Here is a 144,179-nt window from a genome sequence, read left to right as displayed (position 1 = left end):
TAGGGATGATTTTGCATGATAACATCTAGGCTCGAGTTAGTCTCCCTAGTTGTGTCTCCCTCTGTTATCTGGTTAGGCTAGTCTTTTGTCCCTGCGTAGGGGAACTACGTCGCCCTGATCCTCATACCAGATGAGGTACGTAGGTAGGAGATGAGCTGATCTCTCCGGGCGCCCGTTTGTTTTGTCTTTGTGTGCGTTAGGAGATGGATGTAAGACCAGCGATTGGCATTCCGTATCCTCTTGTTGTGTGCTCGGAGTCCGGTATAAGTCCATCAATTGGCACCTGGTTTCCGGTGTGGGTGTGTTTTGGTTCGGAATCTGATATAAGTCCAGCGATTGGCATTCGGATTCCACGTTTGCCTGTGTGGTTTTGTTTGGCGTGCGTTAGCTGAGCTACGAGTGCTCTGATTCTTCTTTAGTCCGAGAAGATACGTATGCATAGGATGCGACATCCTAGCGAGCATGTTTTCCCCTAGTCCGAACTACTTCGACTTTGATGTCTATGCTTGATAGACTAAGTAGGCCCAGGATGCGATATCCTGTCGAGTCCTGTTTTGTTTGTTTTCCTGTGTCTCTTTCAGCCAGTGTGTGTTTGTGTGTGAGCAGTATTTTTGCAACCATATTCCTTCCTTTTGTGCGTGGATCCCGTCGAGTACTACGGATGCGTAGGGGTGCTAATACCTTCCCTTCGCATAACCGACTCCCGATCCCATTCTCTTTGGTCACGAGACCATGTCTTTCCCAGGTTTACTTCGAGCGTTTCCTTTCCCTCTTTTGGGATAAATAACGCACGGTGGCGGCTCTGTTGTTTTTGTTTCCCGCCGGTTTTTCGCGTAATGCGACAGCTGGCGACTCTGCTGGGGAATCATAGAGAAGTTGACCTCTTGCTGGTCCATCTTCCCTAAGCGAGTCAGTCCTAGCGCTCTCTAGGTTAGGGTTTTGGTTGCTGCTTACTGTTGTTTATTGCATTCATTTATTTATTGTTTGCATTTATTGTGTGCATTAATGTTTGCATTCATTCATATTCATCTGTGCTGGTTGTGCTGTGTTCTCTCTGTTTGGGGTGGGAGTTACTCGAGGTAAAAGGCCCAATACCCAGGCTATGAGTGAAATCTAGGAAACCTAGGAATAGAGTGATTCATGGGAAGCGGGTGGTATGCGCCACTTAGCGGAACATTGATATCACGAGCAGTTCAGACTCTGATGGGGCATTATCGGTGCATACATCGGGTGTGCACAGGATGATATTCTTGAAAGGGTTGTTTATCCTGCGTTTCTCTCGACCTTACCCTGGCCTAGATGACACCCGTGAGTGGGGAGGGAATGATCATTATTACAGGTACTGTAGCAGACTTGTTGGTGACTTGTTGGTGAATCTGAGTACTGATGGTGACTTTGGTTCAGATGAACTTGTGGGTACTTACTTTTGTCACGCCGGAATTCTGTCCGTGATATCTATCAGCGGGTTCCGTTTATTTCGGATCCCCGGGTTGAATTTGAGAGTACTCGTTCAGAAGATCTGGTTGTCATCCGTTCAGCGGATGTTCCTGTGATGATAGAGATGTAATCTCCGGTTCCGTTTATTTCGGAACTCCCCAAGTCGGATTTATGGTGACTTAGTCCCTCAGATGACTGTGACTGGTTCAGAGACTTGATGGGTCTTCAGATGACTTGGCGGCATAGTGACCTGCATTCATGCATTTGCATCATCATCACTTCGCATTCATCTGCATTCAGCTCATGTCTACCCGTACTCAGGGTCCATTTTTGATTAAGATTCTGGTTGAGAGACATCCAGATGTCAGAATGTTGTTGAGGAAAAATTATTTGTCTCAGTGACGCTAGAATCAAGGGACAGAATATTCCTGGTACGGATAGACATTGCATGTGTGAGTCATACTAACCCATTTGCTGTTTTGTAGGTGTCAACCGGTGCGCATAGCTCTTCTGTTTAGGATGGATACACCCAGCGCCGACATCCTTGAACTGAAAGAGATGATGAGGGAGTTGTTCAGTGTTGTGCAAGGGCTTGCCTTGGGGCAGAAAGCCATGGATGAAAGATTGGACAAGATTGAGAAGTGGCTGATGGTGGAGAAAGTTCAGGGAAAGGCTCCGTCATCCGAAGTAACAAATCCTTCTGGCACTGTAGTAAAAGAACCCTCTAGCAGCGGTCTGCTCAAGAAGGAGGCTGAGTCAAGTGGTGTGCCAGCAAAGAAAGAACGCGGTAAGGATCGTTATCACCCTTATGCTGCCACTGTAATCACTCCTGTCGGTAATCCATCCGTACAACCGCAACAACTGCCACCTCAACAGAAAGCACCGAAAGCTAAGAGCCAGGTGAAGAAGAAGAAGGAGGATCGTCAGTTTGAGGAGCCACCTGTGACTTATACCCTTTTGTTCCAAAGGTTGAGGGATTTGGGGTTAGTCCGGCCAAGGATATTGATTCCCATAGAACGACAGCGAAGGCCTGCACACTATGATGAGAATGCCAGGTGCGAGTTCCATTCTAGGGCACCCGGACACAACATTGAGGGTTGTAGAGCTTTTAAGCATGTCGTCCAGGACATGGTGGACTCTAAGACCATCAGCTTGGCACAGATCATGGATGGGAATGTCAACCCCGTACCCAGGCAAAGCCCTATAAAGGTGAAGATGGTGAAAAAGAACAAGAGAGGAATGAAGGTGACTGAGGAGGAGCAGTTGAAGATTCCAATGTCTGTGGTCCCAAAACCTCTGATGCAGGATGGAGCTTTCCCTATTGTTGATATTTGTTGTGCGACCGTCACCATAGAGGGGTGTGTATTGATGAGAGACACGACCCAGAAGATGATAGAAGTGGAAATGGACATTGGAAAAGTTGAAACACCGAGTCAAGCAATTGAAACCGTCAAGGTGGAGAGCGCTCTTGTTGCTGAGAAAGAGAAGAAGCTATCCATTTATTCTTATAAACAGGCCCTAGAGGTGGTGAAGAACCAAGAGGCCCAAGGCTGGGGGAGGATCATTGATATTGTGGTAAAAGCAGACATGTTTGGGGTCGGTTATCAGCCGGATCAAAAGCCGTCTAGACAAAACAGAGGACGTCGTCCACCGTACACCTTTGTCAGTGCAGGGATGCTGGATCCTGATCATGCTTGTTCAGTGAGTGAAGAGATCGACCATGACCGCGAGCTCGAGTTGTGGATAAAGTCGTGCGTACCAGGCAACTGGAAGGCCTCAAAAAGCATCACTGTCGCTCATCCTGAAGTGTAGTATTTCTGTTTTTCAATTTTTGTTTGCATGAAAGCCATACGTTTTGCCCGAAACGTAATGGTCCATTGTAAGGGTCATCTCATGTGTTTCATTATGCAACATTTTGCATCAGTAATAAATGGATGTTTTCATGATTAAAAGCAGTGTTCCCTGTTTTTCAATTGTTTTTGCAGTTTTAAAAATAAAAATGGCGATGTTTATTTTCATTTTTCTTTCCTTTTGATTTATTTGGTTCTGACCTCAAAAGTGACTTTTCTCCTGATCTCATTGATAACAATTTGGTTACACTTCTGTATGACCTCGACAATCCACTTTATCATGCCGAAGAATAAGGCGAAGAAGATTGTGATCTGCTGGAATTAGCCAGGTTGTTGAAACAGGAGGAGAAGGTGATTCAACCGCACGAGGAGCGATTCAAGATTGTTATTCCAGGCACCGCCGAGGTCGGAAAGGAAGTGAAAGATGGAGCCGCTTCAGAGGCAAATGTCAAGAGCAGAATGGTAGCCCTGTTGAAAGAGCATGTGGATACCTTCGCCTGGTCATGTCAGGATATGCCAGGGTCGGATACCGATGTCGTTGTGCACGAGCTACCATGGAGAGAAAACTGTCCTCTAATGAAGCAGAACGCCGGTGCCACGTATCAGAGTGACTTTGTTTCATGATATGATTCATCGTGGAATCAAATGCTATGTTGATATGATAGCAAAGTCCCAAGCAGAAAAAGGGCATCTGGTGAATCCGGGGCAAGTCGTTTGACCGGGTTGAGACAACTCAGACTGAGGTTGAGTCCGAATCAGTGCACTTGTGGAATGCTGTCCGGTGAGTTGCCGAGGCTTATCGAGAACTGAAGAGGAGTCGAGGTCGATCCTGCAAGAAAAAAAAACAAAAACAAAAAAAATAAAAAAAAATAAAAAAAAGAAGAAAAGGAGAAAATAAAAAGAAAAGAAAAAGCAATACCAGAAATGCCTGAACCGAAAAAGAGATCAAACGGTCAGGTAGATAATAATTGCCAAGGGGCATTGAAAGATAAAAGAATAAGTTGCAGGAACCTCTGATTCTGATGCCTCCCGTGGAAGGAACAACTGTTAATCCGGTACCTGACAGCCCTCGAGGGGTCTATGAGATGCGTATTGTGTCAGCATGACGAGTCTTGTCGAAAAGAGCATGCAATTTACCTTGGCAAAAAGTTTGTCGACTGTGAAACAGTACACTCACTGCTCGAAAAACTTGATGTACTTTGGCATAGGCTGCTCGCCGACTGAGACAGTATGCTGGTTCATACCATTTTGTGGATGTCCAAGATGGATCCGATCAAGTATACGGTTGAGAAGCTAGCATTGACCGGACGGGTTGCAAGATGGAAAGTAATTCTAACTGATTCGTGGCATACAGTATACCATTGAGGATTATCAACCAAGGAAGTTTGAGTTCCCTGATGAGGACATCTCGAGGTCCTCAAATCGAAAGATTGTGAGGAACCGATCCCGGAGGAGGGGCCTGACCCTGAATCTGAACGAATTCTGATGTCTGATGGGGAGTTTAAGGTGAATGAGCTGGTGTGTCCCAGATAACCTTTGAATACACCAACGTTGGTGGCTGAGTACAAAGTTTGTGTCCCGAGTACTAAACCTTGATGCGTACGCCTACTGGGGAAACGCCGCATTCGCCTGTGTATGGGATAAAAGTGGTATTACTTACCGAAGCCTAGAGCCCATTGTGGAGAGTCTTGATGGATGAGAAATTAGAAAAGGCTGAATGGATAAGGACTCGGTGACGCATGGAAGCCTGACTGAGGAAAAGAGGCTGACAGTTACTCGTCATGGGGCAGTTGTACCGAGTGAATGAAGCGTGTTGTTAACCGAAAAGTGCGACCTCGTGCATCCCACGTGGGAGAGCTGGTATTGAAAAGGATCCTTCCTCCTCAACGATCGTAGGGGAAAGTGGACACCCAATCATGAATCCCCAGCATGGTCAAAAAGGTTTTCTCCGACAAAGCCTTGTTGCTGACGACCATGAGTGGCGAGGATTTTCCATCCCCTGCAGATGCGGACGCAGTTAAAAGATACTTCGTGAAAAGAGACCCGCTGGACAAAAAGAATAAAAGAGTCCAGGCAACAAAGGGGCATCCCGGCGAACCGAAAAAAAAGAAGAGAAAAGGTTCGGGCAAAAGTTAGGGATAATAAAAGAAAAGAACTGTACACCCGGCAAGTCGAAAACCCCACAAGGGCGGCTTGGGCAAAAAAGGGTATCCCGGTGGACTGAAACCCGAAAGGGCGGTCCAGGAAAAAGAGGGATTGAAACGAACAACTGCGTCCAGCATGATCGTTTGTGCCTTGGATATAACAGGGATAATCCCCGACAGAGATCGATCGGAAGCGTCTTGTTCAGAAGACAGAAAGTGCGGAAAGTCTTGGGGACATATGGGGTGTAACCGAGTTGGAACCCGATGAGACCACGGTTTCACATTGCCATTAGGATAGATTTTTTCCTTTTATGTGCAATCACCTCTTTTCAGGGTTTGCTTCCTGTGTGTTGCTCGGTTTTTGAGCCGTCTTTTTCAGTCAGTAAAATGCGTGTTCAGTCAAATAGTTTTGTTTTTGTTTTCATTACCGCTTTGATTGCGAAAACATCCATTTATTTTTGATAAGAATACTTGCATTCTGTAACATGGAGATCCCTTCCGATGCATGCTTATAAGATTGGAATCTGAAAATCTTATTTGGAAGTTTGAGTGACCTAGGTGTTGAAATATTGGCACGCCTGGGGCACGCTTTTATCTGACGATCTCTTGTGTAGGTACTGTTAGATATCTTCACTCACTCGAAGGTTGTGATATAGAATATTTTGACAAAAGATCCCCACAGAGTCCAACCAAGGGCAAGGGATGGACGAACAGTGAAGGGACGGCGAAGGATTACGACGACGATCCTGGAGGGTTAACCGAGAAGACTCTTCAAAGTCCGAGGTCTGGGAAGATTTGTATGAATCCCAGAAGTTCGATCTCCGCGGAGTATGGAGGAGTCAGGAATACAAGGTGATGAATCAGAAAAGTCCAGATGAGTTTGGGAGTTCTCAAAAGTGGGAAGTCAACACTGTGGTTGGAAGATGAATGCCAGTGTTCGACGAGTCGACGGGTGTTCCGTGTCCAATAGGCCGTATCTCCCAAGTGGGTCTGAAAGTGTTATTTCCCTAGCCGATTCGAGATCGGTGTCTCCTCAGCAAGCCTGAAGGTTGCCATGTCCCCCAGTGGGAGTATCAGTGGGTGGTTCGTTTCTCGGGGTTGAGGACGTATCCCCAGCGTGGTGGTGAATGCTTACCCCCTGCGAAGTTGTGGAGGTCTACCTCCAGTGTGGCCTAGCATATTATTTCCTCGGCAGAGTGGTGCAGGCCTCTCTCTAACAGAGTTATGCATTCCCCCATCAGGGTGTGGGGTGTTTTCCCCTAGTGGATCTCCGTAGCAAAGGGTTTGTGTTGATGGTTTTCCCCTAGCAAGGTCCCCGAGCGGACCGAGTCCGGCGAAATCGTCCCCAGTAGAGGTAAACATTTGTTGCCTCCCCTAGCAGGGTAATCCCAAGTAGTTCGGGTTCGATCGAGTTCATCCCTAGCAAGGGTTGTCTTTCCCCAGCAGGGTGAAAATTGACGTGGTGTTGAAATCTTCAGCAGAGTTCCTGGAGCTCCCCGGTGTTGTCTCTGGAGGAGACATGTTTTTATGCATTCATCATTTAGATAAGCATAGCGTATTGCATCATTAATGCGTAGCATTTCCATGATCATGGGGCATTGCGCTAAAAACTCATGCATCAACATTGCAAACATATCCATTAGCCCTAAGCCGTGGTGACCACCCGAATTGGGTTGTTGGAAAGAGTTTAGCCTCGCGCTTTTGGATTGATTTCAGAATTGGGTTCCCCAGCAGGGTGGAAAGGTGTTTTCCCAACAAGTGACTCCGCAAGTGAGCGGGTATTCCCAGTAGTGTTACTCCCCAGAATTGGTAGCATCTTGCAAGCTTGGTTTTTTCCCCTAGCAGATGTGGGTGTGTTTGATCTCTCCATATAGAGTCGACCCCTTAAGCAGAGAGTGTCTGTCATTTCCTTCTGCGCTCCCCACGAGTTGTATCCTCGTGGATGACGGTTGTTTCCGTTCCCTCCCTACATACCTAACGGGATGGGTTTTCCCTATCGAGTTCTTTCCTCGTTAGGATGAGTCTTGATTCAGTATGCCTTTTTGGATCGATCCTGAATTGGCTTCCTTGGGCTGTCTCTTGTGCTTCCCTGTGGTATAAATGAATAGTTGCTCACTAACCGGCAATCATTTATCTTATCCTCAGCAGATTTTGGTGGCCTCTGCCTACAAACCAGCAGTTGTAAGTCCTATCTTTGTGGTCTTCTACCTACTATCCGGTAGATGTGAATTCTCTTTTCTCCCCTTTGTGGAGTCTACCCTTGTGCTCATCCTAGTGATGACGGTTACTGTTCCGTGGTTTTCTACCTACTAACCGGTAGATGTAATCCCCTCTTTGTGGTTATCATTATCCAGTCGGTATTGATATTCCTTTCCCCTTTCGGATATTTGCTCCAAGTCAGCAACCTTATCCCCAGCGAGTGTTTAGCCTTGCCCTGACATATATAGATGTCATCTTGTGATACCAGTCAATGTAATGTCAGCACCCGCGTATGTTCTTTCTTTGGTGTCGGTCAACACCATCTTTCGGTGTACACATCGAGTATTTCCCAGTCATTCGTTAATGTCTGGTCTTCTGTTGGTGTCCGTAAACATCATCTTTTGATGTTCGTAATACCCTTACTCTTCCCCAGAAGTAATCCTCCTCTCCGTTGGTGTCGATAAACGTCGAGTTTTTCCCAATCGTCCGTTGACGTTTGGTTGAGTCTTGTTCTCTCTCCCCAGTAGGAGTTACCTCTCCGTTGGTTTCGATATACGTTGAGTTTTTCCTATGCGTCCGATGACGTATAGTTGCTTATTCCCCACAGATCATTAGTTAATGGTTGTTGATTCCCCAGAGCTACCTCTCCGTTGGTTTCGATGAACGTCGAGTTTTTCCCGATTGTCTGTCGACGGTTGTTGGTGATATATTTCCCCATGCAGAGTTACCTCTCCGTTGGTCTCGGTAAACGTTGAGTTTTTCTCATTCGTCCGTTGACGTCTGATTGTGTATCCTATTCCCCAGTCATTCGTTAATATCTGGTTGCTTCCTAGCCAGAATCCCCAGTAGAGTCGTCGGTGGGCGTCCTATTCAGTTTCCGGTTGTCATCCCCCTTCCTTAGTGAAGTGGCTTCTCCTCTCCGTTGGTGTCGATAAACGTCGAGTTTTTCCTAGTTATCCGTTGATAACTAGTTGTATCCCTTTCACCTCAGATTCTCCTCTCCGTTGGTGTCGATAAACGTCGAGTTTTTCCTAGTTATCCGTTGATATCTAGTTGTATTTTCCTCAGATTCTCCTTCTCTATTGGTGTCGATAAACGTCGAGCTTCCCCGTTCGTCCGTTGACGTCTGGTCGAGTTTCCTCCTTCTCCGTTGGTGTCGATAAACGTCGAGCTTCTCCCGTTCGTCCGTTGACGTCTGGTCGAGTCTTCCCATTCATCCGTTGATGTCTGGTTACCTCTCCGTTGGTTTCGATAAACGTCGAGTTTTTCCTAGTTGTCCGTTGACGTCTAGATGTATTTTCTCCAGTCGTTCGTTAATGCCTGGTTACCTCTCCGTTGGTTTCGGTAAACGTTGAGTTTTTCCAAGGCGTCCGTTGACGTTTAGTGGTATAATCCCCGCAGGTCATCCTTTGATGTCTGTTCTCCTTCTCCGTTGGTGTCGATAAACGTCGAGCTTCTCCCGTTCGTCCGTTGACGTCTGGTCGAGTCTTCCCATTCATCCGTTGATGTCTGGTTACCTCTCCGTTGGTTTCGATAAACGTCGAGTTTTTCCTAGTTGTCCGTTGACGTCTAGATATATTTTCTCCAGTCGTTCGTTAATGCCTGGTTACCTCTCCGTTGGTTTCGGTAAACGTTGAGTTTTTCCTAGGCGTCCGTTGACGTTTAGTGGTATAATCCCCGCAGGTCATCCTTTGATGTCTGTTCTCCTTCTCCTTTGGTGTCGATAAACGTCGAGCTTCTCCCGTTCGTCCGTTGACGTTTGGTCGAGTTTCCTCCTTCTCCGTTGGTGTCGATAAACGTCGAGCTTCTCCCGTTCGTCCGTTGACGTCTGGTCGAGTCTTCCCATTCATCCGTTGATGTCTGGTTACCTCTCCGTTGGTTTCGATAAACGTCGAGTTTTTCCTAGTTGTCCGTTGACGTCTAGATGTATTTTCTCCAGTCGTTCTTTAATGCATGGTTACCTCTCCGTTGGTTTCGGTAAACGTTGAGTTTTTCCTAGGCGTCCGTTGACGTTTAGTGGTATAATCCCCGCAGGTCATCCTTTGATGTCTGTTCTCCTTCTCCGTTGGTGTCGATAAACGTCGAGCTTGTCCCGTTCGTCCGTTGACGTCTGGTCGAGTCTTCCCATTCATCCGTTGATGTCTGGTTACCTCTCCGTTGGTTTCGATAAACGTCGAGTTTTTCCTAGTTGTCCGTTGACGTCGAGAAGTATTTTCTCCAGTCGTTCGTTAATGCCTGATTACCTCTCCGTTGGTTTCGATAAACGTTGAGTTTTTCCTAGGCGTCCGTTGACGTTTAGTGGTATAATCCCCGCAGGTCATCCTTTGATGTCTGTTCTCCTTCTACTTTGGTGTCGATAAACGTCGAGCTTCTCCCGTTCGTCCGTTGACGTCTGGTCGAGTCTTCCCATTCATCCGTTGGTGTCGATAAACATCGAGCTTCTCCCGTTCGTCCGTTGACGTCTGGTCGAGTCTTCCCATTCATCCGTTGATGTCTGGTTACCTCTCCGTTGGTTTCGATAAACGTCGAGTTTTTCCTAGTTGTCCGTTGACGTCTAGATGTATTTTCTCTAGTCGCTTGTTAATGCCTGGTTACCTCTCCGTTGGTTTCGGTAAACGTTGAGTTTTTCCTAGGCGTCCGTTGACGTTTAGTGGTATAATCCCCGCAGGTCATCCTTTGATGTCTGTTCTCCTTCTCCGTTGGTGTCGATAAACGTCGAGCTTCTCCCGTTCGTCCGTTGACGTCTGATCGATTCTTCCCATTCATCCGTTGATGTCTGGTTACCTCTCCGTTGGTTTCGATAAACGTCAAGTTTTTCCTAGTTGTCCGTTGACGTCTAGATGTATTTTCTCCAGTCGTTCGTTAATGCCTGGTTACCTCTCTGTTGGTTTCGGTAAACGTTGAGTTTTTCCTAGGCGTCCGTTGACGTTTAGTGGTATAATCCCCGCAGGTCATCCTTTGATGTCTGTTCTCCTTCTCCGTTGGTGTCGATAAACGTCGAACTTCTCCCGTTCGTCTGTTGACGTCTGGTTGAGTCTTCCCATTCATCCGTTGATGTCTGGTTACCTCTCCGTTGGTTTCGATAAACGTCGAGTTTTTCCTAGTTGTCCGTTGACGTCTAGATGTATTTTCTCCAGTCGTTCGTTAGTGCCTGGTTACCTCTCCGTTGGTTTCGGTAAACGTTGAGTTTTTCCTAGGCGTCCGTTGACGTTTAGTGGTATAATCCCCGCAGGTCATCCTTTGATGTCTGTTCTCCTTCTCCGTTGGTGTCGATAAACGTCGAGCTTCTCCCGTTCGTCCGTTGACGTATGGTCGAGTTTCCTCCTTCTCCGTTGGTGTCGATAAACGTCGAGCTTCTCCCGTTCGTCCGTTGACGTCTGGTCGAGTCTTCCCATTCATCCGTTGATGTCTGGTTACCTCTCCGTTGGTTTGGATAAATGTCGAGTTTTTCCTAGTTGTCCGTTGACGTCTAGATGTATTTTCTCCAGTCGTTCGTTAATGCCTGGTTACCTCTCCGTTGGTTTCGGTAAACGTTGAGTTTTTCCTAGGCGTCCGTTGACGTTTAGTGGTATAATCCCCGCAGGTCATCCTTTGATGTTTGTTCTCCTTCTCCGTTGGTGTCGATAAACGTCGAGCTTCTCCCGTTCGTCCGTTGACGTCTGGTCGAGTCTTCCCATTCATCCGTTGATGTCTGGTTACCTCTCCGTTGGTTTCGATAAACGTCGAGTTTTTCCTAGTTGTCCGTTGACGTCTAGATGTATTTTCTACATTCGTTCGTTAATGCCTGGTTACCTCTCCGTTGGTTTCGGTAAACGTTGAGTTTTTCCTAGGCGTCCGTTGACGTTTAGTGGTATAATCCCTGCAGGTCATCCTTTGATGTCTGTTCTCCTTCTCAGTTGGTGTCGATAAACGTCGAGCTTCTCCCGTTCGTCCGTTGACGTCTGGTCGAGTTTCCTCCTTCTCCGTTGGTGTCGATAAACGTCGAGCTTCTCCCGTTCGTCCGTTGACGTCTGGTTGAGTCTTCCCATTCATCCGTTGATGTCTGGTTACCTCTCTGTTGGTTTCGATAAACGTCGAGTTTTTCCTAGTTGTCCGTTGACGTCTAGATGTATTTTCTCCAGTCGTTCGTTAATGCCTGGTTACCTCTCTGTTGGTTTCGGTAAACGTTGAGTTTTTCCTAGGCGTCCGTTGACGTTTAGTGGTATAATCCCCGCAGGTCATCCTTTGATGTCTGTTCTCCTTCTCCGTTGGTGTCGATAAACGTCGAGCTTCTCCCGTTCGTCCGTTGACGTCCGGTCGAGTCTTCCCGTTCATCCGTTGATGTCTGGTTACCTCTCCGTTGGTCTTGGTAAACGTCGAGTTTTTCCTGGTCGTCCCCAGTAGAGTTACCTCTCCATTGGTTTTGGTAAACGATGAGTTTTTCCCACTATGTCCGCTGACATGTGGTTGTATCTCTTCCAGTCATTCATTAATGTCTGGTTACCTCTCCGTTGGTCTCGGTAAACGTTGAATTTTTCCTAGTTGTCCGTTGGCATCTAGTTGTAATTTCTGTTCCCATTCATTGTCTTGTGATTTCTGGATGTGACTGTACCTTTGAAAAAAAGAAAAATCAAATACCCAATAAATATCAGATCCCAGTGGACGTTTCCGTTGGTGGATCCCCGCATTGTGCAAATTTCTGCGGTTCTTGGTATTCAATCCCTGTTTACCCTGAAAGTCTGACAGTTGTTGCTCTCATCCGTTCGGGTTCCCAGTTGATTGAATAGGGGCAGCTGTAGCACCTCAAATTTGCACCTCCCATTTTATACATTCATTTTCATAATTAGGTCATTAACATTACATAGTCCACTGCATAGCATTGCATTGTCCATTTGCCCAAGTGCAAGTCATCAGACAAGATTAGGTCAACTGGTCAGGAGAATCAGTCAAGCAAGCAAGCATGTGCAATTTCTATTGAGGCAAAACCCTAGGGTTGGTTCAACATGTTCACATGGCCTAGGGATCATTTTGGAGTGATTTGTCCAAAGATTGGATGTTCAGAAGTCATCAGTCAAGCTGGATTTCATCTGAAACCCTAGAAAGTCAACTGTGGTCAACTGTGCCTGAATTCATGGATTTGAAGGTGGGAGATGGTTTGAAAGGCCTCATTCATGTCCATACAAGTCTCATTTGACATTTCAAAGATCAAGATTGAAGAATTTGAGGTCAGATGAAAAGTTTCCAAAAATAGTAAGTGACCTGTAATTTCAAACTGCCAAAAATGGAAAGGTCTTCTCCTCAAATTTACATCATCATACAAGCTTCAAATGGAATTTTGTCCAACATGAAAGTTGAAGATCTTGCTCTCACCTTTCCAAAAAGTCCAAGAACATCCATTTCTCATTTGTGGTTGGCAAGTTATGATCAAATCATTGTCAAGAATTTTTGAACTTCAAAGTGGGATAACTTTCACACCATTTGGCCAAATTGAGTGGGGTTTCTTGCTACAATCTCCATTTGACATGCTCTATCCAAAACATTCATTGCATTTCATCAAAACTCATCACATAAAAATGGCATTTTCAAGGTGAATTGAATTTGAAAAAGAGAAGGAAAAAAGTGACTTTCCAAAATGTGCATTTTCTACACTTCCCACCATTTGAATTTGGTCTAAAATGAAATTTGGAGTGTGTTTGGCAAGAAACTCGTGCACTGTAGCAGCTCATTCCACACATGAGGTCACTTTGGCCATTTTGTACATAAACTTGATTTCACTAATTACCATTACATTTGGCTAATTGAGATTAAGGAATTCACTAATCCATGGTATATAATGTTAATGCTAACTGAATTTCTGATTAACAATTTTTTCATCTCAGATCTAGATCCAAAAGTGCAAAATCTCTCAACTTTTGCTCTCAATTTTTCTGCAAGTTTCTTCCATTTCCTTGCCTAGTTCTTCATTGTGCCATCATCCACAAGCAATCTTGAAGGTTCTGCAAGCAAGGATTCGAGGATTCCAAGCTGTTTCAAGCACTGTACATAGAGCTCCATCAATGGCAATTGGAAATTGGAGCAAGATCAAGCATCATTGAGCTTCGAATCTCCATTCATTCATCTCCTGGAGCACCATAGAACTTCTGTTTCGTGCTTACAAGTCCTGAAAACATCAAATCCAAAGCTGCATCAATTTGAAGGTTGGAATTCGATCTTTATAATTGTTGAAATCATGATATGCATTTGATAGATCTTTCCATGTGGAGTATGCTGAGCTTTGAATCGTGTATTTTCATCAAGTATTAAGAAAGTTATGCGGATTTTGGGTTTGATGTTCAAAACTTCTTTCGATCGATCCGTCCATGTTAGTTAGAATTAGGTTTAATTAATGTTATATTGTTGGTGTGCATGCAAAGATGAATCGAATGGTGTATCGTTTGTTGAATTCTGGAACAAAAGTTCATCGCCTGGAAATTGTATGAAGAACACATGAAACCCTAGCAATTTCGTTCCCAGAACTAGCGTAGATCCATTATCCGTGTGTTTTGCATGTTTTTGCTGTTCGTGAGCCATGAAGCCAATCGCGTTGCGCCACGCACTTAAGTGAAACGCGGCGTTTCACTTAAGTGGCTCCTGAATTATGCTTTTGCCATTTTCCATTTAATCCATTTTTAATCATTTTGATTTCAAATTTTAATTTCATTTTCATCTTCAATCTTAGAAAAATCATAACTCCTTCAATATTTGTCCAAATAATGTGGGATTTTTTGAATGATGTTCCTCATTATCTCTAGTTTTTTATGGTGATTTTTCCAGAAATTATGCACGTGTGGATTTCTGTTTTGCCTAGGGTTTGTTCATGTGTATCCAATTTGTACCTTCCATGCCATTTTGCTTGTGAAATGAGGATGCTTAATCCAAAGAGGCTGAAATGTTTTGTGCTCAATCTAGACACCTTTAGGGATTTTTTGGTATAGAGTTTGTGATTTTATCATTGCTGGTTGATGAGATATGATTTTTTGAATAGAGGTGTGACAATTGGTGTCACACCATTCTTGTCCAATTTGATGATTTTTGTTACCATGCCATATGAACTCAAAATAATCTGGATTTTTGCATGTTGATACTTATGAATGTTAAGAATGCTTGTGAATTTTCCTGGAATGTTTGAATGCATTTCCTATTTGTTTGATAATTTCTCCCCTGTTTGACCAAATGTGGACTTCTTGTGAGACATGATTTTATTTGATTTGTGAAATCCTTGTGGTTAATTGGATGGACTTGAAATTTGGCATGTGTATTATAGACATCTTGAAGTTTGCCATGGCTTTGGTTTCATTCATTTATCATGTTTGGTTTCTGTTTTATGATTGCTTGAAGTTGATGCATGATTTGGTGCCTTGTATGAGCTTGTTTGAACTTGTTGTGACTTGATGAATTTAATTGACTTGCTTCCCTTGGTCCAAATGACTTGAAATTTGGTGTGTAGGCCATGTTATGAATGCTGTTTGACCATGAATTTTTTGGGGATTTATTGAAATGTTTGTGAGTTGAGTTGAGTTGAATTATTCTGTGTGGTTCTATGGGGTTCTAACTTGCATGTTTGACCATGATTGATGTATGAAATGATATTGGTTGATGATATGAATGTGAGGCCACTTGGATTTGATTCTTATTTGCTTGATCTTGATTTTGGATAAGTTTCATGTTCTGTTTTGGTTTATTGCTCCCATTTTGACCCTAGTCTTGTACTATTGGTTTGTGTTCTCACATTTGAGCTTTGTTTCAGGTCAAAGAGCACAATTGCTTATACTTGATGATGTGCACTCAATTAGGATTGGTTTATTGCTTGTTTATGACTAACCTTGAGTTTGTTTTGTAGGCATTGAGACTTATGCTTATGCCCTGTGGCTTGCACCTTTGTGCATTGATACTTGTTATCTGTTTGTGCTGTGGACTTGTAATTGTCTGTTTGACTTGTGTTTGTCTGGTATACTGATTATGTTGGATTGATTTCAGGTACCTTAGTTGCTATAGTTCACTTATGAACTTGTGTTTTCTTTGCTTGCTAGCTTGAGCATTGAGGTATAATGATCTCTTCTCCATGTAGTCTGGAAGACCTGGCCTGTTACTTGGCCAGACACCTGTCAGAAGTCCTCCTTAAGAGGCAATGTTTGTGCTTGTTTATTTTTGTCCCCAAGCAGGAAAAAACCTTTGTTAAGGCAATTGGCAGACACAAGAGATGTGCAATCCATCTCCTGCTATTCTGTTGAGTCGTCCCTTGGCTCACATCACATGTTGATGCCTTGTGGACATTAACCCCAAGATCTATGTTGAGTCAGTGTCATAAGTGTAGAAGGGTTCCCACTTTCTGGACCCACACTTCATTGTCTGAAGCTCTCCCTGACCAGGGATAAGAGTTGTGAAGTCTAATCTTCACTCACCTTTCATCAGCTTCACCTTGACTCTCAATGTCAAGGTTAAGAGCTAACACCACCCTGATACAGTTGGCTTGCTCTTGCAGCCTAACCTTTGTTTGAGCCCCACTTGGTGTGTATATAGTGTGTGCTATCTGTGATTGTTTGCTTTGATTTTGCCTGTGCTTAGGTTTAGCTTGCTCCCTGTGCAAGTTAGATAGCAACCTTGACTTAGGGATGATTTTGCATGATAACATCTAGGCTCGAGTTAGTCTCCCTAGTTGTGTCTCCCTCTGTTATCTGGTTAGGCTAGTCTTTTGTCCCTGCGTAGGGGAACTACGTCGCCCTGATCCTCATACCAGATGAGGTACGTAGGCAGGAGATGAGCTGATCTCTCCGGGCGCCCGTTTGTTTTGTCTTTGTGTGCGTTAGGAGATGGATGTAAGACCAGCGATTGGCATTCCGTATCCTCTTGTTGTGTGCTCGGAGTCCGGTATAAGTCCATCAATTGGCACCTGGTTTCCGGTGTGGGTGTGTTTTGGTTCGGAATCTGATATAAGTCCAGCGATTGGCATTCGGATTCCACGTTTGCCTGTGTGGTTTTGTTTGGCGTGCGTTAGCCGAGCTACGAGTGCTCTGATTCTTCTTTAGTCCGAGAAGATACGTATGCATAGGATGCGACATCCTAGCGAGCATGTTTTCCCATAGTCCGAACTACTTCGACTCTGATGTCTATGCTTGATAGACTAAGTAGGCCCAGGATGCGATATCCTGCCGAGTCCTGTTTTGTTTGCTTTCCTGTGTCTCTTTCAGCCAGTGTGTGTTTGTGTGTGAGCAGTATTTTAGCAACCATATTCCTTCCTTTTGTGCGTGGATCCCGTCGAGTATGACGGATGCGTAGGGGTGCTAATACCTTCCCTTCGCATAACCGACTCCCGATCCCATTCTCTTTGGTCGCGAGACCATGTCTTTCCCAGGTTTACTTCGAGCATTTCCTTTCCCTCTTTTGGGATAAATAACGCACGATGGCGGCTCTGTTGTTTTCGTTTCCCGCCGGTTTTTCGCGTAATGCGACAGCAGGCACTGCCATTCAAACCAAAGCTACAACTTCCTCTGCGCCAGCTTCTATAGCAAATGTCCTAAATAGCACCGGAGAACCCACCTATTGACTGTCATCTGAAAAAATTTCCATGAGTGAAATCAACCAGCCCATTTCAAGTGAGCTTGATGCTTCACCACTAAAGACCACTACCAAACACTCTCACACCGGCGGTTCCGATCATGAAGCTATTTCGAACGAAGTGGACGAAGCTGGAACGAACCAAGATACCATGGTGGTGGATGAAGAAGTTCAAGCTGGAGAGAATCCTGGAGACGATTCACACAACGTCGAAGGCACAGTTGATCTCCAGCAGGAGGGTAAAGATGGCGAAGATACAATGATGAAGGAAGAGGCGAATGTAACCAGACCCCACTCTATGTTGGTGATGATGATGGAGGCTTCGAAGAAGGGGACCATAATGACGAGGGGGTCCAGGACATAGGCGAAGGACAGGCTCAGAGTCAAACTCTTGCCACTCCAACCATTGCAGTTATTCCAACAGGCAGAGTTTCGACAAGTAGTATTGGGGGTCTCTCTGCAGAAGAACTAGCTATTCTGAAATGAAGCCAACCCCTTGAATATCTGAAATCTATGTTAAGCTGCAAGGAAAGTTCTTCTGAGAAAATCCTTAGCACTGCTTCGGCATCTCACAATCAACTTTCAAATATTTCCCAGTTACTCTCAAGATTCTTTTGTCTTCATTAAGTTCCTCAATCTCATAGACACCATTAGAGAATACTTGCAAAATTTGAAAAGGGCCTTCTGTTGATGTAAGCCGTAGAGGCCAATACTTTTGGTACTTGTATCAAATTATTTATTAATAATAAAAGGCTTTTTCTTTATTATGTTTGTCTAATAAAGTCCCTAGAATAGATAGTCCGTTTAATGTATCAAGTGTGACTTGATCATGAGATCACATTAAACATAAGGACAATATTCTTAAAGTATCCATAGTCGAGCTTTATTGTGAAGTGGGATAACATTAAAGTATTAATACTATTATGTATATAGACTGATGATCACATCTCATGGATCATGGATAAGGAGTTATCAAGTCTTAAACATATGTATGAATATTAAGAGTAATATTTATACTGGATTGACCCGCTATGAGAATACTACATAGAATGTTATGCAAAGTGTCATAAGTTATTCTCATGGTGATAATGGTGTATACCACCATTCGACCTGAAACCACTATGGACCCTAGATGTAGAGTCGAGTGCCTTATTATTGATCAAACATTGTCCGTAACTGGATGACAATAAAGACAATTGATGGGTACTCCACGAAGCATGATAAGGGACATGAGTGACCTAGATGGAATTTTCCCATCATGCGTAACAAGATAAATGTCTATAGGCCCAATATTGAACTGGACAAGGATGACACGGTCTATGCCTTGTGTTCAATATAGACATGAGGGAAAAAGGGTAATTGTACACATAAGTATTATCACAAAAGGATTTGTCAGATCATGACATTTTCGTGTATTGGGTAGCAGTGATGTGTTTCTAGATACCGCTTGTAGCGGGGTATTCGTTACCATTAGAGATATTGACTAAATCCAAGGTAAATCATACAAGTCGAGTCGCCACCGCACTTCTATTTATCCAAAGGAATGGTTAGAAAGCAAACAAAAACCTAAAAGTTTTAACAAAAACTAGTAAAAGAGAATCAGAGATCTGGGTAAGGGGGTTGTTTATGCAACGGGAAGGTGTTAGGCACCCAAAACATCCTAGGTACTCCTAGGGAGCCCTTTTCACACTTGTTGTAAAGGTTGTGGTTTTTGTGAAAATTTGTTTGTGCAAACATGATTGAAGAGATGAGAAAAAAATATACAAGTTATTTATATTTTGTGTTTGGATGGATAAACCCATTGCCTACGTACCATCTTAAAAAAGATTAGGATCAAAACCTCGTAGTTCGGGGTAAAAATCTCAAAATGAGTTGGTGAATTGATTGATACAAAAGCCTTAAGGTCTTTTGTTATCAAAGGGAAAAAACTCAACCTAAAACCACAAATCCACCATGTGAGGATAGCTTCAACATGCTAGTGAGGGGTTAACCCTATAATAAGCATGGAAGACTCATTGTCCATCACTAAGGATATAGGTGAGTATTACATCTACCACAAAGATAACTCAAAGCTAATAGCTAAAGGTTATGAAAAAGTTTTGATTAGAAAGTGGTCATTGAAACCACAAAAAGACATTTGAATGGGTTATATTTACCAATTAGAAGTATATACAAAATGGTCAAAGTTGACTTAAAGATTCAATTCAAAATAAGTATCATGAAAAACAAGTTTGAAAATCAAAAGCATAAGGCTTAGGTTTCTAATGTTTGAAAACAAGTGTTAAGTGTTTGCACAAAAGTTTTGGCTTGGGTTAGAGTGGAGAGAAGAAGAAGAAGGGCTAAAGTCCTAAGCAATGCAAAAGGTAAGGAATAAGAAACAAAACCACAATGGAGTTCCTCTCTTGAGATCATATTGATGATCCAAGTAGCTCCCATCCTTTGGAATAAGCAATCACAAGCATAAACTCAAGCAATCAACAATCAAATGAACTCTTGGAAAGACTCCTCAATGCATCTTGGATCTCTCTCTCTCTCTTAGAAGCCCATGGTAATGATTCCTCAATTAAGCTCAAGTTGGAACTCCTAGCACAAGAAAACACACATCAAAAGGTTCTATAATACAATCAAAGAATGGACAAGAGGAAGTTTAGAATATGGTCCTTTCAATATTCATCTTCAATATTAAGCATTCTAAAGGCCCAATGCCTAGTTGCTCTCTGACTTTTATAGCACTCTAAAGGCCTAATGCCTAGTTGCTCTTCAAATTCCATTTGCTTGGATAAGGTCCTAAAGTCTAAGTCCATTTTGTCCATTTTTGCATTTGGTCCATAAAAATCAAAACAAAACACAAGCACAATAGTATATACACAATTATGTGCTCAAGTGAGCAAAAGGAAAATGGCATTAACATAAACATGTGCTCAAGTGAGCAAAGGGAAAAAGCAAATGGATAATATGTGCAAGAATAGTAAATTGCATAAAAGTAAAGTGCAATAAGTAAGTGTTAATTGTTAATGGTTAGTGTTAGTAGTTAGTGCGCCATAAGGCAAATTTAGCGCTATGTTTAGCAATCGTAATTGGACTTATGTAGAAGTCACAACTATCTGAGGCCGGTCAATAATAATGTAGGCAATAACACAAGTTAGAAGTCTTGATTAGTGAACCAAGTTCCAACAACTTGCCAAGCCAAAAAAGAAAAAAAAAGAATTGATCTTGTATTGGTTTAAGCCTTTTGCATGGTTTAGAAAACAACCTATCCTTAATGCAAAGCCATTCACTTGATCAATTGATCAAGATGAATTAGATTTGAATCAAGGAAGATTAAGTCTCCCTAATCAATGCTAACTTATCAACCTTCAACTCATTGATCAAAGAGAAAGAAGAAGAAGAAGAAGAAGAAGGAGATGAAGAATGGATTAAAAAAATGGAAAGATCAAAAATGCATAAGATGAAATAAGATGTACCAATCCATATGTATTAACCAAATGACATTGAAAGTCAAAGTCAAACAAATAAGAAATCAGAAATGGGATGAAGATTGGAGATCAAACAACAAGCAAAATATTTTTGGCATTTTTTAATATTAAAATAAACTTGAATTAAAAATAAAAGAAAGGTCAAACTTCAAAATCACTTAAAATCAACCTTGAGAGGTCCAAGTGATTTATCCCAAGTTCAACAAGGTCAAACTAAGTTTGACAAAAAATTTCAGCATTTTTAAAAGTCAGAAACTATTTTTAATCACTTAAAAATGAATAAAAATAACCTAATTGAACTAAAATCTCAAATAAATCTCAAATCAATTAAGAAATTGATGAGAATATTTTTCATAGATCCATCATCATTCAAATAGGTTAGGAAAATATTTTTGTATTTTTTGAATATAAAAAACTATTTAAAATGAATTAAAAATAACCAGAAAAGAGAAAATTCACAAAAAATAACAAATGATAAAATAAAAAATATTAAAAATCAGAATTAGAAACTAGAAATTATTTAGAGAAGAATGCAATTGGTCCCATATTTTTTGGATTTAAAATGAAGAAGATATGAATTTTTGAAAATAATGGAAATAAAAGAAATAAAAATCAGAAAATAGAAAATAAGAAAAAAACAAGGAGCGTTGGATTGGATCTCATTAATTGACGTGGCCAATCCTGAGGTTCAGAAGCGCGCGCTCATGGTAAGTCCAAGTCAATGAGAAACATCCAACATTAAAATAAGTCATAACAATGGAAGGCCACGATTAGATCTGAAAAATGAATCCAATGATCCAGATTCAAATTGGCAATGGGACGGCCACCGGAGCCACCTTCTTCTCCGGTGAGCTTGTGTTTTCCGGCCAAAATTGCAGGCAACCAAAACTTAACCAAAATACACGATCTATACACCGTTGGAAAGCTGGGATGATGTACATCATCCCTGTATCACTCAATTCCACTCTAGATCTCTATATTGAGAGAAATCAGAGATGGAAATTCTGTGATGTTCATGAGAACTTGATGGATTTCAAAAATTAAATGCACAGTAATGATGCCTCCATTGAGAGAACTTCAGCCAACACAAAATCCAAGCAAGTAGATCAATAGATGATGAGTTTCGAAGAAAAAACCAGTTGAAGAACAACCTTGGATTCTGGAAATTTGAGCTTGATTCCTTGCTTCCTTTGCCAAAATAGAAGATCAATGGAGTAAAGGGTGAAGGTCTAGAAGCTTTAGATCCAAAGAGTTAACCAGATGTAGTTGAATTTTGGATCTGAAAAATTTGGAGAAAAGTGAAATAGCTTCTTTGGTGAGAGGTTAGGTTTTGATTTCTGCAGCAATTCAGGTTGATTCCAGGATGAATTTTGAATGGAATGGAGCTTCTATTTATAGAGGAAATGGCAAGGAGAGGGTGATTCAATCCATGTGCATGAAGTTGGACATTCCTTGCATGGGCTTGCATGATCATGCACAAGGCCCAAAACCAAAACCAAATGCAATCTGAAATCATACCAAAGTGAAATGGACGTGTAATTTGAATGGTAATTGCTTGTGTATGGAATATTGAGGTGTTATGCATAATTGAACTAAAAACTTCTCCTCTTCGAAAATACCAATTGCCAAATCCAAACATGATCATGTGAGTAATGGTTGGAAAGGTTTTGATGTAAGGAACAATTGTTATGTTGGGAAAAAATCCATTTGAAGTGTGGAAATTGGTGAAATTTGAGTTTAAAGTGCAAGGTGCAAAACATGTAAAGGCAAAGTTTCTAAATTTGGCCAATGTTCAAGCCCTTCTGTTTTGTTGATACAAGCCTCAAATGAAAAAACCTCCAACTTCAAAGTTATAGATCTTTTCAAGACAATCAAAATGGACTTAAATTTTGCATCATTTGGATTTTTGGTGAAAGAGTTATGGGCACTTGAAGTTGGACTTTTTTGCCTTTCAATGCATTTGGTCCAAAAGGACCTATAATGTCTTGCATTATCACATGTATTTCCTTTGAGATTTTGAAATTTTGTTCAACATAACATTTGAAGTAGACGTCTTAAGATTTCCAATGAAATTGATCCCACATCAAAATAATAAAAAATGAATGAGTTATGTTCTTGGGAAGTTGACCAAAGATTAGGGTTTCAGTCAAAATGACCTATAATGTCTTGGAATGGGAGATGACCTTCCAAGCTTCAAATCAATTTTTGGTGAACATGAAAGTTGTTCATATTGTCCTTAAGAACATGTTTTATTTTGGTATCATCTTCATTTGACCAACACACAAAACGTTAGGTCTCAGTGTATTTCAGAATAGTCAGATGAATTGATTGATCAACTTCTCAAGTCCATGACTCATATCTTGATGAATTGATGATTGAGGACACTCAAATAAGTTCAAATATGCATGAAATGATGAATTAAAGAACTTCCCTTGATTGTATTTGATCAGGGGCTGAGGTTGCTTCATGAGCAAGGCATTGTGGTGCACAGATGAATTAGGGTTCCTTTGGGGGGACAAACCTCAAACCCTTTGACTTTCTTTGATAAAAATGATGAATTGAGATACTAGAGAGGCATATTTGATGGAGGAGAGCTTTGGGAACCATTACCATGCTTGCTTTCATCTCCTCTTGACCTTATCATTGCACAAAAGATCTCTTAGATGCTTTGGACCTTGTGATTGCTCAAGCTACAAACAAAAGATGTTAGTGACATATTTTTGTGCCTTTGGTTAATAAACAAAATGAGAAAAGCAATAATATATAATTCAAGCATGCTTGGTGATCTCAAACCACTCACAAGAGGTCCCACCCAAAGGCAAAGGGAACTCAGATGCTAATGATCCTTGAGGCAATCCAAATGCAATGTTATGATGCCATGAGGGATCTTAGGGACAAAATTGGGGTCTTACACCGCTCACTGTTTATTATGTTAAATACGTGATTTAATATAATTGCCAATGTCGCGAAAACCTACAGGGTCACACACAAAAGGATGGATTGATGAGAGATAGAGTAACTATGGAACATCGTAAGGTACAATGCACTTAAGTGGAATACGAAATATGGTAAGGTACCACACGCTTAAGTGATTTGGGCATATTATAAGATATGGGCCAAAATACACTTAAGTGGGCTTTTAGCTTGAAGCCCACACAAGTGGTTCTATAAATAGAACCCTTGGGTAGAAGCATTGTCACTCAGACTCAAGTGAACTCTAATTGGAATTTCGTTTCCCTCTCTCTCTCACTCAAAGCCTTCATTCGTAGCAGCTAGCACTGAGATTGAAGGAATCCGTTCGTGTGGACTGAGTAGAGACGTTGTCATCGTTCGACGTTCGTGATCGCCACAAGAGGTAACAATTCTATCACTGATCATGCCCATTCGTAAGGATCACTAAATGGAGAAATTTTTAAATTCCGGTGCGCCTTGGATGGCAATTCTCCTTCAGAAAGAGATGCTTATAAGAAGCATGTCAATGATGCCAATGAAATTGCTTGTCTCATGCTAGCTACCATGAACTCAGAGTTGCAAAAGCAACATGAGAACATGGCAGCGTTCGATATGATCGAACACCTGAAGATGCTCTATTAAGAGCAAGCAAGGCATGAAAGGTTTGAAGTTTCAAAAACCCTTTTTTAAGGCAAGTTAGCTGAGGGAGCCCCTGTAGGTCCCCATGTGCTCAAGATGATTGGGTATGTGGAAAACCTTGAGAGGTTGGGTTTTTCCCTCGGAAAGGAACTTGCGACTGATTTGATCTTGCAATCGTTGCCAGATAGATTCAGTCAATTTGTCCTAAATTTCAATATGAATGATATGGACAAATCTCTTCCTGAACTGCTAGCCATGTTAAGAACTGCTAAGCTGAATCTGAAGTCAAAAGGGAAGTCTATTCTGATGATCGGAAATGGAAAGAGACAGAATAAAAGACCCACCAAGCAGGGTGATAAAGGGAAAGGCAAGGAAGTTGCCAAACCCAAACCCATTGTTGCTGCTTTGAAGCCTAGTGGAGGCATAGCAAAGGAAGGCACATGCTTCCATTGCGGTAAGACCAGACACTGGAAGAGACAATGCCCAAAGTACCTGGAAGATAAGAAGAATGGAGTAGAGACTTCAACTTCAGGTATTTTTGTTATTGAAATTAATTTATCTACTTCTGCATCATGGGTATTAGATACTGGATGCGGTTCTCACATTTGTACCAATGTGCAGGGGCTAAAAAGGAGTAGAGATTTGGAAAAAGGTGAAGTTCACCTACGAGTTGGCAATGGAGCAAAGGTTGCAACTTTAGCCGTAGGAACTTATGTATTGACTTTACCTAGTGGTTTAATAATTCAGTTATAGAACTATTGTTATGTACCTGCAATTAGCAGGAATATTATTTCCGTTTCTTATTTGGACAAGTTTGGTTTTTCATTTATAATAAAGAACAATTGTTGCTCAATTTATTTGAATGATATATTCTATCCTACTGCACAAATGAACAATGGACTATATGTCCTTGATCTTGAAATGCCTATTTATAACATTAATACTAAAAGGATGAAACCTAATGAGTTAAATCCAACTTACCTTTGGCATTGTCGATTAGGCCACATAAATGAGAAACGCATTTCCAAACTCCATAAAGATGGACTCTTGGACTCTTTTGATTATGAATCATATGAGACATGCAGATCTTGTTTAATTGGAAAGATGACAAAGTCTCCATTCACAAAAAAAGGTGAAAGAGCTAATGATCTTTTGGCCCTCATACATACTGATGTATGTGGACCACTGAACATACCGGCCAAAGGAGGTTTTCAGTACTTCATCACATTTACTGATGATTTCAGTAGATATGGTTATGTGTATTTAATGAAACACAAATCAGAGTCCTTTAAAAAGTTCAAGGAATTCAAGAATGAAGTACAAAACCAACTAGGTAAGAATATTAAAACTCTTCGATCAGATCGTGAGTATTTAAGCCTAGAGTTTGATGACCATCTGAAAGAGTGTGGGATCCTATCCCAACTTACTCCTCCTGGAACACCCTAATGGAATGGTGCATCTGAGAGAAGAAATCGAACCCTGTTAAACATGGTCCGATCCATGATGAGTCACGCCGATCTTCCAAACTCCTTTTGGGGACATGCACTATTGACAGCAACTTACACACTTAACCGTGTTCCATCCAAAAAGGTTGAGAAGATACCATATGAGATATGGAGTGGTAAGAAACCACATATGTCTTACATGAAGATTTGGGGTTGCGAAGTTTATATGAAACGGCAAATTTCAACTAAGCTTGAGCCCAAATCTGAAAAATGCTTATTTGTGGGGTATCCTAAAGAAACAAGAAGGTATTACTTTTACAATCCTTCTGAGGGCAAAGTGTTTGTCGCTCGAACTGGAGTTTTCTTAGAAAAGGATTTTATTTCCAAAGGAATCAGTGGGAGGAAAGTAGAGCTTGAAGAAATTCAAGAATCACAAAGCATCGATACACCTATGGAGGAATTAGAGCAGGAAACACAAGTAGTTGTGGAAGAGAAACATGCTCAAGTAGAACAAGACCAGCGTAGGTAAAGCAGGTAACGTCACCAATCTGAGAGATATGGATATTTCATAACTGATCAAGGTGATGTATTACTCATGGATCAAGATGAGCTTGTGACCTACCAAGAGGCCATAACTGGTCCCGAGTCTGAGAAGTGGCTAGAAGCCATGAAATCTGAAATGGATTCCATGTACACAAACCAAGTTTGGACCTTGGTAAAGCCTCATGTAGGAGTTAACCCTATAGGATGCAAGTCGGTCTTCAAAAAGAAGACTGACATGGATGGTAAGGTACATACCTATAAGGCAAGACTGGTTGCAAAAGGATATAAAAAAACTCATGGGGTTGACTATGATGAAACCTTTTCACCAGTTGCAATGCTTAAATCTGTTCGGATTTTACTTGCTATCGCTGCATATCATGATTATGAAATATGGCAGATGGATGTCAAAACTACTTTCCTTAATGGGAATCTTCTTGAGGATGTGTACATGACATTGCCTGAAGGATTTGACATACCAGAAGAAGCCCAAAAGATATGTAAGTTACAAAGATCAATCTATGGATTGAAGCAAGCTTCTAGAAGCTGGAATCTTCACTTTGATGAAACAGTAAAACAATATGGATTCATCAAGAACGAAGATGAGCCTTGTGTCTACAAGAAGGTTAGTGGGAGCATGATCATTTTCCTGGTATTATATGTAGATGACATATTACTCATTGGAAATGATATCCCTACCCTGCAACAAGTAAAGTCTTGGTTGGGGAAATGCTTTTCTATGAAGGACCTAGGTGAAGCAGCCTATATATTAGGAATCAAAATCTATAGAGATAGATCACAAAAACTGCTTGGCCTAAATCAGAGTACGTACATAGACAAAGTGCTGAGACACTTTAATATGCATGATTCCAAGAAAGGATTCATATCTATGCAACATGTCCTATGTATATCAAAAACACAATCCCCTTCAACTAAGGAAGAAAGGGATCGTATGAATAAGATTCCATATGCATCTGCAATAGGATCTATCATGTATGCCATGTTATATACTCGACCAGATGTCTCGTATGCTTTAAGTGCAACGATAGGTACCAATATTATCCTGGTGATGCTCATTGGGTAGCTGTCAAGAATATCCTTAAGTATTTGAGAAGGACTAAGGACTCATTCTTAATATATGGAGGTCAGGAAGAGCTCGCTGTAATTGGATACACCGATGCTAGCTTCCAGACAGATAAGGATGACTTTAGATCACAATCTGGTTATGTGTTTTGCTTAAACGGTGGCGCTGTGAGTTGGAAAAGTTCAAAGCAAGATACAATTGCTGATTCTACAACCGAGGCCGAGTATATTGCTGCCTCAAGTGCAGCAAAGGAAGCTATTTGGATCAAAAAGTTCATTAGTGAACTTGGCATAGTTCCTAGCATTGTGGATCCCATTGGTCTCTATTGTGATAACAATGGTGCTATCGCACAAGCTAAGGAACCTAGATCTCACCAACGATCCAAACACATACTTAGGCATTATCACCTCATTCGAGAGATAATAGATAGAGGAGATGTGAGAATATGCAGAGTACCTGCACTTGACAATATTGCTGACCCACTGACAAAGCCTCTTGCGTAGTAGAAGCATGATGGTCATACTAGACCTATGGGCATTAGGGGTATGCCTGATTGGCTCTAGTGCTAGTGGGAGATTGTTGGTGTAAGCCCTAGAGGCCAATACTTTTGGTACTTGTATCGAATTATTTATTAATAATAAAAGGCTTTTTCTTTATTATGTTTGTCTAATAAAGTCCCTAGAATAGATAGTCCGTTTAATGTATCAAGTGTGACTTGATCATGAGATCACATTAAACATACGGACACTATTCTTAAAGTATCCATAATCGAGCTTTATTATGAAGTGGGATAACATTAAAGCATTAAGACTATTATGTATATAGACTGATGATCACACCTCATGGATCATGGATAAGGAGTTATCAAGTCTTAAACATAGGTATGAATATTAAGAGTAATATGTATACTGGATTGACCCTCTATGATAATACTATATAGAATGTTATGCAAAGTGTCATAAGTTATTCTCTTGGTGATAATGGTGTATACCACCCTTCGACCTGAAACCACTATGGACCCTAGATGTAGAGTCGAGTGCCTTATTGCTGATCAAATATTGTCCATAACTGGATGACCATAAAGATAGTTGATGGGTACTCCACGAAGCATGCTTAAGGACATGAGAGACCTAAATGGAATTTGCCCATCCTGCGTAACAGGATAAATGTCTATGGGCCCAATATTGAACGGGACAAGGATGACACGGTCTATGCCTTGTGTTCAATATAGACATGAGGGCAAAAGGGTAATTGTACTCATAAGTATTATCACAATCAGATCATGACATTTTCGTGTCTTGGGTAGCAGTGATGTGTGTCTAGATACCGCTCACTGTTTATTATGTTAAATACGTGATTTAATATAATTGCCAATGCCGCGAAAACCTACAGAGTCACACACAAAAGGATGGATTGATGAGAGATAGAGTAACTAAGGAATACCGTAATGTACGGTGCACTTAAGTGAATTGTAGAACGTCGTAAGGTACGGGTACTTAAGTAGAATACGAATTATGGTAAGGTACCACACGCTTAAGTGATTTTGGCATATTATAAGATATGGGCCACATACACTTGAGTGGGCTTTTTAGCTTGCAGCCCACACAAGTGGTTCTATAAATAGAACCCTTGTGTAGAAGCATTTGTGCAGTTGCAACTTTGTTTCTCTCTCTCTCACTCAAAGTCTTCATTCGTAGCAGCTAGCACTGAGATTGAAGGAATCCATTCGTGTGGACTGAGTAGAGGCATTGTCATCTTTCAACGTTCATGATCGCTCCGTAGATCTGCATCAGAGGTTACAATCGCCACAAGAGGTAACGATTCTATCACTGATCATGCCCATTCATAAGGATCATTAAAGGAGAAATTTTAAATTCCGCTGCATTTTGGATCGCTCTTCTCCTTCAGCTTCCCACTTGGAAGACCACTTCCCTAAGGTCTTATCCTTTCGATCCATTAAAAGGACCACTTTCCAGACCAAGTCTTCAGGCGAAAATGTTTTCATTTTTACCTTCTTGTTATAAGAGTTCTCTACTCTCTTCTTCTGCCGTTTTAATAACTCCAAGGAATTTAGTCTTTCTTCATCTAGATCAAGTAGTTCATCCAACATCATGTTCCAATATGACTCTGATGGAATTTCATGATGCCTTTGAATTCTTATGGGTTGTAGATAAATTTCTACTGGTAGAACTGCATCATGACCAAAGGTCAGTCGAAATGGGGTCGAATTCGTGGCTTCCTTGGGAGAAGTATGACATGCCCACAAAATGTGATATAAAGGTTTATGCAAATTTCTAGGCTTATTCCCCACATGCTTCTTAATCAAACCAATAATCACCTTATTAGCGGCTTCGACCTGTCCATTAGCCTAAGCATAATATGGTGTCGAAGTTAAAAATTTGAAACCCATTGCTTTAGCAAATTCTTGCATCTTTTGACCAGTAAATACTGACCCTTGATCTGTTGTGATAGTCTCTGGGATTCCAAATCTATAAATAATATGGCACTGGATAATATCGATCACATCTTCCTGGCTTACATTTGGTAAAGGTGTGGCTTTGATCCATTTCGTTAAATAATCAATGCCCGCGAAGATATACCTCTGATTCTTAGATGATGCTGGTCGAATTTCCCTAATTAGATCCAAAGCCCAACCTCTAAATGGCCAAGGTTTGATTATAGAGTGCAATTCGCTTGCAGGGACATGTTGCATGCCTGCGTGTACCTGACATTCTTGGCATCCTTTTGCAAATTCGATGCAATCTTTCATCATGGTAGGCCATTACATCCCTTGGCGAAATAAGAGCCATTTCATCTTATGGCCAACTTGGTGTGCCCCACATGCCCCACTATGGACAGCCGAAAGGGCTAAATATGCCTCTGACTCACTAAGGCACTTAAGCAAAACTCTTTCAGGAGTCTTCTTGAACAACTTCATCCCCAAAAGAAAATAATTTAACGCTCGATACATGGTTTTTTGATCAACAGATGTCGTTAGATTCTGTAGATATTCTACTATTGGTTTCTTCCAATCTCCATCTGCCAGATTGTCTATTGCCAATATTTCAAAGTTTTCTTCATCAGCGTATCCCATCTTTGTCTTTTCTAAGTCTGATGGGGATAATCTGGTTGATACAACTTTTCCTCTGACTTCGATGACTTTTCGCAGTTTTTCTTTTGAAAATTTTATACCCAGATCCAATTTGAGCCAAATCATTAGCCACATGATTTTCCAATCGAGGTATATATCGAAATATTAGCCATCTCGAATCTTTTTAGCAATAGACTGCATATTATGAAGTACATAATTAAATTCTCCTTGATATATTTGTACTTTTTTGTGATCTGTTTTATAACTAACTCTGAGTCACCCATTATTTCGACTCGAGTTGCCCCCAATTCCAACAATATTTCAAGTCCGTCTATGAGGGCTTCATATTCAACTTCATTGTTAGAGCAGAGGCCATCCATTTTATACTTGAGTTTTGTTGGAATTTTATTAAGAGAAATAATTAAAACTCATATGTATGTTCCATCTTTGTGACTAGGCCCATCAAAATACAACTTTAAAGGTTCTAGTTCGAGATAGTCCAGTGCATTTGCAGCTATGGAGTGGTCGACTATGAAATCTGCTACCACTTGTCCCTTAACAGCCTCTAACGGCGTATACGTTAAGGAATATTAAGTTAAAGCTAATGCCCATTTTCCAATTCGACTGTGCAAAATTGGTTTGGACAACATATGTTTAATGATGTCGAAATGAGATGAAACATAAACATCAACATGTTTTATATAATGCTTCAACTTTGTATAAGATAAATGCAAGCATAAACATAATTTTTCAACTATGTTATACCTAGTTTCTACATCATTTAAGACCTTACTGAGGTAGTAGATGGCTCTTTCGACGCCATTATCATCCTCTTGAGCCAACATGCTCTCTAAAGTCTTGTCAGATGCAGATATGTACAGTCTCATATGCCTATTTCTGTAAGGCGGTGTCAGGATTGGTGGATGACTCAAGTATTCTTTAATTTTGACGAATGCTTCTTGTTGAGCCTTCCCCCATTCGAATCATTCCTTGTTTATTCGAAGTAATGGAGAAAAAGCTTGTGTCTTACCACTAAGGTTTGAGATGCATCTCCTTAGGAAATTGATCTTGCCCAATAGTGACTGCAGTTATTTCTTTGTTGATAGCACTTTCGCCTCCATTATAGCCTTGGTCTTATTCTGGTTTATTTCAATTCCCTTTTTGTGGACCACAAAGCCTAAGAAATCCCCTGCTTGCACACAAAAAGCGCATTTGAGAGGATTCATTTTCAGACCATGTCGTCTCATCCTTTCGAAGGACCGTCGAAGATGGTCTATATGGCTCTTCCCTGAAACAGACTTAATGATAATATCATCTATATAAATTTGCTTAAAAGTCTCTTTGAAATCAAGGAAGATCGAATTCATTGCTCTCTGGTATGTTGCCCTAGCATTTTTCAAGCCAAAAGGCATTACCACCCATTCATAGGTGCCTAAGGCTCCAGGGCATCGAAATGTTGTTTTTGGGACATCCTCTTTCGCAATAAATATTTGATTATATCCAGAATATTCATCGAGCATGCTAAGATACTCATGCCCTACAGCAGAGTCAACTTGCATTTCTTCCACCCACGTTGAATATTCATCCTTTAGGGTTGCAGTATTTAAATCTCTAAAGTTTATGCAAACCCTCAAAGTACCATTCCTTTTAATAACATGAACAATATTAGCTAACCATTCGACATACTTGGTTGTACAAATGAAGTTACAACGAAGAAGCCTTTCGACCTCCTTTTTGATCTTCGAGAGTATTGCAGGTGCAAATCGCCTTGGGTTCTGCTTCATAGGCTTCTTTCCAGGCTTGATTGGCAGCTCCAATTCGACCAGATCTCTACTCAAACAAGGCATCTCGTCATAGTCCCACATGAAACAGTATTTGAACTCCTTCAACAATTGGACTACTTCGATTTTGAGTTGAGGGATGATATTGGCACTAATGTAATTTGGCCTTTTTATCGATCCCCCTCCCAAGTCTATTTCTTCAAGTGGATCTTGAGCCAACATTTTAACATTTGTTGCTAGCGGATCCTTCTCGAAACCCAAAGGCTCATCGTCATAGATGGCGTCGAGCCTCTGGCCTTGATCTTCGTTTTGAACCTTATTAGGTGGCATTGGATCAAAGTCCTTTCCATGACCTATTTGATGAAAGTGTTTAGTGGCTTCGATAGTCATGTTTTTTACTTCGGCCTCCAAGGTCAATTGCTGCTTATTTTTGGCTATGTAAGCCGAAATCATTTGTAGCACTTCGAACTTAGTCATCAGCACTGAATTCGCTTCCCCAACCTGTGGGTTCAATTCCTGACGAAAGCCGTCTTCGCCCACCACTTCTTTGTCCCAACGAAAGCCGTTGTAAGGGTGCAACGATATGGAACAATATGCATGGAGTGAATGCAAAATCGGTCGAATAACATGGAGCAATATTGGCCAAATGCTTGTCGAACTGGCGTCTGTCGGTATGGTTGATAGAGATCTTGAAGTAACCTTGGTATGCTTCTATAATCTCCACAATACCATCTGGACGCCATATGATGATTCGTTGGTGCATTGAGGATGGCCCAACCCCGACCCCATGTATCCATTCTCTTCCAAGTAACAAATTATAGTCGGCATTCGTCTCCACAATCATAAACATTGTGGATCTTATGACCGTTCCTACGGTTAACTCGACCTGGATGACACAAAGGGTGGAACCCACTTTACCCCCATAATTGGAAAGCACCATATTGTAATGTTTGGCATCTGTGTCGTACTTGCCAATTTTTCTCAGCATGTGATGTGGTATCAAATTCACCATTACACCGCAGTCTACTAAGATTTTATTAATGGGGACATCTTCTATCTTCCTAGTAATGAAGAGAGGCTTAATATGTCTCTTCATAGCCTCGTTGGGTCTCTCGAAGAAGGCATTTTGCTCCTCGACACAACCATTAATCATCATGTAGTAGCATACTGGCTTATGAGCAGCCATTTCTCTTTCCGTATTGTTGTTGGTATCTTCGACCTATGTGATTCAGTTGAACTCCCTAGGCATCACAGACACCACACCAACTAAAATATCCAAATAAGCCTTTGATCTTGAGTCGAAATTATCAGTCAACGTTTCGTCTTCAGCAGCCATTCGATCGTATTTTTCTCTAGTCGCCTCTACTGGAGTATTAAATTTTATTTTGTCGAAGCCTAAGTCCTCCTTTTTCCTTGCAGGCACGTTGGTGCTAGACTCAGATTTTTCTTTTTCGCCAGCATCCCTCTGGGATTTCCTCCTCCTCTGTTCCCTTATCCATTGAGACCTTGTCATGGGGTTTTTCCCTTTATAATTTTCAGAGATATGGGAGATTTTTTTGTCAGCCTGAAACTCCCTACGGTATGCTAATGACGAACCTCTATCGACTTCGAAGTTCTTCCATTTTCCTTGGCCATGTTTCCTGCCATCTATTGGCTTTACCCACTTCCCATTTGAAACTTCAGCGCTGGGTTTGAAAGAAATGGGTTTAGTAGCAGGACCCTTTCGTTTTGCTTCACTAAGCTTCACCATCGGCCATCTTGGATCATAGTACCTCCTTGGATCGAAAGCCCTTATTGGATGAACAACCTGTTGATCTTGAAAAGCTTTGTGACCCCTTTGGTGTTTCTCCCTCCTTACTCCCTCGAGGTTTTGGGTCGCCTTCTTGTCGAACACATCACTGCATCAAGGCACATCATAATTTCTAATTGCTTATTTTGGCACCTTTGGAGGAAATCAGATAGTGTTTCGTCTTCTTTTGGGAAGGCTATTTTACTATATTCTTCTTGTTGACATTCATTGTCAACTTCCATGGAGGTCTCTTGGGATATTTCGACCATATTAACCTCCATGTCAACATCTTCGTGATGTCCAACTCCTGGAATTGCAATTGAAGGCCCTCAGTGGCCTTATCTATCTGCATGAAACCATCGACAGTTTCCTTAGTGACTATCATTAGGTTGGAATCTTCAGGGATTCCAGTGTCGAAAACATCAACGCTCTTGTTGGTGGCGTCTCCCACAACTTCCTGAATGAAGTCATTAAAGAATTCCTGATCAAGACGTTTAGAAATCCTAACCATGACAGGTTTGTTGATGAAGTCCTCAGTGACTTTGGTCATGTCGAAATCGTCAGTGACTTCGGTTATGTCGAAATCGTCAGTGACTTCGACCGTGTTCATTTCCTCTGGCTCTGTATAGTGGGTGTCAACCACTTGCAGAGGATCGGAGTCGGTCTTCATCTGACTCCTAGGTTTGTATCCAAACTTGAGTCTCCCTTCTTGGATGGCATTCTGCACAAGATCCCTGGAAAGAAAACATTGAGATGTTTTATGACCCAGAAAACTATGGTACATGCAAAACCCTCTTTTCTTTCTTTGTTCTAAAGGAGGCACTTTAGCACCCGGGGGTACTATCATTTGACCATCCTTAACTAACAAATCGAAGATTTCGTCACATTTTGTAACGTCGAAAGTGTAAGTTTTCTTAGGAAATTTATCATTCTTTTTTGGTTCAATAGGGTTTTTCCCATTCGATGGGGCCAAAACCTTGCACATATAAGGTGGCCCTTGCTTCAACTCAGCAAGGCCGATTTCATTTTCATCAAAGTCTAAAGGCCCATTATAGGATCCTTCGTCATCATTTCTGAAATCGACATAGGCTACTCTTTTTTTCTTATTTGCTCTAGCCTTTTCTTCCTTCAAGTGTTCTAACTGTCGAACCATATCAGTCAGTTGGGTCATATCTCTCAAATACTGGGTATCTAACTTCTTCCTAATAGAATAGTCAAGTCCCCCAATGACCATTTCTACCAGCTCATGTTTTGGCACTTGCGTAAAACACCTAGCTTTGAGTAATCGAAACCTATTCATATAGTCATCAATTGGCTCACTAAACTTTTGTTTAATACTACCCAATTCCTTCAGACTTATCTTTGTTTGTCTCATGTAAAACTGCTCACGGAACATTCTCTCTAATTGATTCCAAGTATGAATCGAGCTTTGTGGCAAGGTGGTGAACCACGTGAAGGAATTCTTTGTGTGAGAACATGGGAAAAACTTTATCCTAAGGCTTTCATATTTCAAAATGTCTCGTGCCTCGATTAAATATCTAGCCATATGTTCGACAGTGGATTCAGTAGAATCCCTAGAAAACTTAGTGAATTTGGGGATTTTTGTTCTAGGGGGTGTTTCTGCCTGTAGGATATATTCCGACAAAGGTGATGTATAATTTGGCCTCCGAAGTCCAAAGTTTACCCCATTTCGAACCATAATCCTTACTGTCGCATCTCGAAAAATACGATTCCTCGCGATGGTCGCGGAAATATTTATATTCGAACAGAGTCGCCACCGAACTTTATTTATCCCATTGAAGGAATAGGAAAATATCGATAAAACCTTTTAGAAAATGGAATAATGGTCGTCGCAACCATATTCGGGTTCAGGAGTCGATTACGCAAGGGGAAGGTATTAGCATCCCTCACGTCCGTTGTACTCAACGGGAACCTTTTAGTCTAATTTGCTATTTGAATGTTAGTTAAATGTTATTTGCTTTCTTCGAGTAATTAGAGTTGATAATAGAGATGGATGAAGACCTCAAAAGGAGAAAAGGGGAGGTTTTTAATTAGTGTGCTCGCCAAGATCTCGCAATCTCGTGCCTACGTATCCTTATAGTGCAATAAGGAAATCAGAGCATTCGTAGTTCGGGCTACTATGAATATTTGGTGTGTTTTGTTTGATGAACGACTGTGTAGGTCGGCGTTCTAACAGCTAAACGCTGGCTTGTCTACTCTCGGTGGAGGCTCTAGCACTGGTTTGTTGTACGCATTAGAAAGGATTGACAATGTTCTTTTTGAGAGAAGGGTTTTGGTCACGCGGGGGGTGACGAGTTGATTTGATGTGGTTGATGTTTGATTGGTTTCGATCGCTCGGGGGCGAGAAGCTAGTTTGATTTGTTTGAGATGTTTTGAATAACGACAAAAGATTGAGCAATGTGGTGCACACCAATCGTCCAATTCTTTCGAGGAATAATAAGGCGAACGCCTTCTACTCCTTTTTCGTTCGAGTTATTTTGAAAGTTTGTTTGTGGATGTTGAATGTGCACGGTAGTGAGACGCATGCCTCCTACTTGCTTATTTAAAGAATAATTAGGCGTGCGCCACTTATTCCTTTATCCAAGTTTATTTAGCGTGTTTTAGTCGGAAGTCGATAATTTGAGCAATGTGGCGAGCGCCAATTATTCAAATAATCGAGAGATGGTGAGGCGAACGCCTTTCATCTTTTATCATCCGAAGTTTAAATTGTAAAAAATATTCTTAGATGTTGTATTTGAAAATAATTTGAATTTGAATCGGTAGGTTTTGAAAAGTCGATGATTTGAGCAATGTGGCGTACGCCAATTATTCAAATAATCACAGAATGGCGAGGCGAACACCTCTCATTCAATCTATTGAAGTTTAAGTTATAGTTTATCTTGTGAAATTGGGTTTGATATGAAAAGGTGATTTTGAATTTATTTGATTGTGGTTTAATTTGACGACGAGAATTCGATCAATATGGCGTACGCCAATTATTCGAATAATCGAAAGATAGTGAGGCGAACGCCTCCCATCCTTAATTATCGGAAATAATTAAAAGAATTTTGAATTTGTAATTGATTTAAAAGAAATGATTTGAAATGTTATGGTTTGATGTTTTAATTAAATGACGAAAATTCGAGCAATATGGCGAACGCCATTTATCCGAATAATCGAGAGATAATAAAACGGATGCTCATTATTCTCTTTTTTATTTAAAGATTAATTGAAATATTTTAATCGGAAGACAAAAATCTGAGTAATATGGCGAGCGCCAATCATTCAGATATTCGGGAGATGGTGAAGCGAACGCCTACCATTCTCCTTTTCAACCGAAGTTTAATTTGCAAAAATAAATTTTTTAGGAATCATGTTGATTTGAAAATATTTGAATTTGATTTTACAGAATTAATCGGATTTAGATAGAAATACTTGGCATTGGACCCAAATTTCGTCCTAATTAGAATAAAAAAAGGTAATTTATTTATCTATCAATATTTATAATTAACCACTCATTTAATCATATATCCTAAGAAAAGTTTAAATGAAATTATAAAAAAAAAAGATTAACCTCAAATTGCAACCATAATATTTTACTATTATTATTATTATTATTATTATTATTATTATTATCATTATTATAATTATTATCTAAGCATTTAACTAAAGTATCAAAGTAGAAAATAAATGAATGTGTGAACTCTAACAATTTAGGATGCATTTTACAGCCTGAGTACATTTCCAAAGAGAACCCACACGGGTTAGGCCCTAAATGTCCAACACCCTATAGTCCAAACCAAATCTAAAATGGAATAAAACACAATGTAATATGCAGCTTCCCCAATTCATCCATAAAGCCACGCGGACATAAGCATTGGAAAATGAAAAGAGAATCAATTCCTACTGACAATTAATGGACATAGTGATGAAAATAAAAGGTAAAAAAAATAGGATATGTGGAATCCAAAGGTCGCTCCCACCTGTCCCTCTCGGCATGCAACTTTTGATCTTTTTCTATCTTTTCTTTTTTTGAAAAAAAACAATTAATAATTAAATGTTCTTGAAGGTAATATATGTTTCCAATATTTCTTAACCATTTCAAAAGACTCTTCTGCTACATGTCAGTGAGGAAAAAGAGAATTTCATTCATTTTAATAAACATTAAATCTAATCATGAATATGACTTTAACGATTATATCTTTTATCTTTTTATCTCCTCTCTCAATCCTTCATATCCAAAAAAATTATGCCTTCCAATACCTTTCCCTTCTCTCCTTTCATCATGAGAACCAAAAACTCGCTTCAAAATACACACATCAGATCTGCATCTACCCTCAAAACCACAAAAGATAACCATAAATCTAACAGATCGGAAAAAGAATTATGCATTCTAACATAAAGAACCTTCTCCTAACCGATCCACAAACAAGCCAATGGAATGGGGAAATAAATGAGCAAGTGTACAATATTGTTAATAAAACTAGAAATCAACAACAACAAAAAACAATGAGTAAAGACTCGACCAAAGATGAAATTTCCGGCAAGGGTACCTTTGAAGAAATTCGACTTCAAGGTGTGTCGCCTCTCTCTCTCTCTGTCCTCTAAATCTCTTTTATCTACTCCTTTCCTGTTTCTAGTTGTCGTCGGTTCCCTTGATGTTATCTCTGCTAGGGTAATGGTTTTGGGGTAAGTCGTGGCTTAGCTCAAGTTTGTTGAGTTTCAGTATGAAATTTCAACAAACTCTGAAAGAAAGATTAGAGCTTTAGTGATGTTTTTGCTTCTATTTCTGCAGAGTAACGGTGCTGGAAAAGGGTCTTTTATGAAATATTGCTATGTTGTTCTTGATGTGTGTTCTAGGGTTTTTAGAAGAAAAATCTCTTACTGTGCATATGCTGTTGTTCTTTAGGCTTTTTTTTGGAGAAAAAAGTTGCTTTTTTTGTTGTTGTTGTTGTTGTGGTTTTGGCTTTTTGAGAAGAAATCTCTTACTGTGATCTCTCTTCTTTTCATGAACGTTTTATGAAGAAAAATTATAAGTTTTAAAAACTCCTCTTTTTCAACTTGTCTTATCCTAGATTATGTGGGATTTGATCTGTTCCTGTTTTAGATCAACTTTGACATGCTTTTTGGATGTTTAGGTTAATTTTCTGAGTAAAGCTTTAAACTGAATGATTCATTTAGTTGTTTTTCAACTCTCTAAGTGCTTTTAAAATAAGCTATTTTTGTTCTCTGCAGATTACAACTCTGAGATGACCTGCTGGAAGGGAAGGTGGCTGCTCCAAGCTTCAAGACAACCTGTTTTCATGACTAAGTCCAAAGTGATTTCATCCTAATTGCTTGGTTTTGGTCATTAGGAACCTATTTCCATTTGTAGCAATTGTAGCAATTTTTCACTGTAATTACTTAGTTTAGTTTTTTTTAGACAAAATGTGAGTTTGGATTATTTGGGACTTATTGAATTAAATTTTAATTATGTAATTACCTTTTAATCTTTCAAAATTTAACTCAATATTTATTTATGCTAATCAATTTCAACTTTTAAAAACAACAAATTTCTAACTTAAGTATAATGACTTAATTTTAAAAACAACAAATTTCTAACTTAAGTAAAATGACTTAATTTTAAATACAAAAAATTTAAATATGGGACTTTTAATTTAAAGACAACACAATTCTATTTTAAATACAAAAATCTAAATATGAAACTTTTAATTTAAAAACGACACATACATGTTTCTAAAAAATGCAAATTTAATTTGGGATCCCATGAAGTTAAAATTGATTCAGTATGGGGAATCGAATGTGTTGGCATCGAACCTGCCATAGATGGAACCGTTTCAGACACGTGCGTTGTGGCCGTGTTCGCCCCTATCGGAGAACAAGGAGGTGGTATATTACTGGTTGATGGATTTTGAGAATTTTGGTTAGTTTGCGCATTTAAATTCTCCATTCTCGTAGTGGATTTTCCCCTTGGTTTGTGTTCATTGGTTGTGGCTACTTTACCACTCCTTAATAACATACAACGAATTCTTTTGAAAAGGAGAAAATGAATGAATAATCAGAATAAGGAAAAACAATTTCATTTTTCTAAAAACATTAGCATTGTCCCACTGGGCGTACCAATTTGTTTACCGTGAAAATTTGTAAACAACCGCTGATCTTTCAAATTACAAATTTTGGTCACTTACAGGATCGATCAGATTGATCCTAGGACATGTGTTAATTGTTTAAAGTGAATTCTAGTAAATACGAATAGTTCGACAATATTATGATGATGGTAATGAGTGAAACTATTTACGCAATAAAAGACTAACACAAATTAAAGAGGGATATTGTAAAAGAAATGTAGATAACTAGTGTCGCGGCTGGAAAAATGACAAAGTCGCCACCATCCTTTATTCGTTCCTAAGGAATAGGGAAATAATGATAAAATCTAATGACTAAGGGTGAGAGACTAAGTTCGGGAGTCAGTTAAGTAAGGGGAAGGTGTTAGACACCCCTTATCTCCATTGTACTCATTTTGATCTTCCTCTAATTTTAAGGTTAATGTGTCCTTGAGATATTTGCTTTATTAATCATTATGGGTTAATTATTTATCTATTTATTTAAAATTATTTTATTATTTAAAAGTAAATTAATTAAGAAAGGAAAACTTAAAAAAAAATTGATTATTGTACTCGCTAGAGTCTTATAACTCTATGTCTATGTACCCTCAAATTTATTGAAGAATCAAAGTCTTGTAGTTCGTCTTTAAAATGTTGGTTGATTGGTTGTTTTTATTCCTTAAAAGTTCTCACGCATCGGGAGTGGAGAAGTAATTGATTTTGAAAAAAATCTCAATGCACTAAGACAGAAGACTTATAGTTTGAGGTGAGTTTAAATTGATTTTATCCCAATTGATCATTTGCAAAAATATAATTATTAATTTATTTAAGTAAATAAATTAAAAGATAATTATATAAACCCAAGTATTATATCCCTTATTCCTAATTATTTATCCTTTAAACCCTAAATTTTTCTTAGAGATTTATCTCATGATTATCCCCATTATTGATTACAAAAAAATAATAATTTATTTATTTATGAAAATAAATATTATATATTTATATGACATATCCTTTTGATTGATTGAAAATAAATCTAACTATTTTGATTTAAGAAAGTAAACCCATAATGATATTATATATATAGTTATTTTAACAAACATATTAAAAGTTGTATTATATAATCTCAAAGACCATATCCCTTATCCTGATGTTTGTCCCTTGTTTTTATCCCTTGAAATTGTTATAAAAAAATTTATCCCTAAAACCCTAAAAATTTATCTCTACTTATTATCCTAAAAGTTATCCCTAAGTTATTCCTAAATCATCCCATAGTTATCCCATAAAAATTTACCGCTTAAAAACCTGAGGTTTTATCCTATAAAATTATTCCATATTTTTTTATCCCTAAAATTATTCAAATTAAATTTTTGCAAAAAAAATATAATCATTAGTTTATTTAAGAAAAAATCAAAAGAGTAATTATAAAGACTCAAGTGTTATATCCCTTATCCCTAATTTTTTATCTATAAAACCCTAAAAATTTATCTATATTTATTGTCCCAAAATTTATCCCAAAATTATCTCATAATTTTTTATCCCTTAAAATCCTAGGATTTTGTCCCATAACCTTATCCAAAGTGTTATATCCCTTATCCCAAATTATTTATCCCTAAAACCCTAAAAATTTATTCATATTTATTGTCTCAAAAATTATCCTAAAGTTATCCCTAAATTATCCCATAAATTTTTTTCCGTTAAAACCCTGATGTTTTATCCCATAACTTTATCTCATATTATCCCTAAAATCATCCAATTTAATTATTTGCAAAAATAATTATTAATTCATTTAAGAAAATAAATTAAAAGGGTAATTATATCCTTTAACCCTAATTTTTTATTCCAAATTTTTATCCCATAATTATCCCTATTTTTTATATTATTTATATTAACCCATTTAAAAACTAATCCCTAATTTCAATATGCTTAACTATTCTAGAATTAATCTCTAACAATAATTTAAATATCCAAATTATATTTTTTAGTATTTTTAGTAAATATTAAATTAAATGACTAAATAAAATCAATTTATGTGTTTTTTTTTTCAATTTGTCGTTAACATCAGATGCTTTAAGAATTTTTGTTTTAAGTTTGCGTTATATGATTACTATAAGGTGTTATTGAGTTGTAAATTTATAATGAAACAATGGTGTTTGATTGTTGTTATTTCTTTGTTTCCACGATTTCTATAGTTATTGGCAAATTCAAAGTTTGATTGTAAGGTTAATAGTGGATGAAATTTGTGAGAATGTGGAGTATCAAGAAGAACATATTTTTCTTTTTTATTAATTAATTTTTCTAAATCCTTTATATTTCTTCAATTTTTATTAAATCATAACTAAACTTTTTAAAACAAAATCGTTGAAACAGACAAATAAGCACAATCATGGATCATGCAAAGATCAAAATAAATAAAAAACAGATATGCAGACGAAATCAAAAAAATCAGACAGTGCAACCACAATATTCAGAGTTATAAAAGTAGTCAGGGTTACTAACTTAGAGTGTCGTGACCAATTTAAGTTGTTTCCTACTCCCTTTCTTTTCCTTTCCTTTGTACTTTTCTCCCTTCTCTTTCGATGCAAGGTTCCTTCTTCCCCTTTTTCTTTGATGGATGTTGAAGGTTTAGGGTTTAGTTGTTGTTGTTCTTCAATGTGAAGAACAACAACTTTTTAGAGTATGATTTTTAAATTGTTGATCATCAAAAGTGTGAAAAGTGGGTACTATTTAGAGATAATTTTTTTTAATCAAATTGAACTGTTTAGGAATATTTTAATTTAACCTGATTTTCTCAATTTCTTAAAGCCCAAGTCAATGAATCTGGATGGATTCATGGCCTGGTGATTTAGATAAAAAAATATTTTAAATAAATAAAAATAAGCTAATTCCCTAATAATAAAAAAAGATTTTAATTTTTTGAGATTTTATTCATAAAACCATGATTTTAATGGAAAAATAATATTTTAAAATATGCTTTAAACAAAAATACGAAAATTAATAATTAAATAATAAAAAATGTTATTTTTGTGATTTTTTTATATTTTTGAAAATAAATAGAAAAGTTAGAAATAAAGTAAAAATAAATAAAAGAGAAAAAGATAATCTAAAAGTGAGAAAAGTAAGATTCAAACTCATGACCTCTCACACTCACAACTCTTTATACATGCTTTTCTACCCATTATACTATTTCATTTATTTGAAATAAAGTAGCATTAAGGAGTATATAATAATAATAATTAATATTAATAATAATATTATGCTCTAATAACCTCATTATGATCCTAATTAGATAATATATCAATTAGTGATAATTTAATTAATAAAAAATTAATTAATTAATTTAACCCTAATTAATCCCAATATTAATCTATTCCTAAATAACCATAATATAACTTAATATTAATATAAAAATAATACTAATATTAACATATCCACATTTAACTAATAACGTTATTATAATTTATTCTACCCCTGCTATTAAAATAAATAATCCCCCTAATTATTAATTTTTACTAATGTGTTTTAGTAAGACAAAATATCCTAGTTACCAATGGTAATATCCCTCTAGCATAACTTCCCAAATTATTACGTTCCAATCAATATCCCTAAATTAAAAAAATCTCTAGGAGGGACTAAAAAGTCAAAATGGTCCCCCTTTGACTTTTTAGATCATTGGGATTGACCAAATACCTTATAAAGGGCCTTGAGCATGTCAATGACCTAGATTCTAAGTCAATAACAAGAAATAAATAGTGGTCAAAATCTGGGGTACGACAACTAGCAACAAAGATAAATATTTGAAACAAAGAAGTGTTTCTGGAAAAATAAAGATAAATTGAATTACTTCAAAGTAACTGACAATAGTGTAAAACGAACGTACATTTCTTAGTTTGCGGTTCCTCTTCACACGGGTACTTGGTAAATTTTACAGACTCTGTACACACTTTGACACACCCTTGATCCTAACATTAAGACCTTCTATTTATACCAATCAAAATAATTGTTCCCAACGACCTCTTAATCACGTCGAGACAAATGGCACTTTGCATGAATGCAACTATCCACTACGCTCCACGTGTATCTTCAGCAGTTTTAGATAAGAATAAAGTTCATTCCTTTATTTGAATTTTTGAATCTCTAGTCGAAACCGTCTTCAAACACTAAAGAACATTTCTAAGTTCTAACTGCACACTGTCCCTTCTCATTTAGGGACTTTCGACTAGATCTCCCTAATATCAGATTCAGTCGAAAATATCTTCACATGGAATTTCCATTTTGTAACTCTAAAATGGGTGTCAAAATTAGGAACTAACAGGAGGTGGATGAATTCCAACACTAGTTTTAACAATAGGACTTTACTAAACACACCTACACTATTTAATGGTGATAAGTCTGAACATAGATTTAAAATTTCCATTCATAGTTTTGATCATAAATTATGGGAAACCATAATCAATGGTCCATTTATCCCTACTTACCATATAAATGGTAAAGTAGTAGATAAACTAGATTTCCTTTAGGCCATATAGGAAAAGAGAAAGTTTGAAACTGATTTCAAAGAAAAAAGTTCTTAGTCATGTAATTATATGATAATCAAAATTTTCTATGATCATAATAATAACTCTGCCAAGGGAATGTTGCACACTATTGAAATGATATATGATGTTTCTTCAAATGTCAAGTAAGAGAGAATGAACACACGAGACAGTGAAGATGAATGTTTCATTCATAAATGCTTCTCTAAATTTAGAAATGTTGGAAATAATGTTCTAACCTTCATCTCTAAGAAATATCTAAGAATTTAGAATTGAAATCAGAAAATGATCCAATCCTTAAATCGAGATTAGGGAATGTGTATGGCTTTCAAGAAAAATCCAATAAGGAAGAAATTGTCAAGAAATTGATGATATGATTCAATTACTAAAGGATGAAGGCATGGGATCAAGTCTAGAAGAACTTTTAGCAACTTCATCAACAAACTCCTACAAAAATAAATCAACTCTAGTAATCTCCTCTGAAAGAACAATCTCGATAGTTGAATGATCCTCGGAGAATTCAACCTCAAGTGAAAGAAATTCATCAAGAAGAGAATATGAAAAAGAAGTTTCTTCTAGTTAAATATTTGATAAAAGAAATAGAAGAGAGCCTCAATGAACAACACACTCAGAGATTAAACATCAAGGTGGAACATCAAAGAGTCAACCTCAGGTAGAACCTTCAAAGAATCTTTGCTTAGCAAAGAAGATGATGTTTGTTTGAAAGAATCTCACAAAGAAGATGACTATGAGGTAACAAAGTTATCATATAAGCAATTGTTTAAATTAAGTGTTAAGTTAATTGAAGAAAATAATAATATTAAGAAGCATAAGTTAGACCTAAATATTATATTGAGTTTCTTAAAAAGAGTTTTGAATCGCTTAATCACGAAATTGATAATATTAGAAGCCTACTTGGAATATGTGAGACTTGTGTCTCGATCAAAAAGGGAGTAAAATATTTGCATGAAACTTTAAGTAAATTTACTAAGGGGAAATAAAACTTTAATTTGATTCTATCAAGTCAAAGGCATTCGTTAAAACAAACTAGATTAGGGTTTAAGTCCGGTAGAACCCATATGTAGCGGTAAATTCATGATCATCAAGCTATTGACAAGCTAGAGATCAAGTAATAAGAGTCGCCACCGCGCTTTTATTGTTTCCAAGGGAAAAGGGAAAAAGTACGAACAAAACCCAAAAGTAAGAAGTTTTCAAATCAAAACTAATAAAAATTCAGAGATTACAGGTAAGGGGATTGGTTACACAGAGGGAAGGAGTTAACACAAAAAGTGTCCTAGGTACTCCTAGGGAGCCCTTTTTGTGTGCATATGTACTTGTGCCTACGTACCAACATAAAAATGAGGGATCAAAACCTCGTAGTTTGTGATACAAATTTCAAAGTGGATGCATTGCTTTTAACAAAATTTAAGTTTGAAAGACACGAAGGCCTAAAAATGGTTTGAATGAGTTAGTTCTTTTTGGCTTTTTTGAAAGTTTAGGTCAAGTATAGTTAAATTTATTTACAAGCTTGATTTAAGAAAAGAAGTTTGAAAATGCAATGGCATAAGGCCAAAGTTTCTATCTTTTTTTGCAAAGTGGTCAAAGTTTAAAACAAAAGTAGTTCACACAAAGAAGATTTTAAAAAATGGAGGGAGAGATTTTGAAATTAAAGAAATGGGGAGAAGATGAAGAGACTATCCTATGTACAAAATTAAAAGTTTAGAGTTGAAAAGATCTGACCAAATGGGTAGCAATCCAATATACAAGAATGTCAATAGAAACCCAGAATTCCTTTGGACTTTTAGAATCAAGCAACACACAAATGCACAATTATATTATCTTGAAGAGCGAGGCATCAAATAAAGATGGCCACATCCAAGCTTACCCATTCCACGATCTTCTTCAAAGTAGCCCATGTAACAGATGAATTCCACAAGTCACAGGTTCAAAATAACAGCTTCATAATGATCATGTTGCAGATGAACTCAAAAGGATCTAGAATGATGTATCAGATGAAGTTTTAGATTGCAAGCACTTGGTTTCTCAACAATTTGGCATTGGCCAAGTCCTTTAGCATAGGAAAGTTGCCTAGATTCTAAGTCTAATTGTCCGAGATCAAGCCAACAATCCACACAAAAGTCTTTTAGGGTTTTTGTTGTTATTATGTACATTAATTGTCAAAGACCACACAAATAAGCAAAGTATACACAAACAAAATATATCACACAATATGGTCCAAATGGACAAAGTGAAAATTGCATTAACATAAACAATTAGAATGATATGAACAATGGCAAGTGAATAGAAACAAAAATTAAATGGCATTAAAGTAAAGGACTTGAAATTAAAAGTTAATAGTTAATTGGTTATAAGTTAGTATCGTTTTGTTTTTGCTTTTTAATTGAAGTCATTCTTTGGAGAACACTCAACCCACTTATCACAAGCATGGATCCTTGAACCAAGACATCTTCCAAAGGAAGGAAAAAAGGCCAAGTTTCCACACAATACCATGAAAGAGGGGAGACTTACAATCTCACTAACTAGAATGCTTATCCCTTTTAGGGTACAAATTTAGCGCTATGTTAAGCAATCGTAATTGGACTTATGTAGAAGTCACAACTATTTGAGGTCGGGCATAAAATTTTGGTGTTAATGCATGTTAGAGACATAGTATAATGGACTATGCTCATGAAACATACCACACACAAAAAGGATATGCAAAAGGTGTGACCTAATCTCATCCATACTCATGTCAATTTTTCAATCAACTAGCCTTAGTGTTATGAGATATCATAGGCCAAATGGAATGAACGAATGAAGAAAGGGAATAAGATGAAGTGGGAGGGGAATGGATCAAAACACAAATTGGTCAGAGGAGGACTTTTACCAAATTAATATCATCCATTCATTTTGGGAGATGGAATGTACATTCCATCAATCCCCTAAATCCAATGATATTAATTTGACAAAGTCAAATCAACCTTGACCAAGGCCAACAACAAGAGTCAAACATAAACAAGTCATCACAATTGGTCAACAAATTTATTTGCCATTTATTCAAATTAAAATACTAAAATAGTGCATTTAAATTAAATATGGTTTGTCCAATTTCTAAAATCTCATCAAAACACCAAAGAAATGGCCATGAGATTTATCATAGGTCAAACAAGGTCAAAGGACCTTGGAGAAAAAATTTCATAATTTTTGGACATTTAAAAATATTTTTAAACAATTAAAAACAAATGCAAAATCAATTAATTCCTGAAAAATATTAATAATGATCCAAAAAATAATTTTAATTCAGAATATGAAAGAGAAAAATATTTGAATTTTTTTTGTGAAAGTCCCACATTTTTTGGATCAATATTGAATTTAATATGAATTATTGAAAATAATGCAATTAAAATGAAAATTAAAATATCAGAAAAAATGTGGACCACTTGATCTCCCTCATTAATTGAGGTGGCAGATCAAGTGGTCACAAACGCGGTATCCACGATGGACTCTAGTCAACGCGCCATAACCTTGGTAATCAGAAAGAACGCTCAGGATTAAAACGAATTAGATGGATCCTATGGTTGTGAGAGATGCCAACACATCGCCGGAGCTGTAGCTCCGGTCTTCTTCTCCGTGGGCCTCACCGGACTGGTCCACCTTCAACCATCACCAAAATTAAAAACAAGGACATGACCTCAAAGTAAAAATGGCATTGAGTTCGAATCTGGCCTCAATTCACCCTAACTCCAAGTATATTGAGAGATACACGGAGTTGAAATTTGAGGTACATGAACTGAGTTGCTTCGATTTGGCCTCTAAGCAACTCAATCTTCTTGCCTACATTGGTAGGACTTCAGACAACCAAAGAATCAATAGAATTGAGCAAGAATTAGAGAGAACCGAAGAGATCAAAATTTCTGGAAAATACCTTCAATGGAGGTCTGGATTCAACTGATCTTGCTCTTGCTCGTGCTTGATCTCACTCCAAATGCTTGCAGAAGAAGGATTGAATGCTCAAAAGGCTGTGGATTCCTGGAGATTTGAATTTCAAAATAGTGGAAATTCAAACTCAGATTCAAGTGAATTTCTCAGGTTTGTCCTTTGCAATGTGAGGGTTAGAGTTAGGGGATCAAAGCTGGCGCGAATGAGTGTGAAATGCTGAGCATATGAGGCTCTATTTGTAGCTGAATCCATTGCTTTTTGCACACTTGAATTAACTTTCCAAATTTGATCATTGATGATGCATGGGTGCATGGGCACGCATAGGCCCATAAAATCATTGCCATAAGTCCACAAATGAGTGTGAGATGATATGAATTCAGCTTGGATTGCAAGGCAAGTGTTTATGAAGATTTGAAATTTGATCCTTGCCAAGTGATGACACCATGTTCATGCCATGCGCAGCCTATGCATTCCTTGTCCAAAATGGATGAATTTGAGCTCTTTGGAAAGGTGAGATCAAGAGGAATAACTTTCATGTTCAACACTTTTCTATTTGGAGATTGTAACTTGAAGAAATTTGAGGTGGAAGTTTGGAATTTTTTGACATATCAAAATTTTTCTAAGTGTCAAGCCATATGTCTCAATATTCGACCTTACTTAACTTTTTTTATGAGCTTAAAATGAGAAAATTATATTCATCAAAGTTGTATCTATCTCGAATGTATTCAAAATGGTCACCAATTTCATGTCATTTGGATTTAAAATGATAGAGTTATGCATTTTTGAAGTTTGGAAAAATCACTTGATCAATGGTATAGGTCAAAAGTGACCTATAATGTAACCTCATATCACATGCTCAAAAATGTTGAATTATCTCCCACTCCAAACATAAAAGTTGAAGTAGACACATGGAATTTGATTTTTAAACTTGGAAATCTGTCATCTCATAAAAATTGAGCAAGTTATGGCCTTGGGAAGTTGACTTTCAAATTAGGGTTTAGACAAAATCACCTATAATGTTTCAACATAGAATTTGATTTTCCAAACAAAACTAGCTCTAGGTCTAAACATGAAAGTTGTTTGGAATGTCATCTAGAGTAAGTCTTATCTTGGAATAATTTTCATATAGTGAAAATTGTAGGAGATAGGGTCTAGGGAGACCCAGTTTTGATCAGATGAATTCATCTAGCCAACCACCATCAACCAACTTGCTAACTTCCAATTCTATTGACTTTCTAGGATCATGGTAGATCATATATGCATAAGATGATGAATTTTGAAGTGTCCTTTTAGAATTTTTATCAATTGGTGAGATAGCTCGTTGGAGAAGTTACTCAAGATACCGAGTCAAACTAGGGTTTCCAAGGCAAATCACCCTCAAACTCTTGAAGAGATCTTGATCAATATAACATGTAGAGAACATTGGGACTCATATATGATGCTCATAACCATTCTTGGATCAATTCTTGGTTGTGCTCTTTGTTCATGAGGGTCTCAAACCCTAGATGTGAACTTGATAGATTAATGGAGATCATGCCCTTCCTACAAAAGAGTTAGGCAAATGCAAAGACATATTTTTTGATATTTTGGTTAATGAAATGATAAAATACAAGTATGATACAATCACAAAGTGCTTGGTGATCTCTCCCAAAACAAACCCAATGAAAGAGGGGTAAGGAGGATGCCAAGGTATGATCCAAATGCTAATGCTTATGATGAAATTACATTAGGGGTCTTAGGGTCAAAATTGGGGTCTTACAGCTGCCCCTATTTAAGGACATTCTAACTGAGGAGGTGAAGGTTAAAATCTTTGGCTCGACTCAGTAGAATGGGCTTAAATAACAACATAGAGAAACAAATTTTGGTCCCTAAGAGACCTCATGATGCATATGACACGAATGCAAAAGTAAATTCTTTGTGGGGAAATATTTCCAAAAAGAAAAAGAAATCAGAGAAATTGAAAGTCTACAGGAGTATAATACATTTCGGAAGGAAGACTCACTGGGGAGACAAAGACTCTAGGGGATAAAAGGATTTATGTGTAGGCCAGGCTATGACTTAAAACTACTGGGGGACTCGAAAAGACTCAGCCAGAGAATAACAACATCTGCAGGGAACATGAGTAAGTCAGGATAAAACTGAGGTACTTGAATCATGCAGGGGAAAAACGATTTCACTAAGGAAATGCGCACTTAACTCAACCGGGGAAGATAAACTTCGACACAGGAGGATCAGAAATCTATTATCTACTACCATCTACTGGGTAAGGAGATAATAAATATCCGATAGAGAGAACATTCGTCATCGGTTAAGATGAACATATCAAGGATGACTCACTGAGGATTCCAGGAGAGGAAATTCATTACCGGTTACTGGGTAAGAATAACCTTGCTGGGGAAACTGCAGAAAAGATAGGATTTACAACTACCAGATACTGGGAAGAATACCAAGGGTGAGAGTATCCGTCATCGGTTATGATGAACATATCAAGGATAAACTCAACAAGGAAGAAATTTCGTCACCGGTTAAGATGAACATATCAAGCATAGACTTTCTTGGAAATGCCAAGGAGGATACCCGTCATCGGTTAGGATGAACATATCAAGGATATACCAACTGAACAAAAAGGGTAGGAATTACATCTATCGAAAGCTGGATAGAAAACCGTTGGAGAAAAAATCTGTCACCGGTTAGGATGAACATATCAAGGATAGACTCTGCGAGGGGACAAAGTAGGATTTACAACTATCGGTTACTGGGTAGAAAACCACAAGGAGAAGAAAACCCGACATCGGTTAAGATGGACATATCAAGGATTAACTCTCTTGGGAATAAAATAGGGATTACAACTACCCTTTTACTGGGTAGAATACCAAAAGAATGAGAATATCCGTCACTGGTTAAAGTGAACATATCAAGGATTTACTCAGGCAGGGGAAAGAAATATATCTGTCACCGGTTAGGATGAACATATCAAAGATATACTTCCTGGGGAATAGATCCACTAGGGACTCTACTGAGGGGAAAAATAAGGGTACTTTTGTCGGGTATTGGGCAAGAAGTAACAAACTGCAAACTAAGAAGAATATTACCAGTTACTGGGTAATAGACTCTTAGGGGACCAAAGTATCTATCTAGGTAAGAGCTTGAAATAAAACAGTCAATCAAGACTCAACCCAATGAGGACATAACTCAAGGGGAGTAATCCCATCCAGAAAATCCACTGAAGAGGAAACTGAAATAACAACCATCCACGAGGAAACAAACTCAGTGGGGAAACGGAGAAAGGTTAAAGTCTTTCTGCTTAAGGGGCTGACACTCTACAATTGAAGAAGGACAGACACCAGATTTAGTATGGGGATAAAATACTTCCATAACTGAGAATAAGAATCTCAAACAAATTAAATATGAGGATGCAGGATATGCAAATTATGAAATAATATGAATGTATATGTATATGTATATATGATGCTTATGCTGAAAAAATGATCACAAAGGATACAAAGGTGTCGCAAAGAATTTGAACCACCAGTACAATCCTCGGTCAATCCACAAAATATGGAGACAACTGTTGGAGAACAGAGAGATCAATACCTCAAAGGTTCAACCCTAGCTGGGGAAGGAGGAGATCTGCTGAGGACAGAACATCCAATCTGTGGGGAATTTTAGGTCAACACCATAAAAATGGGAGACAACCCTACAGAGAAAAAAATCACAAAAAGCTGCTCAGAAACCAGGAGGAAACTCTGACTGGGAGCAAGTTGAATGGAGATTGGTGGGGAAACTAAAGCGATCTACTAGGGGAAGATCAACCATCTCTGAAGATCAACCCTGCTGAGGAAATACGAACTTCGCCGAGGAAGGCAGAAACTCTTTCGGGGAAAACAACACGCCGCAGGGTATCTGAATCAACCAAGTCAGCTGGGGACGAGGAAAGGAATTCCACTGAGGATCAAACACTCCGCCGAGGAACTGAATCAACACAAATGTCTAGGGATACCCGAAGGGTTAACTGCTTGGGAACCTCTAATGTTTCGCACTTAAGGACTTGCTATCCATCGAAATGTTGTTGATATTCATTTTAATTGCTTTGAAAAATTCTTGCTTTTATATATTTTTAAAAAACTGATTTTGATTAAAAAAAATTATTTCAAAATGATCATAATAAAAATTTAAAACTATTGGCTGAAATAAATAAGAGTAGAAATAATTGGATAAAAGCTCAACTTTATTTAATGGAATGGTAGTCTGTAAATGACAGGACTCCATGGATTTTACAAAGTTGAAAATGGTAATTTATAATGGAAAAGGGTTACATTGAATACAAATGATCCTTATTCCTTCTAGCAACTCTCGATATTCACTGCGCTCTTGACCGCTGCTGGGGATGAATTGATGTTAATCCTTGTGCTCAAACAAGTCTTTAAAATCTGAAGATTAGCAGAATGCAGTTACTTGCCATAATCCCTAATTTTTGCATAAGTTTCCCCAAGGTGGGGTACTCAACTTATCAGGAAATTCTTTCTGTTTTATGTCTCTAATTTTTGCCTGGACGCCCTTTCAGATTTTCAATCCACCGAGAGGCTCATTTTTGCCTAAGCCTCCCTTTCGGGTTTTCAACTTAGTGAACTGTTCTTTTATTATTTAGGCGAAGTATTTCTTGATTGCATCTGCGTTCACAGGACAAGTGAACTCTTCACCATCCATAGTTGTAAGAGTCAATGTGTCACCTGAAAAGACTCTCTTAACAACATATGGGCCTTCATAATTAGGAGTCCATTTTCCTCTGGAATCTGGCTTGAACGTCAAAATCTTCTTGAGCACAAGATCACCTTCTCTGAACACTCGAGGTCTGACCTTCTTATCAAAAGCTTTCTTCATTCTCTGCTAATACAACTGACCATGACACATGGCAATCAATCTCTTCTCTTCAATTAAATTCAGCTGATCAAACCTGGTCTGACACCATTCAGCTTCAGTCAACTTGGCTTCCATGAGCACACACAATGAAGGAATCTCAACCTCTACGGGGAGTATTTCTTCCATACCATAAACAAGAGAGAAAGGGGTTTCCCCTGTTGAAGCGCGGATGGATGTACGATACCCATGCAAAGAAAAAGGGACATCTCATGCCAATCCTTGTATGTGACAACCATCTTCTGAATAATCTTCTTGATGTTCTTGTTTGCAGCTTCAATAGCCCCATTCATCTTGGGTTTGTAGGGAGAAGAATTATGATGTGTAATCTTGAAGTCTTTACAAAGAGCTTCCACAATATTGTTATTCAAGTTCGATCCATTATCAGTAATGATCTTGCTTGGCACACCGTAACGGCATATGATCTGATTCTTGATAAACCTTGCAACAACTTGCTTGGCCACATTTGCATACGATGCCGCTTCAACCCATTTTGTGAAGTAGTCAATTGCCACTAAAATGAAACGATGTACATTTGAAGCTTTGGGCTCAATCATCCCAATCATATCAGTTCCCCACATGGAGAAGGGCCACGGGGAAGAGATAACATTCAATAGTGTCGTAGGAACATGAATCTTATCCGCATATATTTGACACTTGTGGCATTTCTTCACAAACTTGCAATAGTCAGATTCCATTGTCAGCCAATAGTAACCTGCTCACAACATCTTCTTCGCCATTGCATGTCCATTGGAATGAGTACCAAAGGAACCTTCGTGCACTTCAGTCATCAATAAGTCTGCTTTCTGTCTATCCACGCATCTGAGCAAAACCATGTCAAAGTTTCTCTTTTACAGTATATCACCATTCAAGTAGAAATTGCCTGCTAATCTTCTCAAAGTCTTCTTATCTTTCAAAGATGCCCCAGGCGGGTATATCTGACTTTGGAGGAAACATTTGATGTCGTAATACCACGGCTTCTCGTCTTTAATCTCTTCAACAGCAAACACATGAGTTGGCCTATCAAGACGCATCATAGATAAATTGGGAACTTCATTCCAATACTTTACTACAATCATTGACGCCAACGTTGCAAGAGCATCTGCCATCCGGTTTTCATCTCGAGGGATATGATGGAACTCAACCTTTGTAAAGAAAGTTGAAATCCTCCTCGCATAATCTCTATATGGTATCAAACCGGGTTGATTTGTCTCCCATTCACCTTTGATTTGATTCACAACCAAAGAGAAATCACCGAAGAAATCCAAATACTTGATTCTGAGATTCATGGCCTCTCCAAGCCCCATAATGCAAGCTTCATATTCTGCCATGTTGTTTGTACACTTGAAAGTCAATCTAGCTGTAAATGGTAAATGCGTGCCTTGAGGAGTAATAATCACTGCCCCAATGCCATTTCCATATTGATTAACAGCTCCATCAAACATCATGCCCTAACGGGAACCAGGTTCTGGTCCTTCTTCAAGCAATGGTTCATCATAATCTTTCATTTTCAAGTACAAAATCTCTTCATCGGGAAAATCATACTACAATGACTGATAATCTTCAATTGGTTGGTGAGCCAAATGGTCATCCAAGATACTACCTTTGATCGCTTTCTGAGATCGGTATTCGATATCATACTCTGACAACAACATCTACCAACGGGCAATCCTCTCAGTTAAAACAGGCTTCTCAAATATATACTTGATTGGATCCATTTTGGATATCAACCAAGTGGTATGATTCAACATATACTGGCGCAGACGCTTAGCAGCCCACGCCAATGCGCAACAAGTTTTCTCAAGCATAGAATACCGAGTCTCACAGTCGGTGAACTTCTTACTGAGGTAGTAAATTGCAAATTCTTTATTTCTAGTCTCATCTTGCTGACTAAGAACACAATCCATACTATCTTCGAGCATAGTCAAATACATGATCAATGGTCTTTCTTCAACAGGGGGAGACAAAATCGGAGGTTCAAGCAAATATTCTTTGATACTGTAAAAAGTTTTCTGGCAATCTTCGGTCCAATCACAAGACTTATCTTTCCGAAGAAGCTTGAATGTAGGTGCACATGTGGCAGTCATGTGGGAAATGAATCTGGAAATATAATTCAAGCGGCCGAGAAAGCCTCTGACTTGCTTCTCAGTTTTGGGCGCAGGCATCTCTTGTATTTCTTTGACCTTGGTAGGATCAACTTCAATACCCTTCTCGCTAACAATAAAGTCCAACAACTTACCAGAACGAACACCAAAACTACACTTATTGGGATTCAAGTGGAGTTTATACTTCCTCAAACACTGAAATAACTTCAACAAATGCTTAACATGTTCCTCTTCATCAATTGATTTAGTAATCATGTGATCGACATATACTTCAATCTCTTTATGCATCATATCATCAAAAAGAGTAGGCATTGCTCTCTAGTAAGTCGCACCGAGATTCTTTAGACCGGAAGGCATCACTCTATAACATAATGTTCCCCAGGGTGTAATGAATGTGGTCTTATCCATATTTTCGGATGCCATCTTGATCTGATTATATCCGGAAAATCCATCCATGAACGAAAAGACTTTGAATTTAGCAGTATTGTTTACCAACATATCAATGTGTGGCAGAGGGAAATCATCTTTCAGGATGGCTTTATTCATATCTCGATAGTCGACACACATGTGGACTTTTCCATCTTTCTTCGGTACAGGCACAATATTGGCCACCCATTGTGGATACTCAGCGGTCACAAGAAAACTGATATCAATCTGCTTCTGCACTTCCTCTTTGATCTTCACAGCCATATCAGGATGCGTTCTTCTTAACTTCTGCTTGACTGACGGGCATTTTGGCTTCAACGACAATTTATGCTCCACAATCTCAGAATCCAAACCAGGCATGTCTTGATAAGACCAAGCAAACACATCTGAATACTCTCGAAGAAGATCAATCAACCCTTTCTTAGCATCTGGACACAGTCGAGACCCAATCTTGACTTCCTTCACATCATCTTCGGAACCCAAGTTGACTAGCTCAATCTACTCTTCAAACGGCTGAATAATCTTTTCATCTTGATCAAGAAGACGAGTTAATTCATCACTCACTTCTACATCACTTTCCTCCCCGGCCTCAACACATGGAATTCAAAATTTGGAGAAGGAGAAGGATCATTGTATTCAATGGGGTTAGGAACCAACCTGCGTAATAATTTGATATTTTGATTTTAGAGAAGTGAATTTGGGACCAAATATTATGCAGATGGCCAATTGTATTGTTTATTTATGTTTTTTTGTGATTACCATTTTCAGAATAAAGCAAAAAGTAAAACAAACATCAAAGATGTGGATGAATATAATTAATTTTATTAATGATCAATTTAAAATGCCCAAAAAATGTTCACTTCTCCCTTAGGCATAGGAGAAGGTTTTTTTTAAATATAAAAGCTATTACTTAGATCGATGCAAAATAACAGGAATATCAACAGTAGTCCAATTGTTGCATGTCTTTCCATGCGTTACAAAGTTGGTGCAGTCTTCCTCTTTGTTTTCCTCTAGCACAACAACTAAGTGTTGTTCATTGCCATGAATGAACCCTCCTCTATGGAAGCTGAGTTGCGTATCTTCAAATCTTACAATTGATGATCCTTTCTGGAATCCAAAACCGGTTCTACCCTGTAAGACCCCAATTTTGTCCCTAAGATCCCTCATGGCATCATATCATAACATTACATTGCCTCAAGGATCATTGGACACCTTGCTTCCTTCCCTGTGGGTGGGATCTTCCCTTTGAGAGTGGTTCTTGATCACCAAGCATTTCTTGCATTTGTATATCATTGCTTTGCTTTTCTTTTAATCACTAACCAAAAATGTACAAAAATATGTCATTAACCTTTGTTACTTGTAGCTTAAGCAGTCAACAGGTCAAGGCATCAGGTGAATTCATGGTACAAAGAGAATATGGTATTTTCTTGAAATATGGATCATGTGATCATCATATGGAGCTTATGTGAGCTATAGTTTCATTTTGGAACCAAATCCCCAAGTGGTTGAGGCCCAAATTCATCAGAACAATTTCAGGTCATCTAAGGGCCAATGCAGTCAACTGAAAAGTCAACTATGGATTTTGAGTGTGGGAATTGAGTTTCTTCATCCCATTCATGATCAAATCATGCTTATTCATCATACCAAAGATCAAGGTTGAAGAATTTGAGGTCAAGTCAAAAGTTTCCCAAAATGGAAAGTGACCTATAATTTCAAGTTTCCAAAAATGGAAAGGTTTTGGTTCAACTTCAACTCAACTGTCCAACATCAAAGAAGCTTCAAATGAATTTTTGTCCAACATAAAAGTTGAATATCTCTCTCTCCCATTTCCAAAAAGTCCAAGATCATGAGCATCTGATGAATGGTTGAGGAGATATGGTCCAATCATTGCCAAGTGTACATGGAACTTCAAATGGCCATAACTTTTGATTCATAACTCCAAATTTGGTGGTTCTTTTTGCATTTTGCTTGTCATGACATGTAGTTTCCAAAACATTCATTACATTGCATGAATTCGCATCACATAATCATTTGCTATTTCAAGTCAATCTTGGAGGGAAAATCATAAATTCAAAAATGGTGCATCATGAGAACTTTCTACCATTGCCAATGTGTTTAAAAAATGATTTTAAGTGAAATTTATCATGATCATGTTACTGTTCACGTATGCATTACTACATGCACCACCAATTTTCAAATTTTTCCAAAACACCTCATTTTCACTAATCACAAGTTAATCATGTTTAATTTTAATTAGGATTGGATTAGGACAGAGTATAAATACAAAACCCTAACAAAATTTCAGGGGGTTAATCATTTTTCACCATTTCAAGATCCAAATTCTCTCTCCCTCCAAAACTTTCTCTCAAGCATAATTCAAATTTTCTCTTCATAACATTGCAATTTCTTTCCATATTCTTGTTCTCTGGCTTTGGTTGAATGCAGATCAAGTTTTGGATCGTGAATTTCGTGCAAGAATCAAGTGTAGCAAGCTCATGAAGGTGAAGATGGAAATTCTATTTTGAGCTAGATCCAGCACCTGCCAAGCTTCAATTTCTTCATGAAACATCATTACAAGTGTTATAGAGTGGATTTGGATAATTCAAGGCTTTGGATCATGCATCTTCAAGGATCTGCTCTTCAAGAGGTCAAGTTTCGAATATCCTATTTTTGCAATTCATTGCCATATTCTTATAGATCTATTCTTGCTGGTGATTCTGAGCTAAATTTCATGTGAAATGATGCATTATTGAATGAGATATGTGTGATTCAAGTTTTGTGCACAAATTTTATTTTGCTCGATTCTCTTTGATCTTGTGGAATTAGGCTTAGATATGAGTTGATCTCTAATCACCATGGAAAGATCTTTGAAATGATGTACTTGTTTTGGATTTCTGGAAAAAATTTCTGGACTGTGTTACTGTTCATCTTCATCTTCGTGAGGAAGATGAAGATCTTCATCCTAGCGACGGCCTAGCGTCCACTCTGGTTCGCTAGGGTTTCCGTATGAAACGGCGTCGTTTTTCATTGGCGCGCGCTTCATTCAAATTCGTACCGTGTTTGATCCCCAGTGTGCTCAATTATTCAAATGTTTTCATCAATTATTCGATTTCCCTCCTTATTTGCCATGACATGTTCATTTTGATTTCAAATTTTTCATCCAACTTTAAAAATTCATATAAAATTGAAAAATGCTCCAAAAAATACCTGGTTTTTTGCTACTTGTTCCTTAGAATGTCTAGAATTTGATGATGTTAAATTTTGAAGTTGTGCATGGCTGGATTTTAGATTGTGCTAGACTTTGTGATCATGTGTACACTTGTGACCTTGCTCCATTCATCCTATCATGAAATGCTTGATTTTAATCCAATGGACATGAAATTTTACATGATGATTCTTGACACATTGATGGATGTTTTAGGCTTGGTTTCGTATTTTTCTTATTTACCATTTCTGTTTTATGCACATGTTTGCATGGTGTGACAATTTGTGTCACACATTTGGTTGATCAACTTGTGCCATTTTATTTCCATGCCATTTGAACTTGGATACTTCTGATTTTTTGTATGATGATCATGTTGGATGTGTCGACTGCTCATGAACTTTTCCAGAATTATTTGAATCATTTCTGTTTTGATTTGGAATTTTCATACTCAATGTCCAAATATGAGCTTTGAAATTGTCTTTGACTTACCTTGCACATGAAATGCCTTTGATTGATGATTTTGATGTGATCCTTTTTAGGACATGTTAATATGTGTTTGAAGTTGCATTGTGTTAAATTTCAGCTCCTGTTTTGAATTTTTTCTTCACTTTTGACCCTAGGCTTTGACCTAGTGGTTTGTACTTACATGTGAGCTTTGAATTTCAGGACCAAGCACCCAATTTCCATGGTTGATGTTGCTTCATCATTTGAATGTTGATATTTGCTATTGATTGCTAACATTTGTTTGTTTTGTAGGCTTTGATGACAGCTCATTTGAGTTGTTTGGCTTATATATTATACATTGGGATTGTCTGTTTGTTGTTGACTGTTGTCTGTTTGTCTGATTACTGTACTGATTTGTTTAGTTGTTTACACAGGTACCTAAGTTGCTTTAAGTTCATTTGAACTTTGCTTTGCTTTGCTTGTGGTTGGCATACCACTTAGGTATAATCCCTAATCTTCATGTAGTCTGGAAGACCTGTCATGTTACTTTGGCAGGCACCTGTCTAAAGCCCTCCTTAAGAGGCCATGTTTTTGTTTGTTTAATTTTGTGCCAAGCAGGTAAAGTCCTCTTAAGAGGCAATTGGCAGATAAAAGGGATGTGCAATCCATCCCCTGCTATTCAGTTGTGTCATTCACTTTGCTCACACCATGTGTTGATGCATTTTGAATAAAAACCCAAAATCTTGTCCATAGAGTCAGTCATTTGTGGAGAAGAGTTCCTTCATTCTGAACTCCCACACTTTCTATTTGATTCAAGCTCTCCCAGGCCAGGGATAAGAGCTATGAGGCATAACCCTCATCTCCATTTCATTTGCTTCACCCTAACTCTCAATGTTAGGGTTAAGAGCTCAAAACACCCATTTCCAGTTGGCTTGTTTGTTGAGGTTGATATGATCCCTTGACTAAAGCCTAACCTTGCTTGAGCCCCTTGGTTGTGTATAGTGTGTGATAATTGACTTTTGTTTGCTTACTTGTCCATATGTGCATAATTGTTTGTTTGTGCCTCTGTGCATTGTTTTCATCTTTGAGCATTAATTGTATATCATTTCATGATCATTGTTCATACTTTGTGACATTTTGTTTGGTCTATTGAGGAGTCAATTGTAAGTCCATTTATTGGCAGTTGTTTCCTGTGATCTGGCAGGAGTTGGGACTAAGACCATTGATTGGCATCCCATTTCCTTGGAGTCGAGTGTAAGACCATTTATTGGCAACTTGTTTCCTCTTGCTTATTGCATTTGCTTTTCTTGTTTGGTGAGACTAGTATAAGTCCATAGATTGGCATCTAGTATCCATCTTTGTTTTGTGAGATTGGTGTAAGTCCATTGATTGGCATCCGGTATCCATCCTTGTTTTGTGAGACTAGTGTAAGTCCATTGGTTGGCATCTGGTATCCATCTTTGTTTTGTGAGTCTAGTGTAAGTCCATTGATTGGCATCTGGTTTCCATTTATGTTGGCTTTTTCTGATACATTGATTATTTGTTACTTGCTTGTTGCCTATTCCAAAGGAATCACTTGGATCATCTACATATGATCTCAAGAGGTGAACACCTAAGAAGTTTTGCATCCCTTAACCTTCACCCTTTTTGTTTCTAAACCTCCATTTGCATGTTAACCCAAACCAGAAAACTTTTGTGCAAACATCTTCACTTGTTTTTAAAACTAGAAACCTAGGCCTTAAGCCTCTGATTTTCAAACTTCATTTTCACAATACTTCTTCTGAATTGAACTTTAATGTCAACCTTGACCATCTTTGTGAATACTTCTAATTGGTTAATTTCACTCACTCAATTGCTTTTGTGGCCCTTGTCCATTTCTTAATCATGTTTTCATGCATTAGCCATAGATCTGAGTTATCTTAGTGGTTGATGTGAATCTCACCTTTTGTCCTTAGTGATCGAACTGTAAGACTTCCATACTGAAAACAGGGTTAACCCCTCTAGTATGTCGAAGCTATTCTCACATGGTGGACTTGTTGTTGATTTAGGTTGAGTTTTCTCCCTTTGATAACGAAAGACCTTAAGGCTTTTGTTTAAAATCAATCCATTCACTTTTTTGAAATCTTTTAGTCGAACTACGGTGTTTTGATCCTTATCTTTCATGAAAAGGTACGTAGGCAACAAGTTCATCCGTTCAAACACAAAAATAATAAAAATTGTATATTCTTTTCTCATCCCTTCAATCAATCTTTGCACAAAAATATTTCATAAACAAATAAATTGATACAACAAGTTGTGAAAAGAGGTTCCCTAGGAGTACCTAGGATGCATTGGGTGCCTAACACCTTCCCTTTGCATAATTACCCCCTTACCCAGATCTCTGACCTTTCATTAGTTTTCTATGTGTAAAACTTCTTAGCCTTTTGTTTGCTTTTTAGCCATTCCTTTGGATAAATAAAAGTGCGGTGGCGACTCTATCTTTGTATGCTCTGCTTTTGATTTAGTCAATAAATCATAAAGTGACAAATACACCGCTACAGAAAAGTGGCGACTCTGCTGGGGATATAATGCATTTCCTGGTGGGTTTGCCTACTTTTCACCCTTGTTGTATGATATTGTTTATTTGTTATATGACATATTTTTGTACGATTTGGGATTACTGTATTGATTGTAATGATTGAATTGCTTGATATATAATTGCCTGTTTGCTTGGTGATCTCTGTGAGATGAGTTCTATACCCGAACTCGAGTGCACCCTATGATAGGAGAATGGCATAGTCTCGTCGACTTGTGTGGAGTTATTCCTTAGCAAGTTGACTTGCGAGTCCATTCACTTGGTGGAGGTCATGTTGGATTAATAATGTCACACAAGTTATTTGTGTTTAGGCATTATTCTTTCAACATGTGCCTTAGAAGCCAAGGACCTTAGTTTACCAAGCCCATCTTGGCCTATTTTTTAGGACGTAGTTTACCTTAGTTTACCAAGCCCATCTTGGCCTATTACGCGATACTACACTCATAAGAGTCTCTCTTGAGAATATTTTTGGAATACGAGTATTCGTTCCTCCGATAATATTCGAAAGATGGGATGATGACTATGGGAACCTCTGGTAGAACATGTTCGGCAGGTTTAAACCATAGTACACTCCCTTTGGGTGGTTCTTAACCGAGACTCCATGCTCGTGACTCTCAACAAACCCGTGATTCATGGTTGAGTCGTTCAGACATCCTTAATATCAATGGAACTTGGGTGTTGATAAGGTGAAAACCATAATCCACCAAAATGGATGATTGATATTAAGGAGGTTTGAGTCGGTTCATGTATCGCTAATATCAATGGAACTTGGGTGTCGATAAGGTGAAAACCATAATCCACCAAAATGGATGATTGATATTAGGGATGCTATGAGCTTTCCCATGACCTTTGTCTGGTGTGCTTTGCTTGATCCTTGAGTGTGATTGTTGCATTCATGCATTCATGCACCCATTTGCATCCATATCATAAAAAAAAAAGAGAAAATTTTCAAGGAACTTAAGGGGTTTATTTGCAAAATTTTCAGATATGGAAAGACAAAAAAGGCATACGAAGAAGTACAGCTTCCGACAGCCCGATCTGAAAGAGTTAAGGAATATGACATCCTATGTATTAGATCCCTTGGGTTTCAAAGCTCGTTATGGGAAGCTTCTGCCTCTGTTGACTACCCAGGTTGACAAAGGGTTGATGGGCACTTTGGTGCAGTTCTATGATCCTCTGTATCACTGCTTCTCTTTTCCAGACTTTCAGTTGTTGCCTACGCTTGAGGAGTATGCTCATCTTGTGGGTATTCCTATTCTGGATCAGGTGCCGTTCAGTGGCTTAGAGAGTATTCCGACTTCTCGAGAGATTGCAGACATGTTGCACATAGATGAATCCTTGGTTAAAGCTCATATGACTACCAAAGGTGGAATTCAAGGTCTTCCTTCTGAGTTCCTCATCGCTCAAGCTACTGTTTATGGGAAAGCCATGAGTGAGGATGCCTTTGAAGCCATATTCGTGCTTCTCATCTATGGGTTGGTATTATTCCCCAACATCGACAAATTTATGGATGTGAACGCCATTAGGATCTTTTCTGCTCTTAATCCCGTTCCGACTCTGTTGGGTGATACCTATTTCTCTTTGCACTTGAGGAATGCAAAGGGTAGTGGCGTTATTGTGTGCTGCTTGCCTCTGTTGTATAAGTGGTTTATTTCTCACTTACCTCAGACGGTTGCTTTTAAGGAGAACAAGGGATGTCTACGGTGGTCTACGAGACTCATGTCTCTCACTAATGATGATATCTCTTGGTATGATCGTGTATATGACACTGTGCAGATTATTGATTCTTGTGGTGAATTCTCCAATGTGCCTCTTCTTGGTACATGTGGTGGGATCAGCTACAACCCTGTGTTAGCACGTCGTCAGCTTGGGTTCCCCCTAAAGGATAAACCTAATAACATTCTTTTAGAAGGTGTGTTCTTTCAGTAGGGTAAAGATCCCCAAGGTCTGAAAGCAAGGGTGGTCCGCGCTTGGCGCAAGGTTCATGTTAGATACCCAAAAGTGCTTATTTGAGCTATCAAATTTGGGCATCTTTCACTCCATTTCCTTGCTAAAGTGTTCGAAACCACCTTTGTTTTAGATGAATTGCAATACAATGATAAACGATCTTGGTACCTTTGATTTGTGTGTTATTGTGCAGGAATTAGGCATGAAATAATAGAAAATGAAGCCACAAGAAAGTTGGCAAAGGGACCAAAAAAGGGATGCATTCATCAGCTTGCTCGCTAGGCGAGGGCTGTGGCGAAGAGCTCGCTGGGCGAGCACCCAACGAGAACCCAGCGAAAAGCTCCAGTATTTTACAGTAGCAAACATCAACACACTCGCTAGGCGAGCAACCATCGAAGGGTGTAAAGAACACGTCCAGACTTGGTCAAAAGCGCAGCCAGCACTCACTCGCTAGGCGAGCCATTAGCGAGCTCCTAACGAGCAATTCCAGTAGCAAAGCCTCCTAAGCTCGCTGGAGCGAAGGGTGAAGCGTGGGCTTCGCCTAGCGAAGGTTTTGTTCGCCTAGCGAACATGCCAATCTGGCAAAGGTTATTTCTTTGGGTGCAGGTGCCTCAGGTGCCTCACTTTGGGGCTCGCTAGGCGAGCCATTTTGCTCGCCTAGCGAGCATGACAGCTCAGTAGCAGCACTATAAGTAGCAAGGGCTACTTTTTGGAGCCATACTTTTACACCTCCATACTTTTGTACTTTTTAGATATTTTTCCAGCATTGCTCTAGAGATACTTTGTGACCTAGAAATCATTTCTCTTCATCTCTTAACAATCTTTCACAAAAAGAAGGTGGATTCCCATCCAATCTCGATTATTCGACACAGATGTTGATCAACCTTCTTCCGAAACTTGTTGACCAAGCTACCATGAAAATGAGTAGCTAAGTTCTTCATCTTTTAAAGGTTAGATATAGATGGTCATAAGCTTTGTGTGTAAATGAGATGATCTTCATTTGTAAACTCTTTAATGATGAATATATGGTGAAAACTTTGTTTTTATTGAAAACTCTTTGTGTTGGTTTATGATCGAGAGATGTTTACCAACTCTTTACCTAGGTTTTCATCCAATCTTGTTTGTTAGCTAGAGATAGTAATGAATGATTTTGTTCACCATAAGGTTGAACCAAAAAGTTGTCATTTTGATAGATTGTGTTAGAGATAAACAATGGATCAAAATGGGAAAACACACAATGTGTGTTAGAGATAAACACATTGGGAGGACTTTGTGAAATAGTTTATCATCTAAAGGAGTTTACAAGTTTTGTTGATCGAACATATACATGCAAAGTGATCGTCGAACCCTAACTTTGGCAATTTTTCTCAAATACTAAAACCAAATCTTTTACCGCATTTTCTTACACTTTTATGCAAGATACCGTGACTAAAACCAAAAACCATTGTTACCTTAAGCTAAGAGTTAAAACAACTGTCGAAAAGCGGTGATATCTCACAATCCCTGTGGAGACGATAACAAAAACCCGACACTTAAAACACATTCAACAACATGGCGCCGTTGCCGGGGATTGTGAATTGATATTGCGAGCATCGCAATAGTTGCTTAATTTTTAGCTTTCGAATTTTTGACTTGTGCTTGTAATTTGTTTGGTTTAGTGTGCAGCTTTCATTTTATGCGAGGGCAGATTCCTGTGGACGAACTTCTTTTTGATCCCGAGATCGAAAGAACCGCAAGGAGGCTGAATAGCAGGACGAGACGAAGGAGGCAACAAGCTAGACAACGACAAGAACAAGGAGAAAGTTCTTCTACCACACATCCACCACCGTTCATACCTATCATGGAACCACCACCATCGCCCATTTCCACTCCATGTGTAAACAGTCCAAGGAATACTGCTCAAACACCTGCCGTCATGACAGATTGGAACGTGTTGGAAGAGAAGTTCATCGAAATATTTTTCTCCCACAACCGGTTCATGGAATCCAAGACGACCATCTCAGTGTTTTCACAAGGAACCAACGAATCATTAAATGAGGCGTGGGAAAGATTCAAATCCATGCTTCGGAAATGTAAAGGGCATGGTTTTGATGAATTAACTCAAATCCATATTTTCAAAAATGGACTTCAACCAAATTGCAAGACTTTGTTGGATGCTACCTCGGGTGGTTCTTTATTGTCTAAAAATGCCGAAGAAGCTACAGATATCATAAATCGAATGGCTCTAAATGATCTCCAAAGTCAAAGTAGAGGCAACTCTTTGAAGAAGCCGGGAGTGCTTGAACTTGGGACGAACGATGCCATTCTTGCCCAAAACAAACTCATTTCACAACAAGTGGAACTCTTAACGTAGCAAATAAAAGAGTTGAGAGAACCTTCAAAAGATAAACAAATAGCTTGTTGTGAGCTTTGCAAAGGTGAGCATGACACCAGATTTTGTCCACCTCCCGGGTTCGAAGAGGTAAACTACATGGAGAACCAACGAGACTACCAACCGAGACAACAACAACAACAACAACCTTATCAACCACATCCTCAAAATCAACAACAACACTTCCAAGGGAATCAAGGGTTCCAACCTAGGAGTAACTATTACCATAACCAAGGTTATGGGGGTGGTTCTTCTAGCCGTCAAAACCCTCCCCAAAATCCTTATCAACCTCAACAACCGTCGGTCGTAACTTCAAAGTTAGAAGAGACATTGACACAATTTATGCAAATGTCAATGGCTAATCAAAAGAGCAACGATGCGACCATCAAAAATCTCGAGACTCAAGTTGGACAACTTGCTAAGCAACTAGCGGAACAACAACCCGGTCCATCTTTTTCGGCGAACACGCAAACAAATCCTAAGGAGCATTGTAAAGCGATCACGAGAAGAAGTGGGAGGGAGTTGATTAGTGAGAATAAAAAAAGAGATGAGAGTGAACAAAGAGAGGAAAAGAAAAAAAATGAGGAGGAAATATTGGAGGATAATATTGATGGTGAAGTGGGGGAGTGGAGTGAGGAGGAAGTTGAAAAGAACGAAAAGAATGGTGAAGTTGAAAAGAAAGAAAGTGTGGAAATTGAGAAAAATAAGAGTGATGAAGTAATGGGGGAGGAAGTGAAAAAGAAAAGAGCGAGAAGTTCTAGAGTTGCTAAAGGAAAGGAGGTAGCGAGCGCTACTCCAATCCAAAACCTTCCTTATCCACATGCTCCATCTAAAAGGGAGAATGAACGGCATTACGCCCGGTTCATGGATATTTTTAAACAACTGCAAATCAACATTCCGTTTGCCGAAGCATTGGAGCAAATGCCCAAGTATGTCAAATTCATGAAGGACATACTTACAAAAAAGCGGAGGTATACGGAACCGAAGACCATTGTCCTAGATGCGAGTTGTAGTGCAATCATTCAAAGGACGCTTCCAAAAAAAGAGGTTGATCCGGGACGAGTTACTTTGCCGGTTAAAATTGGTGATATCTATGTTGGAAAAGGACTAATTGATTTGGGGTCAAGCATTAATCTTATACCATTGTCTATTGTAAAGAGGCTTGGCAACATTGAAATTAAGTCCATCCGAATGATGTTGCAATTGGCCGATAAGTCGACTACCCATCCTCATGGCGTAGCCCAAGATGTTTTGGTTAAAGTCGACAAATTCTTTTTCCCGGTTGATTTTATTGTTATTGATATGGAAGAGGATGATGATGCTCCGCTCATTCTGGGCCGACCGTTCATGAAAACCGCGCGCATGATGATAGACGTTGACGACGGTTTGATGAAGGTGAGAGTCCAAAATGAAGAAGTTACTTTTGATCTATTCGAAGCAATGAAGCATTTAAAAGATAGAAGTGATAGCTTTCGCATCGATGTGATCGAAGAGGCAATTTTGGAGGTTTCTAAGCATATTCATGAGATATCTCCTATGGAGTTAGCTCTTGATGACTCATTTGAAGTTTTCACAGTTGAAGAAGAGCAAGCTCTTGATGAATGCTTAAGGGAACTTGATGGTTTAAACGAACTACAACCGTGGGAAGTTGAGGAGGAAGACTTGAAGAAGGAGGTTAATGACGAAAAAGCGCCTATTGAATTGAAAATGTTACCTTCTACTTTGAAGTATGTATTCCTAGATGAGACCGAAGCAACGCCGGTCATCATAAGCAACCTTTTGTCAAATGATGAAGAAGCCCGTTTGATAAATGTGCTAAAAAAAATCAAGAAGCCATGGGTTGGACTCTTTCCGATCTCAAAGGAATTAGTCCTTCCTATTGCATGCACAAGATCTTAATGGAAGAGGATTTTAAGCCGGTAGCTCAACCATAATGCCGCTTAAATCCTACTATGAAGGAGGTTGTTAGAAAGGAAGTTGTCAAGTTGTTGGATGCGGGAATGATTTACCCGATTTCGGATAGTCCATGGGTTAGTCCTGTGCATGTGGTTCCGAAGAAAGGTGGAATTACCGTGATCCGAAATGACAAGGATGAGTTGATCCCTACTAAAGTTGCAACGGGGTGGCGAATGTGTATTGATTATAGGCGGTTGAATACCGCAACTCGAAAAGCTCATTTTCCACTCCCGTTCATGGATCAAATGCTCGAAAGACTCTCGGGGCAACAATACTATTGTTTCTTGGATGGCTATTCCGGGTATAACCAAATTGCGGTTGACCCGGCCGATCATGAAAAGACGACTTTCACATGTCCATTTGGAATTTTTGCATACCGAAAAATGCCCTTTGGGTTGTGCAATGCACCGACAACTTTCCAAAGATGTGTGCAAGCCATTTTTTCCGACCTTATTGAGAAAACAATGGAAGTCTTCATGGATGACTTCTCGGTATTTGGTGGTTCCTTTAGTTTATGCTTGGCAAACTTGAAAACGGTGCTTGAGAGATGTGTGAAGACCAATCTTGTGCTTAATTGGGAGAAGTGCCACTTCATGGTGACCGAGGGGATAGTGCTTGGCCATAAAGTCTCTTTAAGAGGGCTTGAAGTTGATCGTGCTAAGGTTGAAGTGATTGAAAAGTTACCTCTTCCGGTGAATGTGAAGGGAATCCGAAGCTTTTTGGGGCACGCCGGGTTCTATCGGCGCTTTATCAAAGACTTCTCAAAGGTAGTTAAGCCTTTGAGTAATTTGCTAGCTAAGGACCAGGTATTTCTCTTAACTGATGAATGTTTGCAAGCTTTTGAGACTTTGAAAGAAAAATTGGTTACCGCTCCAATTATAGTCGCTCCAAATTGGAATTTAAATTTTGAGCTAATGTGTGATGCGAGCGACTATGCAATCGGAGCGGTATTAGGCCAAAGAAAAGAGAAAAAATTTCATGCGATACATTACGCAAGTAAAGTTCTTAATGAGGCTCAAATTAACTATGCCACCACTGAAAAAGAATTACTTGCGATAGTGTATGCGCTTGAAAAGTTTAGGTCTTATCTTATAGGGTCTAAAGTCGTAGTGTATACCGACCACTCGACGATTAAATATTTGCTCACCAAACCGGATTCGAAGCAAAGGCTCATCCGTTGGATCCTCTTGTTGCAAGAATTTGATGTTGAAATCAAAGACAAGAAAGGATTGGAAAATTTGGTGGCGGATCATTTATCACGCTTAGTTAATGTGGAGGTTACCGATTCAGAGAAGGAAATCCGGGAAGAGTTTCCTGATGAAAAACTTTTCAAAATTCAAGTTAGGCCGTGGTTTGCAGACTTTGCGAACCACAAGGCTAGTGGTTTTGTGCCTCCCGACCTAACTTCGAACCAAAAAAGGAAGTTTCTTTCGGATGCCAAGTATTACGTATGGGATGACCCGTACTTGTTTAAGTTGGGTAGTGATAACCTTTTAAGGAGATGCGTTACTGGCGATGAAGCGCAGAGCATCCTTTGGCATTGTCACAACTTGCCTTACGGCGGACACTATAATGGGGTGAGAACGGCCACTAAAATCCTTCAGTCAGGATTTTATTGGCCCACTATTTTCAAAGACGCACATACCCATGCGCAAAGTTGTGATAGTTGCCAGAGAAGCGGTGAGATTGGTAAGAGAGATGAGATGCCTCTCCAAAACATCCAAGAGGTCGAAGTATTTGATTGTTGGGGCATCGATTTTGTAGGACCATTCCCACCCTCTTATGGTAACGAGTATATGCTTGTCGCAGTTGATTACATTTCTAAGTGGGTTGAGGCGATTGCCTCACCTCGGGCAGATGCGAAAACGGTAATAATTTTTTTGAAGAAAAACATATTTTCCCGTTTCGGAACCCCCCGAGTGTTGATAAGTGACGGAGGATCACACTTTTGTAATGCACCGTTGGAAAGCATTTTAAAACATTACGGTGTATCACACAGAGTGGCAACTCCGTATCACCCACAGGCTAATGGGCAAGCCGAGGTCTCTAATCGTGAGATTAAGAGAATTCTCGAAAAAACTGTGCCAAATTCGAAAAAAGAGTGGTCACAAAAATTGGATGAAGCGTTATGGGCATACCGTACCGCCTTTAAAGCTCCAATTGGGCCCACTCCTTTTCAATTGGTGTTTGGTAAAACTTGCCATTTGCCGGTCGAATTGGAGCACAAAGCCTTGTGGGCTCTGAAATTTTTAAATTTTGAAAAGGATTTGGCCGGTGAGAAAAAGAAGGTGCAACTGCTCGAGTTGGAAGAGATGCGCAATGCCGCATATCACTCAAGTTGGTTGTACAAAGAAAAGGTAAAAAAATATCATGACAAAAAGCTTCGAAAGAAAGAATTTGTGCCCGGACAGTTGGTCCTATTGTTCAATTCCAGGTTGAAGTTATTCCCCGGAAAGTTGAAATCAAAATGGTCCGGGCCATTTCGGGTCAAAGAAATTAAGGAGTACAGAGCTATTGTCATTGAGGACATGGAAAAGAAGGAGAGTTGGACCGTTAATGGCCAATGTTTGAAGGTTTATCTCGGCGGTCATGTGGATCGCGAGAGCTGTGCTATGTCTTTGGATGCTCCTCTGTGAGCATCGCACCGTCGAGCTTATCCGACGTTAAACAAGCGCTTGTTGGGAGGCACCCCAACATTGTAAGTATTTACAGTTTTTCTGTGGTGTCGTATTGGGATTCCAATTGTTAAAACCTTGCTGAATGTACCAGGAATGCTATTTTTGAAAAAGCAAATGCTGTCATGCTCGCTAGATGCTCGCTGGGCGAAGCAGTAGCGAGCGGATTCGCTAGCTGCTCGCTAGGCGAAGCAGCAGCGAGCACTGCGTGGCATCACTCATTTAATTCTCAGCAGGCCACTCTTTTGGGCCCAAGTGCAATTTTTCTTTTTATAACTCTGAACTGAAGCACTCACAAACAACTATCACAAACACTCTCTCACTTTTCATCTCACTCAAACCCTAAACGGTTACATTGCATTGCAAACCTCACCGTGCACTTCAAATTCAATCAATCTCTTTCACTAAGGTTTGCCCTAATTCCATTTCTTTATGTTTTAACTTTGTAAATTTCTGATGTATATGTCATTTAGGGTGAATTTGGGGCAATGGGTACATTAGGTTTTGCATGTACCTTAGAACGATGCCTTTCTTGATAAATCATTTTGTTCTGAAATAGATACCATGAGACCTTGGGTTTTGCCAAAATTTCAGTGTAAACATTGAAGAACCCAAAAACCCGTAAGATTCGCTAGCAACTCACTAGGCGAATCAGTGGCGAGCGTTCGCTGCCACTTCGCTAGGCGAACCTGTAGCGAAGCTTCGCTAGGTTCTCGCTAGGCGAAGCAGCAGCGACCATGACAGTAGTTGGAATTATGGTTTTGCTTTCTAATCTATTTTGTGTTTGTGTTGTTTCCTCTCTATGTCTTTGCAGATGGAATCCAGGCCCGGAGCTTTGAAAAAGAGAAAGGGCGGGAACACTTCCCGTCCCGTACCAATACAATTCGACACCGACAAATTTGTCGGGCCAAAGCAAGCAGCAAGATATGTTGCTTTGGAAAAGCGAAAGATTTTACCGAAAAAGAGATTTATAATCAACCCTGAAGGCACGAACCGAACATTCGCCGGGTTGATTAACAGCAAAAAGTGGGACCGGTTAATATCCCCCTTCGAGCATTACGACATAGCAACATGGCGTGAGTTCTACGCGAACGCACTGCCGAATGACGACGAGCCATTCACATGGACGTCTAGAGTGTCCGGCCGTCCTGTTGCGTTCGATCGGGATGCAATTAACCGTGTCTTGGGTGAATCGCTCTATTTGGGAGCCAATGAGAGAGACACCTACCACCAAGATTTAAGGCTTCACCGGGATACTGATTCGATTTCTGCTGCCCTGCTTTTGGAAGGGAAATCAGTTGAGCTGAACCCATCTGGGGTTCCCATGAGATACCATAGGGAGGACATGATTCCCTTGGCTAAAATGATCCTTTTGTTGGTTCTTACAAACATCAAACCCAAGTCTCATACTTCTACCGTGCCGATCCCAGTGGCACACTTGGTACACAGCATCCTCACGAACATCCAGATTGATGTGGCGAGGATTATTGCTTTGGAGTTGAAGTCCGTGATTGAAAGCGGGCTAAAGTCGGGGGCACGAGTGAATTGTCCCCTGGCTTTCCCTTGTCTAATCATGGCTTTGTGCCAGCAAGCGAGGGTGAGGCTACCCTCTAAGGGTCAAGTAAGGATCCCTCCGACCATTGATGACCGATACGTGGCCAAGTATTGCAAACCGAAGAATGTAAGAAGTAGTTCAGCTGCTGAGGTTACCGGGGCTTCTGATGGTCCTGGTACTTTTACTCTAGGATCCGATCCTTTCCAGCAGGTTGTCTACAACTACAACTGGGATTGGATGGCGGCAACTCAGCGCGCCATGCTCGATATGCACGATTCTATGCAGTTGTTACAGTTGCAGATGCGCGACCCCTCCGGTGAGCATTCTATGATGTCACGTGGGCAGTTTCTGCAGCACGCTAGTGTTTGGAGAGGGGGCGGGTGCTGGTGCAGCTGGTGCTGGTGCTTCTTCTGGTGCTGCTGAAGATGATGATGATGATGATGAGGCTACCGGTTCTGAAGCCGGTAGTGAGGAGGGTTATGAGTCCTTGGAGGGCTAAGTTTATTTTATTTTTCATATTATGTTTTATTTCTATTGTATTTTCAGATTTGTGTATTTTGATTTTGGTTATGTACTTTTGGGGTGTTTTGTCCCCCATGAACAATTTTAAATTTTGAAGTAATGTTATTATTTATGTTTTAAATTTCTTCTGTTTTAATAAATTTTTGGTTGGTTGAGTGTCAAACCTTCTAGATTGGTTGCTCCTCAAAGAAGTATCCAATGAAGGTGCATCCGAGCTTGGATGGCAATGATAAAAATAAACAAGTGAATAATGCTAAGGTACATGGTTACCTCCGGCTAGAATTTTAGAATGCATTAAGAACTTTACTCTTTTTTGTAATTGAATATTGTCTTTTTGCAACATAATTGAATGAATGTTTCATCTAGGACTTAAAACCACAAATTGTGAGGAAACCTCCTTTGTACACTTAAATGTTGGATTCTAATAAGCTTTGTTGATTCATTTGATTCATGCTTTGTCTTTTATTATTGTGAATATGTGGAAGCAATTAGAAATGATCAAGGCACTTGTTTTCTATCGAGCACAACCAGTTCCAAATACAATTTACCTGTGAGCAGAGAGAGTATTCGTCAACCCCTTTGAGCTTAAACAGTTGAATCTCAGCTTGAAATAAAGCGAGATTTCAAAAATCTTTTTTCTTGAAACCCGGAAAATTTTGATAATTGTTCTTTTGCCGTAAAAAGTCAAGAGCATTCACTTAGGGTGAGTAAGAAATAAGTTGGGGAGAACGAAAATGAGAATCGGTAAGTGCCACAACTCTTGAAAAGTCAAGCAAGCATAAGAAAAAAAAAATATAATATAGAAAAGAGAAACATCTGTTTTGTAAATATGATGTGAAAGAAAAAAAATATAGAGAAAATGAAAATGAATGCTTGCTTGGAAGAAAAATAGTGAAAAAAAAATTGAGTTGTGAAATAAGAGTTGTGAAGGTTTCAAATGAGAAACAAATGGAACGAAGTTGAGATGTGTGAATAATGTACAGTGAATGTCTCTTTTGCATCGGCAATTTCGTTTTCAATGGCCTTAGAAACGACCCTTATTTGTTAACCTAACCAAGCTTCAACCGAAAAGTCCTTAGTGATCTTCGTGCTTCCACATTACCATTTATAATTGTTAGACATTGTATGAATTGAATTGATTTCTTCATTGTTTGTTGGAGAGTGAGATTATTCCCGCGGTTGCAAACGCGTAATTTCTTCAGTCCTTATTCGAAGAGGAGAGATAGGGTGATTCATTCAAGATAATATTGTTGTGGATAGATACATATTTCGCATTGATACTAAGTTTTAGTTCTTGTGTATTATTTTATTCTAACCGTTGGAAGTTTGTATCTGCTGATTCGCTTGTGTTTGAGCCGTTTTATCCGATTTCGGAGAAACCTTTTTCTTAATGCAAATCCTCTTGTCCTTCAAGAGGCATACTTTGCTTGAGGACAAGCAAGAATCTAGTTGGGGAGAGTTGTTAGATACCCAAAAGTGCTTATTTGAGCTATCAAATTTGGGTATCTTTCACTCCATTTCCTTGCTAAAGTGTTCGAAACCACCTTTGTTTTGGATGAATTGCAATACAATGATAAACGATCTTGGTACCTTTGATTTGTGTGTTATTGTGCAGGAATTAGGCATGAAATAATAGAAAATGAAGCCACAAGAAAGTTGGCAAAGGGACCAAAAAAGGGATGCATTCATCAGCTTGCTCGCTAGGCGAGGGCTGTGGCGAAGAGCTCGCTGGGCGAGCACCCAGCGAGAACCCAGCGAAGAGCTCCAGTATTTTACAGTAGCAAACATCAACACACTCGCTAGGCGAGAAGCTAACGAAGGGTGTAGCGAACACGTCCAGACTTGGTCAAAAGCACAGCCAGCACTCACTCGCTAGGCGAGCCATTAGCGAGCTCCCAACGAGCAATTCCAGTAGCAAAACCTCATAAGCTCGCTGGAGCGAAGGGTGAAGCGTGGGCTTCGCCTAGCGAAGGTTTTGTTCACCTAGCGAACATGCCAATCTGGCAAAGGTTATTTCTTTGGGCGCAGGTGCCTCAGGTGCCTCATTTTGGGGCTCGTTAGGCGAGCCATTCTGCTCGCCTAGCGAGCATGACAGCTCAGTAGCAGCACTATAAGTAGCAAGGGCTACTTTTTGGAGCCATACTTTTACACCTCCATACTTTTGTACTTTTTAGATATTTTTCCAGCATTGCTCTAGAGATACTTTGTGACCTAGAAATCATTTCTCTTCATCTCTTAACAATCTTTCACAAAAAGAAGGTGGATTCCCATCCAATCTCGATTATTCGACTCGGATGTTGATCAACCTTCTTCCGAAACTTGTTGACCAAGCTACCATGAAAATGAGTAGCTAAGTTCTTCATCTTGTCAAGGTTAGATGTAGATGGTCATAAGCTTTGTGTGTAAATGAGATGATCTTCATTTGTAAACTCTTTAATGATGAATATATGGTGAAAACTTTGTTTTTATTGAAAACTCTTTGTGTTGGTTTATGATCGAGAGATGTTTACCAACTCTTTACCTAGGTTTTCATCCAATCTTGTTTGTTAGCTAGAGATAGTAATGAATGATTTTGTTCACCATAAGGTTGAACCAAAAAGTTGTCATTTTGATAGATTGTGTTAGAGATAAACAATGGATCAAAATGGGAAAACTCACAATGTGTGTTAGAGATAAACACATTGGGAGGACTTTGTGAAATAGTTTATCATCTAAAGGAGTTTATAAGTTTTATTGATCGAACATATACATGCAAAGTGATCGTCGAACCCTAACTTTGGCAATTTTTCTCAAATATTAAAACCAAATCTTTTACCGCATTTTCTTACACTTTTATGCAAGATACCGTGACTAAAACCAAAAACCATTGTTACCTTAAGCTAAGAGTTAAAACAACTGTCGAAAGGCAGTGATATCTCACAATCTCTGTGGAGACGATAACAAAAACCCGACACTTAAAACACATTCAACAATTCACAAGAAGGGTAGAAATGAGTTGGGTCCGAAGAACTGCATAGCTTTGGAGCCGTGTACCACTTGGGTGAGGAAGAGAGCATCCGAGTATCTCATGCCTTATGATTATCCGAGACCTACACCTTTGGTTGTGGTTGGGCCTTCAACCCTCCCTAACCAAGGCGTAAAGGAGTTGAGAGAAGAAGACCTTTCACGTGCCTGGATCCGTGAAAGAGAAGAGTTGCTTCAACAACTTAAAGAGAAGGACGCTCTGATTGAGTTCCTCGAGCATCAGGTCATTGACGATCCTGATGATACATGGACTTCTCTACTCCCTCAGTCTTCCAAGTTTTGGAAAAGGAGGTATGACAGACTCGCCAAAGATAAGGCGGACATGGAAGCAGCATACGAGAGAGAGGTCAAGAGGCTTCGTGCAGCTTATCCTCCGGCATCCCGAGCTTCTAGGGATCCATAGGATGTTTATTTTCCTTTTTCTCTTGTAATGATTGACAATGCTGTACTTCTTTGTTCAAATATATTTGATGAGATATTTTCCATATGCGATTAAATGCTTAATATTCAAAATGTGCAAATAATACCCTAAAGTTCCTTCGAAAATAAAAACAAATCATATGCACTAGCATTGCATGCATCATTTGCATAAGCAGGTGTTGTTCCGGTCTTCTTGTCCGTGGCCTAACTCTGTGCTCTTCATTTATCTTGAAGACAAGCTGACTCATCGGTACTACACCAGAGCCAACTCTTCAAGATTGATGGATCATCTTGAGCAAGAAAACCGAGAGCTCAAAGAGGAAGTCGCCAGACTGAGCGCTCTGATGGAACAGTTTCTAGCTGCTTAGAATCAGCCGTCTCCAACACCTGCAACTCCTCCCCAGAGGACTGTTATCTCTGAGGTTGTTTCGTCGACTGTGCGAGCTGGCAGTGCTCATTTTTTGCCAACAGCCATGCCGCCCGGGTTTCCGTGGGGGATGCCTCCTAGTTTTATGCCTGATATCCCAGCTCCGATGTTTGCTTCCATGCCGGCATCTAGCCCGGTCCTTGTTGTGCCTCCTCCTGTCGTGCATACCATTCCTAGGGTAGACAACACCATCTATCATTCTGAGCCGTCTGAGGGCCCAGATGTTCATGAGAAGATGGATGCAATGAATGACCAATTTCTTGAACTCTACAAGGAATTGAAGACCCTTCGAGGAAAGGATTTGTTCGGCAAGTCTGCAGCCAAACTCTGTTTGGTTCCCGGTGTAAAGATACCTGTCAAATTCAAGGTCCCAGACTTTGAGAAGTACAAGGGGAACACCTGCCCTCTCAGCCACCTGGTTATGTATGCCAGGAAAATGTCTACTCAAACGGATAATGATCAGTTGCTCATTCATTATTTTCAGGACAGTCTGTCCGGTGCTGCACTGCGTTGGTATATGAGTTTGGACAGTGCAAACATCCGTTCCTTCAATGATCTTGGCGAAGCCTTCGTCAAGCAGTACAAATACAACGTGGATATGGCTCCCGATCGGGATCAACTCAGAGCCATGTCCCAGAAGGATAAAGAGACATTTAAAGAGTACACCCAGAGGTGGCGAGAGCTGGCAGCTCAGATTACTCCTCCGCTGGAAGAGAAGGAAATGACCAAAATCTTTTTGAAGACTTTGAGTTCATTTTACTATGAGCGGATGATCGCTAGTGCTCCCTCTGATTTCACCGAAATGGTGAACATGGGGATGCGATTGGAGGAAGGAGTCCATGAAGGACGGTTATCCAAAGATTAAGGCTCTTCAAGCAAGCGATATAGGGCATTTGCGAAGAAGAAAGATGGGGAGGCACATGCTGTGCAATCCCATGTCAAACCAAGAAGACCCTCCGTGGGGAGGAAGCTTGTACGTTCAGCCAACAACCAACATCAGGTGGCTCACATAGCACCTGTCTTCAGAGACAACAATCAGCAATATCAGCAACACAATAATCAACAATCTCAGCAATATCATCAGCAACAGCATCGCCCTCAGCAGCAGGCCTACCAGCCTCGCAATAGTAATCCAGCTGGTCCGAGTTATGAGAGGAAGAAGATCACTTTCGATCCTATTCCTGTATCATACGCAAAGCTGTATCCCTCTTTGATAGAGCGAAAACTGATTACTCCGAGGGATCCTCCGGCTGTACCTGCTAACCCTCAGTGGTGGTACAAGCCTGATCAACATTGTGTTTACCACTCCGGTGCTCCGGGTCATAATGTGGAAAAATGCTTTCCTTTGAAGACTAAGGTTCAAGACCTTATGAGATGCGGCATTCTGAGCTTTGAGGACTCAGGACCCAATGTTACGAAGAATCCATTGCCCGAGCATGGGAAGTCGGTTAACATGGTCCAGGGTTGTCCTGGTAAGTACAAAGTCAAATATGTAAGCCATATTCGACAGTCATTGGTTGAGTTGCATCGTCTGCTGTGTGATTACAGTCATATGGAGCACGACCATGACAAATGCCGTATCTGCTCTGTCAACAGATTGGGTTGCCGCCAAGTGCGTAGAGAGCTGCAAGAATTACTAGATGATGGGACTATTGAGATTCTTCAGAACAGGAATGTTGATGAAGACGAACCAGAGGTGAATGTGATTTCTCCTGTGTTCAAGATACCCGAGCCTGTTGTCATCTGTTATGATGGTAGCAAGCAGAAGGTTGCTCCTGCTCTGATTATCAAGCCTGCAGGTCCTGTACCTTATTCGTCTGACAAAGCAGTTCCCTTCCGCTATAATCCTGTTGCTGTGGAAGATGGGAAAGAAGTGTCGTTGCCTTCATCCTCTGTTGTGAATATCGCTGATGTCAGTGGGTTGACCCGTAGTGGTCGCGTGTTTTCTGCACCCCCGAAGGCTCGGGCTAGGGCTGATTCTGTTGAGCGTCCGGTTGGGAATGCTGTTAATCCTCCGAACCCGGCACCTGTTGCAAAACCCTCCTCTGTACAAAAGACTCTTACTTCTTCTGTTGGCCCTAGTGGCACTGTGAATGAAGACTGTGATGAGATGCTGAGGCTCATCAAGAAGAGTGAGTACAACGTTGTAGACCAGCTTCTACAAATGCCGTCCAAGATATCCATATTATCTTTGCTTCTGAATTCAGAACCCCATAGGGAGGCTCTGCAGAAAGTTTTGGACGTGGCATATGTTAATCACGATGTCACAATTGAACAGTTTGACAGTATTGTTGCAAACATCACTGCTTGCAACACTTTGAGTTTCTGTGACGCTGATCTCCCTGAGGAGGGAAGAGACCACAACATGGCTTTACATATATCCATGAATTGTAAGAGAGACGCCATGTCCAACGTGCTGGTGGACACTGGGTCATCCTTGAATGTATTGCCGAAGACCACTCTCTCTAGATTGTCATATCAAGGGCCTCCCATGAGGCAGAGTGGTGTCGTTATGAAAGCTTTTGATGGGTCGCGTAAGACTGTGATTGGGGAAGTTGATCTCCCAATCAAGATTGGACCAAGTGATTTCCAAGTTACCTTTCAGGTTATGGATATCCACCCATCTTATAGCTGTCTCCTTGGTAGACCATGGATTCACGAGGCTGGCGCCGTGACATCCACCCTACACCAGAAGCTGAAATTCGTTAAGAACAAGAAACTGGTTGTGGTAGGGGGAGAAAAGGCTCTCCTAGTTAGCCACTTGTCTTCTTTCTCATATATTGATGCTAAGGATGAAGTTGGAACGCCTTTCCAAGCTTTGTCTATTGATGAGCCAATTGAGAAGAAGTCTCATTCATTTGCTTCCTATCGAGATGCGAAACTGGCCATTGAATGTGGTGCAGTTGCTGGTTTAGGGAAGATGATTGAGCTTGAAGATAATAAGTCCCGGGCTGGCATTGGCTATTCTTCTAGGGTATTCAACGACAAAGGGTTGTTCAAGAGTGGAGGTTTCATTCACGCTGATCAAGCTGAAGAAGCTGCTGCTATCCTGGAAGAGGATGCAGAGGATACTGACAACTTTGTCATCCCTGGCGGGATCTGCCCCAATTGGGTCGCTGTAGATGTTCCTACAGTCATTCATAGATCAGCGTAATATGTTCACTTTGTTTGAAAACCCTTCTCCCATGCCAAAAGGAGAAGTAATTACATTGTTGGCATCATATATACAATGATATTTCATTCAATAAACTCATGTTAAACATTTGTTTTTCCAATTGTTTTCACTTTTTGCTTTTTTTTTGCATGAAATTGGTGATCACAAAAAACCCTAAAAACAAGAATAAAAGCAATCTTTTCATCTGCATAATGATTTGCTTGTTTAAATTCTAAAGTTTTTTATTATCCAAAATCATTATGCAGGTTGATTCTAAAACCCATTGAACATAATGATCCAACGCCATCTCCCAATTTTGAATTCCCTGTATTCGAAGCAGAGGAAGAGGATGTTGAAGGGATTCCTGATGAGATTACCCGTCTTCTTGAGCACGAGAAGAAGATCATTCAGCCACATCTCGAGAATCTGGAAACAGTCAACTTGGGGTCTGAAGATTGTGTTCGATTAGTGAAGATTGGGGCACTCCTTGAAGAGTCTGTCAAGAAGGGGTTGATCAGTTTGCTACGAGAATATTCTGATATCTTTGCTTGGTCATATGAAGACATGCCCGGTCTAGATACAAATATTGTGCAACATTTCCTGCCTTTGAAGCCTGAGTGCGTGCCAATGAAACAGAAGCTCAGAAGAACTCATCCAGATATGGCAGTGAAGATCAAAGAGGAGGTTCAGAAGCAAATTGATGCGGGGTTTCTGGTGACTTCCACGTATCCTCTATGGGTGGCCAATATTGTGCATGTGCCTAAGAAAGACGGAAAAGTCCGTATGTGTGTCGATTACAGAGATTTGAATAAAGTTAGTCCGAAAGATGATTTTCCTCTACCACACATTGATATGTTGGTAGACAATACAACTAAATTCAAAGTCTTTTCGTTTATGGACGGATTTTCCGGATATAATAAAATCAAGATGGCACCCAAGGATATGGATAAGACAATATTCATCACACCTTGGGGAACATTCTGTTATCGAGTGATGCCCTTCGGTTTGAAGAACGCCGGAGCCACGTATCAACGAGCTATGACTACCTTGTTTCATGACATGATGCACAAGGAGATAGAGGTCTATGTCGATGACATGATTGCGAAGTCTCGAACGGAAGTTGAACATGTTGAACATTTGTTGAAGCTTTTTCAGCGTCTGAGGAAGTTCAGGCTTCGTCTGAATCCGAACAAATGTACATTTGGAGTCCGTTCCGGCAAGTTATTGTGTTTTATAGTCAGCGAGAGAGGTATTGAGGTTGATCCTGCAAAGGTCAAAGCAATACAAGAGATGCCTGCACCCAAAACTGAAAAGCAAGTCCGAGGTTTTCTTGGCCGCTTGAACTATATTTCCAGATTTATATCCCACATGACTGCCACATGTGCGCCGATATTCAAGCTCCTCCGGAAAGATCAGTCTCATGATTGGACCGAGGATTGCCAGAAAGCTTTCGATAGTATTAAAGAATATCTGTCTGAACCTCCGATCTTGTCTCCGCATGTAGAAGGAAGACCTCTGATCATGTATTTGACAGTTCTTGAAGACTCGATGGGTTGTGTCCTTGGTCAGCAAGACGAATCGGGAAAGAAAGAATCTGCTATCTACTACCTGAGTAAGAAGTTCACTGATTGTGAGTCTCGATACTCTATACTTAAGAAGACGTGTTGTGCTTTGGCTTGGGCCGCTAAGCATTTGCGCCAGTACATGATAAATCATACAACTTGGTTGATATCCAGGATGGATCCAATCAAGTATATCTTCGAGAAGCCTGCTTTAACTGGGAGGATTGCCCATTGGCAGATGTTGTTATTTGAGTATGATATCGAGTATCGAGCTCAGAAAGCTATCAAAGGTAGTATCTTGGCTGACCACTTGGCACATCAGCCGATTGAAGATCATCAGTCTGTTCAGTACGACTTCCCAGATGAGGAAATTATGTATTTGAAAATGAAAGATTGTGATGAGCCTACACTTGATGAAGGTCCGGAACCTGGTTCCAGATGGACGATGGTGTTTGATGGCGCTGTGAATCAATATGGAAATGGAATTGGGGCAATAATCATTACTCCTCAGGGCACACATATTCCGTTTACAGCAAGGCTAACTTTCAAATGCACGAACAATATGGCTGAGTATGAAGCCTGCATTTTGGGATTAGAAGAGTGCATTGATCTAAGGATCAAGCATCTTGATGTGTATGGTGATTCGGCCCTGGTTGTCAATCAGATCAAGGGTGAATGGGAGACGAATCAGCCTGGTCTCATTCCGTATAGAGATTATGCGAGGAGGATTTCAACGTTCTTTACAGAAGTTGACTTTCATCATATTCCTCGAGAAGATAATCGGATGGCAGATGCTCTTGCTACGCTTGCTTCAATGATTGTAGTCAAATATTGGAATGAAGTTCCCAATATCACCGTGATGCGCTTGGATAGACCAGCTCACGTGTTTGCAGTTGAAGAAGTGAATGATGACAAGCCTTGGTATTTTGATATCAAGAATTTCCTCCAGAACCGGGTCTACCCGCCTGGGGCATCTGTGAAAGACAGGAAAACTCTAAGAAGGTTGTTAGGCAGTTTCTACCTCAGTAGTGAAGTGTTGTATAAGAGAAATTTTGACATGGTTTTGCTCAGATGCGTGGATAGACACGAAGCAGACCTGTTAATGACTGAGGTCCATGAGGGTTCATTTGGTACTCATTCCAATGGACATGCCATGGCTAGAAAGATGTTGAGAGCAGGCTACTATTGGCCGACAATGGAGTCTGACTGCTGCAAATATGTGAAGAAATGCCACAAGTGTTAGATTTACGGGGATAAGATTCATATTCCTCTGACACTTCTGAATGTGATTTCAACACCATGGCCTTTCTCTATGTGGGGAATTGACATGATCGGCATGATTGAACCGAAAGCGTCCAACGGACACAGGTTTATTCTCGTAGCAATTGACTACTTCACCAAATGGGTTGAAGCCGCATCATATGCTAATGTGACCAGGCAGGTGGTCGTGAAGTTTGTCAAGAATCAGCTTATAGGCCGTTATGGTGTGCCTGATAAGATCATTACTGATAATGGATCTAACTTGAACAACAAAATGATGGAAGAGTTGTGCGTTGAGTTCAAGATTGCACACCATAATTCCTCTCCTTACAGACCCAAGATGAATGGGGCTGTTGAAGCTGCTAACAAGAATATCAAGAAGATTATCCAGAAGATGACAGTCACGTACAAAGATTGGCACGAGATATTGCCATTTGCTTTACATGGATATCGTACATTTGTCCGCACTTCAACAGGGGCAACCCCTTTCTCTCTTGTTTACGGCATGGAGGTTGTTCTCCCAGTAGAGGTGGAGATCCCATCAATGAGAGTCTTGATGGAAGCCAAGTTGACCGATGTTGAATGGATTCAGAGTCGTTATGACCAGCTGAATTTGATTGAAGAAAAGCGATTGACTGCCATGTGCCATGGTCAGTTATATCAGCAGAGAATGAAGAAAGCATTTGATAAGAAGGTCAAGCCTCGTGTGTTCCGAGGAGGTGACCTCGTGCTCAAGAAAGTCTTGTCTTTCGCGCCCGATTCCAGGGGCAAGTGGACTCCAAACTATGAAGGTCCATATGTTGTTAAGAGAGCCTTTTCAGGCGGTGCTTTGATTCTTACAACAATGGATGGGGATGATTTCACTCGTCCCGTGAATTCAGATGCAGTCAAGAAATACTTTGCCTAAAAATAAAAACAGAATAGCTCGCTAAGTTGAAAACCCGAAAGGGCGGCTTAGGCAAAAATGAGCTTCTCGGTGGAAAACCCGAAAGGGCGATCCAGGCAAAAATTAGAGACATGAAAAAAGTATATTTGCATCCCGCTAGATTGAATACCTCACTCTGGGCAATCTAGGCAAAATTAGGGATTTGGCAAGTAACTGCATCCTGACAAGACTTTCTGTTCCGCAGCCGTCTTTTCGTCAGAAATTCTCGCTCAGTCGTCGTCAACTGAAGCTTCAAATACATCGGATTCAAATTGGTTGAGAAATGGTCATTATGTTCAATGTAGCCCTCTTCCAATATATATCACCGATTTCAAATTTGTACAAATCTATGGAGTCTTGCCATTTGCAGGCTACCATTCCATCAAATAAATTTGAGCTTTTATCCAATTATTTGCATTCTTATTTGTTTCAATTCAACAAATGTTTTGCATGTTTTAATTGATAAAATGTCATTGTTTTAAACAAAAATTTTCATAAAAAAATTGTTTTTAAACAAAGTGAATATTCACAATGATAAAAGGATACTTAAGAATTTCTCAATGCTCTCCCAAGGGTGGCATGATTTCCAACAGGGTAAGACATTTGCTCATATTCCTGGCATGGTTGTATCCTCTTTCTCCAGATTGTTGTTGGGGTTTCTCCCCAAGAAGAGCTTCTATTGAGATTTTGTGCCCCAACATGGGTGTTTTCCTTTTGGAAGATTCGGTAGTTGGTGGGTTGACATCCCGGTACTTCGTCTTTTCCTCAGTGAAGTCGCCAACGAAGTTGTTGGTATGATGTACTTCATCTATGCTATCTCTCCCCATCAGGGTGCTTGTTGAGGTTTTCACCTCTCTTCCCTTCAGCAGAGCAGTGATTCTTTCCTCCTCAGCAATTGTGATTTCTTTTGGAAGGTTCAATACTTGAAGGTTGATCCCCAGTTCTCCTTCTCTGTCTCAGATAAATCCCTAGTAGATTTGTGGTGTGGTGGATTGTATCTGTGATGACCCCATCATGCACAAATTTGGTGATTTCCTGATGCTTGTGATCCCAAGTAGAGTGGCTTGGTGCAGAATCTATTTGTGTGATCTTTTCTCCCTCAGTGGGTTTTTCCCCAGTGGAGTTGTTTGGAGTTGCTTTCGTGGCAGTTTCCGCAGGTGCAGTGAGCTCCTTTTCCCAGTTAAGACTGATGATCCCCCTGCAGAAATCTCGTGATTTCTCCGCTTTCCCAACAGAGTTGCTTTCGTGGCAGTTTCTGCCTGTTGTGAACTTCTGATCCCTAGTTGGATTGATTGATGATCCATCGCTCAGAGATTTTGTGATTTCTTGATATCTCTGGATTTTTCCCAGCAGATATTTGCTTTTTAGCATTCAGATCTCCAGCAGATTGGTTTTCTAGTTGGATTTCTTGGTTTTTTTCCTCTGGAAGTGTAGTACCGGATGTTTGTTCCCTGGGTCTGTTTGTTTTAGATATGTCTGTTTTGTCAGCATTCATCAAACATAAATCATGCATATTCATGCATAAATCATAACATTCAGATATTCATGTTGCATTTTTGCCATATATCTTTTGTTTCTCCTGCTAATTGGTGATATAGATCTCCCCAGTAGATCTCCCCAAGCAGATGTCGGGTGTCTAATATAGAGTCAGCCCCATAAGCAGAAAGTGTCTGTCATTCCTTCCGCAGTTCCCCACTGAGATATATCCTCGTGGATGATGGTTGTTTCCATTTCCTCCCAACACATATATTGGGATGGGTCTTCCCTATTGAGTTATATCCTCATTAGGACGAGTCTTGATTCAGTTTGCCTTTTTGGTTTGATCCTGAATTGGCCTTTTTTTTCAACTGTCTCTTGTGCTTCCCTGTGGAATAAATGAATAAATTGCCCAGTAACCGACAATAGTTCATTTTATCCCCAGCGGAGTTTGGCCTTCTACCCAGTAACCGGTAGTTATAAGTCCTATTCTTTGTGGCCTTCTACCCAGTAACCGGTAGTTATAAGTCCTATTCTTTGTGGTTTTCTACCCAGTAGCCGGTAGTTGTAAATCCTATATACCCTTTTTCCCTTTTGTGGAATCTGTGGTTGTGAACATTTTGCTCCACGCAGAGTTTATGGTTTTCTACCCAGTATTCGGTAGTTGTAAATCTTATTTCCTTGCTCTCCACGCAGAGTTTATGGTTTTCTACCCAGTATCAAGTAGTTATAAATCCTACTTTCACCCCCTAGCAGAGGTAACCTTTGTGGTTCATCCTGGTTGATGGTGGATTTTGCGGTCTTCTACCCAATATTCGGTAGTTGTAAATCTTATGTTGTTGTTGTCTCCCTAGTGGAGTCTGTGCTTTCTTATGGATAATTTCCGTATGCTAGCAATTTTATCCTCATCTGAGTCTTTGGTTTTCTACCTAGTAGTGGGTAGTGGTAAACCTCTTGTTTCCTCAGCCAGAGTCTTTGGTCTTCTACCCAGTATTCGGTAGTTGTAAAATCCTTTGTTCTCCCCTTTGCAGAGTTAACCTTGTTGTTCATCCTAACCGATGATGGTTACTCTTGTTGGTTATCCTCATCCAATATTCGATGTTGATATTCCCTTGTCTGGGTAATTGCTCTGAGTAAGCAATTGTATCCCCCATCATGTTTTTGTGGATAATTGTCGTTTGCTAGCAATTTTATCCTCAGTGGGTCCTTTCACCGTATGCCAGTGATTTGTTCCCTGGATCATTGATTTTTATCAGTGCATCCCCTTTGAGTTCTCTTTCATCTACCCTTTTGTCGGTAATGATTGTTGCTCCCTTTGATCGGTCATCTTTATATACCTAGTTTTGGTATCCCGATGCCTTTCTTGTCGGTCGATTTATCCTTCATTAACCCAGTAACCGGTTGTGGATAATCTTCCATGCGAGTATACTATCCACGTTCTGACGGTAATGGATAATATATCTCATGCACTCTTCAGTCAAAGCCTGTTGTGTTTCCCCGGTCGAGTAAGATTCGTTTTCCCTTTGTGGAATCGAATGTTCATTTCTACTCCTTTTTTGAGCGTATCTCCCAGTAACCGGTGATATGTCTCATGGATAATTGTCGTATGCTTGCAATTTATCCCTAGTGAGTTATCTTTCGTCTACCCTGTTGTTGTTGGTAACGATTGTTTCTCCTTTTCGGTCGGTCACCTATTATATGCCCAGTAACCGGTATCCCTGGTGTTCCTTCCATGCGAGTATATTATCTACGTTCTGACGGTAATAGATAATATATCTCATGCGAGTATATTATCTACGTTCTGACGGTAATAGATAATATATCTCATGCGAGTATACTATCCACGTTCTGACGGTAATGGATAATATATCTCATGCACTCTTTAGTTGAAGCCTTTTGTCCTTCCCCATTTGAGTAAGATTCGTTTTCCCGTTGCGGAGTCAAATGTCCATCCTGTAAGTCGATTTGCTTTTTCAAGCCCTCCTTTCAGATGATGAGTGTTTTGGCAGTAAAAACCAATTCACGTCTTTGGTTGGTCACCTATTATATACCCAGTAACCGGTATCCCTGGTGTTCCTTCCTTTCTGCTCCCTATTATGACCTTGGTCCCCTGTGGAGTCAGATTTTCCTGAGTGGATGTACCTTTTCAGGTCTTCCTCAGATGTTTTGGTTGATTGATATCTCTCACCCTTATACCGGTCTTAGATATTCATTCTTCCTGAGCTTGTTGTTCTTTCACCCAGTAACTGGTGTTCAGATCGCATGTCTCTTTGAGCTTGTTACCCAGTAACCGGTAACACCTCACCCCTTGTTGTTTTCCCCTGGAGGGTCTTTGATAGACATTTCCCCAGCGGAGTTTCTGTTGTGATCTACCCTTTTGCTGTATTGGCATAAGTCCCCAATATATGCAATTTCCCCCGGCAGGGAGGTTCCGTGTGAACCTTTCCCCAGTCCGAGTCCGAATTTTCATCCGAAGTATCCTTTGTGGATAGTTGTGCTGTGTTGGCGTTTTCCCCAATACATGCATTTTTGAGTCAGCTTGAGTCTTTCCACTGGATTTGTTCCCTTTGGAATTTTCTTTTCCCCAGTTTGAGTCCTTTACTCCCCAGTGAGGTCTCCAGTCGAGTCGCGTCCTGCTCGCGCAATGTCAGTTCTTTTTCCCTAATTCAGAGTCGTGTTCTGCCCACGCATTCTTTTTCTCTTATCCCCATAAGAGTCCTGTTGGAGTCTCTGTCCCTGGTGAGTGTATTACTCCGATGGATCGTCTTGTTCTTCTTTGTGGACCCATATTCCCCACAAAGTGTGTTTCTGTTGCATTCATACATTTGCATCATGAGGTCTCTTAGGGACCCAAATTTGTCTCATATTGTTATTTAAGCCCATTCTACCGCGTCGAGATGAAGATTTTAACCTTCACTTCTCCGGCTAGAATGACCTTAAATAGGGGCATCTGTAAGACCCCAATTTTGTCCCTAAGATCCCTCATGGCATCATATCATAACATTGCATTGCCTCAAGGATCATTGGACACCTTGCTTCCTTCGCTGTGGGTGGGATCTTCCCTTTGAGAGTGGTTCTTGATCACCAAGCATTGCTTGCATTTGTATATCATTGCTTTTCTTTTCTTTTAATCACTAACCAAAAATGTACAAAAATATGTCATTAACCTTTGTTACTTGCAGCTTAACTAGTCAACAGGTCAAGGCATCAGGTGAATTCATGGTACAAAGAGCAGATGGTATTTTCTTGAAATATGGATCATGTGATCATCATATGGAGCTTATGTGAGCTATAGTTTCATTTTGGAACCAAATCCCCAAGTGGTTGAGGCCCAAATTCATCAGAACAATTTCAGGTCATCTAAGGGCCAATGCAGTCAACTGAAAAGTCAACTATGGATTTTGAGTGTGGGAATTGAGTTTCTTCATCCCATTCATGATCAAATCATGCTTATTCATCATACCAAAGATCAAGGTTGAAGAATTTGAGGTCAAGTCAAAAGTTTCCCAAAATGGAAAGTGACCTATAATTTCAAGTTTCCAAAAATGGAAGGGTTTTGGTTCAACTTCAGCTCAACTGTCCAACATCAAAGAAGCTTCAAATGAATTTTTGTCCAACATGAAGGTTGAAGATCTCTCTCTCCCATTTCCAAAAAGTCCAAGATCATGAGCATCTGATGAATGGTTGAGGAGATATGGTCCAATCATTGCCAAGTGTACATGGAACTTCAAATGGCCATAACTTTTGATTCATAACTCCAAATTTGGTGGTTCTTTTTGCATTTTGCTTGTCATGACATGAAGTTTCCAAAACATTCATTACATTGCATGAATTCGCATCACATGATCATTTGCTATTTCAAGTCAATCTTGGAGGGAAAATCATAAATTCAAAAATGGTGCATCATGAGAACTTTCTACCATTGCCAATATGTTTAAAAAACGATTTTAAGTGAAATTTATCATGATCATGTTACTGTTCACGTATGCATTACTACATGCACCACCAATTTTCAAATTTTGCCAAAACACCTCATTTTCACTAATCACAAGTTAATCATGTTTAATTTTAATTAGGATTGGATTAAGACAGAGTATAAATACAAAACCCTAACAGAATTTCAGGGGGTTAATCATTTTTCACCATTTCAAGATCCAAATTCTCTCTCCCTCCAAAATATTCTCTCAAGCATAATTCAAATTTTCTCTTCATAACATTGCAATTTCTTTCCATATTCTTGTTCTCTGGCTTTGGTTGAATGCAGATCAAGCTTTGGATTGTGAATTTCGTGCAAGAATCAAGTGTAGCAAGCTCATGAAGGTGAAGATGGAAATTCTGTTTTGAGCTAGATCCAGCACCTGCCAAGCTTCAATTTCTTCATGAAACATCATTACAAGTGTTATAGAGTGGATTTGGATCATTCAAGGCTTTAGATCGTGCATCTTCAAGGATCTGCTCTTCAAGAGGTCAAGTTTTGAATCTCATATTTTTGCAATTCATTGCCATATTCTTGTAGATCTATTCTTGCTGGTGATTCTGAGCTAAATTTCATGTGAAATGATGCATTATTGAATGAGATATGTGTGATTCAAGTTTTGTGCACAAATTTTATTTTGCTCGATTCTCTTTGATCTTGTGGAATTAGGCTTAGATATGAGTTGATTTGTAATCACCATGGAAAGATATTTGAAATGATGCACTTGTTTTGGATTTCTGGAAAAAAATTCTGGACTGTGTTACTGTTCATCTTCATCTTCATCTTCGTGAGGAAGATGAAGATCTTCATCCTAGCGACGGCCTAGCGTCCACCTAGCGTCCACTCTGGTTCGCTAGGGTTTCCGTATGAAACGATGTCGTTTTGCATTGGCGCGCGCTTAATTCAAATTCGTACCGTGTTCGATCCCTAGCGTGCTAAATTATTCAAATGTTTTCATCAATTATTCCATTTCCCTCCTTATTTGCCATGACTTGTTCATTTTGATTTCAAATTTTTTATCCAACTTTAAAAATTCATATAAAATTGAAAAATGCTCCAAAAAATGCCTGGTTTTTTGCTACTTGTTCCTTAGAATGTCTAGAATTTGATGATGTTAAATTTTGAAGTTTTGCATGGCTGGATTTTGGATTGTGCTAGACTTTGTGATCATGTGTACACTTGTGACCTTGCTCCATTCATCCTATCATGAAATGCTTGATTTTAATCCAATGGACATGAAATTTTACGTGATGATTCTTGACACATTGATGGATGTTTTAGGCTTGGTTTGGTATTTTTCTCATTTACCATTTCTGTTTTATGCACATATTTGCATGGTGTGACAATTTGTGTCACACATTTGGTTGATCAACTTGTGCCATTTTATTTCCATGCCATTTGAAATTGGATGCTTCTGATTTTTTGTATGATGATCATGTTGGATGTGTCGACTACTCATGAATTTTTCCAGAATTATTTGAATTATTTCTGTTTTGATTTGGAATTTTCATTCTCAATGTCCAAATATGAGCTTTGAAATTGTCTTTGACTTACCTTGCACATGAAATGCCTTTGATTGATGATTTTGATGTGATCCTTTTTAGGACATGTTAATATGTGTTTGAAGTTGCATTGTGTTGAATTTTAGCTCCTGTTTTGTATTTTTTCTTCACTTTTGACCCTAGGCTTTGACCTAGTGGTTTGTACTTACATATGAGCTTTGAATTTCAAGACCAAGCACCCAATTTCCATGGTTGATGTTGCTTCATCATTTGAATGTTGATATTTGCTATTGATTGCTAACATTTGTTTGTTTTGTAGGCTTTGATGACAGCTCATTTGAGTTGTTTGGCTTATATATTGTACATTGGGATTGTCTGTTTGTTGTTGACTGTTGTCTGTTTGTCTGATTACTGTACTGATTTGTTTAGTTGTTTACACAGGTACTTAAGTTGCTTTAAGTTCATTTGAATTTTGCTTTGCTTTGCTTGTGGTTGGCATACCACTTAGGTATAATCCCTAATCTTCATGTAGTCTGGAAGACCTGTCATGTTACTTTGGCAGGCACCTGTCTGAAGCCCTCCTTAAGAGGCCATGTTTTTGTTTGTTTAATTGTTTGTTTGTTTGTGCCTCTGTGCATTATTTTCATCTTTGAGCATTAATTGTATATCATTTCATGATCATTGTTCATACTTTGTGACATTTTGTTTGGTCCATTGAGGAGTCAATTGTAAGTCCATTTCCTGTGATCTGGCAGGAGTTCGGACTAAGACCATTGATTGGCATCCCATTTCCTTGGAGTCGAGTGTAAGACCATTTATTGGCAACTTGTTTCCTCTTGCTTATTGCATTTACTTTTCTTGTTTGGTGAGACTAGTATAAGTCCATAGATTGGCATCTGGTATCCATCCTTGTTTTGTGAGATTGGTGTAAGTCCATTGATTGGCATCCGATATCCATCCTTGTTTTGTGAGACTAGTGTAAGTCCATTGATTGGCATCTGGTATCCATCTTTGTTTTGTTAGTCTAGTGTAAGTCCATTGATTGGCATCTGGTTTCCATTTATGTTGGCTTTTTCTGATACATTGATTATTTGTTACTTGCTTGTTGCCTATTCCAAAGGAATCACTTGGATCATCTACATATGATCTCAAGAGGTGAACACCTAAGAAGTTTTGCATCCCTTAACCTTCACCCTTTTTGTTTCTAAACCTTCATTTGCATGTTAACCCAAACCAGAAAACTTTTGTGCAAACATCTTCACTTGTTTTTAAAACTAGAAACCTAGGCCTTAAGCCTCTGATATTCAAACTTCATTTTCACAATACTTCTTCTGAATTGAACTTTAATGTCAACCTTGACCATCTTTGTGAATACTTCTAATTGGTTAATTTCGCTCAGTCAATTGCTTTTGTGGCCCTTGTCCACTTCTTAATCAAGTTTTCATGCATTAGCCATAGATTTGAGTTATCTTAGTGGTTGATGTGAATCTCACCTTTTGTCCTTAGTGATCGAACTGTAAGACTTCCATACTGAAAACAGGGTTAACCCCTCTAGTATGTCGAAGCTATTCTCACATGGTGGACTTGTTGTTGATTTAGGTTGAGTTTTCTCCCTTTGATAACGAAAGACCTTAAGGCTTTTGTTTAAAATCAATCCATTCACTTTTTTGAAATCTTTTAGCCGAACTACGGCGTTTTGATCCTTATCTTTCATGAAAAGGTACGTAGGCAACAGGTTCATCCGTTCAAACACAAAAATAATAAAAATTGTATATTCTTTTCTCATCCCTTCAATCAATGTTTGCACAAAAATATTTCATAAACAAATAAATTGATACAACAAGTTGTGAAAAGAGGTTCCCTAGGAGTACCTAGGATGCATTGAGTGCCTAACACCTTCCCTTTGCATAATTACCCCCTTACCCAGATCTCTGACCTTTCATTAGTTTTCTATGTGTAACACTTCTTAGGCTTTTGTTCGCTTTTTAGCCATTCCTTTGGATAAATAAAAGTGCGGTGGCGACTCTATCTTTGTATGCTCTGCTTTTGATTTAGTCAATAAATCATAAAGTGACGAATACACCGCTACATACCCTTGTTGTCGGAGACCTCTACCATGTGCCCCCACTGATCAACAGTACCTTCTTCAACAATCTTCTGAGCATCTTTCAACGAGGACATAGGTGCCCTAACTCTTGTTTCAGCAACAATAGATCAGGCTTGGAACGGAGTTCCAACCTCATCCTCAGCTTAAACATAAGAGAAAGATGACAGGTGGCTAACCAACATCGCCTTGTCTCTTCACACAATCACAAGCTTGCCATTCTTGACAAATTTCAATTTCTGATGTAGAGTGGAGGTAACAACTCCTGCCTCATGAATCCATGGCCTTCCCAATAAACAGCTGTAGGCCGGGTGGATATCCATTACTTGAAAAGTAATTGTCGCAACGCGAAAAACAACCGGCGGAAAAAAAACATAGAGCCGCCACCGTGCGTTATTTATCCCAAAGGAGGGAAAGGAAACGCTCGAAGTAAACCTTAAAAAGGGAAAGGAATGGTCTTACGACCAGAGATTGCAAGGTACGGGAGTCGGTTACGCAAGGGGAAGGTATTAGCACCCCTCACGTCCGTCGTACTCGACGGGATCCACGCTCAAAAGAATAGAAAAAGGTTGCTGATAAACTGCTCAAAGAATGCACACACACTAGAATGAACAAGCATGTGAAAGAAGATGGGGTAAGTGGACTCGGCAGGATATCGCATCCTGGGCCTACGTGGTTTGTCAGAAACAAACATCAGAGTCAACGTAGTTCGGGGAAATGGGGAACAGGCTCGCTAGGATATCGCATCCTATGCCTACGTATCTCATCTGGAATGAGAATCAGAGCTGTCGTAGTTCGGCTAACGCACGCCGAAACAAAACATAACACAGAGACGCTGAGACGTCAAAAGAAACTCAACAAGGAAACGGAATGCCAATAGCTGGGCTTATATCCGACTCCAAAAAACAAACAAGGAAATGGAATTACAATGGTTGGGCTTACATCCAACTCCAAACAAAAGCAAACAGGAAACAGAAGGCCAATAGATGGGCTTACATCCGACTCCAAACAAAAGCAAACAATCGCTAACTAGCGAACACCAAAGGTTCTCCAATTGACAAACTAAAAGGGAGTCTGGAACTCAATCCTAATAGTTGTCACGCAAACACCAAGAAGACGCTGAGACGTCAAAAGAAACAAAGAGGTTGAACACACAGACTAAAAGGGAGTCTGGAACTCGGACCTAATAGCTGTCAAGCAAACACACACAGAAAAATAAAAGGGTTGACGACAAACTAATAGGGAGTCTGGAACTCGGACCTAATAGCTGTCAAGAAAAACACACACAGAAAAAGAAAAGGGCGCCCGGAGAGATCTCGCACGATCTTCTGCCTACGTACCTCATCTGGAATGAGGATCAGGGCGACGTAGTTCCCCTTAACAGGGGAGAAACCCTCCTAACCAGAGACCAATGGAATAACGAACTAAAAGGGAGACTGACTGGAGCCTAATAGTCGTCATGCAAATTATAACCCTAGGTTGAGGTATCTAATCAAGAGTTTGACTCACACAGGAAGCGAGTCAACTCAAGTCCTAACTCTACATATGTTCAACTTCCTCGAAAGTTAAACGTACGACTCCTACATAAAAGGAGATGAGAAGTGGAAAGCAGATAAACATCAAAAGCAATCATCACACTCTATATGCAAACAAGAGGCTCAGACAAAATGGTTGGGCTTTGGTCAAGGGGTCATATCAACCTCGACAAACAAGCCAAAATTATAGGGGTGTGCTGAAGCTCTTAACCACTGACATTGACCGTCAGGGTGAGCAGATGAAAGGTAATGAGGGTTAGACCTCATGGCTCTTAACCCTGGCATGGGTTAGCTCAAATCAAAGAAGACGTGGGGGTTCAGAATGAGGGACCCTATTCCACTTGACCGACTCTATACAAGGATCTTGAGTTAGGTTCAAGAGCGTCAGCACGTAGTGCGAGCATAATGAACGACTCAACGACTAACAGGGGACTGGCTACTAGTCCCTTCTATCTGTCAATTGCCTCTTCACTTAGGAGGACTTAACAAGTAACAACACAAATGTAAACAATCACAGACATTGCCTCTTAAGGAGGACTTCAGCCAAACGCCTGCCAAAAAAGCGACAGGGCTTCCAGACTACATGGAGTTAGAAGGCTAAACTACCTCAGTGGTGTACCAACCACACTCCCAAGCAAAGAAAAATCTAGCTAGCAAGTGGCTAATGTACCTGTACAAAAGCCAAACAGTCAATATCTCAGACAGAAAAAACCAACAGACAACACACAGTGGAACCAATGCAACAGTTATACACAAGGTAAGTCTCAAATGCAATCACTCAAGTGAGTTCATCACATCAAGGGACCTACAACACAACAAAGGTTAGCAAACAAAGCAAATGGCATCTCAAATGATGAGGCCACACCAATCATTAGGGCTAAATACCTGAAACACAAACACAATTGGTGAGTACAAACCACTGGTGCAAAGACTAGGACCAAAGGCAAGGCAAATTACCAAAACAGAAGTCAACATTTCATATGAAGCACAATCAATCATACAAAAAGAAAGCCTCAAAAGGACCAAAGCCAAATCATTAAGCAAAGCCATCAATTAATCAGGATAAGGCAAACGCAAACAATGTGATCACAATTGGACATCAAGAATAGAAAATCCACATTAAAACAGAAATGAATCCAATGATCATGAAATTTTTTATATGCACTTAACATGTTATGAACAAGCATCATACCAAAAATTAAGTCCATAAGATAACAAATGGCATATGAATGAAAATGCACATGAGCAAGGTCAAGAATGTGACACCAAATGTTACAACATATGCTCATGTGTGTAAAATAGTGGTATTAAATGGTAAAAATGCCAAACAAAAGCCAAAAGATCATGTTACATGTTATGAATAAGCATGTAAAGTTTCAAGGCAATTGGACAAACAATGAGCATTTCACAAATCAATTAGCACAACATGTCATTTTGGAATCATGTTCAAACAACAATTCCCAATTAAAAATCCAGAAGCACAAAAATCAGGAAATTAACATCACAAAATAACAGACACCAAAACAAGAATGTGGAAAATTTTTTGAATTAATTTGGACATGTATTCTATTTTTTATGATTTTTGCAAGTTGATGAAAATATTTGAAACAATATGATAATCATGGAGGGAAATAAAGTTTGAAGGCAAATTTGAAAAAGTGTTAGAAGCAAGTGTTGAACACAGGACATGTAAGTCAATGGAATAGCGCTGGAAATTAAAATCCACAATTGTCATGGCAAATTATCGAACACAGGAAAGCATGGTTAACAAAGCGCATGAAATAAAATCACAAACATGCATTGGTCTGGAATCGAACACAGGACACAAAGATTCCATAAGCGCTCAAAATAAATCAACTAAACAACATTGCGCTGGAATCGAACTCGCGTGGCCAAGGATAACAAGCGCTCCACAACAAATTAATTCAAAAGCACGCTAGGACGGAATCGAACCCGCTTGCTGGAGGTTCAATGCGCGCTAACCCTAACAATGTACAGACGGCGGCGGACGGTGGTTTCCACCGTCTTCTCCGGCCGTCCAGGCGGAGGAGCAACAATATTTTTGCAGAATTTTATGAACCTTATACCGTTGGAAAGGTCTCGCCACGAGGATTCCAAATATCATGTTATCTAAGCCTAATTCCTCCTATATTTTCTGGATCGAAGCAAAGAAGTTTCAATACTCGAACTTTAATTCATCATAACTCACTCATTTTTTCACCAAAATTAATTCTAAGCATATCAGAATCATCACCATCACAAGATCTATAATATCATGTACATGGAAAGGCAAAATAAGACGATCGAATTTTCACCAACCTGTTGTGCAGTGATCAAAAACAGTGTCCTTAGGTGCTCAACTTCTCCAGATCTCCTCCTCTCTTTGTGTCTTGAAGCTTTATGCACGAAATAGCACTTGAATCCACTTGAATGAAGCTTAATTTCCAAGATCCACCTTCACGTTCAAGCTTTGAATATGCATGATTCTTGCTCAAATTTTTTAATCCAAACCTTGATTCATACTCAATCATCCACGATAAACCAGAATATGCAAGAATTTTGATGAGTTGTGTGAAGAATTTTGAAGTTTGAATTGAGAGAATTTTTGGAGGGAAATGCAATTTCTAGATCTAGAATTGTGATTATGAGCAAATTCTGTTATGATTATCTATTTATACCATGTACTAATCACTTTGCTAATCCCACTTAAGCTTGGTTAATTGAGATTAAAAAGAAATAAGGTGAATGACCAATTTGGCAAGTGTGTGGTGCATGGAGATTTTACACGTGAACAGTGCATATGCATGGTTCAAAGTCACTTAAAATCATCCAAAGATCATAATGGCATTGGTATTTTTCATGTATGATCAATAGAATTTGAATTCTCCATTTTCCCTCCAAAATATACATGCATGGACAAATGATCATGTGAGTTAATTTCATGCAATGCAATGTTTGATTTGGAAAATATTGGTCATGATAAGCATAATGCAAAAAGAGTGGACCAATTTGGAGCTTTGGAGCAAAAGTTATGCCATGTTGAACTTTCATGTACACTTTGTAATCATTGGACCATAACTTCTCAACCATTCATCATATGATCACGATCTTGGACTTTTTGAAAAGAGGAGAGAAAGCTATTCAACTTTCATGTTCACAAAAAATTCATTTGAAGCTTATTTGAGGTTGCAAAGTCAAGTTGAATGTGGACCAAAAACTTACCATTTTTGGAAACTTTCAATTACAGGTCACTTTCCATTTTTGGAAACTTTTGCCCTGACTTCAAAATCTTCAAGATAGATGTTTGAAATGACAAATAAACCTCTTTTGAACATGAATGAGATGTTGAAACTCATTTCCCCATCTCATAGCCCTCAGTTGACTTTACAGTTGACTTTTATGGTCCTCAGATGACCTAGAAATGCTCTGATCAGCTTGAGCCTCCACCACTTGAGGAAATGGCTCAAAAATGAAACCCTAGCTCATGTAAGCTCAATATCATACTCATGTGATCCTTATCTCAATAGAATGCCTCATCTCCTTGAGAAACCCTGGTTGAAATAAAGCATTGATTAGGGTTGACCAGAGGTCAAAACCCTAATCTGAAGGAATCTTGAGCATGAATAATGAACCCCTTGAGGATGACATAACCATGATGATGGTAACATATCCTTGCAAGCAACATAATACTCAAGACCTTTGAAGGATCAGGAAACCCTTATTGAAGTGCAAACCCTCAGATGGTTGATCATCAATCCATGGAAACCCTCAGGCTTGAATCATACCACTTCTCATCTTCTGAAAAGACTTTGGAGGATGATCTTTTTTTTTTTCCATATGATATGCAATATGCAAATGCCTAATGTCCTAAAACACGAAATGCAATATGCTAAACTAGTCCCAAGAAGAGGAGGGAAAATTTTGAGGGGTTAGAGTAATCTGAAAATCACTCAGACCTATCTTGACTGGAAGGTCCACTTCACCAATTACTGTCTTGCGCGAACCATCAAAGGCTTTGACGATTACACCGCTATACCTCATAGGTGCTCCTTGGTAAGATAGCTTTGACAAAGTTGACTTCGGAAGCACATTCGACGATGACCCGGTGTCAACAAGTACGTTTGACAAAGCATCTTCCTTACAGTTCATTGAAATATGCAAAGCCAGATTATGATTTCTTCCCTCCTCAGGGAGTTCTTTATCGCAGAAGCTCAGATTATTGCATGAAGTGATGTTAGCCACAATGTGATCAAACTGATCCACATTAACATCATGCTCTACGTATGCTTATTCAAGAACTCTCTGTTGTGCTTCTCTGTGCGCTTCAGAATTCATCAGCAGAGACAACACTGAGATTTTTGAGGGGGTTTGGAGCAACTGCTCAACCATATTAAACCCGCTCCTCTTTATCAATCGGAGTACCTCATCGTCATTATTGGCTTTCAAGTTGCTGGATTCACCAAACTTATCTTTTAAACAGCCAACGGGATCTACATTAGGCACCTCCACCTTCTTACCAACAATCGTTTCTTCTTTGTTTTCTGGGAACACTGGCCCAAATACTCGACCACTGCGGGTTACCCTCGTTACATCAGCAATGCTCACTACTAAACTAGTCATAGGTAACGGGACCTCTTGACCATTCTTTATCATTGTAGCATTGTACTAGTACGGTACAACCTTATCAGATGAATACGGGACTGGGCCCGCTAACTGTATTACCAACGGCGATACTGATCTTTGACTGACATTATTATTGTTGCTGCTGTCATATTGAATTACCAACCGCTCTTGTTGTTTGAAAACGGGCACTATGACATTGATGTCGTCATCTACATGACGGGATTGAACAATTTGAATCATGCCTTCATCCATCAGACGTTGAATGTCCCTTTTCACTACAACACACCCTCTTGGGTTCACACTACAAACAACACAACCATCATGGTCATGTTCACAGTCACTCATCAAACAGATATCCTTGTGCATCTGCACCAAGGATATTCGGATAAACTGGACATCATAAACCTTGAATTCTCCAGGACAATCGTCCACCATATTCACTGAAGAGTTCCCATGAGCGGGGAAAGGGTTTGCTTTCACATTTGGCACACAGTCCTCAAAGGACACCATACCACTCTTCATAAGCTTTTGAACCTCATACTTCAATAGATAGAAGTTTTCAATATCGTGTCCGGGTGCTCCTTGCTGAAAAGCATAACGGAGCTCAGGTTTATACCACCAGGGAAGTGGTTCTGGGATTTGCGATGGGTTCCTCGGTTAAATTAAATTCTTGAGAACTAACGAGGGATACAGCTCTACATACGACATAGGAATCGGGTCAAAAGAGACCTTATTCCTCTCAAAGTTCTGCTGATGATGATTGTTGTTGGTATTGTTGTTGTTGTAGGTGTTTGTTCTTTGTTTCGGTTGTTGTTGTTGACGTTGATGTTGTTGTTGTTGAATTGGTGTTGCTTGTTGATTAGAAAATACCAGAATTACTGATGACACTTGATGATGATGATGTTGACGGGATGGTGGATTCCTTCTGATCTAGGCCTCCTCTGCCTCCCACTGATTACTGCGTTGGTCTCACTATCCTTCTTCTTACCAAAGTTGCTACCATATCTCTTGCTTGTTGACGCCTCATCTCTTGACAACCGTCCCTCACGGACTCCTTCCTCAAGTCTCATCCCCATGTTTATCATTTAGGTAAAATCACTAGGGGCACTAGCGATCATGCGTTCATAATAAAATGAACTCAGAGTTTTCAAGAAGATCTTTGTCATTTCTTTCTCCTCCAAAGGAGGAGTGATCTGGGCAGCCAACTCCCTCAATCTTTGCGCATACTCTTTAAATGTCTCTTTGTTCTTCTGAGACATAGACCTCAGCTGGTCTCTATCCGGCGCCATGTCCATATTATACTTGTATTGCTTCACAAAAGCCTCTCCCAAGTCATTGAAAGTGCGAATGCTTGCACTATCTAACCCCATGTACCAACGGAGTGCAACATCAGTCAGACTATCTTGGAAGTAGTGAATAAGCAATTGATCATTGTCGGTCTGAGTAGACATCTTGCGGGCATACATCACAAGATGACTAAGCGGACAAGAGTTCCCCTTATACTTTTCAAAGTCAGGCACTTTGAACTTCACTGGGATCTTTACGTTGGGCACTGAGCACAACTCAGCAGCACTCTTTCCAAATAAGTCTTTACCTCTCAGCATCTTCAATTCCTTGCGCAGCTCAAGAAACTGATCTTTCATCTCGTCCATCTTCTCAAAAACATCTGGACCCTCAGACGGCTCGAAATGATATATGGTATCCTCTACGCGAGAAAAAGTGTGCACAATGGGAGGTGGCACGGACATGACCGGGCTAGATGTCGGCATGGAAGCAAATGTAGGAGCAAAGCCTTCGGGCACAAAGTTGGGCGGCATTCCCCACGGGAATCCGACAGGCATATTCAGCGCGAAATGGGTGGTAGCAGCGGGCATGGTAGAGGTAGTCACCTCTGAAGTAACAGTCCTCACGAGAGGAGTTTCAAGTGTTAGAGAAGTTTGGTTCTGAGCAGCAAGAACTGACTCCATCATGGCAGTTAGGCGGGCGATCTCGTCCTTCAGCTCTATGTTCTCTTGCTCCAAATGTTCCATGATTTCCAGATGATTGGCTCGGGTATTATACTGGTGAGTCAGCTTGGCTAAAGCACAGAAGAAACACCAATCAGACATCTGGCGAAAACCTGCTTATGCAAATGATGCATGAAATGCAATGCTTGATTATTTTTATTTTCAAGGAACTTACTATATCATTTGCAAATATATATATTTAAATGGAAATTGCAACAATTTGATATGACCAAAAATCTCTTTTTATTTATATAAATTGGAAGGATTACACTGAGTATAATTTCAGAAACCAAAATAAAAAGATACAAGAGAAAAGGAGACTAGTCATCCTAAGGATCCCTAACAACAATGTCAGAAGATCTGGATGAGGGCGCGTACTTCCTTCGAATGCGACGGATCTCGGCCTCAAAAGAAGCCTTCATCTGAGTCTTCTCGAGGACAAGCTGATCAACAATCTTCTTCCAAGCAACGAAAGGCCGAGGCATGCTAGAAGATGAAACCTCTGGCTCTCTCTGTCTCTTTGTCACTCGGTCTTCAAGTAGCTCAATAAGTGCATCTTTGTCCTTAGACTCCAACTGCAACTCTTCATGCTTATTGCTCAAAGCACGGAAACACTCTTCCCACATATCCTTCTCTTGCTTCATCTTGGCGAGCGCGTCTTCCAACTCCTCTACATCTTGGTTAGGGAGAGTTAATGGCTCAACCATAACCATAGACATAGGTCTTTCGCAAGGATAAGGCATCTTCAACTCCATAGCTCTCTTATTCACCCAAAGAGTGTAAGCTCCCAAAGCTACACAATTGCGCAGACCAAGCTCGGATCTTCCTTTTCTATGCATATTATGTCAAGCATGCACAATCTTCTTCTTCAAAAGTTGGGAATCTTTATCCTCTTGATAGAAAAGACCTTCTAACAACATGTTATTAGGTTTGTCTCTCAAGGGGAACCCAAGTTGACGACGAGCCAAAGCAGGGTTGTAGTTAATTCCTCCTTGTGTACCAATGAGAGGCACATTAGAGAATTCACCACAACTATCAATAATCTCCAAACTGCTTAAAGACGGATCATACCAAACTATATCATCATTAGTGAGAGACATAAGTCTCTGAGACCACCTTAGACATTGTTTGTTCTCCACAAAAGCAGGTGTTTGAGGCAAGTGCGAAATAAACCACTTGTACATAAGAGGAATACAACAGACAATAGTTCCACCACCCTTAGAATTCCTTAGATACAAAGAGAAATACATATCACCCAACAAAGTAGGCACAAGATTCCAAATTAAGAAAAGTCTAATGGCGTTAACATCAACAAAGCTAATCCATAAATGAGCAAAACAAAGATAGCTTCAAAAGCGTCAACACTACCAGCTTGAGCAAAAGTAATAGCTTCCTTGATGAGGTAAACAAATGGCAACCCAAATAACCCTCCTTTCTTCACCTAATGAGCCTCTATCTCAGACTTCTTCAAGTGAAAAGCTTCAGCAATAATACTAAATTGGGGAATCTCCTCCAATCCACTAAAAGGCACTCTACTAGAAATAGGTATCCCCAAAAGATGAGAATACTCCTCCAAGGTAGGCACAAGCTGAAAATCTAGGAAAGTGAAACAATGGTAGAGAGGATCATAGAACTGCACTAGCACACTCAGGAGTCCTTCAACCACATCAGCAGACAAGATGGACAGAAGCTTCGCATGACATTGTTTGAAGTCCAAGGGATCTAATACAAAAGATGCTAGCTTCCTTAACTTTTTCAAGTCGGGACATCTGAAACTGTACTTCTTAGTGTTCCTTCGTCCACAATCCATGGTCTGAAAATATTTGCAAACGATACATTAGTTCCTTGAAATTTTTGTGTGATGAATGTTATGATGCGCATGAATGCATGAATGCAACAATCACAAATAAAGGATCACACACAAGGAAAACAAAGGTCAAGGGATGAATCAAATCTTTGTCAAGATCAATCATCAATTTTGGTGGATTATCGTTTACACCTTATCAACACCCAAGTTCCATTGATATTGACAAGACTTGATTGGATTAACCAAGAATCAAGGGGTTGTTGTAAGTCACGAGCATGAAGTCTGGGTAAGAATCATCCCAAAGGAGTGAACTAAGGATAAAAACATGTAGATCATGTTCTAAAAAGTTCCCAGAGTCTTCATTCCATCTATCAGATATTACAGGTTAAGATGACTGACTCATTGACCCATAATATTCTCAAGAGAAACTCGTCTGAGTGTAGTATCGTGTAACAACTGTTATCAAGTCTACACTTGAACAGTTTCCGCACTACGTCCTAAATAGGCCAAGATGGGTTAAATGTTCTAAGGTCCTCAGCTTCTCGGACCCAATTAGAAATAGTAATGCCTAACCATAAATACTTGTGTGACATTTCCAAATCCAAAGGAGTCTCCACTGAGCGGATGGATCTCAAGCCAACTTGTTAAGGACTACTCCACACAAGTCGAACATGACTATACCATCCGCTTATCTTAATTGCACTCAAGTTCGGGTTAGAACTTATCTCACCACTCAGAGATCACCAAGCACAACAAACAGATTATATCACACATACATATATACAAACATCACATATATACAAATATATACACACAAAAGTAGGCTAAACCCACTGGAGACTACTCCCCAGCAGAGTCACTACTTAATTTCTGTAGCGGTAAATTCATGATCATCAAGCTATTGACAAGCTAGAGATCATGTAATAAGAGTCGCCACCGCGCTTTTATTGTTTCCAAGGGAAAAGGGAAAAAGTACGAACAAAACCCAAAAGTAAGAAGTTTTCAAATCAAAACTAATAAAAAGTTAGAGATTACAGGTAATGGGATTGGTTACACAGAGGGAAGGTGTTAGCACCCAAAGTGTCCTAGGTACTCCTAGGGAGCCATTTTTGTGTGCATATGTACTTAGTATAAAGTGATGTTTACAAACAAATAGAATGGGGAGATGAGAAAAGAATTCATTAATTATATTTTTGTGTTTGACAAGACCTTCGGTCTTGTGCCTACGTACCAACATAAAAATGAGGGATCAAAACCTCGTAGTTTGTGATACAAATTTCAAAGTGGATGCATTGCTTTTAACAAAATTTAAGTTTGAAAGGCACAAAGGCCTAAAAATGGTTTGAATGAGTTAGTTCTTTTTGGCTTTTTTGAAATTTTAGGTCAAGTATAGTTAAATTTATTTACAAGCTTGATTTAAGAAAAGAAGTTTGAAAATGCAATGGCATAAGGCCAAAGTTTCTATCTTTTTTTTGCAAAATGGTCAAAGTTTATAACAAAAGTAGTTCACACAAAGAAGATTTTAAAAAATGGAGGGAGAGATTTTTAAATTAAAGAAATGGGGAGAAGATGAAGAGACTATCCTATGTACAAAATTAAAAGTTTAGAGTTGAAAAGATCTGACCAAATGGGTAGCAATCCAATATACGAGAATGTCAATAGAAACCAAGAATTCCCTTGGACTTTTAGAATCAAGCAACACACAAATGCACAATTATATTATCTTGAAGAGCAAGGCATCAAATAAAGATGGCCACATCCAAGCTTATCCATTCCATGATCTTCTTCAAAGTAGCCCATGTAACAGATGAATTCCACACGTCATAGGTTCAAAATAACAGCTTCACAATGATCATGTTGCAGATGAACTCAAAAGGATCTTGAATGATTTATCAGATGAAGTTTCAGATTTCAAGTTGTAAGACCCTAATTTTGACCCTAATATCCCTTATGGCATCATAACATTGCTCATTTACATTTGCCTCAAGGATCATAGCATCTTGGCTCCTTAACCCTTGGGTTGGGACTTGTGTGAGTTGGTTTGAGACCACAAAGCATGCTTGAATTGTATATTATTGCTTTTCTTATTTTGTTTACTAACTAAAAGCACAAAAAATATGTCACTAACTTGTTTTGTTTTGAAGCTTGAGCAGTCATGTGATCCAAGGCTCCTAGGAGGCCCCTATGCCCATTGAAGTGGCCAGGTGAAAGTGAAAGCAAGCATGGCAATGGTTCACAAAGCTATCAATCATCATATATGCCTCCCAAGTACCTCAATTTGTCAATTTTATCAAGATAAACCAAAGGGCTTGATGATTCTTTCCCAAGGAAACCCTAATCCAACTATGCATTTACTATGCCTTGCTCATGAAGCAACCTCAACCTATGATCAAATACAATCAAGGGAAGTTGTTTAATTCATCATTTTATGCATATATGAGCTTATTTAGGTGTCCTCAATCATTCATTCATCAAGATTTGAAGTTTGGCTTTGAGAAGTTGATCAGTCAATTCATCTAACTATTTTGAAATCCACTGAGACCTAACTTTTGATGTGTCTATCAAAGGAATATGACCCCAAGATAAAACCTGTTCTATAGAACCATATGAAAAACTTTCATGTTCATCAAAAATCCATTTGAAACTTGGAAGGTCATCATTCATTTCAAAACATTATAGGTCATTTTGACTGAAACCCTAATTTTGGGTCAACTTCCCAAGGACCTAACTCCTTCATTTTTCGTGATTTTGAGGCGGGACCAAGTGAATTGGAAATTTTAAGACGTCTCCTTCAGTTTTTATGTTGGATAAAATTTCATAATCCTAAAAGAAGTACATGTGATAATACAAAACATTATAGGTCACTTTGGACTAAAGTCATTGAAATGTGAAAAAGTCCAACTTCAAGTGCCAATAACTTTCTCATCAAAAATCCAAATGATGAAAAATTTAAGTCCAAATTTATTGTCTTGAATATATCTACAACTTTTATGTTGAAGGCTTTGACATTTGAGACTTGCATCATTGAAACAGAAGGGCTTGAAGTTGGTCCATTTTGGCAAATTTCTCAAATACACGTTTTGTACATTGAACTTCATGGCCAGTTTTCAATAATTTACCAACTCCAAATGGATTTTTGTTCAACATAACATTTGTTCCTAATGTCAAGACCTTTCCAACCATTATCCACATGCCTATGTTTCAACTTTGCAAATGGCATTGTCGAAGAGGAGAAGTTTTGGTTTCAATTATGCATAACATGATAAAACTCCATGGACAAGATGATATCATGAAATCTGCACGTCCATTTCCATTTGGTTGATGATTAGCAGCCAATTGCAATTGCTTCTTGGCCTCCCATGCGCCTGTATAGGCCCATGCATGGAGGACCCAACTTCACATGCACACGGATATTTCATGCATTGCATCACCCTTGGCTATAAATAGAAGGCTTCATTTACTTCAAACTTCAACCTAAAGGCGCCTGAAGTTCTGCACAATTGAATCCCTAACCCTCACTCAAAGGAATTTTGATTTTTCTCCCAATTTTTCAAGTTCAATTTTTAACTTCATTGGTTGATCTTTGACTTACAATTCCTTAGCCTAGCTTCTTTGTTACTTCAAGAACAAGTTGCATCAAAGAATTGGAGTGGATCAAGCATTGAAAAGCTGCACTTCAAAGGTTGATTCACAAACTGTTCTCATTCAAATCTCTTTGGATTTTGAGCATTTATTGTATTGGTTGGTACCTCTGAAGTCCTCATGTGAGAGGCAATTGGTTTGTGCTTTTAATTTTATGAATTGAGCAAGTTCAGTTTGAACACCTTGTTTTTCCATCTCAGATTTCTCCTACAATAAGAGTCTTGAGCAAAAACTAAGGGCACAGGGGTGATGTACATCACCCCAGCTTTCGAATGATGTATGGATCGTGTATTATGGTGAAGGTATGAAAACCTGCAACTCTGGCCGGAACAGTGAGTCTCACTGAAGAAGACGGTGGTTTCCACCACCGTCCCCACGTGGATGAGTTCCTGGCCCTTGGATCTGGCTCTGGGGATCTAATCTTGGCCATGCATTGTTATGACTTTCTTTTAATCCATGTGTTTCGCTGTTGACTATAGATCACCATGGGCGCGTGTTTCCCAGCCTTTTGATGCACCACGTCAATTAATGAGCCAAGATCCAAGCGCTGTGGATTTTTGCAATTTCTGAAATTTCATTTCATTTTCTTTTATTCCAATTATTTTTAAAAATTCATAACTTCTTTATTTGGAATCACAAAAATATAGGACCAATTGCAAAAAATTTCTCTTGAATTCTAGTTTCTAAAAATGATTTTTAATTATTTTTGTGATTCCCTTTAATATTTTTTATGAATTATTTCTTTTCTGGTTATTTTTAATTCATTTGAAATACTTTCCAATATTCAAAAATGCCAAAAATATTTTCTTAACATCTTTGAATGATGATGAATCTATGAAAAATATTCTCATCAATTTCTTAATTGGTTTGAGATTTATTTGAGATTTTAATTCAATTATGTTATTTTTCTTCATTTTTAATTGTTTAAAATTAGTTTCTGTTTTTACAAAAAATGATGAAAAAATTTGTCAAACCTTGTTTGACCATGTTGAACTTAGGATGATCCAATTGGACTTTTCTAAGTTGATTTGAATTGGATTTGAAGTTTGACCTTTATTTGTTTATTTTAATTCCAAAAATTACCAAAAATATTTTTATTGTTTCTTGACTTCTAAGCTTCATCTCACTTATATTTACCATTGATTGATATTGATCCTATCCATGTTTAATCAATGTGTCTTGGGTATGTCATTTGAATTTCAATTATGTACATTCCATTTCTTCTTCTTCTTCTTCTTCTTCTTCTTTTCTTTTTTGATCAATGAGTTAATGATTGGTGGTTAGCCTTGACATATGAGGGGCTTAACCTTCTTTGATCCAAATCAAATTCATCTTGATCAAAGATTAAGTGAATTGCTTTGCAATAGAGATAGGTTACTTCTTGGTCAAGCAAAAAACCTAAATCCATACAAGATCATTTTTCTTTTCTTTTGGCATGGCAAGTTGTAGGAGCTTGGCTTACTAGTCATGGTCTCTAACTTGTGTTTGTTGCCTATATTTTTATTGACCGGCCTCAGATAGGTGTGACTACTACATCAGGCCACTTACGATTGCTTAACATAGCGCTAAATTGCCTTATAGCACACTAACACTAACTACTAATCACTAACTTTTAATTCAAGCATTTAATTATTGCAATTTACTTTAATGCAATTTAATTTCTTGCTCATTAATTCATTTGTCTTTGCCCTTTGCTCACTTGAGCTCATGTTTATGCTTATGCCATTTTCCTTTTGCTCACTTGAGCACATTATTGTGTATATACTATTGCCTTGTGCTTGTTTTGTTTGTTTTATTTGTGTGAACCCAATGCAAATGGAGAAAGGACTTAGATTTAGGACCTTACCTATGCTAAATGGAGTTTCAAGAGCAACTAGGCCTCATGCCTTTAGAATGCTAAATATGTTGAAGAGGAACTAGGCCTCATGCCTTTAGAATGCTTAATCTTGAAATATGAATTGAAAGGATCCTAATTCTAAACTCACTCTTGTCCATTCTTTCTATTGCATTGTGGAACTTTTTGATATGTGTGTTTTTGTGTCCTAGGGATCCTAAACTTGAGCCAATTAGAAGGACCATTGTCATCGACATCCAAGATAAGATAGACAAAAGCCAATTGGAAGGTTCCTAGGAGCTTGATTGAATATTTGCTTGATTGCTTGAGTTAATTACTTATTGCTTGCTAAGTCCAAAGGAATGGAGCAACTTGGATCATCTTTATGATCTCAAGGAGGGAACTCCAAGTGGTTTTATTTCTCTTCCCTCATCTTTGCATGTTTAGGACCTAGCCCTTCTCTTAGTCTCTCCACTCTATCCCAAGCCAAACTTTTTGTGCAAACATTAACATTGTTTTCAAAATTAGAAACCTAAGCACTATGCCTTTGATTTTTTTCAAACTCTTTTCATAACACTTATTTTGAATTGAATCTTAAGTCAACTTTGACCTTATTTTGTGAATACTTTTCATTTGTAAATCCCACTCACTCAAACCATTTTGTGGTTCCAATGACCATTTGTGTTAAAGCTTTTCATAAACATTAGCTATTAGGTTTGAGTTATCATAGAGGTTGATATAATACTCACCTGTATCCTTAGTGATGGACTATAAGTCTTCCATGCTTATTATAGGGTTAACCCCTCACTAGCATGTTGAAGCTCTCTTCACATGGTGGATTTGTGGTTTTAGGTTGAGTTTTCTCCCTTTGATAACAAAAGACCTTAAGGCTTTTGACCAATCAATTCACCAACTTATTTTGAGATTTTTACCCCGAACTACGAGGTTTTGATTCTACCTTTTTTAAGATGGTGCGTACGCAATGGGTTTATCCATTCAAACACAAAAATTGTAAATAATTTGTATATTCTCCTCTCATCTCCCCAATCATGTTTGTACAAATATTTTTCACAAATACCAACCTACCATACAACTTTTGTAAAAAGGGCTCCCTTAGAGTACTAAGGATGTTTTGGGTGCTTAAAACCTTCCCATTGCATAACCAACCCCCTTACCCAGATCTCTGACATTTTTATTAGTTTTTGACTTGATAAAACTTCTCGGTTTTTGTTCGCTTTCTAACCTTTCTTTTGGATAAATAGAAGTGTGGTGGCGACTCGAATTGTATGATTTACTTTTGATTTAGTCAATAAATCTAAAGGTAACGAATACCCGCTACAGAAAAGTGGCGACTCTGTTGGGGATAGTCTTGTTGACTTGTGTGGAGTTATTCCTTAGCAAGTTGACTTGCAAGCCCATTCACTTGGTGGAGGTTATGTTGGGATCAATAATGTCACACAAGTAGTCATGGTTAGGCCTTACTCTTTCCAATATATGCCTTAGAAGCCAAGGACCTTAGATAACCTAGCCAATCTTGGCCTATTTTAGGACGTAGTGCGAAGGTCGTTCAAGTGTCAGATTTGATACGATTGTTACGCAATACTACACTCATAAGAGTCTCTCTTGAGAATATTTTTAGAATACGAGTAGTCGTTTATCCAATAATATCCGAAAGATGGGATGATGACTATGGGAACCTCTTGTAGAACATGATTGTCAGGTTTAACCATAGTACACTCCCTTTGGGTGGTTCTTAATCGAGACTCCATGCTCGTGACTTGCAACAAACCCTTGATTCGCGGTTGATCCGTTCTCGTATATCCTTAATATCAATGGAACTTGGGTGTTGATAAGGTGTAAACCATAATCCACCAAAATGGATGATTGATATTAAGGATGACTTGATCCATCCCGTGACCTTTGTGTGGTGTGATTTGCTTGATCCTTGAGTGTGATTGTTGCATCCATGCATTCATGCATTCATACACATCCATATCATCAACAATGAGAAAATTTTCAAGGAACTTAAGAGGTCTATTTGTAAATTTTCAGACATGGATAAGAAAAGAAGGAATACGAAGAAGTACAGTTTCAGACACTCCGACTTGAAAGAGTTAAGGAGTTTGGTATCCTATGTATTAGATCCCTTGGAGTTCAAAGCTCGTCATGGGAAGCTTCTGTCTATTCTTGTTACTCTGGTGGATGAAGGTCTGATGAGTGTGTTGGTGCAGTTCTATGATCCTTTGTACCGTTGCTTCACTTTTCCTGATTTTCAGCTTTTGCCTACGCTTGAGGAGTATGCCTATCTTGTGGGTATACCTATCCTGGATCAGTTGTCGTTCAGTGGCTTGGAGAGAGTTCCTTCTTCCCAAGAGATTGTTGATCTGTTGCATATAGATTAATCTATTAGTATGCTCATATGACTACCAATGGTGGAATTTGAGGTCCACCATCTGATTTCCTCATTGCTCAAGCTACTATGTTTGGGAAGGCCATGAGTGAGGGCGCCTTTAAGGTCATATTTGTACTTCTCATCTATGGGCTAGTGTTATTTCCCAACATCGACAATTTTGTAGATGTGAACGCTATTAGGATTTTCTCTACTCTTAATCCTGTTCCTACTCTATTGGGTGACACTTATTTCTCTTTGCATATGTGGAATGCAAAGGGTGGTGGTACCATTGTGTGTTGTTTGCCTCTATTGTACAAGTGGTTTATTTCGCACTTGCCACAGACGCTTGCCTTCAAGGAGAACAAAGGATGTCTACGGTGGTCCACAAGACTTATGTCTCTCACTAATGATGATATCTTTTGGTATAACCGTGTATATGATGGTGTGCAGATCATTGACTCTTGTGGTGAGTTCTCCAATGTGCCTCTTCTTGGTACATGTGGTGGGATTAACTATAACCCTGTTTTGGCACGTCGTCAGCTTGGGTTCCCTTTAAAAGATAAACCTAATAACATTTTGTTAGAGGGTGTGTTCTTTCAAGAGGGTAAAGATCCCCAAAACCTGAAGGGCAGGATGGTCCGTGCTTGGCGCAAGATTCATAGGAAGGGAAGGAAAGAGCTTGGTCCGAAGAATTGTATTGCTTTGGAACCCTACACCTCGTGGGTTAGGAGGAGAGCTTTTGAGTACCGTATGCCCTATGACTTTCTGAGACCTACACCTATGGTTATGGTTGAGCCTTCAACCCTCCCTAACCAAGGAGTAGAGAAGTTGAGAGATGAAGACCGTTCGCGTGCTTGGGTCCGTGAGCGAGAGGAGCTACTTCAACAACTTAGAGATAAGGATGCGTTGCTAGAGTTTCTGGAGCATCAGGTTATCAATGAGCCTGATGATGTGGTTACTTCTCTTCTTCCTCAGTCTTCCAGGTTTTGGAAGATGAAGTACGATCGACTCGCCAAGGAGAAGGCAGATATGGAGGCAGCCTATGAGAGAGAACTGAAGAGGCTTCGTGCAGCTTATCTTCCAGTCTCGAGAGCTTGGAAGGTTGTTTCTAGGGTTCCATAGGATGTTCATTTTTCTTCTCTCTTGTATTGTATTTTGGTTACCAAGACTGTACTTCTTTGGTGTAAAAACTTTTCCAGATATTATTGATATGATTATTCCATATATGTCTAAATGATTAATATTTTCAAATGTTTGCAAATAGATCACTAAAGTTCCTCTGATTAAAAATAAAATCATATGCACAAGCAATGCATGCATCATGTGCATAAGCAGGTTTTGTTTTAGGCTTCTTGATCAGTGGTCTAATTTTGTGTTCTTCATTTATTTTGAAGACAAGCTGACGCACCGGTACTATACCAGAGACAACTCATCAAAGCTAATGAATCACCTCGAGCAAGAGAACAGAGAACTCAAGGAGGAAGTGGCAAGATTGACTGCCCTGATAGAGCTTTTCTTGGCCGCCCAAAGCCAAGCTTCTCCAACGCCTTCAACTCCTCCCCAGAGGACAGTCATTTCAGAGGTTGCTTCCTCTACCGTGCCTGCTGCCAGTGCTCATTTTTCTCCTTCTTCTATGCCAGCCGGGTTTCCCTGGGGGATGCCCGCTAATTTTGTTCCAAAGGGTCTTGCCCCTACATTTTCTTCTATGCCGGCATCTAGCCCGGTCCTTGCTGTGCCACCTCCAATTATGCATACTTTGTCGAGAGTTGATGACACCATTTATCACTCTGAGCCGTCTGAGGGCCCAGATGTGTACGAGAAAATGGACGCTATGAATGACCAATTCCTTGATCTGCGCAAGGAACTTAAAACTCTCAGAGGGAAGGACCTCTTCGGCAAATCTGCTGTTGAGCTATGCCTCGTACCAATTCCTTTGGATTTCTTCGTCTCTGGCTCTTTCTTCTTTTTCCCTTCTGGCCTGTTCTTCAGCTTCTATGGCCAAGCGCTCCTGTAGTCTTACCTCAGCGGCTCTGATGAAGTCGTTTCTGACTTGCTCAGAGATGTGCTTCAGCTTGAAGGCCTCAGATGTCATCCAGCCAATGACCCTGTTCCAGTGTGTCCTAACAGAGTCAGGATCATCACTGATGCCAGAGTTTATGGTCAGAGACTTGACCTTTTGCACTGAAGCCCCTGCGAACAGCATAATGGCTTCCTCTAGGGTAGGCAGGGAATGTTCTGGTTCAGATGTTTGAGGTGGAGAGGTTGGAGGGCTTAGGTTGAGTGTTTGAGGTTCAGCGGAAGTGTTTGGAGGGGTAATGTCAGAGGTATGGAGGTTAGAGGGTTGAAGTTCAGATGGAGTGATGGTTGGTTGTTCTGTGGGTGGTGAAGTTACTTCAGGTTCAGGTGGAGGTTGTTGTGGTTGTTGGGAATTACGGTTTAGAGATTGAAGTTGGGCTAAAGTGGGTGAAGCGGGGTCAGAGGGTTCTGTGTCAGAGGAAAGGATAAAGTTGGGAGGTGATTATGGAGCTGAGGATGAGGAAGTGGTTTGGTTTAATTCTTCAGCTTCGGATAGTGGTAAGGAGGTGTTGGCAAGATTAAATTTTGGTAGGGTTTGTTGTGTTCTGGTTGTGGAAGGAGGGGTTTTAGATGTGGTATAGATGGGTGTTGGTAGAGCAGTAGAAGAAGCCAATGGTTGTGCAGAGGGAATAGTAGAGGCAGACTTACCAGAAGATTCTTGCAGAGGCGCTGGAGGTCTTGATTCAGAAGATTCTCCTAGCTTTGCTCTCTTCGCTTTTGAAGACTTCTCAGATGGACCTCTTTTGAACTTCACGAAGTCTGGGGCTGAATCTGGCAGATTGTCTAATCTGAAGTCTGAGATGTCCACTCCTTCATCCTTCAGACGTTGGAGATAGTGGAGGATTGCCTCTTTGGGTTCATTCTTGTAGAACCTTGCGAGACCATTTGGCATATCCCTCTGATCTTTTAAAGCTTCACAAGAGGTGTCCAGAGTAGGTTTGACTTGAATCTTCTTCAGAATCCCCACGCTCTTCAAATTTCTGGAGTTCAGAGGCCTTCCAGTTTCTATTGCCATATCTTCCATGAGTTTATGTTTTTCCAGATGATCTACGAGCCCATTTTCTATCAGTACATCTGATAGAAGTCTTCCCAGAGGGATGTAGGTTCTGGGTTTCATGTTGTTCCTGGTCTCCCGTACAGAGTCTCTGAGGTATTTGAAGAGGAGGGCTGGGAGGCAAAGCTTCAGACCCTTATGAATACAGTACAGAATACACTTCTGATCTGTATTGATGTAATCTGATGAGTTGGATGCTAGGCGATGATGAATAGTTCCCAGAATGATCTTGAGCCACACTCGGAGATTCTGATGTAGTTCTTTGTTCTTTGAGAGATTGCCTTCTGTGTTGAGTTTGAAGATGGTGGGGTTGATTTCATGAGCAATGTACTTTGCCCTAGGATTGATGTTGTAAATCCTTCTTCCTCCAGCTTTCTCCATGTTCAGCAATGAGGCTATTGATTTTTCAGTAATCACGATTTTTACCCCCAAAACGTAGGAGACGATGAAATGGTCGTCAGCGTCAGCAAACCTCCAGAATTCCTTGATGAGGTTTGGGTAAACAGGACCATAAAGGCGTTGAAAATAGTTTTCCCAACCTTGATGATGAAGTTCTTCAGTTAGGTCTACCCCATTCCTCTTCATGTTGTTGAAATCCACAAGTGATTCACACAAAACATCCAGTTTCTCGAAAGGAGTTGCAAGATTGATATGAGGCTCACGGTCAAGAATACGAGGCTCCTTGTACACTGGTGTTATAGTTACGCCTGTAACTGTTGGAGTAGGAATGCTTGTGCTTTAAGCTGCGTTGCTGGAGTCCATTTGTTGAGAATAGTTGAACACAGATTGTTGTTGAGAATCCATTGTTGATGAGGAACGAGATGAAGATGAACTGCTTGCAGAAATGCCTGAGAGAGCTGGTTTGAGAAAGTGAGTGAGAGTGAAGTGTGTGCACAATGTGAGAGAAGTGTTTATATACTAGAACGAACTGCATGCAAAACGACACAAAAATCAGAGTTTAGCACAAAAACCAAGTTAGCACGCTTAGAGGGAGAAATGATTATGGCTCATTAATGAATGTCTAATCCCAACAATATGCACACTGCTCGAGGAGATCTCAAACGTCTGTCCTTTGAATTTCTTCTGGACAGCTGTCTAGAAGTTCCAAGGTTAGACGCAATTCACTCCACGTGTTGATGTATCTGATCTTCAGGAATACCAAAGGATTGGTTCCTGGAGATTTCTAACTCAGATATTTTCTTAACTTGGTAGAAGTATCAGAGTCAGAGGCAGAAGCTCATTTGTTTATGTCAGAGTCTCATTTTACATCTTCAGAGGCACATTTTATTCAGGGCAATTTTGAATGTTCAGATTCTCTAAGATAAAAAGAAATCTATCTTCAGCTAGAGGTTTAGTAAATATATCTGCCCATTGATGATCTGTACCAATGAACTTCAATGTTACTATCCCTTTCTAAACATAGTCTCTGATAAAATGATGTTTTATTTCAATGTGCTTAGCTCTGGAGTGTAAGATGGGATTCTTACTTAAACAAATGGCAGCAGTATTATCACAAAAGATAGGAATGTTACTCTCGAAGATTTGCAGATCTTCTAACTGATTCTTCATCCAGAGCATCTGAGTTGTGCACAGTGATGCTGAGATGTTATTCAGCTTCTGCAGTTGATAGAGCGATAGTTGACTGTCTTTTGCTGGCCCAGGATATAAGATTGTTTCCTAGGAGCTGACAATTTCCAGATGTGCTTTTTCGTTCCAATCTATCTCATGCGTAATCTGCATCACAGTAACCCGAAAGTCTATACTCTGATGTTTTCTCATACATCAGGCCCAGGTTAGGAGTTCCTTTCAGATATTTGAAAATTCTCTTAACTGCTGTTAAGTGAGTTTCTCTAGGATCTGATTGGAATCTGGCACAGAGACAGACACTAAAGAGAATATCAGGTCGAGTAGCAGTCAGATAGAGAAGGGAGCCTATCATACCACGATAGAGCTTCTGACAAACCTTTTTACTGACTTCTTCCTTTTCAAGAATGCATGTTGGATGCATGGGAGTCTTTGCAGAGTTGCATTCAGCCATGTCAAATTTCTTCAGAACATCTTTTATGTATTTGCTTTGATGAACGTACGTGACTTCTGAAGTTTGGTTAATTTGAATTCCTAGAAAGAACTTTAGTTCTTGCATTAGGCTCATTTCAAATTCTGCCTGCATTAACTCGGAGAATTCTTGACAAACAGAGGCATTAGCTGAACCAAAAATAATATCATCGATATATATCTGGCATATCATGAGATCATTGTTAAGGTTCTTACAGAAGAGTGTGGAGTCAACTTTCCCTCTGATAAAATTGTGTTCCAGAAGAAAGTTACTTAGATGTTCATACCAAGCTCTGGGAGCTTGTTTAAGTCCATATAAGGATTTTTTAAGTTTAAAAACATGTTCTGGAAAATTTGGATTTTCAAAACCTGGAGGTTGGTTGACATACACTTCTTCTGATATATAACCATTAAGGAATGCGCTCTTGACATCCATTTGATATAATTTAATAGAATGGTTAATAGCAAAAGATACAAGAAGACGAATAGATTCTAACCTTGCGAATGGAGCAAAGGTTTCATTGTATTCAATACCTTCTTGTTGACTGTAACCTTGAGCTACCAGTCGAGCTTTGTTTCTGACGACTTCTCCTTTCTTGTTCAGCTTGTTTCTGAATACCCATCTGGTTCCGATAACGTGAGTGCTTCTGGGCTTGGGAACAAGATCCCAGACATCATTCTTTGTGAATTGATCTAACTCTTCTTGCATAGCTGAAACCCATTCGTTATCTTGAAGTGGTTCATCACAGGACGTAGGCTCGATCAGAGACACTAGTCCCAGAGGCGTCTCTTCAGAGGTCCTGAAGGTAGATCTGGTTCTGACAGGTTCGTCTTTGTAGCCCAGAATCAAATCTTCAGATACGTTGATGCGACTTTTAGCTTTCTTTGGGATTACTGGGGAATTAATTTCCTCAGAGTTCTGAGTGGCAGTTGCCTCTGGAGTTTTATCAGATCCTGCAAGAGTGATTTCTAAATCTGCAAAATTTTCAACTAGCTTTGACTTTTCAGGGTCAAGCTTATCGTCAAATCTGACATGAATTGATTCTTCCATAATTTTGGTTTCTGTATTGTATACTCTGTAGCCTTTAGAGCGTTTTGAGTATCCTAACATAATACCTTTCTGTGCTTTGGAATCAAACTTGTTCAGATGTTCTTTAGTGTTTAAAATAAAGCAAGAACATCCAAATGGATGGAAATATGAAATGTTTGGTTTCCTTCCTTTACACAGTTCATAGGGAGTCTTTTCCAGAATAGGTCTTATGGAGATTCTATTCTGAATATAACACGTTGTATTTACAGCTTCAGCCCAAAAGTGCTTAGCCACATTCGTTTCATTGATCATGGTTCTGGCTATCTCTTGGAGTGTCCTATTCTTCCTCTCTACAACTCCATTTTGTTGTGGAGTTCTAGGGCAGGAGAAATCATGGGATATTCCATTAGAGTCAAATAATTCCTCAAAATATTTGTTTTCAAATTCCCCACCATGATCACTTCTGACTCTAATAATTTTAGAGTCAAATTCTTTTTGCACTTTGGAGCAGAAACTAGTGAATACAGAGTGTGACTCACTCTTGTGTTTTAGGAATTTCACCCATGTCCAGCGACTGAAATCATCAACAATGACTAGTCCATACTTCTTTCCATTGACTGATGCTGTTTTCACAGGACCAAATAAATCAATGTGAAGGAGTTCCAGAGGCTTAGAGGTAGTAACAATAGTTTTCTTTTTGAAGGAAGTTTTTGAAAATTTTCCTTTCTGACATGCTTCACATAGAGCATCTGAAGAGAACTTCAGTTTAGGTAGGCCTCTGACTAACTCGAGTTTATTTAGCTGAGATAGTTTCCTCATGCTAATGTGGCCCAAGCGTCTATGCCATACCCATTGCTCTTCGTGAAGGGACATCGGACATTTCACATTTTGTTCTTTTAAATCAGAAAGATTAATTTTATAAATATTGTTTTTCCTCTTGCCTGTGAATAGGACAGAACCATTGTTTTGATTTATGGCTTTACATGTTTTTTGATTAAAGATCACATCATAACCGTTATCACTTAATTGACTTATGGATAACAAATTATGCATTAATCCTTCTACGTAAAGGACATCCGATATAGAGGGAAGAGTACCATTACCAATAGTTCCGGAGCCTCTGATCCTTCCTTTCTGATCTCCTCCGAAGCCTACGAATCCAGCATCTTTAAGTTCCAGGCTTTGGAACATAGACTTTCTTCCCGTCATGTGTCGCGAGCATCCAGAGTCTAGGTACCATGACTGGTGTTTGAACTTTGCTGCATAGGATATCTGCAACATAAACAATCTTATCTTTTGGTACCCAGAGTCTCTTGGGTCCTTTCTGATTAGTTTTCCCAGAGTTTCTTATAACTTTGGGTTTTCTAGCATTTTCAAATTTTTGTTCTTGTGTGTGTGTATAGTGATATGAAAATGGAGATTTAAGTTGATCACTAGTAGAAGTTTTATCTTCTTTAGGATCATACCCAATTCATTTTCTATTGTTCTGACTGACTCCATAAATCATGGATGCCATTACACTCCTTCCTATCCCATTTTTCAGAAACTTTTGAAAGGCTTTTTCGTATTTATAAATTATTGTATTTGAAGTTTGTGGAGCTTGAGATAACGCTTCTTCCAGTTTTAAACAATTTTTCTTTGCAGCATCTCTTTGTAATGTTAAAGATCTGTTTTCATCTTTTAATTCTAGAATTGTCATCTCAAGTTTGCCACATTCTTCAAATTTTTCTTCAAGACATCCTTTTATTGCTTTAAACTTTTGTTTTAGTTTCTGATATGAGCTGGGAGTTTCAGACAAGCATGATTCTAGATCAGATCGAGAGAGTTCAGAAAATACCTCTTCAGATTCTTCATCTGAACTGTCATTGGATGTGGTAGCCATGAATGCTACATTGGCATGTTCATCAGAGTCAGATTCTGATGAGTCAGACTCGCTATCATCCCAGGTAGCCATTAACCCCTTTTTGGTTCTGAGGGAATTTTTCTTGAAGCTCTCTTTTCTGGAACTGTCTTTCTTTAACTTTGGGCATTCGTTCCTGTAGTGACCTGTTTCTTTACATTCATAACAAGTGACATCTTTGTTAGTTTTACCTTTAGACGTTGATTCTGATCGATCCCCTCTGGGTCTTGGTCTTCTGAAGTTGTTGTTCCTCTTTTTCCAGAGTTGTTTAACTCTCCTGGTCAGGAGGGACAGTTCTTCTTCCTCATCAGAATCTTCTTGTTCAGAGTCATCTGCATCTTCTGTCTCAGCCTGGAATGCTTTGGTTCTGTCAAATTTGCGTCTTTCAGATCTAGACTTTAATGCTACAGACTTGTTCTTCTTCTGAGGCTCATCTTCCTGTAGTTCTATCTCATGGCTTCTGAGGGAACTGACAAGCTCTTCAAGACTGATATTGTTCAGATCCTTAGACAGCTTCAGAGTAGTGACCATGGGTCTCCACTTCTTTGGCAAGCTTCTGACTATCTTTTTGACGTGGTCTGCAGTTGTGTACCCTTTGTCTAGAAATTTGAGACCTGCAATAAGAGTTTGGAATCTAGAGAACATTACCTCTATGGCTTCGTCATCCTCCATTTTGAAGGCTTCATATTTTTGGATAAGCGCCAGAGCCTTTGTCTCTTTGACCTGAGAGTTTCCTTCATGAGTTATCCTTAGAGAGTCAAGTATGTCTTTGGCTGTTTCTTTGTTGGTGATCTTTTCATACTCGTTGTAAGATATAACATTGAGAAGTATGGTTCTGGCCTTGTGATGATTTTTGAAAACTCGCTTCTGATCATCTGACATCTTACTTATGGGAACTTCAACTCCATCCTCTGTGACAGGAGGTTTGTATCCATCTGTGACAATGTCCAGAGATCAGCATCATAGCCTAGAAAGAAGCTCTCAATCCTATCTTTCCAGTAGTCGAATTTTTCTCCATCAAAGACAGGAGGCTTAGCATTGTAACTGTCTCTTTCATTTGTATGGGCCATAATTTTTCTCATTCTGGATCTCTCTACACTGTTAAGTGTTTGATTAGAAAATCAATAACAGAGCCGAAGCTCTGATACCAATTGAAGGTGAGAAAAACAAGAAAGGGGGGTTTGAATTGTTTTGGAAAATAAGCGCTTTTTCAGACAAAGACCACACAAGGAATTTATACTGGTTCGCTTATAACACAAAGCTACTCCAGTCCACCCGGCCAAGGTGATTTCGCCTTCAATAAGGACTTAATCCACTAATCTTGAAAGATTATTACAACCCACGTCTAAGAGAAAGATCTCTTAGTCCTCTCAAGTATGCAGACTGCGCAGAGTCACTTGAGGAAATATAAAACAGCTTAGATAAAAACAAGGTTTGTAATCTAGAGTGCTTCTAGGATAAAGCAAGTATTACAGTAGTAAGAGCAAATAAAATGTTTCACGTTCTGGGCAAAAACTCGTGAAAGATTGAGAGAGAGAGAGAATGTTTCGGTGTATTCAGGTGTGTCTCTCAATGCTGTTTGCTGTCCCTTATATAGAGGTGAAAGGACCGTTGAAATTGATGGCAGATAATTTTGTCTTGATTAGGAATCAATGCCATAACTTCTGTTGTTTCTTGCCAAAACAACTTTGTCTCCCTGAATAACTTCTTTCCAATAATAGTTCCTTTCCATTTAAATTCGAAGTTGACGTTATTCTTTCTGAATTAGGAAATCCATTATCAGAGTCTACGTAACTCTGTTAATCTGAGATCTTGCTATGTGGCTTCAGAGCTTCCAATGATTTTGATCGCTTAGAGTTCTGATGGTGACTTCAGATACTGTTGTGAACTTCTGGAATTTGATATACCGTTGTTCAGAGTCAGATCTTCTAGAGCATACTTCTTCTTCAGATGCTTCTGATATTCTGATCTGCTGTAAGCTCAGAGTCAGAACTTCTAGAGCGCATTTCTACTTCAGATGCTTCTGATCTTCTGATAATTTGTATCTGATTTGATTCTGAATCTGATGACATAGTCAGATTCCTTTTAGAGTCCTGCACACTTAGAAACTTTTCGTTAGAGTGCCATTTTTGGTTTCATCCTTTGTTATCATCAAAATCCTGGAATCTGTTGTAGAACAATTTTTGTTCTTACACCTACCAGCCTCAAAACAACAATCAAACCAGCACTAGCTATGATAGAAAGAGGCTCACTTTTGATCCTATTCCAATGACTTATGCAGAGCTATATCCTTCACTGATTGAAAGGAAGCTGATCACTCCACGTGACCCACCTGTTATACCAACCAACCCTCAGTGGTGGTATAAGCCCGAGCTTCACTGTGTTTATCATTCTGGTGCTCCCGAACATGATGTGGAAAGCTGTTACCCTCTCAAGACCAAGGTTCAAGACCTTGTTAGAAGCGGTATCTTGTTTTTCGAGGACGTAGGTCCTAATATGAAGAAGCACCCATTGCCCGAGCATGGGAAATGTGTTGTTAATATGGTTCAGGGTTGTTCTGGCAAGTACAAGGTCAGATATGTCAGCCATATCAGACAATCATTGGTCGAGATGCATAGACTGTTATGTGGATACAGTCAGTATGAGCATGACCATGACAGTTGTCATGTATGCACTGTCAATGAGAGGGGATGTTGCCAAGTCAGGAAAGACATCCAAGAAATGCTGGATCAGGGTGTGATCGAGATACTTCAGAATCGTGACGAGGGGGAAGTTAATGTTATATCGCCTGTATTCAGAATACCTAAGCCTGTTGTTGTCAGATACGACGGAAGCAAGCAGAAGGCCTCTCCTACTCTCATTATCAAGCCAGTTGTCCATGTTCCATACTCTTCAGACAAGGTTGTTCCCTATCGATATAATGCGGTTGCATTAGAAGATGGGAAGGAGATGCCTTTGCCCTCCACCTCTGTGACCAGTATCTCTGATGTCAGTGGAGTGACCCGCTGTGGTCGTGTTTTTTTGGCGCCGCCGATACCCCAGATTGACACCAGAAGAGCTGATGCCGTTGCTGATAGTGTTGCCCGTCCTATGGGGAATTCTTCTTCTTCTCTGAATCCGGCACTTGCTGTTGACAGACCTTCCGTGACTACTAGAGCTCCTGTCCCTGCTGGCCAGAATGGCATGTTAAAAGAGGACTGTGATGAGATGCTGAGGCTCATCAAGAGGAGCGGGTATAATGTTGTAGATCAGCTGCTACAAACGCCTTCAAAGATATCAGTGTTGTCTTTGTTGATGAACTCCGAGCCACACCGAGAAGCTTTGTAGAAGGTGTTGGACGTGGCGTACGTGGATCACGATGTCACCATAGAATAGTTTCATAGCATTGTTGCAAACATTACTGCTTGTAATAACCTGAGCTTCTGTGATGTCGATCTTCCCGAGGAGGGAAAATACCATAATTTTGCACTACACATCTCTATGAACTGCAAGGATGATGACTTGTCTAATGTGTTGGTAGACACAGGATCATCGCTTAATGTGTTGCCAAAATCCACTCTGGAAAAACTTTCATACCAGGGGCCTCCCATGAGGCAGAGTGGAGTGGTTGTTAAGGCTTTTGATGGATCCCGAAAGACTGTGATTGGCGAGGTTGAGCTCCCAATCAAGATAGGACCTAGTGATTTCCATATCACTTTTCAGGTCATGGATATCCACCCATCATATAGCTGTTTGTTAGGCAGACCATGGATTCACGAGGCAGGCTCCATGACATCCACCCTACACCAAAAGTTAAAGTTCGTGAAGAACAAGAAGTTGGTGGTGGTAGGGGGAGAGAAGGCTCTCTTGGTTAGCCATCTGTCTTCCTTTTCTTATATTGATGTTGAGGATGAGGTTGGGACTCCGTTCCAAGCCTTGTCTATTATTGAGCCTTCTAAGAAAGGAACTTATTCATTTGCGTCCTACAATGATGCGAAGTTGGCCATTGAGCATGGTACAACTCCTGGTTGAGGACAAATGATTAAGCTGGAAGACAATAAATCCCGGGTTGGCATAGGGTACTCTTCAGGCACTTTCAACAAGCACGGTCTGTTTCAGAGTGGTGGTTTCATCCACACGGTCGAAGACCAAGAGGCTGCTGCTATAGTGGAAGATGATACAGAGGAAGATTCTGGCAACTTTATCATCCCTGGAGGAGTCAGCAATAATTGGGTCGCTGTTGATGTTCCAACAGTTGTCCATAAGTCCACGTAATATTCATTTTTGTTTAAAGACCTTTCTCCCATGCCAAAAGGAGAAGTGATGACATTGTTGGCACATAAATACAATGATATTCATTCAATAATTACATGTTAAATGTTTGTTTTTCCAAATTATTTTCACTTTTTGCTTTTTTTCATGAAATTGGTGATCACAAATAACCCTAAAAAAGAGAATAAAATCAATCTTTTCATCTGCATAATGATTTGCTTTGCTTGAATTCTAAAATCTCTTTTATATCCAAAATCATTATGTAGGTTGATCAAACCCATTGAACATAATGATCCAACACCATCTCCCAACTTTGAGTTCCCTGTATTTGAGGACGAACAAGATGATGTTGAAGAGATTCCTAATGAGATTACCCGTCTTCTTGAGCATGAAGAGAAGATCATTCAGCCACATCTTAAGAATCTGGAAACAGTCAACTTGGGGTCTGAAGATTGTGTTCGTGAGGTGAAGATTGGCGCACTCCTGGAAGAATCTGTGAAGAAGGGGTTGATTGAGTTGCCATGAGAATATGTTGATGTCATTGCCTGGTCATATGAAGACATGCCTGGTCTGGATACTGATATCGTGCAACATTTCCTACCTTTGAAGCCTGAGTGTGTGCCTGTGAAGCAGAAGCTCAGAAGAACTCATCCTGATATGGCAGTGAAGATTAAAGAAGAAGTTCAGAAGCAAATTGATGCGGGATTTCTGGTGACTTCTACATATCCTCAATGGGTGGCCAATATTGTGCCCGTGCCTAAGAAAGATGGAAAAGTCCGAATGTGTGTGGACTATAGAGACTTGAATAAGGCTAGTCCGAAAGATGATTTTCCTCTACCACATATTGATATGTTGGTAGATAATACATCTAAATTCAATGTCTTCTCATTTATGGACGGATTTTCCGGTTATAATCAGATCAAAATGGCACCCGAGGATATGGAGAAGACAACATTCATCACACCTTGGGGAACATTCTGTTATCGAGTGATGCCATTCGGCTTGAAGAACGCCAGAGCCACGTATCAACGAGCATTGACTACCTTGTTTCACGATATGATGCACAAGGAGATCGACGTGTATGTTGACGATATGATTGCAAAGTCGAGAATGGAAGTTGAACATGTAGAGCACTTGTTCAAGCTTTTTCAACGTTTGAGGAAGAACAAACTCCGTCTGAATCCTAACAAGTGTACATTTGGAGTCCGTTCCGGCAAGTTATTGGGCTTTATTGTCAGTGAGAGAGGTATTGAAGTTGATCCTGCCAAGGTCAAAGCAATACAAGAGATGCCTGCGCCCAAAACTGAGAAGCAAGTCCGAGGTTTTCTTGGCCGCTTGAATTATATTTCCAGATTTATATCCCACATGACCGCCACATGTACGCCAATATTCAAGATCCTCCAGATAGATCAACGTCATGATTGGACCGAGGATTGCCAGAAGGCCTTTGACAGTATCAAAGAGTATCTTTCCAAGCCTCCGATTTTGTCTCCGCCTGTTGAAGGGAGACCCTTGATTATGTACTTAACAGTTCTTGAGGACTCTATGGGTTGTGTACTGGGTCAGCAAGATGAATCAGGAAAGAAAGAGTATGCCATCTACTATTTGAGTAAGAAGTTCACTGATTGTGAGTCTCGATGCTCAATGCTTGAGAAAACATGTTGTGCTTTGGCTTGGGCTGCTAAGCGCTTACGCCAGTATATGTTGAATCATACGACTTGGTTGATATCCAAAATGGATCCAATCAAGTATATCTTTGAGAAGCCTGCTTTAACTGGGAGGATTTCCCGTTGGCAGATGCTGTTGTTTGAGTATGATATTGAGTATCGAGCTCAGAAAGCTATTAAGGGTAGTATCTTGGATGACCACTAGGCACATCAACCAATTGAGGATTATCAGTCTGTTCAGTACAACTTCCCAGATGAGGAGATTTTGTATTTGAAGATGAAAGATTGTGATAAGCCTATTCTCGATGAAGGGCCAGAGCCTGGTTCCCGATGGAGCATGGTGTTTGATGGCGCTGTAAATCAATACGGAAATGGTATTGGGGCAGTGATTATTACTCCTCAGGGCATACATTTTCCTTTTACAGCAAGGCTAACTTTCAAATGCACGAATAATATGGCGGAATATGAGGCATGTTTTATGGGTTTGGAAGAATGTATTGATCTTAAGATCAAACATCTTGATGTTTATGGTGATTCGGCCCTTGTTGTTAATCAGATTAAGGGTGAATGGGAGACGAATCAGCCTGGCCTCATCCCATATAGAGATTATGTGAGGAGGATTTCAACGTTCTTTACTGAGGTTAACTTCCATCATATTCCTCGAGATGAGAATCAGATGGAAGATGCTCTTGCGACGCTCGCTTCTCTGATTATGGTGAAATTCTGGAATGAAGTCCCCAATATTACTGTGATGCACTTGGATAGACCAGCTAATGTGTTTGCAATTGAAGAAGTAAAAGATGATAAGCCATGGTACTATGATATCAAATGTTTTCTTCAGAGTCAGATTTACCCTCCTAGGGCATCTGTTAAAGATAAGAAGACTTTGAGGAGATTATCTCACAGTTTCTACCTCAATGGCGATGTGCTTTATAAAAGGATCTTTGACATGGTTCTGCTCAGATGCGTGGATAGACACGAGGCAGACCTGTTGATGACTAAAGTCCATGAGGGTTCATTTGGTACTCATTCCAATGGACATGCCATGGCAAGAAGATGTTGAGAGCAGGCTAGTATTGGTTGACAATGGAGTCTGACTGCTGCAAATATTTAAAGAAATGCCATAAGTGTCAGATTTATGTGGATAAGATTCATATTCCCGCGACACTTCTGAATGTTATTTCCTCCCCGTGGCCTTTCTCTATGTTGGGAATTGACATGATTGGCATGATAGAGCCAAAAGCGTCGAACGGTCACAGATTTATTCTCGTAGAAATTGATTATTTCACCAAGTGGGTTGAAGCAGCATCGTATGCCAATGTGACCAGGCAGGTAGTTGTGAAGTTTATCAAGAATCAACTCATATGCCGTTATGGTGTGCCAGACAAGATCATTACTGATAATGGATCTAACTTGAACAACAAGATGCTGAAAGAGCTGTGTAACGAGTTCAAGATTGTACATCATAATTCTTCTCCTTATAGACCCAAGATGAATGGGGTTGTTGAAGCTTCTAACAAGAACATCAAGAATATTATCCAGAAGATGGTCGTTATATACAAAGATTGGCATGAGATGCTGCCATTTGCTTTGTATAGTTATCGTACATCTGCCCGCACTTCAACAGGGGCAACCCCTTTCTCCCTTGTATATGGCATGGAGGTTGTGCTCCCCGTGGAGGTTGAGATCCCATCAATGAGAGTCTTAATGGAAGCCAAGTTGACTGAGGCTGAATGGGTTCAGAGTCGTTATGACCAGTTAAACTTGATAGAAGAGAAGAGATTGACTGTCATGTGCCATGGTCAGTTAAATCAGCAAAGGATGAAGAAATCCTTTGATAAGAAGGTCAAGCCTCGTGTGTTCCGAGAAGTTGACCTTGTGCTCATGAAAGTCTTGTCTTTCACGCCCGATTCCAGGGGCAAGTGTACTCCGAACTATGAAGGTCCATATATTGTTAAGATTGCATTTTCAGGCGGTGCTTTGATACTTACAACTATGAACAGGGAGGATTTCACTCGTCCTGTGAACTCAGATGCAGTCAAGAAATACTTCGCCTAAAATAAAAACAGAATAGCTCGCTAAGTTGAAAACCCGAAAGGGCGGCTTAGGCAAAAATGAGCGTCCCGGTGGATTGAAAACCCGAAAGGGCGATCCAGGAAAAAGTTAGAGACATAAAAAATGAATATGTATATCCATAGATTGAGTACCTCACCCTGGGGAAATCTAGGCAAAAATTAGGGGTTTGGCAAGTAACTGCATCCTGACAAGACTTTATTTTTCAAGCCGTCTTCTGTCAAAGATTCTCGCTCATTCATCGTCAACTGAAGCTTCAAATACATTGGATTCAGAGTTGGTGGGAAATGGTCATTATGTTCAATGTAGCCTTTTTCCAATATATATCACCAATTTCAAATTTGTAAAGATCCATGGAGTCTTGCCATTTGCAGACTACCATTCCATCAAATAAGTTTGAGCCTTTATCCAATTCTTTGCACTCTTATTTGTTTCTGTTTAACAAATGTTTGCATGTATTAATTGATAAATATCATTGTTTTAAACTAATAAGGTTTTATAAACTATTTTTAAACAAAGTGAACATTCACAATGACTGAAAGGGATGAAATGGAAAGTCTTCAGTGCTCTCCCAAGGATAGTATGATATCCAAAAGGGTAAGACATTTGTTCATATTCCTAGCATATATGTTATCCTCTTCATCATCTTTCAGGTTTGTCTCCTTAGTGAGCGCAGAAGGGTAATACACCACCAAAGTCCCCAGAGAGTCTGGAGTTTGGTCTTAGTCTTCTAGCTCCCAGTGGGTCTGGTTCTAGAATATGTGTTTTATCAATTATATGGTTGTCATCCCTTGTGTGGATTGACCTAAAATCCCTTATAGATTGATAAATTGACATGCTATCTTTTTCGGAGACGTTGGTCTTCTCTCATTTAGATTGAAAATCTCTCGCAGGATGAGCAGAAACTCCCAGCATGAGTGGAATTTTCAACAAGTTGGTTTGTAGCTTATCCCCAACGGATTCACATATATTGATCTCCAGCAGGTTTGCCTCCCATTCATCCTCAGCAGGGTTGCTCACATTAGATTTCCCCAGTTTGGTCACCAGCAGGTTATCTCCAGCTGATCGCCTATAGGTTATTCCCGGTTCAGTCATCAGCAGTTGTTTCCCTAGCGGAGTTGCCTGATCGGATCCTAATTTTTGTTACTTCCTCCTTCTCGGATAGTTTCCTCCTAGCAGAGCAGGTGATGAAAATATCTATTTTCTATCCGCAGCGGAGCGGTGTTTCTCTTCTCCTCGGTAGAGATTGTTTCTCCAGCAGTATGAGGAAATGTGGTGGTTAGTGGAACTTCTGTTTAGTGGTTATTCCCCACAGAGTTTGATATCTTTCCTTGGTTTTTCCCCAGTAGAGTTTCTTCTACGGTGGATCTTATCCGTGTTACGCTTCCTGGTAGTGGTTGATTAGCTTCCCCGAATAAAGCTCTACCTAATCCTAGTTTGGTTTTGGAGCTTCTAGGAAGATGTGTTATCTTCTTCCCCAGCGGAGTGTTTGGTGTTGTCTCCACAGCGGAGGCATTCCTTCCGTGGTTAGAAGTGAATGTTGTTTGATGTGCTTCTGTTTGGTGGTTGTTCCCCACAGAATTCCACATCACTCCCTGATAAGATCCTCGGTAGATTTCTTCTCTGACTGATCTTATCCTTGTTTCTGCGTATTATTGGAAGAACCCCAACTTTGATGGTTGTGATCCTTTGCTTATTCCCAACAGTGGTCTCTGGTCCCCGGCAATCCTGCTTGTTCCCCTAGTAGTGGCCTTTGTCCCCGACAGCGATTTCGCTTGATCCTTAGCAGTGATTGGTTTCCTGATATTTGTTGCCCCTTCCAAATTGGATTTCTCCTGTGGGTCCGGATTTCTCTTTTGAGATGTTGTACCGGATGCCCGTCCATTGATCCTTGGACCTGTTTGTGTTAGATATGTCTGTTTGTCAGCATTAATCATACATAAACCATACATATACATGCATAATTATAGCATTCAGATATTCATGTTGCATTCTTTGCCATATATCTTTGTTTGTTATCTCCTGCTATTTGGTGATACATATTTCCCCAAGCAGATGATTGTGTCTAATCTCTCCATATAGAGTCAACCCCATAGGCAGAAAATGTTTATCTTTTCTTCCACATCCCCACTGAGTTATGTCCTCGTGGATGATTATTATTTCCGTTTCCTCCCAAAACATGTATTGGGATGGAATTACTCCCCTGAGTCTGTATCCTCATTGGGTTGAGTCTTGTTTCACTTTGTCTCTCTAGTTTGTTCCTAGATTGGCTCCACTCTTGTTATTTCCCATGAAGTTCCCGGTGGTTCGGGTGATCAATTACTCAGTAAACAGTAGTCGTTCATTCTCTCCCCAGCGGATGTTGTGGCCTTCTACCCAGTAACCGGTAGTTGTAAGTCCTACTTCTATGGTTTTCTACCCAGTAACCGGTAGTTGTAAACCCCATTTTGTCTCCTTGCAGAGTTAATCCTTGATATCTTTCATCCTAACCGATGACAGATACTCTCTTCTGTGGTTTTCCACCCAGTAGCCGGTAGATGTAATCCCCTGCTTGTTGATTATCTTTATCCAATATTCGGTATTGATATTGTAAGACCCTAATTTTGGCCTTAAGATCCCTCATGGCATCATAACATTGCATTTGCATAGCCTCAAGGTTCATAAGCATCTTGGTTCCCTTTGCCTTTGGGTGGGATCCCTTGTGAGTGGTTTGAGATCACCAAGTATGCTTGAATTGTATATTATTGCTTTTCTCATTTTTATTAACTCAAAAGCACAAAAATATGTCACTTACATTTCTTGTTTGTAGCTTGAGCAATCACAAGATCCAAAGCTTCTAGGAGATCCTTTGTGCAATGATATGGTCAAGAGAAGATGAAAGCAAGCATGGTAATGGTTCCCAAAGCTCTCATTCATCAAATATGCCTCCCAAGTATCTCAATTCATCATTTTGATCAAAGCAAGTGAAGGGGTTTGAGGTTTGTTTCCCAAGGAAACCCTAATTCATCTGATCATCAACAATGCCTTGCTCATGAAGCAACCTCAACCCATGGTCAAATACAATCAAGGGAAGTTCTTTAAATCATCATTTCGTGCATATTTGAACTCAATTGAGTGTCCTCAATCATCAATTCATCAAGATATGAGTTGTGGACTTGAGAAGTTGATCAATCAATTCATCTGACTACTTTGGAATGCACTGAGACCTAACTTTTTATGTGTTGGTCAAATGGAGATGACCCCAAGAGAAACAATGTTCTTAAGGACAATATTAATAACTTTCATGTTCATAAACATTTGATTTGAAGCTTGTAAGGTCATCATTCATTCCAAGACATTATAGGTCATTTTGACGGAAACCCTAATTTTGGATCAACTTCCCAAGAACCTAACTCATTCATTTTTCATGATTTTGAGGTGAGACTTAATGCATTGTAAATATTATTGTGTATACTTCAAATGTTATGTTGAGAAAAATTGCAAAATCTCAAAAGAAATACATGTGATAATGCAAAACATTATAGGTCACTTTGGGCCAAATGCATTGAAATGTGAAAAAGTCCAACTTCAAGTGCCCATAACTTCTTCATAAAAAATCCAAATGATGCAAAATTTAAGTCCAAATTGATTGTCTTGAAAAGATATACAACTTTCATGTTGAAGATTTTATCATTTGGATCTTACATCATTGAAACATAAGGGCTTGAACATTGGCCAAATTTGGAAACTTCACAAATGCATGTTTTGCACCTTACACTTCAAGCTCAAATTTCATTAATTTCCAAGGCCCAATTGGAGTTTTGATCAATATAGCATTTGTTCCTTATGCAACAAGCTTTCTAACCATTACTCATAAGGTTGCATTTGGAGTTTGGAAGCATCATTTTCGAAGACATGAAGAATTAAGTGCATTCTGTGAAATTCATTTCAAACACATTGCATGAGCTGTTGACATTTAATTTGCACGTCCATTTCTCATTTGGTGATGTATAGCAATCCATTCCAATCAGAATTGGGCCCTCCATGCGCCTATACAGGCCCATGCATGGAGGCCCTCTTCTCCCATGCACACTTTGTTCATTGCATTTCATATGGTTTTGGCTATAAATACAAGTGATGTGCTCTTCAATTCTTCAACCTAATGGCGCCTAAATCCCTGCTAAATTGAATCCCCACCCATACCAAAGTAACAAACTTCATTTTTCTCTAAAAATTTCAGATCTGAAATTCAATTGCATTGATTGATTTTTAAGATCTAAAGTTCCTAGACTTCTTCACCTTGATCCATTGAAGCTTCTGTTTGCAAAAGGAATCAAAGAGAGTGACTCAATTCTTCATAATCCAAAGGATTTGCTCAACTGAATTTTGCTTCGAATTTCATCATACATTGCTCCATTTTCCTTGATCTTGTGTTGTCTGAAGTCCTCTGTATAGAGGCATCATTATTGTGTTCTTAATTGTTGAAATCGAGCAAGTTCAGTTGAACACCACCAAAGTTCCATCTCTGATTTCTCTCTTAATAGGAATCTAGAGTGGAATTGAGTGGCATAGTGTCGCATTACGCGAAAAACCGGCGGGAAAACAGAAACAACAGAGCCGCCACCGTGCGTTATTGTTGAAAAGTATATCTTCGGCAAATATTTTTATATCGTATCCACAGAGATTGGTTTTAATCTAATGTAAAAGCTTGGCAAGATTGGAGTTCACTATTTCAAATGCTTATGATTCCTTATGATAAATAAATAGATTCAAGATTATTGATGATGTTCAAGTATCCTCTCAAAGTCATTTATGTCTAAATGATATTGTGATAATCACTATATTGATCCTTAGACGATCTCTCCACCTAACTATCAATATAGAAATCTTTAATGCTTAATACCAAAGAAGAGTAATGAATAAATCTATCTCTACAACTTATTCACTACTTGAAAATCTGTTTTATGTCAAGACTCAAATAATCTGTCTCGACAACTACTCAAATTTGGTTTTCAACTTAGGGCAAAAACAATATTCAATACATCAACAATCTTTATCATACATATAAATCAAATGGAATACATAAACATATGAGAATAGCTACTACCTCCAATCTTGACAAAGGGGAGTTTAGCTCCTCATCATCATTGTTCAAAGCAGAAAGTTAAAGAAGAAAAACTCTGTTTTTCTCTCTTACAAAAAGCTCTCAATATCAATGTGTGTATGATAATAATGGTGTATAATGTGTTTTTCTCTCCTAAAAGAGTTGACATTTCCTTAATTGATCATTTCCATCCAAAGCAGAAAAGCTATCCCAAGGCAGACACCAAAATGGTAAAACCAGCTGGCCTTCAAAACAACACTTTTGACCCAAAATCAACTTGCTGGATTCGTAGGGTTCGCGGGGCGAACTATGTTCGCGGCGCGAACTGACACTGTCATTCAGTTCGCGGGGCGAACTTTGTTCGCGGGGCGAACTGAAGCTGCCTCAGTTTCCTTGCCTTGCAAGCTTCATCCAAAATCTTCCATATTATGATGCTGCAATCCAAAGCTTTCTCATCCAAAAATTCTACAAAACTAACAAATATGTGAAATAACTATTCAAAACAAAATAAATTAAACCTAATTGCGTTTATACAAAATAGTGAGAATAAAAGTGTGTAATTAGATCAAAACTTGGTAGAAGGAACCAATAAAATGATATAAAAAGTAGTACCAATTGGTCCCTAACAGTTATTTATCCCAAAAGAGGGAAAGGAAACGCTCGAAGTAAACCTGATAAAGACATGGTCTCGCGACCAAAGAGAGATGGGATCGGGAGTCGGTTATACGAAGGGAAGGTATTAGCACCCCTACGCATCCGTCGTACTCGACGGGATCCACGCACAAAAGGAAGGATAAAGGTTGCTAAACACTGCTCAAACAAACATCAAACACTGGCTGAAAAGAGACACAGAAAACAAAAGAAACTAACTCGGCAGGATATTGCATTCTGGGCCTACGTAGTCTATCAGGCATAGACATCAGAGTCGACGTAGTTCGGACTAGGGGGAAGCGTGCTCGCTAGGATGTCGCATCCTATGCATACGTATCTTCTCGGACTAAAGAAGAATCAGAGCACTCGTAGCTCGGCTAACGCACGCCAAACAAAATCACACAGGAAACCGACTGCCAATCGCTGGACTTACGTCAGACTCCACACAAACAGGCAAACATGGAAACCGAATGCCAATCGCTGGACTTACATCAGACTCCGAACCAACAAACACACGCAAAGGAAACCGACTGCCAATCGCTGGACTTACGTCAGACTCCAACAAAGAAAACTGGAAACCGAATGCCAATCGCTGGACTTACATCGGACTCCAACCAGAAAAGGAGAAACAACTCCAACCAGAAAAGGAGAAACAACTCACACAAACAAAACAAAAGGGCGCCCGGAGAGATCAGCTCATCTCCTGCCTACGTACCTCATCTGGTATGAGGATCAGGGCGACGTAGTTCCCCTACGCAGGGAAAAAGGACTAGCCTAACCAGATACAAAGGGAGACACAAACTACTAGGGAGACTACGACTCAAGCCTAGAAGTTGTCATGCATCATAGCCCTATGTTAAGGTTTCTATCTAACTTGCACAGGAAGCAAGCTAACCTAAACATGACTTGCACAGGAAGCAAGCCAAACTAAACCTAACTTGCACAGGAAGCAAGCTAAACCAAAAAAGCACAAACACACAAGCACAAATAGCACACACTATATGCAATCAGTTGGCTCAATCAAGGTTAGGTTTTAGTCAAGGGGTCATATCAACCTCGACAAACAAACCACTATAACAGGGCGATGTTAGCTCTTAACCCTAACATTGAGAGTTAGGGTGAAGCAGATGAAATAGGAAGTGAGGGGTGTGCCTCACAACTCTTATCCCTGGCCTGGGAGAGTTTCAGACAAATGAAGGTGTGGGAGTTCAGAAAGTTGGAACTCTTCTATCCACATGACTGACACAACAAAGATCTTGGGCTATTATCCACAATGCATCAACACAAGGTGTGTGAGCAGAGTGGATGACACACTGAGTAGCAGGAGATGGACTACACATCTCTTGTATCTACCAATGCCTCTTCACTTAGGAGGTCTTTTGATATGTACAGAGACAAAAATAAACAATCACAAGCATTGCCTCTTAAGGAGGACTTCAGACAGGTGCCTGCCCAAGTAACAGGACAGGTCTTCCAGACTACATGAAGTCAGAGAAGTTATACCTTAATTCTTAAGCTATCAAGCAAAGCAAAAGCAAGTTCACAATGAACTATAGCAACTAAGGTACCTGAAAACAATCCAACTCAGTCAGTACATAACTCAACAAAGTCAAACAGTTAATAACCAATGGTCAACAGACAAGGTCAAACAAGCAAAGCAACATTGCACAATGCACAAGCTCAACACAAATGAGCTAAAAGCAACCTACAAAACAAGCCATGGTTATTCAAGATAAACCAAATAGTCAACTCAAGCAATGTGAATCAATTCCCTCATAGCCATATGCTTCTTAACCTGCAAACCAAGCTCAAACATGAGAAGCAAACCACTAGGACAAGGCCTAGGGTCAAAGAGGGAGAAATAATTCAAAACAGAACATGAAAATTGGCAAGAATCAAGCTTAATCAATTAAGAAAAATATCCAAGTGGTCTCACATTCATATCATACACCAATTTTATTTCACAAAGCACATAAGGCAAAGCATGCAAGTTGAAAGCTCATTGAAGCAAACAGAATGAACCAAACCACATCAACTCAAACATTATTCAATAAATCCCAAGAAAAATCATGGCTAAACAACACTCATCAAATGATCAACACACCAAAAATCAAGGCATTTGTACAAGTCTAAGCATGGCATTTAAATTCCCTAAGGCAAGGTAACCACAAACAAGCTCAAATGAGGCACAAATTGATACATCATCTTAACACAAGCCTAGAACAGAATCCACACATGATAAATGCATTCAATCAAAGCCACAATAAACTTCAAATAGTCTAGAATCAATGTGCAAAATTTCAGGTTCATATGATAAACATCAAGCATTTCACAAATCATCTAAGTTCATGACTCTCCAAAAGTCCAAACATGACCAATCAGCAAAGAAAATCTCAACCAAATTGGAAATGCAATCAAAAATTCCACAACAATTCACAAGCAATCCTAACATCCAGAAGTAGCATCATGCAAAAAATCAGATTAATTGGTATTGAATTGGCATGGAAAATAAAATCAGAAAGTCAGGCAAGAAAAGGTGTGACACACATTATCACACCTACATTCAAAAGACCATATCTCATCAACCAGAAATGGGAAAAATGCAAACTCTATACCAAAATGTCCATTAGGATGTCTATTTTGAGCACACAAAGTTTCAAGAGTGTTGGATAAAATCTCATCATTTCACAATCAAAATGGCAAGGCATGTCAAGAAAACACATGTATACACATTCCCTAAGCAAAATTAAAATCCATGCGTGCACAATTTCTGGAAAAATCATCAAAAAATACTAGAGATCATGAGGAACATCATGCAAAAAATCCCATCTCAATTGGATTAATATTCATGGACTTATGATTTTTTAAATGAAGGAAAAAATTAAAAATCACATGAGATGGCATACATGAACATGGAAGCATAAAGTGAAAAAATGCCAAAGGCCAAATGTGAAATTGCTGGAGCCAAGAATCGATCTGAGGGAACATTTGAATTTAGCGCTACTTAAGTGAAACGCTGCGTTTCACTTAAGTCTACGTGGCACTGTGAAACGCGCTCCACCAATCATTCTGCCACGTTGTGTACAAGTGGACCAATACATGGCTAAAAACAAGAAAACACATGCAGCACGCGTAAAAGAAGATCAAACTCAATTCTGGAGATGAAAACCCTAGACCTTCATCGTGTTCTTCATCATTTTTCCAGGTTATGAACATTTGTTCCAGAAATCAACAATGAATACATCATCATACTCGTCTTTCCAAGCACATCACTAATCTAAGCTCATTTTAACCTAATTCTCACTATCATGCACGGATCGATCAGAATAAGTTTCACTCACCAATCTTAAAATCACAATAACTTTCTTATTTCTCCATGAAATTCAATGCTACAAAGCTCAGTATACTCTACAATCAAAGATCTACCAAAAGCATATGATAATTGCATGAATTGTGAGATTCGATTCCTGACCTGAATTGAAGTGCAGAAGTGGATTCGTGACTTTCAAGCCTTGCAAGGTAGAAACAAATGTTCTTCAAGTCTTGGATGAATGAATGGATGAAGATTTGAGTGTTGAACATGCACGATATAGCTGGAATCTTCAATTGTCATTGATGAACACATGCTTCAACAGTCCTCAATTTGCACGACAGCTCATGGATCTTGCTTCCAAAGTCTTCAATTACACTTGTGGATGATGAATCAATGAAGAACAATGCAAGGTTTGTGCAAAGTTTTGCAGAAAAGTTGAGAGAAAAAGTTTGTGAGATTTTGCAATTGGATCTAGATCTGAACCAAATGAAATGTTAATCCATTTTCTGTTATGATTAGGCTATATATATGATGGACTAATGAAGTTACTAATCACAATTAACCAAATGCAATTAGATTAAGTGAAATGCAAGTGTTTTGGCAAATTGGAAATTCACCCTCATGTGCATGAAATCAATGGAACAGTGCACGGTTTTGGGCCTAAATCCACTCAAAATTCTGTTTGTAAGCCAATGGAAGTGTTGCCAAGTGTAAACAATGCATTATTTTTACATTTGAAAATTCCATCCAAAAATCAAGTGAAAAATCAAATAATTATGTGATGAGAATGCATGGCTTGTGGTGCATAATTTGGATAGTAGAGGTCAAAGCATGAATGTTGCAAAAAGAACCATTCCAATTGGCCTTATGGTTCAAAAGTTATGCATGTTTGAAGTTTAAAATCCATTGACCATGATTGATCCATATCTTGCCAACCATACATGAGAAATTCATGTTCTTGGACTTTTTGGAAAGGTGAGAGCAAGATCTTCGACTTTCATGTTGGACAAAATTTCATTTGAAGCTTGCTTGATGATGTAAACTTGGGGAGAAAACCTTTCCATTTTTGGCAATTTCAAATTACAGGTCACTTACTATTTTTGGAAACTTTTCATCTGACCTCAAATTCTTCATTGTTGATGTTTGAAATGTCAAATGAGACTTGTATGGACATGAATGAGGCCCCTCTGACCATCTCCCACCTTCAAATCCATGATTTCATGCACAACTGACTTTGGTTGACCTTTTGGGGTTTCAGATGCATTGTGCAATGACTGATGAGCTTTGAGCATCCAACCTTTGGCCAAACCACTTCAAAATGATCCCTAGGTCATGTGAACTCAATGAACCAACCTTAGGGCTTTGCTTCAATAGGAAATGCACTTGCTTGCTTGCATAGCTGAATCTCCTGACCAGTCTTGACTGATGAACTGATGATTGGCAATGGACAATGCAATGCTATGCAGTGGACAATGTAATGTTAATGACCTAAAATGAAAATGAATGTACAAAATGGGAGGTGCAAATTTGAGGTGCTACAGCTGCCCCTATTCAATCAACTGGGAACCCGAATGGATGAGAGCAACGACTGTCAGACTTTCTGGGTAAACAGGGATTGAATACCGAAGAACCGTAGAAATTTGCACTCTGCGGGGATCCAAGAAAGGAAAGTTCACCAACGGAAACTTCAACTGGGATCTGATGTTTATTATTGGGGATTTTGATTTTTTTCTCATATGTACAGCCACATCCAGATATCGAAAGACGCTGAATGGGAACGAAGAAATCACAACTAGACGCCAACGGACGACTAGGAAAAACTCGACGTTTATTGAAACCAACGGAGAGGTAACCAGACACTAATGAATGACTGGGAAAGAAAGGGATACAACCAGACGTCAACGGACGACTAGGAAAAACTCGACGTTTATCGAAACCAACGGAGAGGTAACCAGACATCAATGGATGAATGGGAAAGAAATACATCTAGATGTCATCGGACAACTAGGAAAAACTCGACGTTTATCGAAACCAACGGAGAGGTAACCAGACATCAACGGATGAATGGGAAAGAAATACATCTAGATGTCATCAGACAACTAGGAAAAACTCGACGTTTATCGACACCAACGGAGAGGAGAACTCTGCTTGGGGAAACAGAAAGATGAACATCGAAAGATGATGTTTACCGACATCAAACAAAGGATCGACCAGACATTTACTGATGAATGGGAGAAAACTCGACGTTTACCGACATCGAAAGATGATGTTTACTGACACCAAAAAAAGATCGATCAGACATTTACTGATGAATGGGAAGACTCGACCAGACATCAACGGATGAATGGGATAAAACTCGACGTTTACCGACATCGAAAGATGATGTTTACTGACACCAAAAAAAAAGATCGACCAGACATTTACTGATGAATGGGAGAAAACTCGACGTTTACCGACATCGAAATATGGTGTTTACTGACACCAAAAAAGATCGACCAGACATTTACTGATGAATGGGAAAAATAGAAATACAACCAGACGTCAACGGACGAATGGGAAAAACTCGACGTTTATCGACACCAACGGAGAGGAGAAGCTACTGGGGGAAAAACTAATCACAACCAAACGTCAACGGACGATTGGAAAAAACTCGACGTTTATCGACACCAACGGAGAGGAGAACAGACATCAACGGATGACCTGTGTGGAAAATACAACTAGATGTCAACGGACAACTAGGAAAAACTCGACGTTTATCGACACCAACGGAGAGAACACTCACTGGGGATCAAGGTCACGACAGGGAGCAGACAGGAAGGAACACTAAGGATACCGGGTTGTAGGCATGAAACAGGTGACCGACCAAAACGTGAATTGGTATGTGTTCCAAAACACTCATCATCCTGAAGAGGGCTAGAAAAGCAATATTATTAAAGGATGGACATTCGATTCCACAAGGAATACGAATCTTACTCAGTTGGTGAAACAAACAAAGGGTTCAGCCAAAGAGCGCATGAGATATATTATCTATAGCCGTCAAAACGTGGATAATACACTTGCATGTAAGATTATCCATAACCGGGTTGTAGGTTGTTAAATGGATAAATCGACCGAAAACGAAAGGCATCGGGATACCGAAACTAGGTATGCAAAGATGACCAATCAAAAGGGGAAACCACAAACATTACCGGCAAACGGTGAATGGAAGAGGATCCTCCGAGGATAAAAATGCTTACTCGGAGCAAATATCCAAAAGGAAGGGGAAGACCCGCTGAGGATAAAGTTGCTTACTCGGAGCAAATATCCGAAAGGTGAAAAGAATATCAATACCGGAACTGGATAATGATAACCACAAAAGAGGGGATTACATCTACCGGTCAGTAGGCAGAAAACCACAAAGATAGGACTTACAACTGTTGGTTTGTAGGAAGAGGCCAACAAATTCCGCTGAGGACAAGATGAATGAATGCCGGTTAGTGAGCAACTATTCATTTATACCACAGGGAGGCATAAGGGACAGCCAAAAGGAAGCCAGTTTAGGATCGATCCAAAAAGGCATACTAAATCAAGACTCATCCTAATGAGGAAAGAACTCAATAGGGAAAACCCATCCCGTTATGTGTGCAGGGAGGGAACGGAAACAACCGTCATCCACGAGGATATAACTCAGTGGGGAGCGCAGAAGGAAATGGTAGACACTTTCTGCCTAAGGGGTTGACTCTATATGGAGAGATCGGACACACCCACATCTGCTAGGGGAATAGATTCAAGCTTGCAAGATGCTACAAATTGTGGGGAGTAACACTGCTGGGGATACCCATTCAACTAAGGAGTCACTTGTTAGGAAAACACCATCCTCTCAACCAGGCTGGGGAACCCAATTCTTAAATCAATCCAATGGCGCGATGCTAAACTCTTTCAACAACCCAATCTCGGATGGTCACCACGGCCTGGGGCTAATGGATATGTTTGCAATGCAGATGCATGAGTTTTTTTTTTAGCGCAATGCCCCATGATCATGGGAATGCTACGCACTAATGATGCAATATGCTATGCTTATCTAAATGATGAATGCATAAAAACACATCTCCTCTAGAGACAACACCGAGGAGCTCTAGGAACTGCGCTGAGGATTTCAATACCACGTCAATTTCCACCCTGCTTGGGAAAGACAAACCTTGCTGGGGATGACCTCCATCGACCCAAACTGCTTAGGGGATTACCCTGCTAGGGGAGGCAACCAATGCCTATCTCTACTGGGGATAACTTCAATGAACCCGATCCGCTTGGGGACCTTGCTGGGGGAAAACCATCAACGCAACCTCTGCTGGGAAGACAATAACCTTCAGACTTGCTGAGGAGACACTGATCTTGAATCTGCTAGGGAGATGACACTCTCACACCCACTGGGGAAATACAGCCTATTGGACACGGACCGCCCTTCGACTCGTCGAACACTGGTGTTCACCATCCTACCACAGCGTTGACTTTCCACTTTTGAGAACTCCCAGACTCATCTGGACTTTTCTGATTCATCACCTTGTATTCCCGACTCCTCCGTACTCCACGGGGATCGAACTCCTGGGATTCATACAAACTTTCCAGTCCTCAGACTTTGAAGAGTCTTCTTGATTACCCTCTAGGATCGTCGTCCTTCTTTCGCCGTCTTCTATCCCTTGCCCCTGATTGGACTCTGCGGGGATCTCTTGTCAAAGTATTTCACATCAAAACCTGCAAGTGAGTGAACATGGCTAACAGCACCTGCAAAAGAGATTGTTAGATAAAAGTATGCCCCAGGCGTGCCAACATTTCAACACTTAGGTCACTCAAACTTCCGAATAAGATTTCCCGTTTCCAATCTTATAAGCATGCATCGGAAGGGACCTCTATGTTTCAAAATGCAAGTATTCTTATCAAAAGTAAACAGATGTTTTCGCAGTCAAAGCGATAATGAAGACAAAAACAAAATTATTCGACTGAACACACATTTTATTGACTGAAGAAAAGAAAAGGTGGCTCAAAACCGAGCAACACACAGGAAGCAAACCCTAAAAAGAGGTGATTGCGCACAAAAGGAAAAATCTATCCTAATGGCAATGTGAAACCGTGATCTCATCGGGTTCCAACTCGGTTACACCCCATATGTCCTCAAGACTTTCCGCACTTTCTGTCTTCTGAATAAGACGCTTCCGATCGATCTCTGTCGGAGATTATCCAAGTCATATCCAAAGCACAAACGATCATGCTAGACGCAGTTGTTCGTTTCAATCCCTCTTTTGCCTGGACCGACCTTTCGGGTTTTCGGTCCATCGGGATACCCTTTTTTGCCCAAGTCGCCCTTGTGGGGTTCTCGACTCGCCGGGTGTACAATTTTTCTTTCTTTATCCCTAACTTTTGCCCGAACCTTTTCTTTTTTCCTTGGTTCGTCGGGATGCCCTTTTTTGCCTGGACTCTTTTGTTCTTTTTGCCCAGCGGGTCTCTTTATACGAAGTATTTTCTAACTGCGTTCGCATTCACAGGGGATGGAAAATACTCGTCATTCGTAGTCGTCAACCATAATGCTCTGTCAGAGAAAACCTTCTTGACCACGAATGGACATTCATAACTATATATCCGCTTGCCCCTACGATCGTTGAGGAGGAAGGATCCTTTTCAATACCAGCTCTCCCACGTGGTACGCACGAGGTCGCACTTTTCGGTCAACAACACGCTTCATTCACTGGGTACAACTGCCCCATGACAAGTAACTGCCCCAAGCTCTTTTCCTTAGTCAGGCTCAACGCGTCATACCGAGTCCTTATCCACTCAACCTTCTCTAATTTCTCATCCATCGGGGCTCTCTACAATGGGATCTAGACTTCAGTAGGTAATACCACTTCTATCCCATACACGAGCGAGCGCGGCGTTGCCCCAGTAGACGTACGCACCACAGATCAATACCCAGGATACAAGCTTCGTGCTCAACCACCATTGTTGGTGCCTTCAAATGTTATCCGGGCACCAAAAAAAATGTGGGATCTTTTTGGCGTAACCAAAGCGGCACTAACTCATCCACATTAACCTCCCCCCATCAGACATCAGAATCCGTTCTGATTCAGGGTCAGGCCCCTCCTCCGGGATCGGTTCCTCATAATCTTTCGATTTGAGCACCTCGAGATGTCCTCATCAGGGAACTCAAACTTCCTTGGTTGATAATCCTCAATGATTTACTGTATACCCCGAATCAATCAGAATTATTTTCCATCTCGCAACCCGTCCGGTCAATGCTAGCTTCTCAAGCGCATACTTGATTGGATCCATCTTGGACATCCACAAAGTGGTATGAACCAGCATATACTGTCTCAGTCGGCGAGCAACCTATGCCAAAGTACAACAAGTTTTCTCGAGCAGTGAATGTATTGTTTCACAGTCGATAAACTCTTTGCTAAGGTAAATTGCATGCTCTTTTCAACCAGACTTGTCATGCTGACCCATTACACACCTCATAGACCCCTCGAAGGCTGTCAAGTACCAGATTAACAGAATCAGAGGTTCCTGCGACTTATTCTTTTTCAATGCCCTTTTGGCAATATCCACCTGACCGTTTGCTCTTCTTTTTTTTCGATTCAGGCGTTTCTTGCATTGCTTTTTCCTTTTCTTTTCTTTTCTTTCTTTCTTTTTCTTTTTTTTTTTTAGCAAGATCGACCTTGATTCCTCTTATCCGCTCACAATAAACCTCAGCAGTTTACCGGACAGCACTCCACAAGTGCACTGATTCGGACTCAACCTCAGTCTGAGTTGTTTCGATTCGGTCAAACAACTTGCCCCGGATCCACCAGGTGCCCCTCTTCTGCTTGGGACTTTGCTATCATGTCATCAACATAGCATTTGATTCCACGATGAATCATATCATGAGACAAAGCCACTCTGATACGTGGCACCGGCGTCCTGCTTCTCTAGAGGACAGTCTTCTCCCCATGGTAGCTTGCGTATAACGACATTGGTATCCGACCTGGCATATCCTGATACGACCAGGCGAAGGTATCCACATGCTCTTCCAACAGGGCTACCATTCTGCTCTCGACTCGCCTCTGAAGCGGCCTCAATTTTCACTTTCTGACCTCGGCGGTGCCTGGAATAACAATCTTGAATCACTCCTCGTGCGGTTGAATCACCCTCTCCTCTTGTCTTAACAACCTGGCTAATTCCAACAGATCACAATCTTCTTCGCCTTCTTCTTCGGCATGATAGATCGGATTGTCGAAGTCATACAGAGGTGTAACCGAATTGTTATCAACGAGATCAGGAGAATAGTCACTTTTGAGGTCGGAACAAGACAGATCAAAAGGAAAGAAAAATGAAAATACACATTGCCATTTTTATTTTTTATTTTTTAAAACTGCAAAAATAAATGAAAGACAGGGAACACCACTTTTAATCACAAAAACATCCATTTATTACTGATGCAAAATGTTGCACAATGAAACACATGAGATGGCCCTTACAATGGACCATTACGTTTTGGGCAAAACGTATGGCTTTCATGCAAACAAAATTAAGAAACAGAAATACTACACTTCCGGATGAGTGACAGTGATGATCTTGGAGGCCTTCCAGTTCCCTGGTACGCACGACTTTATCCACGACTCAAGCTCGCGGTCACAGTCAATCTCTTCACCCACTGCACAGGCGTGACCTGGATCTAGCATTCCGGTACTAACGAATGTGAACGGTGGACGAAATCCTCTGTTCTGTCTAGACGACTCTTGATTTGGCTGATAGCCGACCCCTAACATATCCGCTTTCACCACAATGTCTATGATCTTTCCCCAGCCTAGGGCTTCTCGGCTCTTCACTACTTCCAGGGCTTGTTTATAAGAAGAAATGGACAGCTTCTTCTCTTTTTCAGCAACAAGGGCGTTTTCCACCTTGACGGTTTCAACTACCTGACTTGGTGTTTCAAATTTTTCACCGTCCATTTCTACTTCCATCATTCTCTGGATCGTGTCTCTCATCATTGCACACCCACTTGTGGCGACAGCCGCACAACAGTTATCAATACTAGGGAAAGCTCCACTCTTCATCAGATGTTGTGGGACCAC

This window comes from Lathyrus oleraceus, chromosome 4 (assembly GCF_024323335.1).
Source record: "Lathyrus oleraceus cultivar Zhongwan6 chromosome 4, CAAS_Psat_ZW6_1.0, whole genome shotgun sequence".
Taxonomy (NCBI): domain Eukaryota; kingdom Viridiplantae; phylum Streptophyta; class Magnoliopsida; order Fabales; family Fabaceae; genus Lathyrus; species Lathyrus oleraceus.
The sequence above is the reverse complement of the archived record's forward strand: the minus strand, read 5'-3'. Positions refer to the sequence as shown.